At 40.9% G+C, this 111010-nt stretch overlaps 4 protein-coding genes and 1 non-coding gene across 8 annotated transcripts; 1 reads left to right on the plus strand and 4 right to left on the minus strand.

Annotated features, from left to right (window-relative positions):
- Nucleotides 1-1529: 1529 nt before the first annotated feature.
- CNOT11 (CCR4-NOT transcription complex subunit 11) lies at nucleotides 1530-13094 on the plus strand. The gene is made up of 7 exons (XM_063392598.1): nucleotides 1530-2004; nucleotides 3209-3373; nucleotides 7132-7284; nucleotides 7860-8062; nucleotides 8802-9004; nucleotides 10189-10285; nucleotides 12741-13094. Exons 1-7 carry the CDS (start codon nucleotides 1599-1601, stop codon nucleotides 12936-12938), a joined length of 1425 nt encoding a protein of 474 aa, XP_063248668.1. The 5' UTR covers nucleotides 1530-1598; the 3' UTR covers nucleotides 12939-13094.
- Nucleotides 13095-17496: 4402 nt separating this feature from the next.
- Nucleotides 17497-17612, minus strand: LOC134549241 (small nucleolar RNA SNORD89). The gene has a single exon (XR_010080045.1). It is a non-coding gene; the product is annotated as a small nucleolar RNA SNORD89 (small nucleolar RNA).
- A 1863-nt stretch (nucleotides 17613-19475) lies between these two features.
- Nucleotides 19476-37721, minus strand: RNF149 (ring finger protein 149). 2 transcript variants are annotated; one of them, XM_063392600.1, is made up of 8 exons: nucleotides 37086-37721; nucleotides 29590-29840; nucleotides 26665-26733; nucleotides 23745-23827; nucleotides 23189-23285; nucleotides 22647-22676; nucleotides 20310-20505; nucleotides 19476-19953 (listed from the first exon to the last, which is right to left on the minus strand). In XM_063392600.1, the coding sequence occupies exons 1-8, from the start codon at nucleotides 37549-37551 to the stop codon at nucleotides 19895-19897; spliced, it is 1251 nt and encodes a 416-aa protein (XP_063248670.1). In that variant the 5' UTR covers nucleotides 37552-37721; the 3' UTR covers nucleotides 19476-19894. The 2 variants fall into 2 exon arrangements, with proteins under 2 accessions (XP_063248670.1, XP_063248671.1); XM_063392601.1 differs by lacking the exon at nucleotides 22647-22676.
- A 3141-nt stretch (nucleotides 37722-40862) lies between these two features.
- CREG2 (cellular repressor of E1A stimulated genes 2) lies at nucleotides 40863-60753 on the minus strand. The gene is made up of 4 exons (XM_063392602.1): nucleotides 60284-60753; nucleotides 57987-58156; nucleotides 46232-46345; nucleotides 40863-44469 (listed from the first exon to the last, which is right to left on the minus strand). Exons 1-4 carry the CDS (start codon nucleotides 60680-60682, stop codon nucleotides 44322-44324), a joined length of 831 nt encoding a protein of 276 aa, XP_063248672.1. The 5' UTR covers nucleotides 60683-60753; the 3' UTR covers nucleotides 40863-44321.
- Nucleotides 60754-62504: 1751 nt separating this feature from the next.
- On the minus strand, nucleotides 62505-110441 carry RFX8 (regulatory factor X8). 3 transcript variants are annotated; one of them, XM_063392605.1, is made up of 18 exons: nucleotides 110337-110441; nucleotides 106619-106749; nucleotides 96385-96527; nucleotides 91477-91600; nucleotides 88695-88756; nucleotides 87144-87230; nucleotides 82788-82838; nucleotides 81289-81349; nucleotides 80183-80317; nucleotides 80026-80103; nucleotides 79387-79500; nucleotides 78581-78731; nucleotides 77091-77149; nucleotides 73638-73794; nucleotides 71991-72085; nucleotides 70743-70857; nucleotides 66801-67088; nucleotides 62505-62991 (listed from the first exon to the last, which is right to left on the minus strand). In XM_063392605.1, exons 3-18 carry the CDS (start codon nucleotides 96453-96455, stop codon nucleotides 62945-62947), a joined length of 1695 nt encoding a protein of 564 aa, XP_063248675.1. In that variant the 5' UTR covers nucleotides 96456-96527; nucleotides 106619-106749; nucleotides 110337-110441; the 3' UTR covers nucleotides 62505-62944. The 3 variants fall into 3 exon arrangements, with proteins under 3 accessions (XP_063248675.1, XP_063248673.1, XP_063248674.1); XM_063392604.1 differs by lacking the exon at nucleotides 106619-106749 and having other exon boundaries at nucleotides 62506-62991; nucleotides 110337-110429; XM_063392603.1 differs by lacking the exons at nucleotides 96385-96527; nucleotides 106619-106749; nucleotides 110337-110441 and adding an exon at nucleotides 94926-95097.
- Between the last annotated feature and the right edge of the window lie 569 nt (nucleotides 110442-111010).

Genomic DNA, 111010 nt, shown 5'->3' on the forward strand with positions numbered 1-111010 from the left:
CTGCCTAAACTTCCAAATAATGCTTTGTTTCCTTGAATACACTGGCTGTGTCAGGGAGCTCACCGGCATCCTCTTCCATCTGCTTTACTCTTCTAGCAGTGTATGTTGCAAGCAGACTCCTCACTGTGATCAAGTCAGGTAACTGATCTATCAACAAGGCTTTCAGATCTTGCCTCGCCTAGATGTAGACCTTGTTTTCCTCACAGACCCATCTTTTTTTAACAGCTCTATATGTACGTGAATCCTTTATGCCTCTGGGATCTGGGTTTCTTTCCCATCAGAAATGTGAAACAGGGAACACCTCCATTACTTGTTCTATATACAGAACACAAGCCTTCAATTTTTATTACTTTAGAAACAGAATCCCATCTCTTACACTAGTATGGCTATCTGGAAAGCCAAGCTCTTTAGGGCTGGGTGACTGGGGAGGAGTACTACTACTAGAAGAATCAGTGCTTGCTCTCAGGACTCCCGAAGCTCTCAGCACATCCCACAGAAAGACCTTCCTCCAAGCCAGGATGTCAGCACTTCTTCAGGTTAAGCCAGTGACTTGTTGTCCCACGAGATGTACTTCCGCAGGTTAAGCCGATGAAATAGATCATCACACTTAAAGGGATGTGCTCCAATCCCTGGTTCCCAGATACATGTTACTGCTCCTCACCACCCTCCATCTCTGCTGAGAGCCCCACCAGCAAAGTGGGTATTCTCAACTGCACTGGACCATGGAAGATATGGATGAACATCCGCCCTTCAGAATCACAGGATCAATTGGATTGGAACAGATTTCTGAGATCATCGAGTCCAACCTGTAACTGCACACCACCTTGTCAACTACGCCAGGGCACCAAGGGCCATATCCAGACTCTCCTTAAAGACCTCCAGGGATGGTGACTCTGACACTTCCCTGGGCAGCCCATTCCAATGTCTAACCACCCTTTTTGTGAAGAAATCCCTAATGTCCAACCTAAACCTCCCCTGGTGCATCCTGAGGCTGTGTCCTCTTGTCCAGTCGCTGGTTACATGGGAGAAGAGCCTGACCCCCACCCGGCTACAATCTCCTTTCAGGTGGTTGTAGAGAGCGTTAAGATCCCCGCTGAGCTTCCTTTTCTCCGGTTTCAAAAACTCCAACACCCTCAGCTGCTCCTCATAGGACTTGCACTCCAGACCCTTCAGTGGACCCAATCCAGGGTGTAACTGCTCCGCCGTTAAACGGCACGGCCACGAGGTGTTCCTCGGCCAGGAGCAAGCGCCCGGCGGCGCAGCCGTGCAGGGAGCGGGCGGTGGCGCTGGGCCCGGGCCGGGCGGAGCTGGCTGTGGGCGCGGCCCCGCCGCCATCGCGCGGCCCCGGGCTCGGGGACAGCGCAGCCGGCGCCGCGCGCTGCCGGGCGCCCCCTGCCGGCCCCCGCGGGAGCGCGCGCGGCCGGGCCCGGACCAATGGCCCGCCCCCACCGGGCGGCGCGGACCAATCCCGGCCCACCCGGCCTCGCGCGCACCGCCCCGCAGCCCGGGCCGGAACGCCCCCGGCGCCTTTCGCGGCAGCGCCGTAAAGCGCGGCCGGCAGGGAGCGCCGGGCCCGGAGCGGCGGCGGTCGCGGTCGGATGCCCGGGGGCGGGGGCAGCCCGGCGCCCGGCACGCAGGGGGCAGCGGAGGCGGGCGAGGCGGCGGCGGGCGGCAGGATGAGCCTGTCGCCGAAGGAGCTGTCGAGCCTGCTGAGCATCGTGTCGGAGGAGGCGGGCGGCAGCACCTTCGAGGGGCTCTCCAGCGCCTTCCACCACTACTTCGGGAAGGCCGAGCACTTCCGGCTGGGCTCCGTGCTCGTCCTGCTGCTGCAGCAGCCCGACCTGCTGCCCAGCCCCGCGCAGCGCCTCACCGCGCTCTACCTCCTCTGGGAGATGTACCGCACCGAGCCCCTCGCCGCCAACCCCTTCGCCGCCGTCTTCGCCCACCTCCTCAACCCCGCGCCCGAGCGCGGCGGCGACGAGGCGGAGCGCACCCCGCTCTCAGGTGTGTCCCGGCGCGGCGGGGAGCGGGGCGAGCGCGGCGCACAGGAGCGCTCCTGGACAAAGCGGTGGGAGTCCTGCACCTGCGCCTAAAGTCCAGCGTCTCTGGCCTTGGACTTTATAGCCGCTCGGACCTTAGAGCTCTCTACAACTGCCTGAGGGCGCTGGGGCTCTTTAGCCTGCAGAAGAGGAGGCTCGGGGGGATCTTTTCGCTCTCTGCCTGAGAGGAGGCTGTAGCCAGGTGGGGGTCGGCCTCGTCTCCCAAGCAACTAGCGACAGGGCAAGAGAACATAGTGTAAAGCTGAGCCACGGGAGATTTAGGTTGGATTAGGGATTTCTTCACAAAAAGGATGATTAGACATTGGAATGGGCTGTCCAGGGAGGTGGTGCAGTCGCCTGGAGGCCTTTCCTAAGGAAAGACTGGACGTAGCATTCACTGCCCTGGGGTAGTTGACATGGTGGTGTTCAGTCATAGGTCAGACTCGATGATCTCACAGGTCTTTTCCAACCTAATTGATTCTGTGGTAACGTGGAATTTTTTGGAAGAAAGCCGTCACAAAAAGCTGGAGGTGATAGGAGGCTTCTGACAGCCTTAAAGCTGTGAAACAAAACTGTTAGAGAGAAATACATGAGAGCGAAACACTTTTGCCTCTTCAGTAAATATGACACTACCCGTGTTGAGTAAATCAGTTTCTAAAATAAATAGCCTGTTGGAGAGACTATAGAAAGGGCCACCAAGTTGGTTAGAGGGCTGGAGCATTGGAACAGGCTACCCAGAGAAGCGGTGGATGCCCCATCACTGCAAGTGTGCAAGGCCAGGCTGGATGGAGCTCGGAGCAACTTGGTCCAGGGACAGGTGTCCCTGCCCATGGCAGGGGGTGGGAACTGATGGTCTTTAAGGTCCTTTCCAACCCAGGCCATTCTTTGATTCTGTGAATTGCAATGCTAGGTCATAATAAGTAGCTCACTCTTTGGATTGGAAGTTGTGTGAATGAACTGCCATGAATGACTTAGCGTCAGCTGTCACATGTGATGATGTGTGTCACTGATCACACAGTGCTGTATTTTGCATTAACAGTCCATGTGTGTCACATAGACTCTGCAGCTGCACCTACCTTGCCGTAAATGACAGATCAGTTTGTCTTAGTTTTTCTTGTTATGTACGAAGAGCATGGAACCATGGATTGTTTTTCATTGTATGTCCACAGGCTTCCTACCTCCCATAACTCCTCCAGAAAAATTCTTTCTCTCACAACTGATGTTAGCCCCTCCTAGAGAGCTGTTCAAGAAGACTCCTCGGCAGATTGCTGCAATGGATGTGGGGAACATGGCCCAGTCAGTGGACATCAGTGGGCTGCAGCTGGCATTAGCAGGTAAGGAAGGTTTGTGGCTGTGGTGCTCTTAGGAATGGAAGTTCTCACTCTTTAAGGTCTTCAAGCACTTACAGAAACTTCAGGCAGAGAGTACAACCTAACTCTTTAATCCTCCTTAACAAGTAGGTTTTTTAGCATATATGTAATTGCCTTAAATACAAGAATATTTTGCAAGTATAGGAAGATTTTAATCTAAAGCTGTTGAGTTTTTTAGGGATTTTTTTGGGGGAGGGATGTTTTTGGTGGGTTACTATTACATACCAGTACTTCAGCTGTACCTGGAAACTTGATTATTACAATTATATCTTCAGTTTATTGCAAAGTTAGACCTTGCAGTGTTAGCTCAAGAGTTGGAAAGTGATCCAGTTTTACTAGACTGAAAAGAAAAGCAATGTGATGCTTATCCTTTGACAGGAGAACAGGAGGAGGAACATGATTGTTCATGTCGCATCTGGAGCTAATATGAAATATTATATATTGTTGGGAACAAGGAACCAGTTTAAATACAAAAAAAACCCACTCCTTTTTCCCTAGGTATGTGCCTGTAGACTTGCTTGTGTGCAAACTGACCACCCCAGTTCTATGTCTGTACAATGTAATTTATTGTTCTGAGGTCAGGCACCATTTAGACTTTCTGTGTCCTGCAGCCGTATCTTGGTATTGTCATTTTTTTTTCTGTGGACTCTGACATTGGCTGGTAAAGCTGTGGTATACTGTCCCTTGTTCATAGCCTACAAATGTCTTGTGAGGTCCTCCTTAGCTGTTTCCACACTGGGATTGTTTGAAAATGCAAATTGAACACTCTAACATGCCAGTGTGAGTGAGACAAATTTTTCTGGTCCTTCTTGTGTTCATCCTGTCTGTATTTTGTAGAATACCTTAGTGAATTCAAATTTTGTGAAGCCTCAGCTAACTTGTTGTTTTTAGTGCAAGGCATATGCCATGTCTTAAGAAGCCTCAAGCTTTTTTTATTTGTTTATTTGTTTTCCCCTTGCTACTGTGTTTGCCTTCTGAATAGTTTGTTCTCATAAAAAATGGAATAATTGAATCACAGAATGGTTTGGGTTGGAAAAGACCATAAAAATAATCTACTTCCACTTTCACCCACTGTGGGCATGAACACTTTCCAATAGACCAGGTCGCTCGAATCCCCATCCAGCCCGGACTTGGACATTTCCAGGAGTGGGGATCTGCAGCTTCTCTGGGCAACCTCAAATCTGTGGTTGGGTGAATGTGTGCTCTAGGCCACATACTTTATTTTAAAATAGAAGATAATGATGGCTGAAAGTAGAATACAAAGTCATTAATGGTGCTTGTATAAGATTTGTATCATTGTTTACATAATCCAGTAAAAGTGCACAATTGCTTACAAGCAATTGTAGAAGTTATGTAACAAAACCAGCTGCATGTGAAAAAGCTCTGTGCTTTCTCAGACTCCTTGCTGTAGGTCCCCAGAATAACTGTCTGCTTTCTAATCACTTTCTTAGAAGATAAGTCTTTTACTTGTTTTAAAATAATCATGCTTCTTCTGTTTGTTGTGTTTTGGAAAGTATGATTTTTTCACTAGTCTTCAGTATATTGATTTTCTATTTTTGATTTTCTGCATTGTGGGCATGAGTATTAACACTTCTTCTCTCCTCCCTTTGGTCTGCAGAGAGCTAACTCAAACGTTGGTACTGCCCTACAATATGTTTTTGTTCATCTGGTGTGCTACCCTATCAAGAAAAGTAATTTTCTCCTAGTTGCAGGAATGAGTCTCCTGGCAAAGTGTTCCTCAGTGTTTGTCTGCTAACCCTTATTTGATGGGGAAGTAATTGACCTGTATGAAAGTAAAGCTTTTAATGCATTGTAGAGCTTTCTTTAAGAGTCAAAGAAAGTTCCTTTTTACCTGTAAAAATAAAATAATAGGCTTCATAGAGAAACCTAAGGATTTGTTTTCAGTTGAGTTTTGCAAAATTTCAATGTCTTAGTTGAAGATTCTATATTAGTTTCTGGTTTACCTGAAGCTGTTGATTCAGCCCTTATTCTTGAAGCAGTAATGTTGAATTTCTGAGCTTCAATGTAACTGAGGGCTCAGGCAGGCTTCTCAAATCAGTGAAATGAAATATCAGTAATCATCTTACCTAACATCACTAGTAATTTCAGATTATGAGGTTACAAACAAATCTGTGATTTACTGACTGATGGATTTACATCCTAGACTATAAATGAAAAGAGAAAAAGGACAACCAGTTCCTCTCCCCTACTCCTGTACTTCATTTGTTAAATCAACAAATCATTCAGCCTTCTGGCTGAATGAAAGTACTCATGAGATGAAGTTTGAAACAGTTGCTTAAGTAGAAGATAAATTTTATAAACCAAATTTGGACTTTGCCTTTAAAATGTCTTTTTTCGAGTAACTGAAAAGTATGGTAGTTGTTGCCTTTAATAGAAAAATATACTCTGCTGTGCTGCTTCAGTGAGCATATATGCAAATGTTTGCATTATTTGAAATAGTTGGATAAAGTAGGACAGAATGCCAAAAAAATGAACAACTTTGTTCTCATGATTGCTCTTGTCACTCACAGTTTTGTGGGAGATCTGCAGTCTCTTGTAGATTTGTTTGGAGTCACAAGAAGTGACAAGTTTGTGTGTGTGGGCAGCTGGGAATGGTCAACAGGATTGCACAAAAAGGAGCAAGCACACTTTGCTTAGAAGTGGTAGGGTACACAAAATATGACAGCACTCACTCAATTAGCCAGGAAATGGAGTGGTGTTTGGTTTCATTTGGAACTTTTTCAAGGGATTTCTCGTGTAGTACCAGCAATTTTGGACTTTGGATTGCTTAAGGCGTAATCTGCTGCTTAGTGCTCTCTGGTAACAGGGTGGGGAGAGGAATGTTAAGTGGTATTCTGTAGTGGGGATTTTTCTGCTGTTTGTTCTTTGGAGTCTTCTTTGCCAAAGCAGTGGAAAACAGGATCTCTCAAAATAGTAAAGAGAACATAGAAGATCAGCCATTAAGTCTCCAGATACAGAAGAGCAATAGATTATTGACAGAAGGGCACATAAAATCTGATAATGCAAGCAGTGAGGCCCATATTTTCCTTTTCGGCCAATTTCTTCAAGTCTTCAGCTGTATATGCACTAACTGTAATGTTATTTTTCTGTGACTTGTTTATGTTTGTAATTTGGCCTCTAAAGGGATGATTTTAGCTCCTTTCAGGTTTGCTTTAATGATGAGGTCTGTAGAATCATGTAGCCATTAAAACTCCATTGTTTTCCACTAAAGCACTGATTATGGCTTGACAGGGTTACAAGGAGCCACAGAAATGTGTTGGGTAAATTTGAATAGCTGACTTCAGGTCTAGTATATGACCATTATCGTCTGTAAATGGATCAGTGTGGATCTTTCACTTTCCTTCTCTGAGAAGTGATTACAAAACTAGATACAGCAGGTGAACTCTTTGAGGTGTAGCATGGGAACCTACTAATGTGCTGCTTGTAGATGTAGATTACATCGGTTAAGTGCCTTTTCTAAGGCCAAGACTACGTTTCAGATTAACATCTGTTTCTTCTTTATCCTCACTACAAACCCTCTGTCCCTTGCCTGTCAGCTGGCACTCAGACTGCTGACTGCCCGACTGTACTAAATTTCATGTTGATGTTATCTGTTGGGGTTTTTTTAAAGCCAGTTCTTTTCTACAGCTGCTTGTTTCTCACCACTTTTAGTATTCCAGGCATCTCTGTTCCAATTTTATGGTTTAATATTCTTCTTTCAGAACGTCAGTCTGAGTTGCCAACACAGAGCAAGGCCAGCTTCCCCAGCATTCTCAGCGATCCTGACCCAGATTCCTCCAACTCTGGTTTTGACAGCTCTGTTGCTTCCCAGATCACAGAAGCATTAGTGAGTGGTCCAAAGCCTCCTATAGAAAGTATGTGCATTTTCACATCTTTGTTTCTGTAACTCACAACATGCTGTGTTATTGTGCTTCAGATAAAATGTAATGGAATTCAGAAGTATTTGCAAGGCATGGAATGGAAATTAGGGTGAATGAAAGAGGGAAACTGCAGCAGGGCGTCTCTAGATCAAATTCTGGTGTTCATATTTACAGACTTCTAGAAGTCTGGAGGCTGTCTCCAAGCCCTTCCCCATGTCATCTGTTGAACAACAGATACTAGTTAGTCCCTGCACAGAGGTCTGCATTGGGTGGTAACACCTCCCAGGGAAGCAGTTACTGTGAAAGGGAAAAAAAAACACAGGATCAGTAACACAGTGATCTAAATCAAGAGGAGAAACAGGTGGCTGTAACAGTATCACTAAAAATCAGAAATAAATGGTTTTTTGGGAGGCAAATAGGATTGTGATGCTGTTCTCAGTGTTATAATATATATATATATATAGAATAGCTTAAAGAAATAAGGGCTTTTGAGGCATCTTCTGTTCTTTACTGATACAGAACTGAATACCCAGAGCTTAAGAAAACATTTCACATTGTTGCCATTTTAGGTCACTTTCGACCAGAGTTTATTCGACCACCACCTCCACTCCATATATGTGAGGATGAATTGGCATGGCTAAATCCAATCGAACCAGATCACACAATTCAGTGGGATAAGTCAATGTGTGTTAAGAACAGCACTGGAGTTGAGATAAAAAGAATCATGGCAAAAGCTTTTAAAAGTCCTTTGACTTCCCCACAGCAAACACAGGTAAGGATGATGCACGTTCCAGATTAAAATTATTCTCTAAGAAGCTATTGACTCATGTGTTTTAGAAAACTTTGAGCACTTTAATTAATCTGTTTAGATTCAGGAAACTTTTAAATCGTAAAAAAACAAGATTTTTGACTTGGGTTTGCCTGAATAAGGAAGATAATGCTCATACCATTGGCTGGATGTAATTACAGTTGATCACAAGTGGCACCGACATTTTTCTGCATGGAAAAATCTTTGTATAACTAAGTTGCTCATGGTTCTGTGAAAGTTTTTGATAAATAAGTACTTCAGAAATACCAACAACCATTTTTCTTCCCTCAATTTGATAGTATTAACCCTGATTTCAGTGGGCTTTTTTTCATAATCATTATGCTGGCACTATGAAATAAGCTTTATTTGCATTACTCTTTCTGCCAAGTGAACTTGAAATTGATATTTCCTCCTATTGGACAGGAAACTAAAGGAGGCTGAAACTTTAAATGTGAGTTTTTTTAGCTCCCTTCTTTGCCACTCACTGATGAAAAACTCCTAAATGCATTAGTAAGGATTTTATGGACACAGTTGCCTGTATATAAAAATTTTAAAGTAGCCCTCCAGTGCTTTTCAATAGAGAAGGCTAAATCTAAAGGGCTATCGTTCTCCTGGATCTTAGATGTATTATAGCAATTTTTTCAAGCAATAGCATGAATAGTTGAGGAAAAAAACTACTGAGGATTTTTTTTCTTCTTCACAGCTTCTTGGAGAACTGGAAAAGGACCCCAAGCTTGTTTACCATATCGGTCTCACTCCTGCCAAATTGCCAGACCTGGTTGAAAACAATCCTTTAGTAGCTATAGAAATGTTGTTGAAACTAATGCAGTCTAGTCAAATAACAGAGTATTTTTCTGTCTTGGTCAACATGGACATGTCCTTACATTCAATGGAAGTTGTAAATCGGTGAGTATGATCTCAAACCTCATAAGGTTTCATGGAGTATGTAAAATGAGCAGTTCTGTTTCATCAGGATATCTGGAAATGTTCATTTTGATCCTTCTCAAGGCATGTCTGTGTGGGAGATAGAAGACTACAGTAGGACAAAGGGCAGTTATTGTGAGAATCCTCCACAAACAGTTAACACCACGTGGCAAATCCGCTTAATTGCAACTTGTGTTCTCCATGCAGCTTAAGTGAACAAAAGGTGCTGTTGTTAAACAGCTGCCCTGCTGTACATTCATGTCCTGTTTTCACTGAGAATAATTTCTGCAGAGAGGTACAACCCATTTTCTTAACAGAATGCTAGCCCCATAAATGGGAAAACTTTTCAGACAGCTAATTCCCACAAATTTACAGAAATATATCTCTCCAATGTACTTTTCTCCATTTCTTGGCAATTACTGAATGTGAACTACCAAATAAGCCTCAATCAGCAGTCCCTTTGAAGCAGAGTTGAATTGCACCTTAAATATTTTCTGAAACCAATGCCTCTGTACTGGTGCACAGCAGTTACTGCCCTGAAGTGAGGCTAATGATTGCAACATGGAGCAAGAGTGGGAAGAGAGGAGCTTTTCCCTGTGTCCAGGAGAGCTACACCACCAGTCAGGCATGCTGGTTCTCCCACAGCATAGCTAGCACAGGAACAACTTCCATCAAACTGAAAAGCGACTGTGAGTGCAAACAGGTAGACACTGGTTGTTCAGGGAAATAAAACAAAATTGAAACTGCACTTGAAACTAAAACCTTCACCTTTTCCCCTATAGTCTGCCTTTCACTACTTGAGATAGGATTGGTTTGAATTACTTTGGTCAGGTTCTGTTGTAACCTTGTGGCAGTTCTCCATTTATTCCTTGTTGTTATCTTAAGAGAGCTGTATTGCTCTTTTGGTTGAAGAAGCAGTGGCAACTCAAATGTCAGATGTGGAAACCAATCTAACTTAGCTTCTGTACTGTCAGATTTTTAAAAGTCTTGATTCTTCTTAATTAAGAAATTTAAATTACTAGAAATATGTCTGGAAGCTGTCAAAAATCAGTTCTGTATGACAGGACTGGTAATAAACTCATAGGTCTAACTGATATGATTTGTTTTGCTACTGAAACACTAGATTTATGGCTTCATAAACCACTGAATGTATTTTATTTGAACAGGCTTACTACTGCAGTTGATCTCCCACCTGAATTTATTCATCTTTATATCTCCAATTGTATCTCCACCTGTGAACAGATTAAAGACAAATATATGCAGGTGAGTGCTTCAATAAATTGGTTAGGAAAAAGTATCCCATATGCTGATCTGTGAAATATGTGCTATGATTTTAATAAGGCTGATAGCTTTAAGTTATTTTGTTTTACTGCTTTTTTATTTCAAAGGCACTTTTTTTCCCCTAACACACTATGCAGTTCTTTCTAGAGTTTAATAGACAGTTCTTCACTTTTTTAATAAGACTTCACAGGTAATCACTGTTCCCTGTTTTTCTGTAGACATCATAAACTTCTTCCTGGCAAAACTGCGATTTTATGTGACTGGAGTTCTTAACATTCAAAAGATTTATCTGTCACCCTGTGAGCCTTTTCTTCACCCCCAGAATTAGTTTGCATTCTGCTTAATGTAAAGCTTCAAGTTTCTCTTCTGTACAAGTGTGCCAGCCACTGAGGAAGTTGTAGCCACTCCCAGGGATCCCTGACTGGGGAGGGTTGGGGAAACAGGTTTCCCTGAGGAGGTTTGCACACTTCTGGCATTCAGGGTTGTCGACATGCTATGTAAGGTATTTCCTTCTCTCCTAAACTGATCTATTGGTTTCACCAGGTGCCCAGTAGAACTTTTCTTGGGTACGTCGTTGGTGAAAAATAGTTCTGCATTCAGTTTCTCCAAGGATTTTGAATCCCAAGTCCTGCCTTAGCTTTTTGCTCTTGATACTGAAGGACTAAAATGTCTGTAGTCTCTTCCAGCAAGACAACTGTTGTTCCTTTCCCTTTAAGCTTTTTTGGTGTCTAGTGCCTTCTCCAACTCTATTGTATCCTTAAGCTACAGGAAGGAAAGTTGTGTGCAGGGCACAGGATAGGGTTGCAGTGTAGATAGCAGCAATCTCCCCAGCTTGTTCTCAGTCCCTTTCAGATGATGACCCTGTATTATCTTTTGGTGGCTGCTGATGCTTCTCTGCTTTATGGTTCTGCCAGACACATGTGGGTGACTGGTCTGTGACCTGCTGAGTAGCTCTGCCTGTTGTATTTGGTAGTGGAGTAGGAAAATAGCAGCAGACCCGGGCTGCAACTGAGAATATGCCCAGAGTGGGACACTGTGCTGAGAGGCTGCTGAGAGCACAGAGCAGCTGTGCTTCAGGCACACAGGGGACAAAAAAGAGCTCTGATGGTCAAGGAACATATACTGATCACTAAGCAGCATACAGAGCTTGTGATCTAACATTTTTTAATGTGTATGGGGCCTCACAGCAGCTGAGACACAAGATGTTTTGTTAGAAAAGCATGGTAGAAAATTACTATTGGAAATGATCCTCAGAGACTGGGAGTCAGCCAGTAATCTTGCATTTGTTCTTTTGCCGAGTTTCATGTTCCTGGATTATTAAAATTACTCGTGTAACTAAGTTGTGTTGCAGAGAAAGCATGTGATGCCTTTTGATCACAGTGAAGGAAACAAGTTGTTCAGTCTCTGAATTCTCCCATTAAAAGCAGCAAATTTTACAGTAGTAAGCTCAGTTCCTGAAAAAATAGCTGGTATCTTATTTTCAGCATCAAATAATCTGAAATGCTTTGGAGACTTAATTTGTCACATCCCTTAATTCTGTCTAATAAACATCATTCGCATACATAATTGGCTTTAGAGAAAAAGTTGAACTCAACCTTTCTCACAATGTGAAGTATGTGAGCAATTTAATGATAAAGACATAGTTTTGTCCTTGGGGAAGAATGTGCCATGTGTTAAACAGATGGCTGGTGACTGGATCCATGTATGACAAATTGTAAGTGCCAGTTCCCAAGCTTTCACTTCCAATTCCCATCATGTTCTTCAAGGTGTTGCCTAAGTAGCTCTTAAGAAAGAGGAACACTTTTAAGATCCTGTCTTTTCACTGGATCAGACAGGAAATGAGCTAGGAGTTCTTGGATTAGGTGTCCCTGGAATTGTTTTTCCTTCTAATACAGAGCAAAAGGGGTTTCTGCTGATTCAGCAACAGAGCACATTCCAAGAAGGAAGTTTGGAATCAGTTTGTTTGAATCACTTCCTATCTGGAGTTCCTTGATGATGTGGTGATAAGAAATTTTGAGATGTGAAACTTGTTCAATTTTCTTTATTGTGTTATTGTAGAAAATAAGACTAAGCAAGACTCAAATGTTGACATAATCTTCAGCTATTATCTCTTCTCTCTCTTTATTCAGAGATTACATAATAAATTAAGTACAGTGGAGAGGTAGATCTGGTGCTTCATTTGTGCATGGGATTAATCCTCAGAAGGCTCCTGCATCCAGAAGTACAAGAACTATGAAGGAGTCATTTTTTAAATATAGTAGTAGTGTGGGAAATGAAAGGGAAGGGACAGCATGTACAAAGCTTGGGAACACAATAACTGCTAAAGCTAAACTGCTCTTGAAACACCTCACTTGTACTGCTGAGTGCCAACAGTCCTTTAACTGACTTGGTCACAAACATTTATTTGGATTATTAAACCATCTTTCTTATGTTTCAGAACCGCCTGGTCCGTCTTGTTTGTGTCTTTCTTCAGTCCTTAATCAGAAACAAAATTATTAATGTACAGGACTTGTTTATAGAAGTGCAGGCATTCTGCATCGAGTTCAGTCGGATACGAGAAGCAGCTGGCCTTTTCAGATTGCTGAAGACACTGGACACTGGGGAAAACCCATCAGAAACAAAAACATCAAAATAAAGTGACTGTCAGTGGCAAAAAACCCCTCTTGCTAGTGTTCTATACCAATTAATTGTACATTTTAAATTTAAATCCCTGGATTAATTATGTATTATGTTAATTACATTATAAATAGCATTTTGTGCATTTGAACAATAAATAAGGCTTTTTCTGATACACACTTGAGTTTGTGAAATATATTAGGCCTCACACTATGGTTAAAATTTCTGTGTCGTATGCATATCCTGAAATTCACGCTCTAGTTCCAGAGAGAATATAAATGATACTTAGCCTTCATAGCAAATGTAAGTATTAATCAGGCACTTGCTGTCTTTGGGTCCACAATTGTTTGTATATAACTAAAGTCAACTTACATCAAGTTTTACCTTTTGTTCGCTGTGTAAGACCTTCTAGGAGCTGGATAGAACTAACAATGTTTTCTGGTTTTGGTAAAGAAGTCTATCTCTGTGTCTAGAAACAGCTAAAGGCTTATCTTTGTTAGGCAGAAATGAAGCTGGGTGCTGTAGGCTCACAGCAATATTCTCTCCTATCAAGACCACTGAGTATTTTCAGAATCATGCCAGTGGCAGTTGAAATACCACACCTCACATGCTTGTAAAAATGTTTCACTGAGGAAAGAGGGCCACATTTCTTCCATAAAAATTAAAAAAATTCCAATCCCTTCTCACTTCCAAATTTGAATGGGCAGTTGCTATGTATCTTCCAACATTAAATAGCCTCTTCCTTCTAGAGCACAGAGACATAGTAGCTTTCATGTTAGATGCCAAGTATTGGGGAAACTGGGGATGGAGTCTGGTAACTATAAATTTAAGCTGATTAAATAGAGTAGCTGCTGTATTACCTGAGAGTGAAAAGGGAAAGTAACTTGGAAAATTAACAAGTTATAATTTAATGTTGCTTGCTAAATCAAAGCTGTTTTAAATCTGAATTTGCTTGTCAGATTTATAGGAAATAGAAGATCAGTAATGCAAAGTAAAGACTGTCTTTTGGCTTTGTCTTTTGAAGCAATTTAAGATGTGAAAGTGCGTGAATGAAAACCACATCAATCTCTTGTCTCATGTATAATCTTTCAGTAAAAAGTCCTGCGAGAAATATTCTGTAGTCATTAGGGGTGTGGCTTGTGCAACCTTCCAGTTAAAATGTATCAGGTACACTAAAGTAACACTTACTTAAGGTCTGTTCCAATTCTAGACATTGCTTCCAAACCCAATACATTTGCTGTCAGGCATTTTTAGTGGCAACACTTGGAGCACAAGCTGGTTTAAAATCATACCTTGATGTTTTTTATCTACTAAAGCTGAAGCCAAATTTGACTATATTCTGTATAGTAGTACCCCTCTTTAAAAACATATATTTTAGACTAGTGTTTGGAAAGTAAGTTGCAGTACTATGATGAAGGCTCCAATATAAAAATGATTACCACTGGTTAAAGATGTTGCTATCTACTTTGTCATTAAGCCTCCCCCTCAAAGGTTGCTACTATGATACTACAGCCAAAGACTAGCAGCTCTGCATCTTCACTGTATTTGCTTGAGTTGTACTGATATACATAATTTTTATAGTTCTCTGACAAATCCAAGGATTAGGGATTTATCCAGAAATTTTATGATTTTATCATAGGTGTGTCTGAGACATTAATTTCAGAGCCCTGTGGTACTGGGGAAGTGCAGGGTGGCCTTTGTGAGAAGAGGCCAAGGCTGCCCTGTTCCAGACCCAGCTAGACAAGCTGGCACGGCAGAACCCCTCAGGCAGGCTGGTGGCAGCTCAGTGATAACCCTGGCGTGGTCTGTACCTGATGGAGAGGATCCACACTGAAGCACTTCATAAAGAACTGCAGCTCTTCGGCAGGACAGGGCAGAAGGGTGAGGAGGGAACAGCAGAGAGCACCTTTACAGGCTCACCCCTGCCCCCCTTCCCTATCCTGCCACCACGGAAGGGAGAAGTGTCAGCTTGCAGAAGGGCAGCTTTAGTCCTCTACTAGCCTAAAACTAATTGATTGCCATTTCAAAGTAATCGTCACAAAGCCACATCTCTTGTGCCTGTGATGGTAATTGGTAACTGTTTCTTATCTTCACCCACAAGTTCTTCTATGATTTTCCCCCTCCTCACTAAGCAGCCATCCAAGGTTACCCCAGCCCCTCCAGGCTACCCCGCATGAAGTTAAGCTTGTTTTGTGCTGTGTTAGTGCTGAGTGCCTCAGATCCACTTTAAGTTTACCAAAGAAAAACCCTCCAGCTTCTCAGACATTGCTTTTTAAAAGGTCTGTATAATTTATTATGGAATTTGGCTTTTAGCCTTTAAGTTACAACAACAATGCATAACTTGACATTCTTACAACTGTACATACACAATGGAAAAGACACAGGTGCTTAATCCAAACAATGCAACCAAATTAGTTCAAGGTTACAATAAAAGACGGTTGGTTGTGAATAGTTTTTGACAGACTAGCAAATTCTGCAGGTATATGTTTATAGTAGAAGTAAGTGGCTTCAAAGTTTTGGACTTAAGCTTCAGACTAACAAAATGATGGAAACTTTGCTCTTCTGAATGAAGGATATGCTCATTTAAAAATGCAGTAACATTATCATTTTTCAGATGGTGAAAAGGAGCTTCAGGTCCAATGGAAGTATAATGGACAGTCCCAGGCAATGCACTCTTCACACAAATACATGCAATTATAAAGGCATTCTATTTTAAAAACTTTCTAAAATCAAGTTTTGCAATACAGCAGGATATCTGAGGAGAGATCAGGACCCATACTGAACAAAACTAAAAGCCTTCAGCTTGATTTGTGCATGTTTAATCAACTTCAATTCTCAAATCTTCATGTATCACCTGTGAGAGAAAAAAACACATCCAGTAAAGACCAGTCTCAAAAATGTTAGGATTTTTTACAGGCATTGCAGTTTAAAAAAAATTATGCTGACATATTCCATTTCAGGAACTAGTAGTTCATTATGAGCCTATTATAAAATTGCATCTCTAACTTCAGCCAAGGGGACAGTCTTGCTGGACTCTGCCCAACTACAACTGGCTGATTGTAGAGGAACCTTGCAGGATGGGCAGAAAACCTGAATGACCATTCCCAAATCAATAGGTAATTAAAAAACAGCTTTGCACTCTTGACAAAGGTGTTGCAATGGTGTTTCTCTGTGCCAGGTACAATCTGAACAGGACCAGAATTCCCAACAGGCCAGCTTTGGCAGGAATACACTGGTATGCACTAAATTAATTCAGCATGGATTAAAGGCATTTCCACTGTAGGTAAATTATCCTACAACTTCTCCAGTAGACCTCCAAAATCTAGCCCTAATTACTGGCAACAGTTACTAGACTGTGTTCATATGTGATGTGGGGGGGTAAGGGGTAGTCACTGCTATATTGTCAAACTTCTCTAGTACCTGCCAAGAACCTTCTCCAAGCATTGCTTTGAGCCAAAGAAGAATCTAGTCTAGCAGTCATTAGAAAAGAAAATCCAGAAAATCCAGACTTTCCAGTTAAATTGGTACTGCAAGTAATTAAACTATTAACATGCTTTCAGATCTGAAATGTCTGTAGTTCATTTTTGCTTGCTATAAAGTCTGAAAGACAGTTTAGAAAATTATTTACTACCAAGTTTTTTCCAGTTTGTCCAGTTTTCCAGTTTGTAGACTATTATTAATAAACTAAAATTTCTGAACAAAGAGGGGCCTCCAGGTTTTCCTTTAAGACAGCAGTTCATTTTGACATGTTCATAGCTCCTTAAAAAATAAAACTAAAAATCACTTAACTTCACAAAATTTCTCCCTACCAGAAACAGCAGCAGTAGCAAAGCCATACCAATTCACACAACACTAATAAAACTCATTCCACAAAAACCAGTATCCCCTGGTAGGGATTTTTGCCAAGAGATTTATTTGGCACCACCTTTCAGGGGCTTTAGGCTTCACATGGGCTCTGCAATTTAGCTTTTTCTATAATGATACCCCAGGAAAGCCTCCAATAAGAAGCAGTCTGCTTGATTGCAGTAAAATATAATACAGGGACAGAGGTGTCCAAGACAAGTTCCTGCAAGTTTTACAAAAATAGTGCAGCCAGGAAGAGAAAAGCTATGAGGGCAGTGGGAGGCAGCAGGAATCCCTACAGCACACACAGCTGCAGCTCCCACACTAGGCAGGACATGGGTGAAGCAGCAGAGGCAGATTACAGCTTCCCCAAATGGAAGGGAATGAAGTCAGGAGGCACCCACCCTACAACAAGGATTCGTGGAGGGGGTGAAAAAAAATCACTCATTAGTTCTGACCTTCATACAAGCTTTTGGTGGGTAAAGTGTTAGAAACTAGCAATACCAGTTTGATCCAACTTCATGGGGATCCAGATCTGCAAAGTCTGTGCACATGTATTTACCTACAGCAGCCTACACCCATTTATGCAACAGTGACAGACAAGCTGGAACAGCAGGTCCTGTGCTTCTTGCTTTTAAGCTTCTCTTGCTAATGTTTTAAGCTCCCTAGATTGTCTTTTTCCTGCCCTGTATTTTCACCCTACCTCTCTTTTACTAATGCATGTCAGCTTTTTGACTGAGGTCAGACTAGTGATTCGCTTCAGGTGATTTTTGTCATTGTGCTTCCAAGGAGAGCAAACTGCTTGCTGGAGGCACTGCAATTCGGCCTTTTATTGTCATCACTCCTCAGCAGCACAGCTGGCCTTACAAGACCTAACTATATCAAAGATCAAGTATGTGCAAACCTATTTGATTGAAACACTGTCACTATTTTTGAGAATGACTGAAATGAAACAGGTGCAGTGCCAGAAACAGACCTTAGGAGTCTTCATACTCGGATATTTTTTTAAGTCAGCACACACCAGATTTTATAAGCACTTTTCAGTTTGCAGCTTCCTTAGCTTTTCTTCCAGCTTTCTGCCAGATTTCAGATTTAATTCTTAAGAAAAGCTTTTGGTTTTACAGGTATTACATAAAAGCTCAAGTACTTACCACAATTCTCCTCTCCAGAATGAATACTGTGCTGTAGTTATCAGCAAGACACAATCCACAGACTGACAACACTTCTCTTGGTAACTTCTCTTTTGGTTCCTCCTTGAGCTAGTTTAAACCCTCTCAACATTTACTACATCAATGTTCAGTTTTGTGTTAGAGGGAGAAGACTTAGTTTTTAATATTGAAGAGATAGTTAAAAAGGCAGTTCTGGAAATGTTGATAAGCTTCTTTTGGAGACGTAAGTGTCCCTACACATTGTCTGGTTTAGTTGTGGGTTATTTATTTGTTCAGTTTTGGAGATGGTTGGTCAGTCATATTCCATTCTCATGTGCTTCTTGTAAGACAAAGGCATCACAAAAACTTGCACCTGCTGGTGACATCAGAACTACAACCTGACAGTTTTCCAATAAAACTAAAAGTTATACTCCTACAGGGAAGAGGCAGAGGTTTTTTTAAGTAGACATTAACAGGATTTTTTTTTTGAAGGAAATTTAGGGTGAAACATCTGCTCTGCAACGTAGAAGTTCAGATTATATTTCCTCCTCTGTCATTTCTGGAACATTCATTTTAAAATTAAAAAAAGTTATTGCTTCTACTGAAGCTCAATATAAGTTAGAAAAAGAATTGCATATTTTCTTAAAAACATTCCAAATATACATTTTAAAAACAAAATGCACTCTAAAACAAATGTCTAGTGAAAGACACTGTTTTAAGCAATCTGTAGCAACAGCTTTACAAAAGAAAATTGAGGAATGTAGCATATTATTTATAACATGACAATGCTAAAATCCTAAGCAATTCACTTAACACTCTTAAGTAGTGTTTTAAATATACATATTTCTTTACAAAACAGTTTAGCAATTCCTTATACCACTTAGAGTATATAAATATTTGAATAAGAGGTCATAATGGGAGATGCCAGGGTATGTATTTACTCTCAGATGCTTCAGATTTCTTAAGTGTTTTACTATAAGGCACAATACTGCTAATCTAAAAGAAAGGAATAAAAACTAATGGCAAACCAAATCAAAACTCCTACTGTGGAATATCCAAGAGAACTCCAGCATCTCTATGCAAAGGAAAAGAAAAAGCAAAACAAACTCAAACTTTGTGTTTCTGAAGAAACGGTTTCAATTTGTACATAAAGTGGGTCAGGATGGAAACAGGAGCAAGAAGAAATTACGTAAATTCTTATAAATAGACTAATAAATACATTTTAGCCATAATTAGCCCTTTACCTCTGTTCTACTGAGCTTAAGATTTAAAGAGGTAATCAGTGTGCATATACTAAATGTCTACATGCTCAGCACGTGAAGAACACCTAGCACAACCTATTACTGCCAGATTCAGTATAAAAAGCTAGAAAGATGGAGAAGGTTTCCTTTTCTCAGCATCCACTCTGAGTAGAACACATTACAAGATAGAATAAGTATTTGTTACATGTCAGAACAAGCAATTTTTTCATCACAAGAAAAGGATACACAACATATCTATCAAGTTATTTGATTCCTTCAAGGTTATTGTCTTTTCTATGAATATTCATCTCCAATTACAACAGATCAGAACTTTCAGAACATTTTAATAGTTGCAGCTTGTAAGTGTTCTCCATGTGTACATACTGAATGTAAATAGTGCATCCAAAATATTTAACCGTTACACATTCTACCTTATTTTCACTGCCTAGTCTTCATCTTTGTTACAGCCCTCTGGAACACAATGACATTGCAACAATGCTTACAGGAAAAGGGTTATTGCATTTTTTTTTTTTAGGATGAGACATCCAGAGGAGATTTTATAAAATCCTCCTGTGTACAAAATTCTTAGTTATTAGCCCTTTTGGAACACCAGCTAGAAAAGTTTGAAAGGTAAAATAATTTACATTGTTATTTTTTCTGTTCACTAGACAAAAGTCCATACTAATTAAATAAAAAATAATAGTTCTTCAACAGTCTATTCAAGATATCTTCCATGAAGCAGTTCAGTGGGAATTTCCATTAGATAGATGTTCTCCATGCCGGTTATTACTGGCATCCACATCTAGAAATCAGGAATTAAAAGAAAAATTGTTTGCTGTTTTACCATTTTAATATACTTTATCTGTTCCATTAATCCAGACTCTGGCAACAAAGTTCATACTCATATATCCTACAGTTCTCGAGATTCTCTGGGTAATCCTCTTAAGACTCTGTTCACACCTTCCTTTCCCCCAAATCCAGTTATTTCCAGCTCCAGAACAGAGTTCTTTGAAAATCTGCTTGTATTTTTTGAAGACCAGTAGTAAGTGACAGCATTCAGTCCGCTCTGGGCTGCAGCACTAACTGCTCGCACCAGCTAGAGAAGGGTTCTAGTGCCATGTCTAGTGCAAAGGTCTGTCCAGCCCATAGATTACTTACCGAGCAATGCTGTGGTTTCCCCTGCGTCCTCTTTCAAGCTGGTGCACTGCAACACAGATTCATTAGTGGAGGAAGCTGACAATTCGCTTACTTCGTTTCTGTCATCGTCTTGCAAAGCAATGCTCAGACTTCCGACTGAAACGCTGCCACTTATGGATTCGGGTATTGGAATTTCAAGTACATCTTCAGGGTCCCCCTTCAAAATTAAGCAGATTTAACTGTCACTTCTGTCTACCATCAGACATCAACATTCCTCCATGTCACCTTTTGCACCCTCACCTTATTGGAAAAAAGACCATTTTTTTAGCTATTATATGTGCATTCCTGGGAATAGTGTTGATATTGTCCACATTCAAGGTTATTGTCTGACTGCAAAGAAAGAAAGCCACCCAAAAGAAAAGCCGTTTTCCCAAAGCCACCACAAAGCCAAGAGCAGCAACAGGAAAAGTCTACCCAGTCAGCCTTTTGGATGGTTTATTTCAACACTGTAGCTATAGTATTGCTGAAGATTAGGAGCAGGCTCAGCACATACAAAGTCCCCACTGAGGAAACTTATTGATCCTTTGAGTTTGCAGAAGTCTCCAAGTCCTGGTTTTTCATTATAGTAGTTGGCAAAGGCTTTTTTTTTTACTAAGGTGAACAAACATTTACATCAGAACCAAATCCTCTCCTCCTCTGCTCCAGCCTAATTTTAAGTCTGTTCTGAAAACACAAACATGCTGGCTTGTCACTTTGCAGGAACACATCATCTGCATCACAGACAAAGGGATCTATTTCACCTATTGTATAGCATGAGCTATACGACTCTGAACTAGTTTTCAGAATGGATCAAAGTCCTATGCCTACAGTTCTGTTTTGAAAATTAAACAAACTACCTTCATTGCCATAGGTATCCTGATGTTATTTATATATAAGCAAATATATTGCAGTTTAAGTAGCTATTCTTTTTGCTTACTAGCAAATATTTTCCCCTTCCCTGAACAACTAGCAAAGGCCCCTTTTAAAATTTAAGAAATTCTAGGCTGATTCTTCTTGAGCATCAAGCCAGCATAATTTAAAACATACCGAATTTTAATGAGCCATAGACATGCTACAGTTGAACACAAGACACATGTGATACTTATCTTTGTCTTTGCAGATGGGAGGGGGCATTAATGATTTTGGTTTCCAAAACTTAAAACAGTTAAATAAGCACTGAAACTACAAAATTCAGTAACGTTTTACAAAATCAGTGAGACATGCGGAACCACAGTTCTTTGTCTCATAAAAAAATAGCATAATGAAGCCAGACCAGACCACTAAAGTCTGCTCTTTACAGCCACATCCTAGGACATAGTACCTTTTTTCTACTTCAAGCCTTTAAGAATATAAAAGCATCTGAAGTATTTGTTGTCTGTAACTGAAGTGAGCCTTTAGCCTCTCTGCAGAAGGTTTAGTATCTTTCTATAATAAGGCTGCACATTCTTTTCTGCAGGTTCAGAGTGCAGTGCTGAGAGATGATGCCTTACTCTTTGCATTTCTTTTCTTCACATCAGTAAAAAACTCAGGCAATCACTCTACAAATTAGATTGGGCAACCTGAATCAAACTGAAAACTAAGCTAGAAAAAAATTCCTGAATGGTTTCCCACATTATTAGCTTCAGTGAGACTTGAACGACTGATGCATACACAGGGGCCCATTTGCCTCATTTCATCAGAAAAATGAACTAGGTTTCTCTATTTAATATAATCCCACTCAATCTGCTTTCCAAAAGTCATTTTAGCCAACAAGCAGGGGAGTTATTACTCCTCCTGGTTGGGCTTAGTACCATATCATCTGCAACAGCACAAATTCAGGGAATATAATTATTCTGAAGGTTCCACTATTCCAGTTTCCAGCCTGTTTTAAAAAAGATAAGTCCTTCTGCATATAACACAAGATACATCAACCCCAAAAATTGAATGTAAGCAGAAACCAAGCTGCTAATATAACAATATTACAGTAGCAATAGCTATTTCACATGACAAGATTGCAACTTGTGGGTAAAGTTTGATGTAATACACAGAAGCACCAAAATCTGGTATATACATATTACATAGCAAGAGTATTGTCCCCTTTGACAAAACAAAACAGTAATTCATAAGAGTCTTCCACAGATCTGGTAAGCCTCTGCAATGAAGTAAGAGAAAAGGTAGCCAAAACACAGACCTAGTCTATGAAAGGAAAGTCCCTGAAACCAGAAAACCACCCCTATTTTCTAGAGATCTCTGTAGATCAGTAGGAGATAAGAGAGACACATTCTTGCCTATAGCATTTTAGTGGAACTCAAGACTATCAACAGTGACTGAGTAACCTACCGCATGTGTCTTCATCTCTCTTTTCTGGTGCTGTCAGAAAGAAATGAGAGCACATCATTTTCTCTACTTAACCAATTTCTGGTGAATGTCTTTAGGAAGGTTTTAAGTACCAGCTCATTTACAGGGATAAATCTCGGAGTATATGTGGAAGTACACAAACATTCCATGTAGAATAATGATAATTTCTTCCTCTGAATCACAGTTCTCAACAACATCAAATGTATGTTCTAGATTTATTTAATGCAGTTATATTTTTGCAGCCTGAACAAACAGTCTCACCTCTGGTTCAAATTCCTTAATATCATTAGCTGGAGGTAGAAAAAATTGGTTATCAAAGGAGATTCATAAGCTGTTTGATATATTTAAGTTCTTACCCATAAAATTCCCTTATTTTTCTGGTTCTCATTCAATTACTCTTTGCATCTTTGCCCACCTTCTCGAGTCTTGTCAAGTAACAGCTGCTCTCATTCTGAACAGTTACATGAAGTCTTGCCTCCTAGACTGTACTTCTACTTTGAAGATTAAAGTAGTGTGCAACATACCCAGTATCCCAGAGCTTTGATAACATCTAGTTTACACATTGGACAAGTTCGGTGGTCCAAAAGCCAAGGATCAATGCATGTTCTATGGAAGATGTGCCTAAAGAAAATAAATGCTCTTTAGAACTTATCATGAAAGCCACACACCCCTCCTTCAAACAGTGTGCAAGCTAACACATTAAAAATAAAACTTCCTTTATAATCCTGGTGATTAGCTGCTGCTCAATTTACTAGGACACACATGGTTCTGGAAACCTTTTGGCTCATGCCAGCTTTCTGAAGGGGAGATGCTAATAACCACAAAGACACCACACAGTTACCAGTTCAGCGGTGCACACTTCTAATTCAAGCAAGCTCTACTTCACCCCTCCTGTTCTCCCAATTGCTCCCACATACATGTGAAGTGCTACGTGGTCTCACAGTGCCCTTCAACATTTAACAGGCCGTACAAATGGCAGCTTCAGCTCTGCCACCACAGGTTCAGAAGGATTTATTGGAAATTCATCCCATTTCTTCAGAAAAACATGCTAAAGAGTAAAGAAGTTCTATGACAACTTACTTGCATGGCAGAATTCGGACAGTGTCCTTCAGTTTGTAGTTCTCAATGCACACAGCACAGTTTTCCACATCAACATCTAAACCCTAAATATGACAACACATTTGAGTGTAATACAGTCATACTTCATTACAGAACAAGCTTTGTGTAATAGTTAGCTTCAAAGAATGTAAAATATATTAAGTAGTATAGCAAATAAAAAAATCTACCTTGTTTAATTCGAGATTCTCCCAAGAGGTGATTTGATCAGGTTATCAAATACTAAAAGCGGTCAAACTCAGATTTTCTAATTTAAATAGCTATACATGGCATTTTGAGTAATTCATTAAGTCTCACACATTGTCTTTGTTCATGGGAACACAGGAATGTTGAGGTTGAAAGTAGCTACAAGATGAAAACCTTTTAAAGAGGACAGCACAAATCAAAGTGCACAATCTAATTCTGAATGAATGTTCCCAAAGATTTCCAAGAGCAGGAAGAGAGTTTTGGGGTTGAGAAACCTCTTCTTCACCTTTTTTTCTACCACATCCTAGCACATAATCCCTCATAGCCAGAAGAGAACACAAGTACGCAATTTGGGTTTACAACTTTTCTCCAAGCTCACATTAGATAGAACATAATTTCCCCACTTCTATATTTTTCTAAGGGTTAAATATCTTTTCTAACAGGTCTTACTGTCTTCTTGAAGCCATGCTAAGAATTGTAGTGCAAATATGATGGATAGCTCCAAACACAAGAAAAATAATCCAACATTAATTGGGCTGTATAAAACCTAAGTATTAGAAGAGCAGGGAGTGGGGAAACTCCTCTGCTTTCATCCCTCCTAAAAAAATATTTTTGATTTACAACTTACTGAAGTACTTTAGTTTCAATACAAACATTCAAATTAATTAGTTCAGCAAGGGAACTTTCAAGTTCAAGGCCAGTATTTCCCTCCTTTGCATGCTATCAATTTTCATAATTAATGCCTTAAATTCCCAAGTAAATCACCTTAAGACTGTTATTTTACATAAGCAAAATTAGGACAAGTAGTTATTTTACAATAAGTTATTTTTTATTCTGTATAAGAGGCAAAATCCAAGCACACCATATGTAGCATATACTCAAATGAGTGTCCATTTTACAATAATCCCATAAGCTTCTCAGGAAAAATCTACATGATAGCAAATACACTTTTAATAATGACCTATTTTTAGTTAAATATCTCCACCTCAAATGGAGATAATGAAAGACTGTACTGCATCATAAAAGAGACACTTTTTAAATGGCTGAAATATTTAAAGAAAAAAATGTACATTTACAGAGTAGACAGGACAAATGTCCAGACAAATTTCTATGAGTTCATGAAAATACCTCTGCATCAGTAAGTAACATAAATTTGCTGATAGCAGGTTGATTCAAATCACATTAATAAGATGAGATTTACCACACAGAAAAGCTCTATTTTAACAGAGAGATTCTAACCTTATCTCATTCTATTCTTCTTAATGAACATGGCACTCATAGGAACAACCAGCATACTGTACAACAACAAATTTTCCCATTTTATTTACTTTGGTCAAGGTCTATTTATTGGAACGAACTCACTGTATCCTGCAAGAATCACGAAATACAAATCCTATTTGGAGGATTTTACTGAACATCAAATTTAAAAGCTGTTAACATCTTCTGTGTGGTTTTTAACACAGGTTTCATTGTGACCCTTCTACATCCTTTTCTTCCTATGCTGACATTATGCTCTGATAGCTTTACACAAGTTCTAGTTCAATTCCATCTTTCTTGATCTCTGATGTCACCATTGTATGAATTGAAGTATGAATATCCCTCTGTTCACAGCTTGAAATATATGCTAAACTCCATCAAAAAGTAATCTAATTAAAAGTAAGAAATGCTTGTAATATACTATTTAGGCATGTTGAAAGCATAGAAGGAAGAGGCAAGTAAGTTCAAAGACACTTCTGGGATTTTTTAAGTTTCAAAACTGATTTACTAAATGAAGGACATATTCTGTGTAGCACATGACTGAGCAGAGCAGTTTCTGCTGGACCACAGCTTTCAAAGTTTTTACATATCAATGTCCTTTCTCACTTTAATTTTATTCACAGACTTAAAAATAGCCTAATCCTTGTTTTTCATCTCCAAGTAAATCAGTCCTTAAATAAAAACTCATCAAGTAAGACAAGAGTTGGAGGAAAAAAACTGCCTATGTAGTAGCAGAAATCTAGTCAGAAGCTAATTTTGCATCTAGGTTCAGCACTCCTGAAATGCCAACTAGAATATTTTCTTTCAAAATGTTGGCTTTTTCTACTTCACTTATTCTAATACAGCTGAGTTTAGGCCGTATGCTGTCAAAGCTGACTTCCTGAAAGCTGCTTTAATTTTTAGATTAGCTTTACTTCATAACATAGAAATGTACTTAAAAAATTTATGCTTCAGGTTAAGCTTACACAGCTCCTCCAGGTATTATATGACAAAAGATGAAAAGTGTTTTATTTTTCAAAGCTTTTTTATATTTTTAAGGCTCTCTGATCAATAAGAAGATGAATGTTCTTAAGAATGATGAATGTTTTTAAGAAAACAGAACATTACATCAGATGTACGAACTGTGCGGAAGTATTTTGCAATCCACTTGTTGATGTTTTCAAGTGCTGAAAAGATAACAATGTTTCCTCATCTTTACCTTACCAGCCCCCTATACATTCTGTATAACCAGATATTATCTGCAACAAAATAGCCTTAATTTCATAAGTAGTTCAAATATGACTCTTTAATTTTGAATTCTGCCTTTTAAACAAAGGCCCTAACATAAGCCTGAACTTGTTTGTCACACTGCAATTATGTTATGGTAATTTCAGTTTAAATTCTTTGAAGACTTTATAGCCATTTTTTAAACTTACAGCAATAACCAGAGACAATGAATTACCTTTTCTCCACGTTTCACTGTATGCAGCTGAAGCTGGCTGATGGCTCTTTTGGTTTCTTTCCTATGTCCCTTGAAATAAGATTATAAGTGTTAATATAGACAGTAGTTTCAGGAATTAAATTTCAAAGCTTTTAAATACTTTCTATGTGAACTACTGAGTCTTCTGAATGCATCTAAAAAAAATTGAATTGATCTCTGGGCAATGAGTTAGTGTATAAAACCTTTCCAGCCAGCAGCTGTTCAGTAGCTGTGCGCCCCTGAGGCTCTGTAAGCGCCCTGCTGGCACGGGCAGCCCCCGCCGCGCAGGGCGAGCCGCACCGGCGGCCGCGGCCCCGCTCCTGACTGCCGGCACTAAGGCCCTTCCCACGCAGGAAAGCCGAAACCCGTGCAGGCTTCAGAGGCAAGCAGGGCTGTACACCAGCCATACAACCAGCCCTTCCAGCCAGGCAAGCCCACAGCAGGCACACCGTACGTTTTGCACCAGCCTGGGAGGAGGTGGAATCCTGCCAGGCAGCCTACAGCTGGCCACCAGGTCAAAAGGCTGCTTGTAGCTATTAATACCTCCCTCAGTTAAACGCTGTCTGCTGCATTGGACAAAGCTTTGCACTGAAAGGACACATTATGCAAAGGAGATGACAAGAAAGGCTTTACAGACGTGATGCACCATACTGGACTTCTATGCAGTATAATTATGCTTAGAGGGGAAGCAAGAAAAGAAAGCAGTACTGTAGTCAAGACAAAGTGCTACTGCAAGAAACTGAGAAACTAAACACGCCCAGTTGACAGATGCTGACCTGTCTAGCAGCAACCCTCAGTAAGGAAATAACAAAGGAATAAAAAAACCCAAACCCATAATGGCAACTTTTCTTTGTAATAATTATGATGACACATATAATTTTACAAATGTATAGTACTGAAAATGATAATTTTTTAATTTTTATGGTGTTAAAGATAAGTAGTCTGCAAGGTCTCCCAGAAATTAATAAAACCAGCAGCAGAGGCCTATTCCACCTTCTCAGGGTTTTCTGCACAGTCCTGTTTTCATCTTCAGTAGCAAAAAAATCTTCTATAATTTTACTGCTAAACTGATACTAGAATAAATCTTAAGATACCCATCTTCATCTTCATTTAGCAGTTACACTGCAGCTTGCTTTAAAGCATAACATTTAACTCACAGGTTTTAATTTTAATTATGTCTGTAAGCCAAACAAAACAAGGTTTTGGCTAGAAAGTGGCTTTTTGTTTCAAAAATTACTTTAAGACTCTTAATAATGCATCTTGACTAATATTGTCAAAACATTTTCTAACTTTGTATAATTTTTATTTTCAATGGCCATTTTAGAAGAGAAAGAAAGGAGAAAATGGCATAACCTTCTAATGCTAGAGGGTTTCTTTTATTTAAGAAGCATTTGGATGACAAGCACTGGAAAAATCTACTGGTATTTGAATAACAATAGGAAAATCCTGTTAAGAGTCTGTGGCACATGTTTCTAAGGAACATCATATTCACATCCTTAAAACTGAAGTACATAATATGATATGATGCTTCATAAAGCATGTGAACTTTCCTTTGTGTGAACTATCTAAAAGGCAACAGGAAGAAGCAACTTTCTTCTCCAAACAACTATTTAAACACAGAAACACATCCCTTTTCCTATGACACTTATCAAAAGTTTTGTTTTCCCAAAAGTATTCTCAGAAAGTAAATGCTAAGATTTAAAGCTTAGTAAAAAAGACTAGGAAACCAACACTTCAGGAAGACCACAAGTTTAACCAATACAGAAGCCCTGTGTTTCATAATAAATGTTATCCTCATTTATTGAAAAGAGAAATTAAGTATTTTCCTAGAAGAGTCCTCTGAGTCCTAAACAGAGCTCAGATTTCTGAAAGCAAACAAAAATTCCTTCCATCCTCTCCCAAAGCTAGAATCTACATCGCCAAGGAAAAGGCAGGAAAAGTCCAAATGCTAAGCACTAAGTGAGACAATTATTTTTTTCTAAACTGAGGAAAAGGAGAAAAGAACATGCAAATGGTAGAGCTGATGATGATCATGGAAGAACCTTAACCTATTTGCAGTAGCTGAAAAACAGAGGTAAGTGCCATTCTAAGGTATTTTCAAAACTCAGATGGATTTACATCCTTAACAACTCCATGTAAATTGCTCTCTTGATTGCAGGAGTCCAGAGGTCCCTTCCAGCCTAAACTGCTCTATGAAGTACTTTCCTCAGAGGAAAAAAAGCTGGCTTTTTTTTTTCCCTGTAAGTACAGAAATGTGAAAAGGGCAAGTAAGTAGCAAAATTATTCCTTCCAAATCTCCTCAGTACTCTCATTGTTCTCAGTACCTTGAGTAGGCCAAGAGAGCGGATTCTCACCGCACATGCATCTTCTAGTCTGCTGTAATTCAATAACTCTGCAGTGGAGTTGTAGAATTACAAGTAGCAAAAGTAGTTTTCATAAAGCTTTAGAACTAAAAATTCTAACCTGAAGAATGTGTGTATTTTATAAGAAAATAAAATAAATAAACTTACCATGGTTTCTTCTTATTAAAAAAGTCTGGTTAGTGAAGTTAATACTTTCAAAATGAAAATTACTGAAGAATGAAAATAACTTTTCATGTCAAAAGGAAGGAAGTTCAGTTAGGTGACAGATCACATAAGAAGCTGCCCTTACTTTGTTGTTGACAAGTGGCTAAATGTATTTCTCATTACTTCATATGAGCATCTAATAATTATGACAAGTCAAACCTGCGATGCCAATTAGCACAGTGCTTATTAGCCTCACTGACTGTTGCTGAGCAGCATTCACAGTTAGCAAAATAGGAAGAAGGCACAGATCCTCAAGAATGCTTCAATAAGCAATCAGTTAGGCAACTGATTTGACATGAGGAGGAGGTAAACACTCTTAAGTGCCATTAGCTCCATGTACCTGGTTTCCAAACTGTGATCCCGTATACAGGAAGCGCTGTATGTAGTAAAATATGAGCCAGGCAAGGGATATAATCATCATGGTGATGAAGGCGATGGCTACAAACACGACTGATTGACCACTGATGTATTCTTGCACATGTCGTGTGCCAACAACAATGCTCATTGTTACTGGAATCCCTCTTCGTACTGGCTCCAATATCTCTATTCCTTTGGGATAGCCAACCATTATCACCACTGTATTTCCTGTTCCTGTTGGAGGGAAAAAAAAGAAAAAAGTCAGTAGTCACAGCAAACATAGGCATTCTTGCTTGAGGGTAATTTGGCCTCTTCAGTTAAGATCAGCAAGCAAAATTATAGGAAAGCCTCCAGTGCTTTTTTTCAGGCATAGCAGAATTGATAGAAAGTTCACTGGTAAAGAATCCTTTATTTACTTTCAAAAACTCTCAGACATGAGATGAAGTTCAACAGATGCATCTTTACTGTTCAAGGCCTATAGTCATCATTCCACAGTGAGGTAAGATGTGGATCCATGCAAAAAAGCCAGACAAGCCATACACAACTCAGCTCGAAGCAGTTTAAGTTCCAGCTTGCAGCTCAGTAACAGCTTGTCTTTATTTGTCAGTGTGGGAATTTTAGTTGTAGATTGAAACAGTATGTGAACATCAAAGAGAGCCACTTCAATTTAGTTTGAATCTGAATCTATAGCCCAATTATGCTGGATATATAAACAAAAGAGAAAAAAGATTCAGATATTTAATAATAAATTATTTTGAATGTTGAAATACTTACAGATTCTTTAATACTAAATATTCAAAATGAGACTGATAATGTAATAAAGTAATGACACTTCATGACAAGGACTTGTCAAGAATACTTGGTGACTCTTTTGGGAGCAGTGAACCAAAGGATTTCTATTAGTCTAGAGCTCTCAATCCATATAAAAGAAACCTAACTTCAAAAAAACCCCAAAACCTTTAGGAAACATACTACCACTAAAACCATCAAGACCAACTAGCAAAATCCAAAGACCTCTGAGACTAGTGTTTTACTCCATTTTTTTCTGGAAGAATATCCAGTATTCTCAGAAATATCTAACCCAAGTACTACAAAACAAATTACAAACAAATGTACCTATTAAAAATGTCACATTTTCACTGTTCTATGCTATTTCTATTTGAACAGTTCTTTCTTTGTGTGTACCAACACTGCTGCCACCTTGGTAAGTCACAGCTTCGTAGTTTGCTCTCCTACCTCTGAGAAAGTGAAACTAGTCTTGATTCAGAGAGAAAGGAAGAAAAAGAGAGGTGTTTTCCTAGTTGAAAGTCTAAAGCTGTAATGTTTTCAGATTTACAAAAGACTATCTACCTGCAACAAGACTTCCCCCTGAAGGTTTAAAGCCTTTTTCCCTTCTGGTGGTGTTAGATTCCTTACAGAGAAGTTATATCAGAAGAAATGGCTTCCTTATTTACACCATCCCATCAAATGGGGATTTTCAAAATTCAAAGCTGCATTCTGGCCTCAGCCACCTCTGCCTACTAAGACAAAGAGTTATTTGCCTGAGCTATTTAAACCAAATTCTTTAGTTGAGACAATTCTGGCTGTGAAAGCTTTTCAATCTGGCCACTCTGTTACCAAGCCAAGGGGTATTTGCAGAAGTTTCCCTTGTGTACGTAGAACTCCTCCCTCCATAAGGCATAAATAGTTTGCTCTGGATGAAAACTAAAGGTTCCAGGCATTAGCTGAATAAGCTTCCCTTCTCAACTTCACCTTATCACAACCATCCCACCTCTGGTGACCTACTGTAAGAACCATTACTCCTGTGTCTGCCAGATCCAGACCTAGCAAAAAAGCAGCTTTCCCTAACAGGGTCACACCAACTTGTGCCTCCCCTCAGGCACCCCACTCTGCTCAGCAGCAACACCCACTGCAGCTATGCTGCCTTGCTTGGTGGGTGTGTTTGGACACGCAAAGCAGTGAAGCTGAAAACAGACAACAGGCTCCACTAATCAGCTCTGCTCACCAACGATGTGTTGGTCCACATGATACCCCAAGTCCAAGCATACGACAAATTGGTTAATTTATATTGTTCTTCTCGCTGAAACAGCACAAAAGCACTATCAGAGAGCCTCATGAAACTCAGAGAAAAGAGTGAAACACTCTCTGCTCTCTGACCCTGCACAACTCCACAGGGAGTTAGCAAGAAAAAAATATATGAAAGTAGGAATTTATCTTACATTTCTAAGAACTGTAATCCCCATACCAAAATGGGAAAATTAGGTCCTGTGTCCTTAATCAACTGTAAGAGTTACAAATAACAGGAGGGGTGCCTAAGGATGGCCAGGGAATGGTACAAATGTGTTGAAAAGATTTATGTGGTTTCATCCTAACTTGAAGAAAAAAAAGAAGTTTCAAGATTAGAGGTAGTCTGGATTTTTCAATCAGTAAATTTCCACCTCGGTCCCGAAATCTTAAGTCAGTTTAATCTTGCTATCTGATTCTCTGCACTATTTCTAATGATGAGGTATTTTAAACCCCTCACAACAATAAATATTGTCCTTCTCTGCTTTGTCACCAGAATGCCCAACTATCAGACAGTTATTTCCTTGAAATGAAAGTCAGGCTACTTTTGCACAATGGCTGCTAGACAGTGTGACACTTTCCACTTTTAGAATTAACATAAGCATATTATACATTTTTAAAAGCATTTTAACAGTTTTAAAGATTTGGTGATGAACCTGCCATAAAAAATACATGCAAGTAAACACAGTGGCCTTGAAGGTCATGAGACAGAAGAGGGAGAAGAGGAGAATAATTGCAATCCATGATTACAAAAGGAACAAGAGCAGTCTCAGAGAAGCAGTTGCCCTGAGCAGCCTGTAACACTAAGGGTTTTAACTCATTCCTTGCTAATTTTAGCCTGCTGTTCTGAAACTCATTATTCCAAGACTGAAATGATGGTGAGTCATTCCATCAGCTTCTTCAACTGCCACATAACTCAGACACCTCAAATCACATTTATAAAGAAAACTCCGAGTGTCACATGTATGCGTCTACTGAAAGCATGTTCTATTGGCTTTGCCTTTCTATAACCTTCTTGTTTTACAAGAAATAATCACATTTTTACTCTGCTAGAGTAAACTTAATTTTTGTCTAGGTTTGATTGAGGCTTCAGTGAAATTGGGTCCACTTAAAATTTGGTCTGTGTTTTTTAACATTATCAGGGCTGGCAGATCCTTAGGATACTTGCAACAAAGGGGAAATTTGGAACTCAGAAGATGAAGGTAAGTTTCCTGCCAGTGCAGATAGTTTTACTGTTACCACTCCTAGTATTTTCTTGCAAAAGGAAACCAGCATTCTACTGATGAGGAAAAAGTAGGACAGGTACAGATCTTGATTCCAGGCACACCAAGCTACAACATTTATTCCCACTCATGCTTAGAGATGAAGAAGATATTTTTCTGTCATCCGGAAACTGATCACAGACACAGTCTGGTGTTTGTCCTCCTGAGAAATGTCAGAAAGCTCCCAGAGTTCAACCATCTTAGTAAAAATGTTTAAGGTCAGTAGTCCATTGGTTTATTTAAAAATAGGCACCCTACTAATATTGCAACAACTAATGCCAAATATTCTTTTTAGCTCCTGTTCCAAACAAATTTTAACAGTCCACTAACAATGTCATAACAAGCTTTATCTTAACCATCTACCCCAGCCTCATCTCACCTGCATGTTGTATTTTCACCTGTCTCAGGTTGGATATACAACCACTGGTACACATAACTCTTTCCACCTGAGTTCCAATACATATGCACATTTATCTATAAGACATACAAGCAGTTACTCTTGCTTCTTCAGAACAGCATTACCAGCTCAACATCATACAATCATGTCTTACTTAAGCAAGCCACTGTCCTTCCAGCAGTTACAGTACCAGAAACTTTTGGTAGAAAACAGCAGTAATACAGAAATTATGCCCCATTTGAGAATCCTGAGTAGTGATGCAAGCAATGTAGCAAAGAGTTGAACTACATGCCAAAATAACTCTGCTGCATTGGAGATAGCAAGAACTTACAGAATCATGAGCACAAAGTAATTTGCATCTGTTTTGCTCAATACATGTGCATTAAAAAAATATGGCAATGGAGGAAAGAATTTGTATGTTGGCAAATCAAAGACCATTTTCATTATGTAGCCAAAGTCATACACTCAAATTAAGTCCCAAGCTTCCCTTAAATCCACAAACCATGAATTAAAGCCCTAATCCAGACCTAGCTCAAATGATTACAGCCAGTGCCTCCCATCCCTGTGTGTCAAGCACAACCACATTTCATTCCATAGTCTATGATAAGGTAACTTATGTTCTGATCAGGGTCACCAGTTCCTAGCTTGAGAGGGGGGATACAGAGATGGTTGGGTGCCCTGCATGGAGTATAACAGGAAAACTACAGAACCAGATGACCCTGTTTTCTTTCCATTGCAATATACCTCTGCCTCCCTCAACTTCAGAACCAGAACTGAGCCTCTGACTCTCCTTAGTCTGGTCTCCACAACACTCCACACTTTGCCTCTCTAGATTCCTCTCCAACTCATTCCCAGCTAATATTTACGTGCAATATTTACTTTGGTTTTGGAATGCAATTTGAAGCTTCTGTATTGCATTAATTTCATTAAGTTCACCATCATGACCAAAAATGGACAGAGTAAGGACTGCCTGCTAAGTCCATAAAACTCAAGTCTGAATTTATGTCATTCAGATTCAGTAAACGAAGTACAACTCCCCAAGTCATTTGGGTAAAATGAGAGTTTTCAAATGGAAAAATCTTCCCAGCCACACATGAAATTGTGTCACTATTACTTTCCCTGAAAAGTCATCCAGCATTTTGAACAATGTAATTTGAACAGAGAGCAAAGGATTGAAATGAGACATATCAGTAGAGTCACATTTGTAGAACCTCCTTTTGGAAGAAGGGACAGGATTTCAGGGCTATACATTGAAATTCTTGACTCTCTTGTTCCAAAGCTTTAGTTAAAATCCCTACTCACTGCACTCATGAAGCTTACAAGGTGAAAAACACAGATTATTTGGAACATTCATCCTTTTTTAAACACTTTGACAGCAGCTATAACAAATCATTTCTTCACCTAATCAAGAACATCTCTTTTAACTCAGGCTGAAACATGCTTGAAAACACCAAAAGACCACCAACAAAAATAGCACACATTTATCACATACCTCCCAGAAAATTCAAAGGCTAGGTTTTCCAGGAGGAGAATGAAAAGATGGCACTGAGATCACAAAAGCTATCACCTTCACATAATTTGGGCTGCATCTCTACCAGCCGTAACCACTGTTCCATCTCACATCATTTGCAGTGCCACTAATTGCAAACGCATTAAGCGGATTTTACTTATGCATATAATTCCACTCCTTAGTTACTGCACTGCAGATTTCCCAGAGTATTTATCCTCAGCACTCCTCCCAGAAGGAAAGCTTGCTTCCTTATGTGCCAGTGCACAAATACCTTCACAGAAATGAAAATGTACATCCTGTAATCTACAGCTTTACCTTCCACATTCTTCCTTGCCAGTCTTCCACAGACCTACTATCTCCCTTCAAAAAGGCTAAGAGTTAAAATACTAACAGTACCTCTTCCCTTTATTTTCAAAGTGCACTGAAAGTGTTTGAACATCTACGTCTGAAAGTGTCAACCATGAAACAAACATTTATGACTACATCAAAGCTCATAATTATACTGTGATATATTATTGAACCTGCAATTAATAAGTCAGTATAAATAAAAATGTATTATTGTATATATGCACTATACTAAATCATACTCTCTACCTAGGTGGAACTTTCATCAGCAACATTCTGCCAGTTCAAGGGAAAAAAAAAAATCAATGAGCAGTCAGAGAGCACTTCTCTTTATGCCACTGGCAGATCTAACTATACTAATGAAGTCCAAAACTGAGTATTAAGCCCAAGAAGGGCTTCTGTAGCACAAAGATGGCATCAGAAAAGAGAGAATTAAAAATAAATTTTAAAAAAAGCAAGATGAGAGAAGGAGAAAAAAATTCAACGAAAGAGCAAATAATACTTATGAGAGGTTACAATAGGGAATGGAGAAGAATGCAGGAAATTAAAAAAAATGGTACTGATTGGCCAATACCGGGTGAAAGCAACAAAAAGAAACTGTTTCAGATGAAAGCAGTATTACACAACAAAGTATCTTAATCACCACCTAGGATCAAACCCAAAAGTTAATTTTATCTAGCACCTCACCTCCACTTTCACACTGAACTAAGAATACAACATGGGCCAGGCTGATCTCAAACAAGCAGGCTAAGAACAATAATCATGATTCCAATTCCCCACTGGTGCCACTGGGTATTCCAAGAGGAGAGGCGTGTTTACCAATAGATAAATCACATGTGCAATAGAGCAACAGCTCCCTAGCTGAGATTTCCAGCTCACTACACTAAGAAAATAAGTTTGTTTCCTTTAGAAATACATTATGGTTTTACTTCATCCTAGTGCCTGATGCTTCTCTTCCTCACAACCAGGAATGAGAGCCCAGGCACCAATAAACTCATTGTAGCAAAACTATGTGAAGCCCACATCTACAGAATTTTGTACTTAGTTTGCCTTAGTTTACACCCTTCTCTGAAAACCTTCCACTTTCTCAAAAATCTTCAAAAGCAATCAGATTTTGCTGCCAAATTTTGAGGCTTTTTTCACCTCTTCGATTTAAGCATTTAATATTGTCATAACCATAAAAATTGAGCAAGTCTTTTGTGTTATAGCCCAAACGGGGACTGTGGTGACAGAACATTTGGATTCCTATTTCGGCAAAAATCACAGAACCCTTCTGCAGGCTACACAGCAGCAGGAGCACGCTGAGACAAGCCAACATCCTTCTCCAGGATTCAGTTTTCCTACTGCATTTGCGAGCCTTTAAGGATTACCTGACGCTTACACCTCTTTCTCACTCTCAATAGACCTGCGCAGGAGAGGACGATGAAGCTATTACAACAAAGCCTGTACCAAAAGCTATCTTCAAATAGCTGCAGCTGTACCTTCAAAAGCACCTGAAGGCATCTTCGGGGTAGCTGGTGCGTTTCCACACGGCCTACAGACAGCGGCCTACCTGTGACCGCTGTAGCCCTTCTGCCGGAGGGTACCAGGCAAAAGGCAAATTCCCTGAAGGAAATCCAAGCCTCCCACCCCAGTCTGCCACACGGCTGCCGGTCCCGATGGCTGTGCCGCATTTCCTCCCTGACGCCCGGCCCGTAACTTGGGAGACAGAAGACGGTCCCGGCTTTTTCCCTAGCGTGGCTTGAAGGAAGAGAAAACAAAACCCCGTTTTTTTGTACCATTTCTTACAGGAATTTCTGCCTCCCCCCATCCCCGCCGCATCACCGATGCGGGCCGGCGTTAGACAAAGCGATGCCTCCGACAGCATCCCCCCGATCCCTCGGCGAGCGCGGGGACCTCACCCAGGTGGGACATGGAGACGGTGCTGTTGCCGAAGCGGGCCTCGTTGTAGATGACCACGGCGGCCGCCCGCTTCCGCGCCGCGTTAGTGACCTTGTCCTTGAAGGTGCAGCCGCCGCGGGCCACCAGGGCGATCCAGGTCGGTGGGTCGCCCTCGCGGGCCCCGCGGCCACCGGGAGGCAGCGGCACGTCGTAGTCGGTGTCGGCGGCGCAGCCCTCCATGTGGCGGGGCGAGGCGCCGCGGGGAATGCCCACATGGCCCTTAGCGCTCTCCTTGGGCGAGCTGTCGCCGTAGCGGCCGCTCTCCGTGTGGCCGCTCACCGTGCGGTTGCTAAGCGGCTCCACGTAGGACGTGCTCACCCACGCCGTGTACCACTCCAGCGCCCGGGCGCCCGCGCACGGCGGCGGCGGCGCCCCCAGCGCCACCAGCGCCGCCGCCACCAGCGCCAGCCGGGCGCGACGCACCATGGCCCGGCCGCTCCCGCCGCGGACAGGAGAAGCGTACGCAGGTCTCTCCGCCGCCACCGCTGCCGCCGGCGCGCTCTACCCCGCGGCCGCCCCGCGCCGCGCAGGTACCCGCGGTGCCGCCCGGGGCGGAGCCCGCCCGCCGCGGCTGAGGGCGAGCAGGGGGCCGGGCCAGGCCGCCCCGCCCCGCGGCATGCCGGGAGAGGGGGGGCGGCACGCAAGGTAGGGGGCGGGGCAAATGGCGGCGCGGGGCTTGAGGCCGCCCCGGCGCCTGTGCGGGGTGGCAGCTACAGGGTCTCAAAATCGGGTTGGAAAAGACCTCTGAGATCATCGAATGTAACCTGTGATTGAACACCGCCATGTCAGCTAGACCACGCCACTCAGTCCCACGTCTAGTCTTTCCTAAACACTCCTAGACTCGGTGACTCCACCGCCTCCCTGAGCAGCTCACTTCAATGTCTTACACCGTTTCTGTGAAGAAATTCCTCCTAGTATCTAACCCAGACCCACCCTGGCGCAGCTTGAGGCTGTCTTCCTCTACTGTCGCTGGTTGCCTGGGAGAAGAGGCCGACCCCCACCTGGCCGCAACCTCCTTTCATGTGGTTGTAGAGCGGCAAAGTCTCCCCCGAGCCTCCTTTTCTCCAGGCTGAACACCCCCAGCTCCCTCAGCCGCATCTCACAGGACGTGTGCTCCAGTCCCTTCCCCAGCTCCATTGCCCTTCTCTGGACCGATTCCAGCACCTCCATACCCTTGAATGGAGGGGCCCGGAACTGGACACAGCTCTCGAGGTGCTGAGGACGAGAAGTATTTCCCTAGCGCTGCTGGCCACTCTGTTTCTAATACAGGCCAGGCTGCCATTGCCCCCGCTCTGCCGGGGATTGTTTAAGGAGCACAGCTCAGCCCCGGCCCCCTGCACACAACTGGCGGCCACAGGGGTCACACTGGAGCGCCTCCTGCACGGAGTGGCCGCGGCCCCTGCCTGGCAGCCGCCTTCCCCTGCCGGCGAGCCCTCGGGGGCCGCTCGGCCTTGCGCCCTGCCGTGGGGGCGGCCCCGAATTCTGCACGGCAGCGCCGGCAGTGCCACACGCGTCAAGGTGAGTGAGTCACCACCGCACCCTCCGGGCCACACCTCGCCCTCATTCGAGGGTGCTGCATGGCTTGCTGAGGGGTGGAGGGAGGCTGGAGCACCAGAAGCAAGGACTCAAGGGAAGAAGACGTGGCCAGGAGCCAGCAGAGAACAGAACTGTGCACGGATATGCAGGGGAAAGGCAGCGGAGCTACGCGCGGTCAGATACCCACGGTGTCTGTGCTGTTGTGCTGAGGGGAGCTCATTCCAGAAGAATGACAAATGATGACATTTTTCATCTGTACCGTATCTGGAGGAAAAAGTAGATAAGTACAAGACTAAGATACTGAATAGACGTGATCATTCTACAGACTTGTTTTCCATTAAGTAGAAATATTTGACATACACCTCTTCTTGAATAAACAGAGTCTTCCCTATTTTTTTCATGGAACACATCTGTACCTTTTCCCAGCTTTTAAAATGAATTGCTTGTTTTCACCACGCACCAGCCTTTTTTGAACAGTTGCTTTCCTTCAGAAGACAACAGTTGTGTGTTCCTGCACTGTTACCTATGTTGTCAAACAACATTGTCAAACTTTGTTGATGTCCTTCCTAATTGTGATTATATGTTTTGGGTGCTGACACAGGCAGGGCCTAATAGAGCCTGGAACAATATGTGCAGAAGATATCACTGGAAAAAGCCATGAGCTCAATGAACTGCCCTATTCTGTGTCAGCATCAAGGCCAATATGTTCCCATTTCTGTTCCAGAGGCAATGTTTCAACAAACAAACAAACAAACAAACACCTTCAAACCCAAAGTATTCCTTAAAGCAATTCTCCAGCATTCTCCCAAAATAAGACTTGGCAGTGTTAGGACTCTCTCCAAAGGCATTGAACGTAGTGACAAGATTAAAGTGGCAAAATCAAGAAGACAGGACTGAGCAGACAAAGTAATGTGGAAGGGGCTGTGGAGAACTTGGAAGTTGAGGGAAGAACATAGAAAATTTAGAGTTAATAAAAAAATAGGGAAAAGAGGATAGGAAACAGGAGCATCTAGCAAAATTTTAGACAGGAGAGGGCACGTGGAGGTGGTGGCAGAGAAAAAAGCAGGTAGAAAGTGAGCTTTATTGAAGGATGACAAGCAACACAATTTGGAAGAAGCACAAATTCAGTAGTTAGCAAAAAGCAGATTGAGAAATGAAAGGACTTAAGTGATTCCAAAAATGTTCAGATTAGGGTTTGGTGGGTTTTTTTGTGTTTTCTTTTCTCTTGTTGTTTTTTGTTTTGTTTTTGTAAATAAATAAAAGACCCTTGGTGTAATCAGAATACACATCATTCCAGAAAAGGGATGAAAGTAAAAACTGTAAGTAAAAAAAAAAACCAACAAAAAAACAGCTGCAGGAAATGTTCTTTTAAAAATACAGATTACTGGAAATAAGAAGCTTGTGTTGACTGAGATTTGTACAGGTTAGGGAACTGTTGACACAGTTCTTACAGTAAATGCAGTCCAACCAGTGGCAAGAGAAAGATTTGACGTGTAAATAGGAAACACAGGCTGTTATTTGATCCTAACATAGGCTGTTATTCTATTCTATTCTATTCTATTCTATTCTATTCTATTCTATTCTATTCTATTCTATTCTATTCTATTCTATTCTATTCTATTCTATTCTATTCTATTCTATTCTTTATTGGATATGAAGTGGGGATTTTAGTATGAGAGCTTGAATTTTGTTGAAAAGAGGTGATGTGGGAAAACAAGATGAAAAGGTAAATTGTCAGACTTGGCTTAAGAAAACGCATCAGAGGAGAGTGGAGAGAAGAGAACAAGCTGTAACAAGAACTTGTAAGAGAAAGGCTGGCAATGGAAGACACAGCACTGAGGAAACTTCCAAAACACTATTAATGCACACCCAGGAGGTGAGTGCTCAGTTCCTACCTGCAGAAAAAAAGAGCGAACTTTAAGAGTGACATTTAACAGCCACGGTGAAAGCAAAGAACACAATAATGAGAAGATGAAGGAATGATAAAAGGTGCTTGGCTGGACTTTTCTCCCCAAAGAAAAGGCAGATCGGAGTCGCAATTCCCACAAATATTTTGAGAGAAATTAACTTGGTCCAGGAAAACTCAGGGAGGAAAAAACTAAACAAATGTTCAGATCAGACAGAAATTGTAGTGGTTGCTAGCACAATGTGGGTTACTCTGGCAAATTATGTACTGAAGAATATCCTTATACAGTTTCTGCTTTGAAATTTGTTTTATTTGCATTTCTTCTTCATGGCCACTTTGTTAACAATTTTCAGTATTTCTAGAAATCAAAATACATTGCAAATTGCAATACACATCCAGAAATGGGACAGGTTGCATTTCAACCACTGAAGTGATGAAAATTTCATCAGAAACAGAGCATTCTTTGGTTAAATAAGAACAGCAGTTCAAAATAGCTGTGCCTAAATCCTGTACATGCATTTCTTTTGCCCTAATTAGCAAGAAGTGAGAACCCAACTTTTCAACTTCATTTTTCTTTTTTCAGCAAATATACACAAATGACTAATACATCTTTTAAATATTGCAATACCACAGTTAAAATTTTAAACATGTTGCACAACAAACTTTTTTTGGAAGCTACAGAAATAACAAAAATACAGAACACATGGAAATTACACACTGACTAGTTGAAATGCTTAATAAATACATACATAAGAGTTTATCAAGACTTATGAAAATGCTTGTTTGATCCAATAATTAAAGCTCAACAAATAAATGGGTTTTTTGCTATTGACTTCAATTGAAGCAAGATGAGACTTTACAATCTTCAGGTTATGTTTTTATTGTGATATTTCAGATAAAACTCTGGGTTAAAACCTTCGATAAACATCACTTACCATGTGATGACCAATATTACTTGAGACATTTGTCTGTTTAAAGAAAAATTAGAGCTAGCCTATGTAAATAATAATATAAAACCCAAACAAGAAAACTACTACCACCTCCCTTTTTGTTTTTTGTCTGGAAAATTCCATTAAAAATCTGAGGTTGTATTTTTGATGAATTTCTACAGACTTTCGAGGACTCTCATAGTTATTCGTTGGGTGAAGGAAGCATGAAATGAGAACAGGTGATAAAAGACAGCATTTCTTCATGAGGCCCCTTTTGTCACTTTACATGTCAGCAGCATTTCATGTTTTGAGGTTCAGTCAAGAGCCTCATGGCAGGTCCATACAGAAAAGCTTCTTGATGAATGTGTCATTTTACAATACAGAAGCTACTCCAGTTAATCTGTGTGTGCAGGGAGGCAGCCTATAACGAGTAGGGTGTTGTAAATTCAAAATCTTTCTTAGTACACGCTGACTTCTTAAATGACTAAAGCTCTTCTGAACCTTCTTGACACAGTCCCTTACTACTTCAAGGCTAGTTAATAAGGTAATGGAAAGGACATAGGACCATGTCACTGTTGCCAGGGCATGTGAATGAAATTGAGAGTATAGTAACAGTAGCACTTCTAAAATTCTTCCTCTCTTCTTCAGTTTGTTTAAACATTAAGATTATACTCTGGATTTGCCTAATCTGTGTTTATTTAGGAGTGGGGGACAGAATGAGGGTTTCAAGTTTCTCTGGGAATAGTAGTGAATTGGGATAAGGAAATATGTAATCATACTTTCACGTAAATGTTACATCTGTGAAATTATCTTACAAGGACTAGTATTCTTCCTGGTGAATTCGGGTTTGAAAGTCTTATTAATTCTAATGGACAAAGTCATCAAATCCATAGTGGACAAAGATTATAGGAAATCAAGGAGCATTTCACTTGATGGTATTCTATAAAGCTGTACAGAACAGGCCATCTTGCTTCAGTATTACATAATGCAAGATTCAGGGGCAAACTCAAATGTGAAAATGCAGCTCATCTGCCAAGAACAAAAAAAAGAAGGAAATAAATTCAGGCAGGACACTTCCTTCTTTTGTGTAATTACCTCTGCAAAAGATCTGGACAGCTAACAAAGTCTCTGGCAATGAGACAAGAATAAAAAAAGCTTAGTGAGTGTCTAAACAAAGTTTTCCCCCTCATTTGCCTCGGCTTCTTACGGAATATCAGGAATAGTAGTGATGCCTGAGGCCTGGGACTCACCCTAGGGCTAAGTTGGGCACCCTGGAGCCCCTTGTAGTTAAACCAGCATGGTGCCCAGCTGTTCTGGGAATGACTCCCTCTCTCCTGAGCCAAAATAAGCTCAGCTACATTTAATTGGCTTCCAGCTGATCATAGCTCATGCAGCTGTCTCTGAGCTCTGCCCAGGGATTAACCTGTACAAGCTCAGGGCACTCGCCCAGGCACCCAGGCTCCTCCCCAGCCCAGACGTGGTGCAGGCTGATGTCCAGGGCTCAACTGCACTCCCAGGGATGCTGGAAGACCTTCCTCACAGGCACATAAACCCCATCTCCATGTGTCTCCTTCTTAATGTAACAGCAGCCATATAATTTTCAAGCTGTGGTGACTTGGCTGGTTAGCCATGGGAATTTTCTTTCTGTGATACCCTTAAGAACTGCAGAATAAGTTTACCAGGAGAGCATCTAGAGAAAGAGCTGACAGCAATTAAAATACCTTTGAATTCTTCTGGTATTACCACATGAGAAGCCTATACATAATGTTTTTGCAACAAAGTTTGCACTTTCCACACTGGGAAAAGCAGTTTTTCATGCCTTGAAATATCTACCACCTTTAGGCTTCTTTAAAAAATAAATGCGTGAACAAGCCCTTTGAATCTTGGGGAGGAATCAGAGTTGAGGGACAGGCTCCACCCCTCAGTGAGTTAGTGAGGGCTTACAAAAAATCAGTTGCACAAGCCAGTTAAAAATAAAGCAGTGGCTGGAGCAGGGAGGCAGAAAAAAAAATGGGACTACAGGCCATTAAAAATACTTTTCCTGTCTTGACAGGAACAGGCTAGCTGAGAACATGTACTTAAATTCTTCTTATGAGAATGTTTATACTTGTATTGAGCTAATCCTTGTGGGGCTGATTTGATTTTGGCCTTTACTGTATTTAACCAGCTTTGTGTCAGAGACAAGTTATATTGGAGCTGTGTTGTTTGAAGTGATTGCATTTTTTCTGCTAAAGAGAGAAGTTTTACTCAATTTCCAAGTGAAATATCAAATTATCAAATTAGGGAAACGCACACATAGAAAACAGAAGTTTGCAAATGAGGACAGTTTTAGCAAATAATTTGTTTTAAAACTTAAATACCTAAATTTGCAGCTAATTAGTTGCTCTTAAAGTACTTACAAATCAAGGCAGACCAAGCAGTAGTAATGCCTCCACAATGCATAGAGGGTTCTGAGTAGGCAATTTGCATTTTCTGCAAATCAGAACATTATATTTAGCACATAGTGTAGTTTCCCTGTGGGTGCACAGCAATAGAAGTCAAAACAAACAGATACAAAGCATTTTAAAAACAGCATTTCAGATGACGCATTGCCTGCTTGAAATGACAAGTCTGTACATTGCAGGGTAGGGCTAATATCCACCTCTCCTTTATGATTTGGAAGTCTGTGTTGACTTATTTTCACTCTGCTCCATGTGGGACAGGGCTATTTTGAAGCCTTTTGGGAGAAGAAGAAAAATATCACTGTAAAGAAACCACCTACTATGAAATTTTAAAAGTGTCTGGAAAGGGAACTCAGGAGATTTCTATCTCAAAAGCCCATTCAATCATCCTTTACTTGGAACTGCTTTCAAATACTCTTCTACTGCAATGGGAGAAACTTCTCCATACCAGCTTTGAAGCCAGATGTGTTCAATGTTCATTTTCATGAAGAACCACTCATAGCTACGAGGCCACTTCCTTACCACTGGGTGCCTGGAAGGATAAAGAAAAACAAAACAAATATTAAAAGATGTGCCAAAGCTTATGCATAGTCTGCTTCTTTTCTTCAGCCTAGTGTGCTCAGCCAGAGTGAAACCTGAGATATGAGAACATCACCATTCATCTTTTTGGCCCTTCCTTGCTGTAAGGTTTATGATCTTCCACAGCCCAGTCTGGAGACAACTGCAGCACAGGCAGCCAGCAATCACCACCTTCCCCCACTGCAGAAGCCTGTCTGTAAAGGTAGATGTTGTTTGGTCTCTGAGTAAGTGAAAAATAGTTAGAGAAGACTCTTTGAATGTGTGTCAGAGTTGTGCTTGTATCTGTTTAACAGAAAGAGTGTCCTGAAAATACTACATCTTTGGTCGCAATTGTGCTACAGAGGGAGGGCTAATAAAACTGGATAGCAGGTAGAGCAAAGCCTCTGCAAGCTGTCACCTCTGACAGCCTTCTCATCCTGTATTTATCATTCCTCTGGTCTCCCTTACTGCTAGGTCAGACAGATTCTCCCTGACTGGGTGCAGATGCCTGGTCCCCAGGCCCCAGCAAGTGTAGCTGTGGGAAGCCCAGCAGCAAGGCACAGAGTGGATGCCACAGTTCAAGACACAGTGTTCACAAGAACATGGGCGGGAAGTGGTGCAAGTCTGGGCAGGGTTGGCTCAGTGCCCCTCTGCTCCCGCAGAGGACCCTGCTGCAGAGGTGCTTGGTTTGGCAACCTCTTGGTTTCCCTCTCATCAGGAAAATGGTGTTTCCTACCATTTTCTGAGTTGTCCCTTTGAGCACCTATGACTCTGGGGTTAGTAAATGGCGTCAGGAGCTGCTGGCACTGGATGTGCCCCAGCAGCCCTCACTTTACCATTCGGCTCTTGTATCCTGACAGCAGAGCATCCTCTGCTGAGGTGCTGGTGGACTCTGGATCACATGGAAATCTAATTTCTGTGAAGTTTGTAGAGAAGGCTTGTGTGTCATGGCACCATCTGTTCATGGTCCCACTTTTGCTATTGATGGCACACACTGACAGTATCCCACCCTGACCCCATCCTGTAGGTCAAAAAGAAGATCATCTCAGAGCTGTTTTGGATCCAAGCTCATCCCAGTTTCCCAGCAGTTTTGATTGACCAGGCAGGGTGCACCTGGAGGACAATCCCTGGCAGCCCGTGTAGGAGTTGTGTGCCCCAGCTAAGGTTCAGGCTTTTCACATCTGTAATTCTGCCCCACTGAAGGGCATGGGGACACACCCTGTGTGTGTGCTGCACATCTAGGTTGTGCTTGCAGCTGTTCAAAGGGGACTGTTCAGTAAGTACTATGGCTTTGAAGCAGTTGGGATATTAGGAGATGTAATTAAACTTGTAAACTGCACTCTGGAAATGTTTGTAAGCCCAAAGGCAGCAGACCTCTGCTCTGTCTCTGAGTCCACTACCTGTAGTAAGGTGGGATGGAATCATTAAAGATAACAAATACACCATGGAATTATGGAATCTCTCCTTGGAACCAGGTGGTGTATCTTCATAATCCCCAAATTATAAACCACGTGCCTTACCAGAGTCCAACAGTAACTAACTGCATTTCCATATTTCATTTCCTCAAGAGTTAAAAGGTCTGTCACTGCAAGCCACACAGAAGCCAACATGCTTCATGGCCCCAAAGTAAAGGTCAGGCTTGTTATTTCTCAGATTTTCTGTACCAAATGGCCACACTTGTGTATTTGTCTCAAACCCGTGGGTTGCACTCTTCTATGTGCCTGTTAGATACAGACCTGGAAAACATTGCTTGCTTGGCAAATTCTATTTCCTCCGGAGGCACCGTGACCATCTGTCCCATGAGAGTCAGCCTGGCACACCTTGGATCCTCTGGATCAATTAGGTTTTTTCTGTGCATAGAGAGAAATGCTCATGAGTAATAGCTTGCTTGCTTTCTTAAGGGTTTTTGGAGAAATGTGGACTCCTACTCACATATAAAAAGCTTTGCCAAGCCTTGGGGGTCTTCTCTACTCCCAGCTATATGTCTGGAATGAACACTCAACTGGCACATAGCTCACATAGCTCTGCTGTAGATAGTTGCTTAATCTTAATTTATGCTCACAAAAATTAGATTAGTATATATTAGATTGTAAAAAAATGTGAAAATGGCAGTATTCCCAGACAGATGTACAGACCTGTATTGAGGATTCTGAGAAGAAGTAGTGAGATGGCTAGGCTGTGCCTATGCCTACAGAAAAGAGTATGAATATGTGTATCTGTATGTAAAACATAAGGTCTTTTCATTGTGCTTACCTTAGAAAATTAATCCTTGCTCATTTTTTACCCATTTTTCAACTGCTTTAGACCAAATAGAAAAGTTCTCCAATTGCCTTCAGACCAAGACAGAAAAGGTACTTGTTACTTTTTGACTCTTTGTATACAGTAATAATAAATAACTCCCATTAGTAGCTGCAGGGCAATTGCTAAGTCTGACATATACAATACAAGGATATAAATCATAAGTAAATCTATCAACTGAAAAAAAAAAAGCCTATTAAATGACTGCATGACTGCAAAGGCTTGATCCTGGCAAATACTGAGCAGCCCAAAGTCCTGTTGCCAGCAGTTTGAGACTGCTTAGTGTCTCAGGGAACCATGGTTCCCATATCAGCCCAAGAAACTACATTAGGAAATGAAAGCTGCATTTCTTCTTTACTGTGTTTTAATCACAGTAAATTACATCTCATCTGTGTACAATTTTACTTAAAGATCTTGGCTTGAGCCCTTTAGCCTTAACTGTGTGCAATATGCAATGGCTTCATTTTTGGTTACATTTCTCAATGTGTGTCTAGTGTACGCAGGAAACATATGGGCATCCTCCCACAGCTAATTTAACACCTGCAGATTCTCCACAGATGGTTATGAGAGACTGTAGCTCACCACATAAAATATCTGCTTTTCTAAAGAGGGTCATGAATAGAGATACGTAAGGAAGTACAGGAGGCTGATTGATACTTGACTATGTCTGGTAAGCACCTGCCACTGACTGCAGCCTGATCTCCTGCAGTCACATCATCTCAGGGATACTTTTTCAGTGTCCTGTTCAGTTTGGAGCAGTAGTTGTCCGAAGACGATGTTCAGTTTAACAATTTTTGGACAAATTCCACTTGTATTTGTTTTCCTCTCCCATGCTTACTGATGGGAGGAAGGGTCAAGACCAAAGATCATGCTCAAACTTTCTGTCCACATCAACTTATAATGGTCTAATTTTCTCTAGTACAATTTTTAAAGTTATAAAAGTGGTGTTCTGGGTTACCGAAAATCTGCATTCCCTGCCCAGACACTGGGTTTATTTCTATCAGTGTGTATGCAGAGTACAAACTTCCCTACATGATCACCTTGGTACACCACAGATCCTCAGCACTGACTCCTAGTGCCTGCTGATGTTGTCACTTCATGTCCGGGTTCCAGTGACCTGAAAACACTCTGTCCCTAAGGAACAGGCTCCGTGCCCCAGGGACTCCCAGAACTCCTGGCATTTCCTTTGCATAGGCTTTGGGTGTTGTGTGGCTGCCCAACATCCATGGCCCAGTGAGATGCTCACCCACCAAAACACAAATAAATAAAGGCAAATGCAGTGAATACAGCTGAAGAGAAAGGAACCAATCCCACATGCAGAGGGTGTCAGCTGAGGGTCTGCGTGTTCAGCAGCCACGGCAGTGCACATGCATACTCTTGCAACTGTTGGCCTTGGATGGTGAAGTGTTAAACTCCATTTGAAGCAATCTCCTGACCTGTTATCTTTTATGCTTAATCTTAATACTGTACCCAAAGCCCTCTGCATATGTTTATATATTCAGTATATATTTAACATTTATATTGATGAAGGAAAGGGACTTCTTGCAGGTACAAATTCAGTTCAGAAAATTGCTTTAAAACAACTGTGCATCTGCATATACGATACAATTTCCTCCACAGCCAAACAGTATCATAAAACTATTGAAGAGCCAGGAAAAGTAGGAATATTTGCAAGTCTCTTTCTTGCACACAGCTCCTAGGTACTATGTGGTTAATTACTCTAAGACAGGATTTTGAAAAGGATTGTTATTAAAAGATGTATGCGTTTCACAGAGCGGATCAAGGTGATAGATTTTGGATGTGATCAGGAGTAGTGAGAAGTTTTGGTCTGACATTCTCAGATTACAGTTATTTGATGTTTTTGTGCAAGTCTATGTTTATTCTGAAAGCACAGTATTTGATTTTGAGTAGGCAATACAGCTGAGGTAGCTATGGTTAAGCAGTGAACCCTGCCTGCCTTTGCTGAGAAAGTTTTGCCTAACAGGACTAGTGTCTGATGTGACTCTTCCCCAGTTGACATGAAAAGCTGCTCTCAACATATTTGGCTGACAACAAAGCCCACACACTGTGCATCCATAGCTTGAATAGGCTTTTTTATGTTTTGGTGGGGTTTTTTTCCCTGGCTTCTTCTGTTTACAGTTTTCTGTAAATTCTTGTGAGCCAGAGTGCTACTGATTGACACATGTAATTCTATCTTCCCAGTAAAACTTATTCAAATGGAATTTTGCATATTGGAATAATATTCTAGAGGGTCAGTTTGTTTTTCTGGGAAATGAATCAAATAAATTATTTGTTGAGGTTGTGTTAGGTGAGGTTTTGGAAGAGCTGAACAGGACAGTGATAAATTTGAGTTCAGCACACTGTTATTAGTTTGTTGGTTTTGCTTTCAGAATTGCCTCTTATAAGTTTTTTGTTTCAGATTAGGACCCTTGTATTCTAATCTGACATTAGCATTAGTATTTTCTTTTTCAAAGGAACCCTTCATATTTTGAAGTGAATCTGTTTCTGCATTTCTTTTTTTTTTGGCATGGTATTTCCCTAATGATGCTAGATTACATTTATACCAATTAAACCCACTAAACTTACAGCTACCATTTCTAAATGTTGTGAATGGGTCTTGAGTTTTCAGTTTTGTTGCCAGTGCAACTAGTACAAGTGCAGGATTTGCTTCCTTGGAGCAAAGTGATATAGTCATGAATTTAAGTCATATTTTTATTAAAGACAATAAAGGGATATTTACTGAAACCTTCCTCACTTGCATCTGTAGAGGTCTAGTCATACATTCACTAGACATTTCTTGCCTCTGTATCAATACATATTCAGCTCTCAATCGCTGAGTTCCTTTCATCTTTGCTGGCACAAGAACACGTAGATACAGAGGAGCTTTATGTAACATTTGTGTGCTGCTGACTGGGTCTGAGGGGGAGGCAGGGTCGGGGTAGAGATGGTGACACTGTTGCTCTGTTGAGGAAACCCAAGGTGGTTTCTCAGGTGGTTGTTCTTAACCAGAATCAAGCCTTCTGTCTACATGGACAGGACTTCATGAATGCTATGGTAAAATATGACCTGAGGGGAAGAGGGAGCAGGTAACCGTGGAAGAAGACTGAGCAATAGGGAACACAATTTTTTTCATGCTTCTTTCAAATACATATACTTTGTCGCAGAAATTAGCAAGGCCAGATTAAAATGGAAGAAGATTCCATTTATGCGGTTTATAAGAAAACATTAAGAGAGATCATCTTAATTATTCGTCTGATCTGTGAAGAGAGAAGAATTGATTGTTCCTGTTCCCCTGCTTACAGTGAGCAAAGTAGATATGCAGAGTTTGACCCACTCCAGGCAGTTTTCTTCCAAGTGTGTGAGATGACATCACCTACAAAGGCTTCACTGAGCTTAAGGAGAGGCCTGCATCCAAGTGAGAAGTATTTCCCAAGAGAAATGCAATGCTGCAAAGCACACTGCTAATGAACATGTCCCACTTACTTTACTGTGTAACACTTCCTCAGTTTCTGGGTCGTGGTTCAAGAGTGGTTCAGAGTAAAGACTGCCACCTACTCATTAAATTGTTTACTACACTAGAGATCTCTTGGAGTTTAATTAGAAGGTTCTTATACAGCAACTATCCAAGTGCAGGTGTTATGAACCTATACTTCAGGTTGCTGTGGTTCTATTGGCACATAAGATGATGATGTTGGTACTTGGTTAGGATTCCCTTTCACAGCTGAGATCTCTGCTTTGACTGATGGTGCTCTGTCCCCTGGTTTCTGACCTAAGTATCCCTGAGTATTATCTTCATTCTCAGCCTCTGCAATCCATTAGTGAGGTGACACTGATCTGCCACAGATCAACAGGAAAACCAAATTAAGGGTTTGGAAGGCACTTGGGAAAGAAAGCTAGGTACTCCCAAGAAGGAACTGGTAGGAGAAAGGCAGGAGGGTTCAGTACTGTTCCAGTCTGGGTGTAGAAGCAGGAGTCTATGTAGAGGCTTCCCTCTCTTTTTCTTCTTCCCCAGCCTCCTTTTCCCACAAAGGTGCTGACATCCTTCTCCTCCACCCTCTGAGGAAACAAGACCTTTCATCCTTCCTGGGAGGATACACAAATATCCCCTGAACACATTTCTCACTACCGTGTGAGAAAGCACTGCTCTTATCCCTCTACTTCTTCAGAGTTGAAGAGAAAAGAAGTTGGGAAAGAGCTTTCTCCTATTGCAGAAAAGAAGAGACAGCCAAGAAGAAAGCCCCAGAGAACAGTTTCCCTACACTTTTTTTCTGCTTTAAAGCACACAGCTCATGAGTGGCATAAGGGCTTCCACACATTCTAAGCTCTCCTGTAGTGGTAGCAGTGGTGAAAACCCATGCAATTAGCAGGTGGGGATTGGCTGCTGACACAGCTTATCCCTGCCACCCTCCATGGATGCAAGGTGGGTGACTCTGTCACACCCTGCACAGGGTTCCTCTTCACATAGCCCCAAACCGGGCACAAGGTGAAAAGGCAGAGTTATTTTCTACTATGTAAAATGCATCATAGAGTTTTTCTCCCCTAAAATCTACAAAAAGGAAGGGAGGGAATGCTCTATCCTTAGAGAATTACTGTAAAGTGTATATGATTTTGATTCATAAATGTGATTAATTTTGAAAAGTTACTCTCCTCATTCATTTCATTTGTTCACCACTAACTACCAGAGTCTCTGAAGCAGAAAGAATGTATTGGTGCTGCTAATCTGCATGGCATGAACGTCAAACAAAATCTCCACTGAAAGCATTTTCATAATCTGAAAAGCTGTTGCTGGCCTTCAACCGGATATGGCTAGGCAGTTCTGCCCTGCTCTGATTTTGACAAGAATTTCTCTATCAGTCATGTTTGGGAGCCAGCAAAGTTAGTTGGAACATCTTTGCTTTTGGAAAGTGTCTTCTGTTCTGAATCTGAAGACAAGTCAGGGAGCTAAAGTGTATTGGTGCAGTGGCTATTCTATTCATCTAGGTGAGCCTGTGCTCCTAGTATATGTGTTTTAATGTTTAAAATAATTTCATTCTTTCTAGAAGATAATCCTTCCTAAAATGTTTTAATTACAATGTATTACATGAAGCCAGTCTCTTTGCCTCTCTCCATTGACAATAACAATGCATTTCTTCAGCTGAACTCTGTTTCAGACAGGAAGCTTTTATATTGTTTAACCACAGACAATTCATGGAGAAAAAAAGGAATCACAGCATCAACTATTTCTGTAAAGAGAGTTGGAGAAAAACTATTTCACTAGAAAAGGGTTTAGGAAGTTGGTTATTTAAGAATACAGGAAAAATAGTAATTTAGAACTGTAATGTGTGTATTGGGTCATGATGATAGTAGGTTTCATGTTTGACTTTCTAATTTGGTACCTTAATTTTTAGGGTTTTTTTAAATACAGATTTTTTTTAAAATACAGATTTTTCAGGAACAGCTACTGACATAATTATTTGCACATGACTAAAAAGGGGCAATATAAATACCAGAACTAGAAATGTATCTGTGCCACAGAATCAGGAGGCATATCTCAGAAAGTGATTCAGCCTTTGTCTTCTGCATGTGTAATTTCTCTTTGTGTGAAGGTACAGTGCCAGATTTCTTTGTTATATTTAATCCTCGTATTAACAACAGTGACTCTACAAACCCAGCAGTAGCTATATGTTGAGCAGCCATGTGGTATCTCAAAGGTTGTGCCTTTCACCCATGGCAGGCTTATTGTCCCTCAGGATTGCCCAGGGAATGAAGTTGGCTATGCATGCTGCTGATCCACCACACAGCAGGAACCCAGACCCCCAAAACTCCTCTTCCCATGGCTTGGTGGCTCAGCACTCCCTGTCAACATTTTCCATGCAGCACTTAGGAAACCTACAGATTCAGCTTATGCCCACTGAAACCATCTGCCTGATCATGCCAATCTGCTACCTCAAGCACCAGATGAGCATGGTGGGTAAAATGGCTCTGATGGAGTCACCTTTGATGGAGATCATAAATTAGAAGGAGAATCTGAATTCATGAAAATCACTCATGGTCTGCAGTGTGGATTTGAAACACCATCCTCAACTAATAGCAGGAAAAAACCAAAGGCAGACTGACCCCAAAGCTCACTGCTTTTCCCTTGTATGAAAACCCTTTCATGGCAGCCATGTAACTGCTCCTTCTCTAAGAAAGCTGCAGTGTGTCCCTGTGAATGTGTTGAACCTGATGTCAAGGAGTTGACACATGTTTAAAATTAATTGCCTGTTTTCCAAGCTGCAGCTGTAATGAGGCAGACTCAGGAGCTTACTTGGAAAGAGGAATCCTCTGAGCAGCCTGTGTGTTGTGAAATATGTTTAGAACAATAACTGCTCTATTCTTTAATGTAGGGCTTGGTTTTGTTCCCTCTGAAAACTGCAAGAATGGAACTCAATCTTTTCAACTTGTCAGTGGCATAGACATACCAGCTTAGTCTATTTATAGTCCTGAACCATTTAATTTTTCTTGCCTCTATTATCCATTTATCAGCCTTCAGATAAAATGCTGTGTAGTTGCTAACAAATGCTGTCTCTATCCTGGCCATCAGAGCCTTCTCAGAGAGGGGCAGCCTGTCTCCCTCTGGGAAATGGCAATCTCCAAGTCAGAGATCAGGAATCCAAACTGCAGCTGCAATAAAATGTCTTGAAACTGGTGCCTATTGAGATGCATTTCAGCTTTCTTTCTTTCAATATTAAATGTTATTTTTCTTATTAGTTTAGGGTTTTCAAATTTTCTCTTCAGCTGATTAAATATTGAGGCTGGAACACCATAAAGGCCAGTCTGTATTCCTCACATCCTTGAAAGGGAAAATATTTATTGTCAAGGTTTGGAACTTGAGTCTGTCCTGAAACAAAACAAATGAAATTTGCTACTAAATAAATTTAATATCAAATTGGTGTACACAAGTCACTTGAAACTCATTAGGTACATGAAGACATTGAAATGTCAGCTATGCTTTCTTTCTAAAGGCCAGAGATTTCTTTTGCATGCAATAGGTCAGAGGCATTTTTCAGGAGAGTGCCAAATACTCCCAGGAGCATCAGCTACAGGCACCGATCAGCTTTCACATTTATTTTGATTCTTGCAACTCAGAGTAGATTAATAATGGGATTCTAATAAAGTTCCACATGAAAACAAGTTGCATTGCCGGCACGGACATGAACTTTCTCACGTAGAGTATTATTCATTTAGCTATATTACATAATTATTTTGAAACCAAAACAATTAATGATGCACTTGAAAAGAATGTCTGACAAGAATGACACGTTTCTTTGCAAAGAAAACCTCACAGGTACTATTTTAATACTAGCGGGACCCGAGGTCTCACAGAGTGAAAGGTCTTGCCTCTCATATAGTGCTAGTAAAGAAGACTTTTGCTATACCAAACCTGAGCCTAAAGCTCTGCACTGAGGATGCTGTGTGCTGCTTGCACGGCACAGCCTGTCCATCTCAGCAGGTCAAGGGCACCCTGAAGCTGGGGACAGGCCACCCCAAGCACTGGCAGCAGGGCCTGGACACCTGGTTGTTTTCTTCAGTGTCACACTGCCTGCAGAGGCCCCTTCTGTGGGGCAACAGTGGGGTGGTGTGCTGGGCTGCAATTTTAGATGTTGCTGCTTTTAAATGTAAAAATCGCTCATGGATTCCTAGTTTAAAACAAACATTAATTTATGACCCTGATTATAGGGGAAGGGAAGAGAAGAAAGTTGAAGTCCAGTGCCCATACCCTTCTTTGCTGAGAGACAGCCTCAAAGCTTGCTCACATTTCCATATCATCAAAAACAAAAATTGTGGCTCAAGTAAAGACCCAGATTTCATTGTCCATATTGCTTCTCCTCTACACTAAAGCCAGCCAATATCTGTTCCAGATGAGAACTTCAGAGATAATGAAAAAGAAACTGAAGGTAAAAAACAAAATAAATAATGCATGGAGCATTATTATACAAAATAATAATGCATGCATGCACCGATCAAACTCTGAACCTGTGTATTCAATTCAGTAATAAACTCAATATTTGGAGTATGGTTGCATGCTAAAATGAGAATCTTCTATTTTCCACTACCTTCTCTTTCCCTTTCCCCTCTCCTTTGCCCTTCTCTGGCTCTTGAGGAGCTGATTCAAGTTACTAAGCCAGTACAATCTCATCCAGGAAAAAAAAAAAAAACAAACCCAAAAGGTTTCTGCTGGGTTACTGAGCTAATATAGGCCCACCATATGGTCAGCTGGAGGGAGGGGGTGGGACTGCATGGCCAGGAGCAGTACTGGCCACAGGATGAAAAGAAGAAGGATCGTCAGAAAAACTTATTCTTGCTGTCAGGGTAATTTTCTTCACATTTATGTTTGAGCTCAGCCTGAGACAAAGCCCAGAACTGATGGGGGGCAGGGTAGCACATGACTGGTGGTAGGGAGGGAGAGTAGGGATGTGGCAAATGGTAATTAGTTTGGACTAAGCTGTTTTGGAAATCCAGGTTTAGCTTCTTGGCGGTGCCCAGAGAGCTCTTTTCACCAGAGAGCACAGTCTCAGGCTGCAGAGGGGACTGTAGAGTCTGGTGACAGAGTCCAGGTTGCCCTGGCTGCAAAACAAGCAGGAGAAAATATCTGGCATACTGATCAAAAGGATTTGAAAATTAATAGTGATGTAATAAAAAGACATGGAGTAAATATCCACAAAGGTTTGTGGTGTATATGGATTTCATATTTCTATAAATCACGCAGCATTTGTCTTTTGTTGGTGAATTGACACTTCCCAAACAGGTAAATCGGGCAGTGATGTTGCCAAGTCATAAGAGGCAAAGACTTTCAAGAGTGGCTGTTTAAAGTCAGGGATCAAAGGCCACACTTAAGTGCCTAAGTGGGTATGTGGTTTTCAGAAGTTCTCAACACTACCACTTATCATCAGTGGAAGCTGCTCTGAGTCTTGGGCCTCTGAAAACAGGGCATTGAGTAGTAGGACATAGGACTTAAAATGCATTTTTAAGCACTTGGTCTGGATAGTAGGTTCACCATTAGACTGAATGGAAAAGCTCAGAAAGCAGGAATAAATGCCATTAAGCCTGCAATGAAAGAACGGGTATGTTTATTTTCAAATTACTAATCCAAAATATTTAATGAAAATATTTAAGCAATAAGCAGAACCATTCCAGTATTAACCTTACTACTTCACTGCCCTCCTTAAGCATTCAAGACTGAATCACCAACAAATGTTGGTGGTAGAGTTTTCCTATTAAGTGTTTGACATTGTAAGAGGAAGCCATGATTTCCATTCCTTGGGAATAAGATGTCAGCCTGAAATTACTTGTCCTGCTTCAGACTAAGAAACATTTCATTTTTCCACCATATAACTCTCTAGAAAACAATCTATTTTGAAGACAAATACAGAGAAGTGTAGTTTTATAAGTGTTTTATAAAACAAGTAATGTTTTATATTTGTCATTCCCTGCTTTCCCCAGGGCTCTTCTCAGCTATTAGGCTTGAGAGCTGAGGAAATCTGAAGATGAAACCAGTCCTTCCCCAAAGAGGACCTTAAGTTGGACTAAAAACTGTTAATGCCATTTCTTTCTGAAGGAGTCTGTTCTTACCAGTTCTCTCTCTCTCTCCTTGCAACGTCAGCTAAGACCTGTTTTGGTAACAGAGTCCCGTCTGACACAATTTCGGTGTCATGTACCTTGTCACGTAAAGAGGCCCTTGTAAATAACACTTCACACGAGGCTGACCCAGCTAAGTTTGCCACATGATTGACTGTAAACAAACATATGGTAGAGATGTGTCTTCTTCAAGGAGACAAGAATGGAGGGGAAAATTGAATAATCTTTGAGGTTGCATACGCACATTTTAGACGCATAAAGCTTTGGGGATCTGAAGTTATTCATTACATGCAAAGAACTAAATGGACCTGTTGGAGCGAGTCCAGAGGAGGTCATGAAGATGATCATAGGGTTGGAGCACCTCTCCTACAAAGACAGGCTGAGCAGTTGGGGTTGTTCAGCCTGGAGAAGGCTCCAGGGAGACCTTATCAGCAGACTTCCAGTACCTAAAGGGAGCCTGCAAGGGAGCTGGGGAGGGACTTCTCGCAAGGGTATGTAGTGACATGACAATGGGATAATGGATATGAACTAAAAGAGAGTAGGCTTTGATTAGATGTTAGGAAGAAATTCTTTGTTGTGAGGGTGGTGAGACCCTGGAACAGGTTGTCCAGAGAAGCTGTGGATGCTCCATCCTGGGAAAGTATTCAAGGCCAGGCTGGATGCAGCTTTGACAACCTGGTCTAGTGAAAGATGTCCCTGTCTGTGGCAGGGAGTTGGACTTAGATGTCCCTTAAAGTTTCTTCCAACACAAACCATTCTGTGATTCTAAGATTCTACAACATGTTTACGATGAAGTCAACTCTCTGCTGTCTCTGGAGAGAAGAACTGGGGACTGGATTTAGATTGGTAAACCGCAGACCTGGATTTCTTTATTTCGGGGGGTCATTTATTGACTGTGATATACAGGGTGTAAAAAAATTGCAAAGATATCATATTCAATCATACTCTCTGAAGAGGTGGAAATCAGATGGAGTGTCAGAGTCTGAACATATAACCTGTGAACCAAGAGCCTGAGATCCTCTTACAGAACCCAGAAACCTGGAGCCCTGTCAAGGCATTCAGCAGGGCCTCCAAAGCTTTCAGCACAGCAAAGATGCCTGCTTTACTGTGACTTGGATAGCCTCTGAAACGCTAGGGATTTTATTGGCTAGATCACTATAGACTATTATAGGATCTTGAAGACCTAGATTTCAGGTAGGCACCTCCAAGAAGAGATTAAAATTTAGGTATGTTAATGTTCAAGCTGAAAGCCACGCCAGCTGTTAATGCAACAATATATTTCAGTGACACCTCTGCTTTCCTCTACTGTGCTTTACCAGGGGAATTTACTGAAAACAAAAACCCAAAAAACAACAACCAAAAAAACCCAACACAAACAAAAAAACCCAAAAAACCAACAACAAACCAAAACTAAAACCAACCAAAAAAAACAAAACAAAACAAACCCCACACAAACCAAAAAACCATGTAGGAAGGAGCATGTAGCTGTTTGTGAGAGTCAAAAATAACTGCAGGACATTGAAGGTGGGGACCCAGCATTCTGTTCTGAGGTCTCTGTTGTCACTGAAGGTGGCAGGAGGCAGATAAAACTGTTACCTGCAGAAATTTCCATCTGTTTCTGGGAGGGTCAGAGAAGCCATGGGATTCTTGAGAAGATCTGTCACAGTGTTATCCTTTGGTGTCACGTAAAAGAAAGGGATTCCAGTGCTGTTATTGACGGGACCATCGCTGAGAAGTAAACAGTTCCCGTAGGGCATACCTTGGATCTGTAAATCCAAATAAGCAACTGGTTACATCTTTGCACATAGACAGTTTTCAATGTGGGGGATTCCCTCAAGGGCTCTAGCAGAGAGAACAGCCCCATTGCTCCCACTTTCTGTCGTCATCACAAGACAGCATTTCTTCTAAATTAATCTATCTCCTCTAAATTAGATCTATCATGCTTCTATGAAACCAGATCTCTCCTCTATTTCTTCTTTCCAGTCCTGTCCATGATACAATAGAGAACATTTTCTCTTCCACTAAGCTTAAAGGAACCACCAAATTCAAAATGTTTAAGTGCATGAATATCTTTCTTTTTCCTGCCATTGATAGCAGAAAATGTTTACTCTAAACCACTGCTGGTACCTTTCCTCAGACCCAAAAGGATATAGAGCCTAAATTAGCCTTGTTCAGCCTGCTTTTTACTCTAATACTGCCTCCTCTTTTGGTTTTAACTTGCAATGTGATTGCATTGGTTTGCAAAAACAAGAAAGCATTTGAGCTAGAATTGTGTTTGAAGTCAAACTGGACATCAGCTCAGCTTCCTGGGCAGGAACATCATATTCCTGATGGGAGGGTGTCTCAACTACCAAGCCAGCCAAAGTAAAACCTCCTCCCATGGCAGAGCAGGCACACGAAGGAGCCAAATTTTCAAAAAGGTTCTCTCACATACAGTGACCCATGACTAACACACAGTGGTTATAATGCATGCAAAAATGTCCTTGCCCAGTAGTGACATTCATTAATATGCTTCAGAATAACGTATACTCCTACTATGCTTTTCATCCTATTATAAATAGCAATGACAGATATTCAGTTAATTACTCCTTTTTTTATGTCTTCAGATATTTTTTCCTCATGGTCTATTAACTATTAATCAGTAAAATTATCTGTCAATACATTAAATCTTTTACAGTAAAATCAAATTAAATATGAATAGTTAATTAAAAAAACCCAGATGTTGTTGTTATCTAGGTAACATGTTTTCTGATTTTTAATGTTTATATGCCTTTACAATTTAAATGCTTATACTGCTTGTAAATGGTCTTTGTTGGCTTTCCTTAGAAGTAATGCTTTAATGATATTAGATAACTTAGAAAATAAAAATACTTGTTTATTATTAAGAGTTACAATTAAAAAAAAAAAACACCTCTCAGTACTATTGCAGGACATGTTCCCATTGCTTAAAATAGTCTGTCATGCAAGGTTAATATTACTCTGGATTCTTAAAAATAATTGTGATCACAGATAGCATAATTCAGCATTCAAAGCAGCAAACATCACCCCTTGAATTTCAGATTTTATTATGAACCAGATTTTTCTGTATTACTTCTGTGCTCTGTCTTCTGGAGGCAGATAACTGCAGACTATATTATGGCTGTAATTCCACTGAGTGTTTCTGCTGAGAGCATAAAACAAAAGAGTTATGATCATATGGTTTAATAGGATTTTCAAAAGCTGATGTAGAATTACAAGCCTCATCTCGCTGTTTAGAAATTAATTTAATGGTATCTTTTTTCAATCTGTTACTTTGTATTTCACAATAACATTAACCGACACTGTCAGCCAAGCTTTCTGAAGACTTATGTGTTTCTAAATTTAATTTAAAGTTGTAAACTAATTAATCTGAGAATACTTTCAACAGAAAGTTAAGAAAAGTTTTTATTATTATTTATTTCTCTTTTTATTTTTCCTTTTGTCTGAGTGGTACTGGATGCTGTGTCTCATCCCAACGTTTCACTTTAGAAAAGGAAATATTTTAAAGCTGGAAAAAATAATGACCAAATTCTCTGGTACAGCCCAACTATTTTGTTTGATGTTCTTGACAGAGAAATCGTCCTTTAAGCTGGTATAGCTGGACGGACGGGCAGATTTTGCGGTAGCCCAGCAGGCTCTCCTCCTCCTCTTCCTCATCCTCCTGAAACAGCCCCTCTCCAAACCCTGCGATGCAGCTCTGCCTTCCGGCCTAGAGATGTGGCTTTTCTTGGCGTGTCTCTGTGCGGTTTTTAGCGAGCATCCTCCCTCCCCGCGCTCCGAGCACCGTTTCTCCTCCGGAGCTGGCGCTGCTCGCTGCGCGGCGCGGGCGCTCGTCCGGCGGCTAACGCGCGGCGTGGGCGCCGCGGGCACCGTACCTTTCCTCGGGCGGCCCGCGTCGCCAGGAAGCCCCAGGTGTTGTGCTGGGCGAGGAAGCGGGCGGTCCCGGCGCGTCCCGGCGCCCCGCCGCCCTCCCGCCGGTAGGAGAACATCCTGGAGGGGGCGGCCCCCTGCCCCGGCCGCCGCGCCGCCGGCCCGGAGCCCAGCGCCGCATCCTCGCGGTACGCCGAGGCCGGGTAGCTCTGCTTCCAGAGGCCGCCCGCCTCCTCCAGCAGCGCGGGCAGCGCCTCCTCGGTGGAGGAGCTGTGCAGCTCGTCCGCCGCCGCCCCCGCCTCGGGCAGCGGCCACGACACGGAGCTGACCACCACGTAGCCGCCCGCGGCGCCGCACAGCAGCGCCGGCAGCAGCCACCACGGCCACGGCCGCCCCGCCGACATCTTCTGCGGCAGCGCCCGCGCCGCGCCCGCCGCGCCCTCCCGCGGCCGCCGCCCGCCCCGCACCGCCCCTCCCCGCGCCGTGCCCGCCGCAGCCCCGCATCGCCCGAGCCCGGCACGCCTCAGTGTCCTGGCCCGGCGCCGTGCGGGGCCGCTCGCCCCAGCCTCCTGCAGGGACGCCTCTGGCGCGGCCTCCCGCGGCGGCGGCTCCCGGGGCGCGGCTCTGGGCCCCGCACTGGGGGTAACCCGGCCTGTGCCTGTCGCCTGCGGGGACCTGGGACACCGCCGGAGCCGCGGGCCGGCAGGTATCTCACGGCTTAAGTGCTCTACACCCACCACAAAAACAAAGAGCTGGAGCTGTCCGGGCGGAGGCTGTGTCACTCCCCGTTTATTAAAAAAAAGAGACAATCCACGAGGGAAAGTGTCCACGTGAACACTCATTGCAGGGAAAGCTTCGTTTGGGCACTGGGCTCAAGTCACAGCAAGAGCCCAACTCTGAGGTGGCAGGCAGCATTAGTTTGGTGTTTGCAAGGATGAGTTTTTGATATGCAAATACATGGAGCTGCTATTAAACGTTTTCCAGGCGAGGTTTTAATTAGGCAAAGATTTGCATGTATATGAGTTTATATCAATAGCCCAATTTAATAAATGCACATATGCATCCAGTTCCTTTCTTGGCAGTAGACCTCTTCAATATGGCAATGCAAATCTGTAATGCTTTAAAACGTATGCTTCTAAACTTCCATTGCATTAATGCAAATTATTCAGGGAACACAGGTTCAATAGGAGACAGGGAAGAAGCCTTTGCCTGACAGAAGGTTCTCAGGTACATTTAAAAGATGTTCTCAGGTACACCTTACTTTGTCATATCTGTGAAGAACAGACTCCAAGATCAGTCTACTGATACAACTTCTGCTTAATTGTGCCATGAGAACAGGTATATGTAATCTAGAATTTAAACTCGTATAAATAAAAGTGGACTTGAGAACACCGAGTATTTTTAGCTTATATTTTTTTCCTAAAATCCCTGTTCCATTTTTTTTCTTCACCATAAAAGCATGAGGAAGAGTGGAAATGGGTATAATGGGCCTTAAGACCCTAATCATTTTTTCTGATTGTGAAGATACTCCCCAAGAAAATGTAATTTTGGCACCAAACTCTGAATCTTATCAGCAGAATTGAATACACAACTGCCTCTTCCTTTAGCACATGGTCCTGTCTACATCTGCTGCAATACCACACTTTTGAAAATTGATTCCCACTTCAGTGCTTGAGCTGAGACAGAAGAATGGAGATGCAAGCGGAAAATCAATGTAGATTTCCAAACCCAAAATGAGTGAAAACTTCCCAAGCTCCTGACAAGTGTTTTTCTCTGATTCAGGATATGTCCCTTCCTAAAATACCGAAGCAGTTGTCCCTTCTTGAAATAGCAACCAGGCACAGAGAACTCACTGCAGGCACGCTCTTCAAAAATAGTTAAACCTCCCATTTCCTTGGTGTTTCAGGGAATTTCCTCACACAATCTGATGCATGCAAGATACAAATCTCATAGTTTGTATTTACTATTTTCTATGAATTTATGCCAGGGTTTCTCTTTATAAACACCTTTGCTTGTACTTTACTTACAGAACAAGCCCAAACAACCTAGTTTTGAAAATAATAAAATAATAACATTATATACAGTCTATTTTATTTCAGTTAATGGAATTATATGTGAGATACTGACTCTGATATCCTGCAGAAATGGGAAACAAAGGAGGAATGTCTTAAAACAGGAATTAGTGCTATCTTTTATATTCAACAAATATAATTTTTAAATTAAACATCGTAGACACAAGCAGCATTAACACAGAGTCGTTCATTTATGTTGTAGCTTCCAGATAAATTTACCATTATTACCTCAGGTAGATTTTCAGCTTTACTGACAACAGAAAAATACAAGAAATACTTAAAACAAAGCCAAAAATAGTTCACTTTTATCTTCTGAAGGTTTATTCAAATAATCTAAATCAAATCACATGACAACTACAAATAACTGCATTGCTAGCCCAGTTTTGCATTTAGTATTTTTTATTTTAATATCTGAAGTTTAAGAGAATGAAAACAATATTTCTTAAAGGTCTATCAAAAAGTAAGAATGGCATAGCATATAGAATGCTATAGTCAGGATGCTTTTCTCTGAAGATCTGCTGTTCATTGGAGGCAAAAAATGTCAGTTCATCTTTTTGACAAAGAAATGTTTCCTTTCCAACTTGAAGATCCAACTTAGTACATTATATAATAATTTTCTCTTCCTAAATTATCTGGATGTGCTGAAAATTAGAAAAGAAACATGGAAATGTTTTGACTGTAGGAATTGTAAATAATTTGTTTCTCCTTTCATTGAACAAATATATTCTCTATTCTTAATTGCTGAACCTGAGGTATTTTATAGAGACTCAGACTTATCTTATGTCAAATAAACCCAACAAGAGGAAGTTCATCATAGGGTGGCAAAGGTCTGACAGAAGGGCATATCCACTTTGAATATGTCATTCACACTTCTCACACTTTGTGTGTCAGCTGTAAGCCCTTCTACTCATTTTCAAAACAAATAGTCTCAGCCTTTCTCTCTCCTGATGGGGGCTGCTTTTTCATGCTGAAATTCTGGCTTTCTTAAAATCAGCAGAAGTTTTGACATTGAATTCAATCAGGGTCATGATTTTGCCCTCATTTTTTGATCATTTTAGGTAATGATTTCACTTGATCTCTGTATCCTAGTTTATACAGATCACTCAGATGAACACTTACTGTTCCTATAAGTCAAGTAGTTAACTATGTCCTAATTTTTTTTCTCCCTTTTTAACAAATCAAAGTGTTTGATTTGCTCTCTGCCAACAGAGCTAGGAATAGCTCACCCTCAGTCTCTTTGTGCCCTGATTTGCAGTATATTGTGTGTTACGAAGGTGTGGAATTGGATTAAAAGCTACAGCACAGTGCTCTGCAGATAAACCCACTGCAGGTGTGCAGTTTAATAGGATTTTAATTTGGTAACAAGTGAACAAAAAGCAGAAGCCTCGAATGGGATTTTCTAGATGAAAAAATGCTATTCATGCTGAGAGAAAGCAACTGCAAGCTCCATGATAAGGAATAAAGATCTGGCCAATGCTCTCTGAGCTGCACATTTATAGATTACGGCTTGTTCTGAGCATCTCTGTTCCTGCCACTGGTTTCATAAATTCTGAGTTCATATTATGTTTGTTTGGCTCTGTAGCATTTCATCTGCCACACTTCCCTGCTAAGCCAGTGTGTGCAAATCTTCTACTGTCTTGCTCCCTGCCCTCTACATTTGTTCATGTAAAACCAATGTTTTCCTTGGGAGATGCCACCAGCTTGGAATATATTCTGTCTTCAGGAGTATTAACTCTATTTATTAACTATGTATTAATTATTTAAACTATATTGAAAGGTAAGATTCATAAATTTACTGTGCTGTTCAAAATAAATGGGAAAAAAATGGTCTCTCTGCTGAGGAGTCTAATTTATATTCATCATCAGCTAGGAATGGAAGACTAGAAACAGATGGAGAAGGAAGAGGAAGAATGAAGGTGACAACTAAAAGATCATGAAGGGATCTGCTAAGTCACACATATTGGTGCTGCTGCTATCAGGGTAAGGTTGGGAGATTCTTTTCTGATTTCTGTTACCAGTCCTCCCTCATATTTTTCCAGGGTTTTGTAGCAAGACCAAGTGGTTAGCACTAATTTCAATGAGCTGATTGTGGAGGTGCGATGAACAGATTTTTTTTTCCACAGTATAACAGGCTGTAGAGAAGGCATAGAAATGCGTTGTGGAACAAGATTAAAAACTACGGAGGTTGGGTGATGCTGGCAATGGATGGAGTGGAGGATGGGAACTGATCAAAAGCTCTGGGTTGCAGAAAGCTGCCAAGCCTGCCTAAGGTGAAGGAATTAAAAGCAAAAATTATGAAATAAACCTGAGCAATATGTCAGGCAGCAGAAATGTGGTCCAGGAAACAGCAGTGTGGCGGGTGGATGCTGCTATGGCTGCTGAGGATTTAGATACCCAACAGAATGGGCTGTGGCCAAAAGGGGATTAGTCAAGAGCAGGGACAGATGGTTTCTTGGAAGCGTGATGACAATTTTTGGTGGTCAAAAAACACAGAACAAAAATCCTCAAAAATCTTGTCAGAGGATCTACAGAGATGACCCTACAAAACAGTGGGTGATAGAGATGCTTTTGGCAACTGTTTTTCAGCAACCCGTGGCATCAATATTGATATACAAAAGAATGAATCTTCAATGGTCAGGGTGGGAGCTACCACCCATCTGAAGAATGTGAGTGGGTAGAACTCACTCCTCTCTCACAGGTCCTGAAGCCCTTTTGAGCTGCAGGTTCAAGTTTTTCCACTCCATCACAAACTGTAAGCACGTGGACCACAACATAACAGTGCTTACTAGAATCTCTTTTTCATCCCAGTTGTTAACATCTTGCCCATGGACTGGTAGAATCCATCATCTGTTGGGTTCTTTGATTTCTAAACTTCTGCACTTTCTCAGTCGTTCACTGTGTCCTTCCCTCATCCACACCTTTTCCCATGTCCTCCTACTCCTCATTTCACATTTTACACCCTTTCCCTCTGATTCTGAAAGGGATAATTCCTCATCCTTCACTCTAATCAGCCTTGCTCTGTTCTTGTAATCAGATACAAAAAATTCAAAACTGGTATATAATTATAAGCACATCACTTTACACAGACCAAACCTGGGCCAAACCCTTGTCTGATGACCCCTGCACAAAGCACTGCAATGGGCATAGCACATACAAAAGGCAGCACAGTGAAGAGCACAGGGAATGGACAGACAGTGAATAAAATTTCTAGTGGTTCATTTCCTCATTTCTGACCATCAGTGATTTAGAGCTCTCTTGCAAATTGTCAGCACCCAGCACAGTTTACGTTTTGACATAAAGGTGATATGGCAGGATGGGTCATTACTTTACATTTGAAAAATAACAAAAGCTGTCAAACATGCCCATCACATGTGTAAATTGTTCTTGGTTTGTCCTCTGTGCCTGCTTTCTCCTTTTCAATGTTCTTTGCTGAACTAGTCTTAGCATACCTTATATTTACAAAAATTAGGGTCCCCTAAAGGTCTTTATAATTAACAAAGACGCTTTTAAAACAATCGATTTCCAGTCCTGTGCTAGTGGATGGAAACTGAATACCTCTTGGGAATAAAATACTACGTAGTAGTGTCACCCCAAAAATGCAATTTTCTCTGTGGTTCTTGGTGCCATTAACATTTGTCTCACAGTTTTCTGGAAAACACAATGTTCTCTAAGACATACGACAAATGCTCTTACTGCATGGAAGAGAAATATGAAAACAGCTGAATGTCTAATTCATTACTTGCATTAACCACAGAGGCTTGATCCATATTCCCTTACGTCCTTGTGTTTTAGCCTTGTATCCTAGAAGACTTAGAGCCTACCTTGTTTTCTACCTGTATGTAGAAACCTTATTACCTTATGCTAGTAAGTTTGGAGCAATGGACTGACTGCAAGAAAATCTGGCTGAGCAGAAGAGTCTCAAGGATTTCATATTTCTGAAGGTATTTCACAACTTTTGATAAAAATAACAGATAAGGGGAGGGAAGAGAGCCTCTCAGTGCTTCCAAAAATGAGGAAAGACCACACTGTGCCCTCTCTTTTTTGATCAATAAATACATGCAGTCTGTTTGTCAGCTAGCCCATGGCCCGCTCTCAGCCCACCAGAACAGCACTGCCCTTCCTTTGACAACACTTGGGGAATCAGAAGGAGCTCCAGAGGTCTGCTGGAAACCTAAGGAAAGAATCAGGAACCTGTGGTGCTGGGGACGTGGGTGATGTTGAGATTATAATCCCTTGGTATCATCTTGGGGTGGGGGCAGGATGTGGAGGATGCTTCGTGAGTTGAGGTTTCAGCGACATTGAACACAGCTCCATGCAAACCTAGATTTCTTTGGTTCTAATTTACATGCATCAAAAACCCCAATCAGCCACACACCTCCCAATCTGTCTTAATTTGCCCAAATTATAACTTTTTTCCCATAATTTTCTTTTAAATTAATGCTAATTTCACCTTGCTCATAGTGGCTGTGTTCACCAAACAACTCAGAACTCTGGAAAGCATTGCTAAATCCAAAGTTATTCTGGTTCTGCATCACAAGAGCTGTCTGTGGAGCATTGGCTTGAGGTTCTTCCTCAGGAAAACAGGCCGAGAGATGGCTGGGCTCGTAGACACACAAAACCGGGACCTCATTTTGCTTTGCAGCCAAGGCATTTCCTTCTTCCTTCTCCTCTTCTATATAGGACTGGAAAATGTGAGCCGCAAAATCAACAAGTAGCATATTCAACAAAAGCCAGGATCCTAGGTTTAAAGAAAGACAAAGATAATTATGACAACCTCTTCATTTGCTTATCTTTATGATGTGTTCTTTTTTGAAGAGCTTCTTTATTGTAATAGGCTAGACAAAGTAATGGACCAGCACTCATCAAGCAGTACTTATGAGATTATGTACATCCAGATATCCCAGAAAAATAGGCACCAGTGCAAATTTTAAATATAAGCAACTTTGTTCCCTTATTTAACTAGAGAGGAGAGTTGTGTCCATTCACTTTCCTCTCCAAGTTCCTCCTCCACACTCACTTCTACTACAAGGCTTATCAATAACCACATATTATCCCCATTCTCTCCTCAGACAGATAAATCATTCCACCTCTTCCCAAGCAAAACCTCCTACAGGCACCTGTGTGTGTTCTATCTATGACATTAAATGGCCTACCTTGCAGCTTGGACCATAAGTGATAAAAGCCAAGGAAGACTAACTGAGGCCATTGACTTTTTTGAATCATACTTTGGTTGAAAGCCCTTGCAGTAAAAAGTAGATCTTCTTCTATGCCATAATCTGCATAGGAATTCATCAAGCAATTTATAACCTCTGCATCCCACAAACTAGTTTATATGGACATCAACAAGGAGACATCACAATTTATATTAATGACCACAATTTACAGTGCTTTAAAAATAAAAATACTCTGTTTTGATGTAATATGTGTCTGAGAAGCTGTTGCTTCTGCTGTTCATCCTTTTGAGCATCTTTAAACTATAGGAAAGTAGGAGGAAGCAATTGTTTACCTATGGAACAAGGAAAGGGATTTCTATAGTTGGAGTTGAAACGATATAGATTGGTTACTAGTAGTCCAAGAATGTTTTTAACAGCCTTACAGTTATTTTCAATATATTCTCTAAGAGTAAGTACAAAACCAAAGCTTCCACTCCAGTTCTCTTTTGGATTAACACAGAGGAATACAGTCCTCAAGAGGAACAAGGTTGAAGCAACTTGCTTGCAAGAGGAATGCACAGCTTACTACTCAGTCCCCATGGCTTGGCAGAGCATCCTTGAATGCCTTGGAAGGCAACGGAGGTGTGTGAGCTGACATGAAGCTCCATGAGGGAGGTGTGTAGAGGCACATTTTCTGGAAAGGAGACAGAACTGAAGGAGCTGTAGAGGTCCATTAGCCCTGAATGCTCTAGCACACTTGTTCCCTGCTGCCTTACAGCAGAGGTAACTGTAGGGCTTGGGCATCACCCAAGTTTTCCACCCATCGCTGGGCTGGAAAAGGGTGAAAGTCAATCATAAATTGAGAGGTGTGAGTATGTCAGTGCATTGTGTCTGCTGGATGTGGCAAACTAGAAGGCAAGAGATCAAGGCAGAATTAAGACTAGTTTTGGTTACTGGATTAACATGACACACATTTCCCCAAGTAATTTTGTTTCCTCAGTGTGGATGCTACATAGTTCATATTTTGAAGAAATGCTGAGATTTAAGACATTTCTGGAAAGCAATGATCCCAAGTACAGAACTTTTACACCAGATGGCTTGTTAACAGAACTGCTTCAGCCTGTCTGCTGAAACTCAGTATCCTAAAGGAATAAAAACATGAAAAAAACAAAGGGGGGGGACATTGATAGATCAAATACAGAATCTTAAAGAGTAAAGAAAGAAGATAATAATGATGACACTGTTGAAGCATCATAGCAAAATATTAAAAACATTTTAACTCTCATATTTGAAATGAATTCAGTGTTAGTGAATTCAGTTAGGAAAACAGTCATAAAATGGGTGAAAATGTAATTTGTAATTAGTATAACGATGTCTCAGCAGACCAAGAGATGTGCTCCATCCATTGTATCCCATCCATCAACACAACTGCTGAACAGGAAGGCAATTCATTAAACTCTTCTTGTGATGGAAAAAGGGAAAAGGATTTCATCATCATGGGGGATTTCAATAAACATTATGCTTCAAATGTAGTTCTTAGAATGCATTCTCAATTTATTCATTGCCAAAAATATTGCATGTAACATTGGAGAGTTTTGTGCAGAACTCCTCTGGAGAGAGAGAAAGGACTGATTATTTTACTGTTACTGTAATGCAGCAGCTGATGGATGAGGAACCCTACAGTGTTATGTTCCCTGCAGACACAGAACAACACTCTGATCCTGCTCCAGCCAGTTTATAAGTAAACAGAAGGCAAAAGGTAGCAGCGTGATGCAGAAGAAGAGTGTGTTCATACATACACAAGCACAGACATTAATGGGGTAAGAATACTGAAGAACACAAAAGGCAGCAACCTTGACATACCCCTTTGTTATGTATTTATGGCAAACACATGAAAGTATGATTTTGAAGGGACGTTTCAAAGAAAATAATGAAGTTTTCTTTGGCTATTTGTATGAAGTTGCATCCAACAGAAGAGTTAAAAATATTAAGGTGCTCCTTGGAAAATCAAAAAGGCATTTCATACAGTTTGGGATTAGATGCAACTCACAGGAGACAGTACATTTCTGCAGAAGTAGCACCTCTGCAAGGCCTTACAAGTGAAGAGAAAGGCAGTTGGGATAGAGATTGGACTGATTTAAGACAAGTTTGTATCACTTCAAGCCTCTTTGAGTGAACACAACTGCACAGTTCCTTCCCTTCTGCCACCCTGCACTGCTGTGTGATGGATTTGATATTTGACAGCTCAGAGCCCTAAGATGGAAAGAAAAATAACCCAGCTAAAGAAATGACTAATTTTCAGTCAGTTTAATAGCTTCAAGAGGTGTGCTGCTGGCTAGGCAAGCATTTAGATCAGTGTAAGACATAAGTAAGAGGAGCATGTATCTGATGTCAGAGGAACTAACTGCCTTTTTGGCAACTAGTTATTGCAGTGGCTCTGCTCTGGCTGTCTTCTACAGAAAGAACCTGGGGGACTCAGAACTATCACTTGAGGTGTTTGGAATGCTTACAGTTTGGAATATTAGTGGCCCTAGATCTCCAACAAGCCATTTGCTGTGGGGTGCAGCTCTTGTATGGAGGGAAAGCAGAGGCTCTCACCTCAGGCTGCTGTTCCCTGTTTCCCCACAAACTGCAACTTCTGCCAAAAGAGGGAGTCCTGGCTTTCCTGCCATCTACAGCTGCATGCTCCTACTCTCCTCTCTGCTCATCCTAGAGTTTTGCTCAGGGAACTGGTTTGGTCAAAAACTAATCATTTCATTTCCCTGACCTGTCTAGCCACATCACCAGGAGAATGGTAGAAAGGAGTAGGGGGGAGAGATGCCTCTATTAAATGTTGCATGAATTTATGTCGGGTAAAATCACAGAATCACAGAAACACAGAAACACAGAGTGGTTTGGATTGGATGGGACCTTAAAGACCACCTGGTGCCAACTCCCTGCCATGCAATTTGTAGAGGTTGCTCAAAGCCCCATCCAGCCTGGCCTTGAACACTTCCAGCGATGAGGCATCCACAGCTCCTCTGGGCAACCTGTTCAATGCCTCACCACCCTCACAGTAAAGAATTTCTTCCTAATATCCAGTCTATACCTGCTCTCTTTCAGTTTAAAGCCATTCCCCATTTTCCTACCATTACATTGCCAGCTCTTGTTGGCCCCTTTAGGTACTTTTGGATCTGTTGCCTCTGCCATCTCAGGTCAAAATGGGCATATCAAATCAGAGTCACAAAGATCCTATTTACCAAAACTGTCTGTCTTGTTGATGGTCAGAATCTTGCCTACATTGCTCAGTAGGAGGTTCCATTTCAACATGAAATCTGATGCCTGCTCTTTAAATGCCTCTTTACTTTTGCTTGGCTGCAGATAAAGAAAAAAATTGGAAAGTTGGTTAGAAGAATTCCTTATTGTGTGGCAGACTATTTCCCTGTACAAACTGCATACAAAGGTGAGAAAAGCAACAAGCTTTTTTTTATTAGAATCCCTAAATATATTAGGCTGAAAGAGATCTTTGGATATTACCTATTCTGATCTCTTGTCCAAAGCATGGCCAGCTTAGTTCAGACCTTGTCCAGCCAAGTTCTGAATATCTCCTGGGTAAAGATTCTACAGCCTTTCCAGGTAACCTCTTTCTATGCTTAATTATTCTAATGGTAGGGTTTTTTTCTTTGTTGTACATTTCTGGAAATTGTCTGTGTTGCAACTTGTGTTTATTGCTTTATGGCGTATAACTGTGAACCCCCAGGAAGTCTCATTCTACCTTCTCTATACCATCCCATGAGGTAGCTGAGAGTTATGTGAGATGGAGGCACCACAGAATTGCAAAGTACTATTCTTCATTTTAAAAGAAAAAGAAAATAAATAATTATGCCAAGTAAACACAGTTTACTCTGCATCTTCAGAGAGGAGAAAAAAACTCCAAACTCTAAGTACCACCCAAACCCAAGTTAATTGTTATGGTAACCAACCAAATGCAGCAGTACCAACACAGTGACACAAATTGTGAGTCAGTGAAGGTAGAGGAGTGGTAGAGTTGGTAATCTACTGAAAAGTGCTTATGTGAGGATGATCACACTAGAATCTTTCACAAGGGCTAGAGACTTTCTACTAGAAGTTCTTACTACTTGCTATAAGTCAACAGTTTGGTAAATCAAGGATGTAAAGAACCATGAAGTGTTCTCTTCATTTATACCAACATATTACTTCTGAATTTTGGTTTATTAGGGGTTATGATAATATTTGTCTATGAAATGACAGCAGATACTGAAACCACTAGAGTGGATATATGCACAGAAATATGCTTGTAGTTGTCTGCACAGATGGAATTTTTGTATGCCAATTAATTCTCCCTTTTTCCACAGCATTGTAAAATTGTGTTTATGCAAATCTGCAGTCTGGTCAGGTTGCTAGTGTGCAACATAGCTCCTGCAGACTAGTGACAGATGATAAATGATGTGATCACTCCTTCTATTCTGAAATTATTCATTTGATACCTTAATAACGAAAGTCTGGAGATCTGAAGACAAACAGCTCAGGAGATCCCGAATATTTGTGGAAGATGTCAGTGAAGAAATGAAGTTTTTCAAACCTATGAAATACAGAAGGAAGACCATTACTCGAAATGATTGGCTTGCCTTTTGGTTTGTTTTTGCTGTTTTAAGCTTTTTTTTTCTTTTATACAAACCTTAAAATAGATTAAGACACCTGTTTTTAGCATTTTGATTAATACATCATTTTGTTAGTGAGGAATAGTACCCTACTTTGAAATCAGTCAGAATTCATGTTTATGTCCATTTCCAGCATAACTGCACTGACCAAGTCATCATGGCAAAGGCGGCAAGAAAAAGCAGTTCCAATGAGAAAGCTGGAATTTGGTTAGAGGCAATGCTAACTAACTTATCTGATATTTTATATGGTTGAGAGAAAAGAAATAATCTTGGTCTGGCTGTTGAAGGGAGAAAAAAAAATCTAAAACAATAACAGAAAATGCAGAATATTCTGTAGACCAACAGAAATATGGATAATGTTGCCACATATGAGAGCAATTGTTCCCCCAAAAGTTTGGTATCTACTACACAATGCCAAAAGGTAAATTGCACCTCCCTGAGTTTATACTCTTCTAACTGAGACCTCTTCCTTCAAGCAAGCATATGGATAACTTCAGTGAAACCTTGCTTACTATAAATGATATTATAAATGACAGTTTGGAAAAGCAACAAAAACAGAGAATGCAATAAAACCAACTTGGGAAGATTAAGAACATTGAGAATATAATGGAAAAATGTAATAAGTGTTCTGTGCAGTGGTTTTGGGTTTAGTATGTATATGTATATTATTGAAATGGTTCTTCTGATGGTTCTGTGAAGCAGGCAAGTTATTATTCCTACTGAAAGCAGTCACAGACAGTCTGTGACAAATCCCTTGTCAGTGCATGAGCCGGTGATGGAGCAGGAACAAAGAGCTGAGGCTCCCCTGGTTAGTTCTGTGCACAGCCTTGTCCAGCTTGCCTATCTCTTCCTAATATTTTAAATGGCAGACCATTAATCTAAAAATTAAGTTGCCATTCTACTCCTTTTCATTAAGCTGTCAAATCATATGTCACGGCTGCACACAAACTGTGTATTTTAGTGTTCACAACACAACACTGATCCCACAGGCTGCAACAGAGCAAAAGGACACAAAAGCTAAAAGGCCTTGTCCAGTTCAGCATACAGTATTTTAAAATCTGGCCACAAGAAATCATTTTGTGTGCTTCAAGTAATAACAGAGGAAAATGCAATGATTAAAAACATCTTTCCTGTCAAAAGAAACCATGAAAAAATATCCCTGCTTGTCAGGGATAATTAACCTTCTTCTAGGAGATATATAATTCAGTAACACAAACCCCACTCCTGCTGTCACAAAAAGCTTTAAGAGAGTCAGAACCAAAAGCCTTTAATTCTTAATCTTTAAAGTTAGGAAGATACTATCTCATGCTCCATTCTCAATTTCATTGGCTCTTGTCCAGCCCTTTAGGTTACAGGGAGACTGTAATTCCCAGTAAGGCAGATGTCATGAATAAACAAGAGGAAATGCTGCACCTTTAACAATGACAAGCTAGTGCTTAAGAGGAAAGACAATAAATAGCAAAAAATAATTACATTTTAATTGTATGTTTTTCTGCCTCTTCTTTGGATTCCTAAACTTCTCTTGAAAGAGGCCTTTAGTCACATCCAGAGATTTCTCATTGAAGATGGCATGCAAGCCTGATCGCAGAACAGTGACTGTGCTGTTGTTGTTCAAGAGTGTTCTTACTGTCTGTAGAGAACAAAAAAACAGTAAATGCCTTTCATTTTCTCAAGCCCTTAACTCAGCCAAACAAGGAATTGAAAAAGAAAAGCTTCCCTTTTTCAATACCAGACTGCATATGACCAGTCTCCAAACTGGGGGGGGCGGTGGCTGAGGGATCAAAGGAGGTAAATCTGAAGTTGTCTTCAAGAGAGTTTTGTTCTGGAAGATGTTCTTTTCAATGATGCTCTGTGTTGTCTGTGATGGAGCAGACAAGGCTAACATACTTGAATTATCTGGGCAATTGCCTGGGCAATTGGCTTTGCCTAGGGTTATTATAATTACACTAAATAATGGTATTTTGTCTAAAGCATGGAATGATGTATCAGGGATGACTTCCCTTCAGTGTTATCTGTCCTTAATTCATGTTACAATTTAATTCAAAGGCAAGTTTTATCAAGTTGCTCAAGCCTTTCAGAGAGTAAAAACAACATTAGAAATATGGTATTAGTTAAAACAATATTAGTTGGTATTTTATCCCATTTATCTACTTATGAGTCATTTGTGAATGAATCTGTCTTCATGTTTGTCCCAAAATAGATATTGCCAACATAGATAGATATTAGATAACTCACAGATAGATATAGATAACTCATAGGTGGATATAGATAGCTCACGTAGATATTGCCAACAATTTTCAGACTAATATTTATCATCTCTTCACTGTTTTTAAATTAGTTGCTACTATCACACAATATTCCTTAAGATTCTTGATGAAATGATGAAAACAGTCAAGAAAAATAAATCTGAATCCATTAAATTTTGTTAACAAAATCTAAGTTTTAAATTTAATTAAGTTTAAAATTTAGTTTCTCACTTCCATACTGAAATCAGTAAAATCCTAAAGCCTTTTTTACACTTCAGGCTTTTCTGTGAATAACCCTTGTCCAGCTGGGCTTTTCAGAGGAAAAATATGGTTTGTAAAATTCCAGAAAACTTCAGGATTCATACATGTTTTAACAAATCCCATTCACCAGGTGCTTAACGTCACCCCACAAGCAGCAACAAATGCAGCTGACCATTTCTTTGCAAAAATTACCAATGCAGCTATTTTTCATAACTCTGCTAACTTTTTTGAAATACCAAACCGAATCTGATTCTCACTCAGCAATCTCCTTTATATAACTTAAAGACAAAAGTATTCTTCTTATTTCACTTGGAGTTTCCAGTGACAGAAAAAGAGTCTGCTGAAAGAATACATGAACACAAAAGCTGGGAACTACTGGGGCAGCATCTTCAGTAGGCTGCCAATATTTGACTCCATGCCCCAACACTTTAGATTGTTCCCTTTAGCCATTGGATTTCACTACACTAAACATGATTCTCTAAAATTTCTGAGAGCCAGCCCTCTCAACACTCAAATACAACTTACCAGAGGCAGGAATCAGCCCCCAAAAAATGGCAAGCATCATATTCACATTCTTTTCTCACAGGGAATTTGCACCTTTTTATGCTCTAATTATTTCTACATGTTCAGGTAGTAGCAGCTGTCAGCCTGCTTTATCTACACATGGTGGGAAAGTTATCTTTTTTCTTTTGAATGCTGACCCTGCCAAAATTGTTCCTACTTTCTCATCAGATGGCTGAATTATTGTGAAGTACTCTACAAGGGATGATGGTGTGGTTACAGTGTTCAGAGGTTGCAGCTGCACACTGCCTCTGTGGCACTTCTCATCAGGAGCACTCTTGCCTGCTCTGACCATCAGTCTTTAGTTGAAATTCCAGATGCATTTTAGACAACAAACTGAGAAGGTTGATTAGAAATATCAAATGACTCCTGTGTGAGAAGATGAGATAAACGTCACCTTCAGAGAGAAATAACTGAGGAAGGATGTGATGGAGGTTTGCAGGAAGAATTGCTTGAAGAAGGGTAGAAATTTTAAAATAATGAAAGTATTTTTTCATACAACAAATAATTAAACCTTGGAACTCACTACCCCAAAATGTCAAGTACAGTAAAACTCTTTTATTTTTCCCTTGTGTTTTGAAGAGGCTCTAGAGAAGGTACAAACAACATTTACTTGTGAGAGCTGTAAGTATAAATTCAACCCTCAGGTCTGCTGTGTTCAATTTGCAGGGGTTAAACAGTGTGAAAGGGATGTAGAGCACCCAGAGGCTTCTTCTAGAGAATTTCCCCCAATTGCTGCAATTCTCTTGCCCCAAATCTTGAGGGTGAAAATCCAGTTTTGACTCTGCAGCTTTTCCACACTTTAAGAATAGGGAAGGATTACTGAAAGAGCTACAACCAGCCCTTTGACATCATGGCTTGAACACAACAAGGATGATTTGAGGTCTGAGTATGCAAATCAAATGCAAATGTTTGGAAATAGGTGACACTGATGATTCTTGCTGGATCATGCTCTTCACTGCATAAGAAGACCTGTTTAGAAGTACATAAAGCTGAAATTTTTAGGTATGAGTGTCTCCAAGGGCTGCTGTAGTAAATGGAAACTGTGAGTGCTCTGTCTTTTTGCCTGGGTAGGCACCCCTATGCATGCACCCTTTTTTTTGTTTGTTTGGGGTTTTTGGTTTTGTTTTTTACTTTTTATAGTAAGAGGAAAGTGTGTTTTGTATGCTGTTGGTGATGAAGTTTTCCCATAAAGAAAAGCTACATTTAGTGCTCCAAGAAGCTGCAGTGCCTCCTGTCCCCCCTTCCTCCCTCCCTTGTTTTCTCCCTGCTTCTCTTCTTCCATCTGCGTAACAATTCAAATCATATGGCATGTTGGGACAATCTTGTATATGTTTGAAGGAGAGAACATACCACCTGTTTTCCTTTGCTTTCTTCCCTATTTGTGACCTTCTATTTTATGCTATAGCCCAGACCACCTCAAACCCCAAGGATTTGGAAGCATCCATGGACACCAGTGGAAGGAATGCTCCAGCACGTGCTCTTGCCTGACTTTGGCATGGATGGGCAAAGATACTGGAAGCTGTCATCTGACCCTTCCAACTACTGTGTTCTCCTCTCCCTGGGGTACCACCAACTACATCTCAGAGGCTTTCAGAAGAATCCAGAGGGAGGAAAATATCCCCTCAGCATGCTTAACAGTGTGGGAAGAGATGGTAGGAGTGTGAGCATGGCATGGTCAGTGTACAGTTAAGAGCACCATTTTGCTACACTTGTTCTATAATGAAGCATTTCAAAAATAGTGCAAACTGCTGCAGCTTTTTTTTTTTTTTTTTTTTTTCTTTTTTTTTTTTTTCTTTTTTCTTTTTTCTTTTTTCTTTTTTCTTTTTTTTTTTTCCCCATGAATTCTGGAACTTACCTTGACCATGTTGCAAAGGTCTGTCTGCCTCCTGAGTCTTTTTACAAACTCTTTAGCTTCTGTTAAAGAAGAAGAGGCAAATGTTTCACATCATTAATATTTTACAGTTGAAAATACATTAATGAAGACATCTTTTAAGTCAGAAAGTAGTTCCCTAGGGGAGATTTGGAGGGTAATGGAAGGCACAGTAAGGGCACTGAGCCAGCATTATGGGATGGGCTGGGGACCCTTGCAGTCAAAGCTTGCAAGGAGAAGCTGCCCAGCTCACCACCCTTCCTTCAAAGTGAATCTATTAATCCATTAGGTACAGGAAAAAGTTTTTCATTATTTTCTTACATTTAAAACTTCCTAATTAGGACTTATGCTTTTTTACTTGTATGGTTTCAGGTGACTGAAGGCTATGTTAAATCTAAACCTGCTGTATTTTGTTTAGATAATTTACATTTCAACCTTTATGCATCTATAATTCTGCAGCACTGTTGATAGGAGTTGGTTTATTTTGTTCTACTTTTATCCTGTTTATAATGTGTTATATGTAATTATAAAAAGCATGGTCTGAGAAGATCCTTTCTCAGAGAAAAAAATATAACTGTTGCTCAGTTGCAGGAAAATAAAGTATAAAGCAACTTCTGTAGACAGACAATGATTTTCAAATAATTTGTGTTGAAATTTTGTGTTTCTGTGATATTTGTACAAACCAGAAAGACCAGGATGTATTTACAAAAGGTCACAGCTGATTAATTACATACACTTCTATACACACAGAGGTTAAAAACACATTACTGTATTTGGTCTATCAAGCACTCAAATGTAAGAAGTGCCAAAATTAAGCCTGTCTGCAATATTGAGCATATGAATCCTAACACAAACTTTTGCCTACACAGGAGCCCTGCTTTAACACTGTGAAGCTGGTCTTCAGTCAATGAGCAAGTGAACAACATGATGTTTTAGTCAGAATCTTCAGCTTAACAGGTATATATGTGTGTGTGTGCATATTTACAAACACACACATACACCACAGCTTTGTAGAAAACAGATTTTTTCTAATTGTCTTCTGATATCAGTCATATTTTCCCTATGGGACTATGGCTTTTTTCCTTTTATATTGGACTGCTACAGCCAATAACTAATTTATCAGCATAAAGCCACTTGTAAGAGGAAGAGACACAATAATATCTGAGTTTCAGATGCATGTTGCATATTATTGGTCATCTACACGGCCACAGCAATCATGGCAAGAGACGGATCTGTAAAAAGCATTAAGTACATTTTAGTTTACCAGAAATGGGAAATACTTTTGGCTTAAGTTTGTTCTCACATATTATGCAAGACTATTTATTTTTAACTGTATCCCAAATAACTCTAGTTGTTGCTGCTATCACTGTTACATTAACTATTTTTTTTTTATAATTTAAGAGTTTTCTAATACAATCTTCTCTGCAGTTTAACCAAAGATTATTTTTGAAAGTATTTCTCTTACTCAAACCTACCATTAGACTTGGACGTTTGGAGCAGTAATGGAAAACCTCCCAAAGGATTAAGCATCCAACATTTAACATTTTCACTGAATGATCTGATTAAGTCTATGTGTTGAGCAGGCACCTCCTCCAGGAAATCAGGAAGTAGAATGTTCTCCAGTTCCTAAAATACAAATTCATGCTGCTGCACTTGACTGGTGTACCAGAGATATTTACAGCAGCATGAAATAAAATTATATTGATAATTTAAATATAAGTGAAAAGAAACACTTTTTTTTTCTTCCAATTAAGCAAGAGCTAAGCTACCTTTTTTAGCAGAAGGACAAAGATCCTAAGAGTAAATGTTGCTTCCTGAATTAATTTCTAGACAATACTTAGTGATCTCTGGAAATGAGAAGCAAATTATTTTTATTAGAAAACTGCATATTTCTATGTGGAAGGTCACTGAGAAATGCAGTAGTGTTCTCAAAGGAAAAGTAACTCTTATAACCTGGAAAACCATCATTAGTTGAAATTTCAGCCACATAACCTCATGCCAGAACCAAAGACCACATTTGTAACAGCACACTCCATTGATATTAGGAACTTTCAAATTAATATATAGGAGCAAAATGGAAGCTATCTCAATTCCACTGGCTCCTTTCAAAACCAAAACCCATACTAGGCTGTCTCAGAAGGAGCCAAAAGATAGAGATGAGGAATAAACAAAAATTCCATTGTACAGCACAAAAGACAGAGAGGGCCCTTCTCCTTAGAACTGCCAAAAAGACACAAACACGTAATAGCATCATTACTACAAGCAAATATGTGTGCAGTACCTTGAATAGATACCTATCATAGCTTTTCAACAGCTGGCACACATCTGGCAGGCACATCAGTTCTATTCTTTCAGGCTGCAGAGAAGTCCAGAACGACATGATACAATCTTCCACCTGTCACACAAAGTTCTTTATGAATTTTTACTGATTTTACACTTGTGGAATGTCAAGTATAATTCAGCAAGACAATGCACAAGCACAGAAACAAAGGAATGACCGTGGAGATGGGCTCGTTGCTTGGCCCACCCTGGCAGGGCTCCCGTGTAAGTGGAAGCATGCTGGGGATGCTGCAACAAGCTGAACCTCACCAGGCAGTGTACAAAAAAAGGAAAGAAACAAAGAACTGTGCCATGGATAGGAGGATGTAATTAAAGATGTGTATCCATGGCTATGTGTTATATGCTCAGCTCAGACTTATTGATGTGCCAGGAGGGCTCAGGATATATGTACAAACTCAGATTCTTGAAGCATGTTGTGCTAATTCAGAATTTTAAAATAACTTGACCGAATGCCCCTTTTGTCCATAAATCATCATCTACCTTAGCTCAAACCATCAAATAAATAAGCTACACAGACACAATTTTGCCCTTACAGTTTTTTGCTGTTGTCAGAGTAAATGTTATGAAAGAAAAGGCATACCTTGTCAAGCTTGGTCTCTCTCACCATTTGTAAAATAACTTGACAATAGTTGTAGTAGTCATTGGCAAGCAGTGCAATCTGTTACCAAAAAGAGGGTACAAAATGATCTCACAGGAAAAAAGCTAACTTGTTTTATGGCTACGTACTTTGAACGTACCAGTTCATAGGGGTATGTTTCACTTTGTGCTTGCTCTCCAAAGAAGAACTGGTTGAAATCAGGAGAAAGGTAATGAAATGTCTCCTGTTCAGTCTTCAGATAAATGACAGATGGATAATACTGCAAATCCTTACTCTTGATGGATCAGAATTTATTTTGGACAGAAAAAAAAAATTGCAATTATTTTGTCAGTTTGGTTAAAGGTATTAAGTATTTTCTTATGTGATTTTATAATAAGATGTATTTTTTTAGAGAAATGTTTGTCCTTTTTTAGAAAATTGGGGTGGGTGAAAGGAATAAGAAGGACTGTCTAAATATTTAAGTCCTAAACTGTACATGAATTTCTTTTCAAAACCAGTAAATATTTAATGCTATACACATCTTCCGTATATATTTCCTATGGCGCTCATATCACACGTGTAACCCACTGGGTAAGTGGCTGTCCTGTGGAGATGACAGGACATCTCCCACTGTCTGTCACTGTCACCGCACTCATTCCTCCACCCCAGCACTCAGTAGAAGTAAGACAGACATCCAACCTCTCATTTTCTCCTCACTTTGGTCCACATAAGTCTGTGGCTCATGCTCTGCTGGCTGATATCCAGCAAGCCTGGTGTCAGGCCATCCTGTGACACCTTGCTGAGGGGAGAACTGCCACAGGTTAGTTTTGCATCAGCCCTTTTCAGTGGGCAGGGATTGTGCTCTTTTTTCTTAATCATTTCCTAGTATTTAAGTACTTCTTATGACAATAACCTCTGAGCATGTTGAAAAGACATTGTCTCAAGGGCTGTTAACATGGGCAAGGAAGGTTGTTCCCCTCTAACTCCCCTAATATTCAAAACCTGAACTGTCAGCCAACTGTCAACAATTTCCGCTCTCAGTACAGACAAAATTATTTGAGCTAACGTTAAGACAACAAAAATATTTAGCTAATGGGTGAAATAGGAGCTGGAAAAGTAAGCATGTAGTGAGATTACACAGGCCAAGATTATTTTGAGGAAGGTGGGCTAGCTGTATTTCATCAGAACATATTAGATAGCATATTAGATAGCAGTTATAATTAAACACACAGAAATTTTGTTATGTCTAATGTATCTGAAACTCACTGGTCCTTTTTTTTGTCTAGTCTTCTTGTAATCAGCTGCATTTTCAGAACTCCAGGAACTTCTACTGTGATAAAATATATAACAGAATAAAAGCCAAACAAGCATTCAAAAGCTCACTGATTTGTTCTGTATTTAGTAAGAAAATTACCTCAAACTGGATAGACTACACTAGGTTGGAGAATTGTATTTGGGAAACAAACCCTGTTCCCTTTCCGGCCATTTGGTAATCCCATGATTTTCTAACCAATCTGGGACCAATTTCTGAAATTTAAGATGAAACTGAAACATTCATTTTAATAACAATTAACCATTTAACAGTGCAACGTCTTTGAACTTCTTGCACCAGAACCGTGGGTTTGTATTTATAGTTGCAGTTTGTTTGGAATGGTAGTAACTATTACAAATATGAAAATAACAAAAGCATTACAATCCTTTTGCTTAGATTTCCCAGTTATTACATTTTCTGCATCATACATAAGTTTAGATGACATTTGGTTTCTGACTGTTTCCCATTTACTTTGCAAGTTTGCCATGGTGTTCCACACAGTCAGAATTTACCTGGGCCTGCAAAGGCTGGACCACTGGCCTGTTGCTGAAAGCAGGCACAACAGGCTGCTTTCTTGCTGTACTTGCTCCTATCCCTCTCCCTGCCTGTTTTGCTGAGCCTAATGGCAGCAGAGGGAGTAAAAGGGACATGCTGCAAAAATTTGATGTCTTCAGTCAAGCCTGCATCTGCTGCTAACACCTGCTCACTGTCTGTGGATGCATTTCAAACTCAAGGGCGCTGTTGGACTTGGCTGTTTGGAAGGGTGGAAGGTGATCTAGTCAGATCCTGGCTACTGCTGGGATGCATTACAAACCAGGGCACCACCATACGGCCTGAAGGGACAGAGGACAAAATGTAACAATTTATCTGCTGTAAACTCCAGCCACTGAAAATGCTTCCTCTGCACTCTGCCATCCACAGGACTGCCCTTGCCACCTTTCCCTGCTCTGTGCCATGAAGGCTGTGCTCCAGCAAAACAACCAATTTGGCTGCCCAGGACAGCACACAACATTCATGCTGAGTATGTCTGGCAATGCTGGTGACTCCTTCTCCTGAACATTTTAGAAGTGGTGACTGGACAAAGCAAACATATGCAAGTAGAGATGTTTCATAACACTTCTTTCAAATAGGTCCTTCCTGCAGATTTCTAAAGCCTGTGAAATCAACTTAATTAATACTTTCCAGCTCCTGCTCTCCCTGAGAAGGCGGCCAGCTGTATCTTCTGCCTCTGCTACTATGGCAACACGGATCAGCACAGCCCGCCTCCGGTGCGCTGCCTCCCTCGGCAGCCTGGCCCCCACTCCCCTGGCACAGGGACGTCGAGGAGGGACAAGGAGTCCTCTGTGCCCCGCAGCCAGCCAGGAGCTCAGTGCTGGTTAAGTGCAAACACCTAGAGAACACTAACAAACAGTTCTGTGTGCTCCCGCTGTTAGCAGAGGGGGCTGGGGCTCACCTGGTGCTTGGCTGCACTTCAGAGATGCTCACTTCCTCCGGAGAGCAGTGCCTGGGTAAAGACAGAACACACAAAAGAGGAGGTGGGTGGGAGAAGGGGAAAATGGGTGGCAAAATTCGCGAGTTTCACCATCTTTCTTGCGGAGTTTGGGTAATGCTATAGGGTGGGAACTAAAGCTAAAATGGGAAATACAACAATGGGGATGAAATAAAGAATAACAGACTCTCAAATGGGAATGACAAAAGAAAATGAAAGGGGGGAAGGTGGTGAATGTGCATGCAGTTGACTGTCAGATTACACAGAGATCAGAAAAGTTAATTTGCTAAAAGAAAAATCAATTTTTTTAATGAAAAAATAATAGGTTTGCTTCACTAGCCAATCAGGAGCCTAAACCTTGCCTATTACTAGAATCAAAAAAAAAACAACTCTTACAGAACCAAAATTCAATGGCAGTTTTTGCACACTGCTGTATTCTGAGCCAGATCAGGTACCATTTTAAGGAGAGCTTGTCCTCAAAGCTCTCATTCTGAATGGGAACACACTCTATTGTAATACAAATCAGTAAATACCATATTCCCTCATGTCAGTAATACATTTGGAGACCTCATTGACTACAGTTTCATATATTTACACTAATTTCATAGCACCACCAGAGCTGTGGCACCCATATCTTCAAAGAAGTGAAGATTTCTAAATGAACCAATTCACAGGTGCTGTATAAGACCATCCTCATCATTCCTTGTGTGAATATGTTCCCAAACACAGGGTCCCAGGGTCCAGGACCACAAACTATCAAAATGCAAACACTTTCTTTGTATTTAAAGACAAACCATTATAATCTTACTGCCATTTCTGAGACACCAGCAAGCATAGCTCCCAAGCTGCCAGATCCTTCAGAAGCCTAGTTCCTCACTACCAGCACCATGTCAGTTGCTATTATGGTCAAGAAATATCCTTTTCAGTAATTAGAAAGAGTGGTTCATTGTTTTGAAACCATTTTTTCTTTGCCAACCCACAGGCTGGATGGATGCTGTGATCTCAGCCAGGTTCAGAGATCTACTTTCCTCTCTGGTAGGTGTGACAGAAAAAGCATCTGCATGTTGGATTTCATTCAGGCATGGGAGGGCGCAGTAGTTATTTAGGACACCTTCATTACTGAAACAGATATCCCCAGCCTCTGCCTGAGGGAAATGGCAACAAGCCAGAGAAGTTATCCCATTAGAGGGGTCTGGACAACAGACTGGCACTGGACTGCACTGAAATGGTACATTAAAAATCTTCTTCACTCTGATTTGGAAATTTCCACACAAATACACTCTCAAAAATGGAGATTATAGGTCAAATACCCTGCTGTGTTTATACATATGATTACTTATATGAGAACACAATTTCTTATTGCAGGTAAAAAAGTGTTCAAGTTTTAATTACTTTTTCAAATTTTCAATTTTTTATGTAAAAAAAAAAATCTAGACTTTTCCATTGCTGGTTTTATCAGTTTTATTGGATCATGAAAAATTAACTGAAATCCTACTGATAGCACAGTAAAGATGAGTTATTTCTTTCATGACTTAATTGCAAAAAATTTACAAAACTCCACACAAATGACAACTAACTCACTTATTTGGTTAAAGCAGATGCTTTTTTAGTATGTGACCTAATTATTTCTTTCAGAGTTGTGCTACTCATCCTCCTCTGGCTGTGTTTTGTGCTTTTCCACTGCTTTCTCTCTGTTTTCTCCTGCTGTGCTATATGAGATACTAAGAAGTAATTGTGACACCCATCTGCCCAGGTGTTGTAGGCTGAATGTTGGCTTGGGACAGGGACATGTAGCTGCATTTAGAGTGGAAGCTGTTCTAATTTCAGCTGTCTGGCTTCACTCAACATCTTCGTGTCTTCTTGAAATTGTCTTCAATGAAAGAAGTATCAGACAAGACAATTTTGTAGGACTTTTCTACTGCAGCTAGAAAGATGATCTTTGTCTGAATAAGATCTTTCTTTAGATTTTGACTTTTTTCTAATCTGAAAAGTTAAAGAATCACAGAATCATAGAATAGTTTGGTTTGTAAGGGATGGTCAAGGCTTATCCAGTCCAACTTCACTGCCATGGACAGTGACACCTTCTACTAGAGCAGGGTGCTCAGGGCTCCATCCAACCTGGCCTTGAACACTTCCAAGGATGGGGATCCACAGCTTCTCAGGGCAACCTGTTCCAGTGCCTCACCACCCTCACTGTAAAGAATTTCTTGCTAATATCCAATCAAAGCCTGCCTTCTTTCAGTACAAAGTCTTTCCCCAGCTCTCCTGTTGGTTCCCTTTAGGTACTGGAAGGTGCTTATAAGGTCTCCCTGGAGCCTTCTCTTTTCCAGGCTGAAGAACACCAATTCTCTCATCATTTCTCAGTAGGACAGGTGTTTATCTTAAGAACCAATATCAAGATCAGTAGGTGGCTAGTTGATGTCAGTCCTTTCCCTGGAATGCACATCCAACTCCTTGGCTTGACCAAATTAAATACAGCTTTTCAGGAGTAGGTGTCTGGGCAGGCACCTCTGCAGCTGGTGGAGGAGCAGGAGGCCTGCAGCAGCCAGAGCAGCAGCTCCCCTATGGTTGAGCATGACCTACAGGGTGTTCCCCAGCCCATAGAGGAGATGGCTCACTTCCATGAGGAGGGTCAAAGAAAGAAGCTATGCTGGCATATGTGGTGTGTCTGTCTCCCAGCAGTGGCTAAAGTCCCTCTTTCTGCACCTGTCCCAAACTTCTTTGGTTTCTCCTACTTTACATTTTTTTCCTCATGTTTCTACACTGGGAGGAAAAAAGAGCAACAATTCAAATCATTCTGTTTTCTCTCAGCTCTCATATGAACAGAACCATCAGCTTTCCTTTTATGCCCGTCAAGATTGCTGTTTTTAAGTGATGCTGCAGGGAAACATCTTTCTTTCCCTGAAGAGGAAAGACCAGCAGAGACTTAGCCAGAGACCTGCAATATCCCTTAAGACCTTTTCTCATTGTGGTTGTCAAGCCTTAGGCCTGTTCTGGGTAGACTGGGTACAGAGGAAGTGAAGGATATCACTTCAGTAAGCGTGACATGGAAAACCAGCCTCAGATTTCCTATTAATAATTTGTTTAGTCTCACAACAACAGACTGCCAGTCGATCATCTATAGAACCTGATCCTCTGTCCTGTCTCAACATTTACCCTTGTCCCTCTATGGATTTCTGCTACATTACCTGCCATAAAACCTGTGAAGAAAGGCAATAAACCTATGGGTGTAATTTTTCTATATTCTTCCAAAGAGTGGACTCAGTTAAGTAAATATTATATAAAATGTCACAGAAACAGTTTCAGCATCACCAGATATCTGGGTCTCTATAGGCTGACTTGTATGCCCCTAGCATTCATGCCATAGAATAATGCTGTATCTCCATATTAAAGAACAGAAACCTAATTAGAGAATTCACCAATATACACACTGAAGTAATGGACAAGACTGGAAGAGAATGAGAATGAGAATACAAGCCTGGTCGTCAAAGTCCAAGGCATATTCTGCACCTAATTTTTTTCTTCAGTGTAAAGGAGTGCAAAACTGTTGCAGAATGGCAGCATTATCATTCCCTTCCCTTCTTTATTTTTTTTCCCCTGGGAAGCAATTCAAGCCTGTGGTTTGTTTATCTGAACCATGAGCTCAACCATGAGAATTCTTCCTCTCCTGCTCACAACATGCTCCTGTCTATCCTTTAACCTACCGTAGTATCTTACATTCACTTTAGGCTTTTAGGCTTTTAAGTTTTGCAATCCATTTTTACTTGTTTTACACATTTTCTTATTGATGTTCTCTTACAAGAGGTGATTTTAAAAATCTGATGTTATAAAATCAGGTGAATGATGTATTTTTGAAGTACTGCTTCAAGTATTAAAAATGCCAGATAACATGATTGTGTGTAGGACTCTTCAAAACAGCACAGTCATTTATACTTTAATACACTTCTTCAGCCTACTGTTTAATGAGAAAGGTGACAGAATGTCAAGAAGCTATTTCAATATGTTTTTTTTGAGCTCCCATTTAGAGTCTCAATACATTAAGCTCTTCTTTTAGGTTCAGCATGAGTTCCTGCTCTTAAGATCTACGTGGCTAAAATGTCCACTTTTAGGCAGTCTAATTAGGCAATGTCTGTTTCCAAATGCAGCTTTTCTATTAGGGCACAGCACTTAATGGCACAGCACTTTCACAGAGTTTATAGTGAGAAGAAAAATACAATGCTACTGTCAGTGTTCAACAGATGATTTACAGATTTTCATGGACAGAAAACATATAGACTGTCACGTGGTATGTTTTGATTAAAACATTGTAAAAAAACAAACCTGAGATAATTTTGTTCATACAGAAGACAGCAAAAACGCGCATAAAAGGAAGACTCCTTCTTGATAGCTACTCCATCATAATGATATCTAGAAATAAAAAAATATGAACTGTATGATTTTCAACATCAGCAAATAAATAATAATCCTCTTTTGAAAGCAGATGATCATTCTATTTAACCAAGAAAAGATCAAGTAGAAAAAGATGTTTTTTTAAATTCTGTTGAATGCTTATTTTACCAAACAGAAAATAATTACACAAACTTTTTACAAACTCCTTTTAACAGTTTTTGTCCTGAAATGATACCCTCTTCTAAATGAAATAAAACTTAAGCCAGTGAATGGAGTGCCTCAGATTTGTACAGGACAGTTAGTGAAGTCAGAACCAGGCTCTTAGCAGACAGAAGTCCCCACATCCCCACAAATGCGAAGGATTTAATGCAGCTGTTCCTCATTTACAGTAGCTCAGTGACTGGATGGCCCATCTGTGTCATGGCAAGCTAAAACTCAAGAAAACTGCCAGACTTCCTCTAAGATTTATCTGAGCTCAGTGAGCAACAGAGCTGCCACCTCTGCTACCAAGGTGCCACCAGCTGGCTCCTCCAGGCTGGGCCACCAGGAGCCAGGGGAGCAGTGCCGTGGTTTGGGGCCACCTGCAGCCAGGAGCAGGTAACCTTCTGCTGAAGGGAAGAGAGAGCACTGAGGCTGCCAAACACCATCCCAAATCCTGTCTGTTGTGAGGAGAAGCCTAGGAGTGTGTGAAGTGAGCTACTCCCAAGGATCTCCTGGCTCAAGCTGATAGCAAGTCCAGACTACTGGAGACAAGTCACAGATCAAGTAAGGGCATGTTGTTCTCAAAGCCCATACTTGACAGCTACACAAAATGCTTGTAAAATTATTCATTAAAACATCCCTTTTCCTACCCTGGATGTTCAGCATGCAAGTATAACTTTGGATATGAAAAAGCATCAAACTCTCTGCACTCTAGAAGAGAGGGAAGGGAAAAGAAGGGACCTTTAAGAGGAGGACCTGGAGTTGTCTGATTTCTATGGTTTGAGACTGTACAGCATTTCCACTGACCATCAGTATATGCTGGGTCACTCCATGGATGTGTGCAAGGACAAAAAGCACAATACAGACATTATTCACGGCTGCCACCCCTGTGCATCCCAGAGCAACCTTTCCTGGCCTAGAGGTGCAGTGTCTGAAGAGCTCTCAGTGAGGCTGTGATGTCTGGCAGACGCTTCATGCAAACCCTGCTGTTAATAGCCAAGACAAATTGGAGCACTAAGGTCCAAAAAAAAAAAAATCAGTCCAATCTGGAATTCATGCCTTACCAAAGCATATCTGATGTGATGGTTTTCATGGAATTAACTCTATTTTAATATCCTTGGTTACACCATTAATTACTCTGGATCTTGTGTTGTGTTATAGATTTGCAATAAACAATTCAGCTGCCATATCACAGTGCTGGGGCTGAAGAGTCAGCCACTTTAAAATTTTATTAGGATAGTTATAAATAACATTTTCAAAGAAAGGACACAAACCCTATACCTGATACTCCCTGCTGTGGTCCGTTTTCTTGTCACCAGGCCTGGGAACACTAACTGAATAAGCTGTATAAACAAACAGAAAATTAGAGATACTTGGCAAATTCATTCTAAGATTCAAAAATTTATCTGGCACACTTTTTTGTCTTTAATCACTTTGTTTGCTTTTCATCATTTCCAAGCTAATACCTGTTCTTACATACCTCTCAAATGGTAACTGTTGAACTAAACTCAATCAGGCATTTGTGGATCCAAGGCTAAGTAATTTAAGGGATTATCTCTCTCAGGTAGGAATTTTTTTATAGTTTGTACTAGAAAACAGTGCTCACACCAAGAGGCTCCCTGCAGCCAGGGCAGGATCAATCAGCTGGGGGAACGTAAAGGTGCCCTGATGGTCCCATACTCTACCCTTCAAGCCTTATTCATTTAAGAAGGACTTACACAAGGAGTTCCATTTACCCACTGGTTCTTGAAAGGTGTACTGACACAACAGGGACAGACTTATCTGTCTTACAAGGACCTGAACCATCAAGCTGCAAAGCAACCTTTTGACCACTGTGGTGGTGTGAACTGAGGTCATGCAGCATCTGTCAAGGCTGGGCTCTACAGAGTAATTAGACACTGGCAGGGTAATAATCCACTTCACTAAGATTATTCTGCATGAGCTGTCCTGTGAAGACAGAGACTAACTCAGGACACCTGGGTCCAGGACTAACCCAGGACACTCTAATATTCCCAATATAGCAGGAACAGAGGATTTACTCCCTTTAGCGAGGACAGTCTCCACTCAGCAGGACAAAGCTTGGACTCTGCACAGTGTGGTGTTGGTCCAAAGACCTGATAAAGGACTCATCAACATGCACCTCTGGTTTTTATGATGGACCTGTTCATTGCATGTTTCTGCATGCACCCACCCCAGCTGCTCCCTTTCTCAAACTGATAGTTTAGCATAATCCCATTTTTCTAAAAGGACAGCCTATGAAACTGGGGCTGTTGTGGCACAAGACATCCTTCCCCTGCTGCCATTTCTTACAGAGACAGCGATGTATTTGGGCAGAGGGATAGGGCAGATGAGAGCAGTAGTGTCCTCAGTCACCACAGTTTGATCCACATGGGGCTGGGCTGCAAAAGCCCTTGCCGTCCATACACATGGAGCACAGTCAGGTTACTACAGCTTGGTAAATTATTAATAGCTCAGCCCACTGTAGGCTGTGGTAACCTGATGCACTCAGGTTAAACCAGGACTGCAGTAGTTCCTCCTCTCCTCAGCTTCTTGCTACAAGGTCCAGTCTCTTGCTGCAGAAGGACAGACCATTTCAAGGCACTGGGGAGCTGCACCCCAGCTCGCTGCTTTGGGATGTGTTAATTTGCACTGCAAAGCACTGGGTTGGTTGAGGCTGTGAGCAAATAGTTGCAAGCACCAGCCCATGGCAGCTTTGGCTCTTCAGCTCTTCCATGTGACCAGACTCACACTTCATCTGTGCCTGTCACAGCTTAAAAGTAAAACACATTAAGGTAAACCACACAAAGGCTTAGCTTAGAGGTGGCAACTCAGCTGTGCTGGAGGACTGGAAGGGTACAGGCAGGATAGGACTAATCTCATCTACATGGCTACAAGGCAGAGAAGTCTAAGATAGTCACTGCAGACTATGTAGTCAGTGGGAAAAAACAAATGGCAGTTCTGAGGCCCCTTTCATCAGAGCTGTCTGAGGTGACTCATTTAGCATGAACAAACATGTGTAACTACTTATGTCTCTCCACTGGCCACCTAGAGATTTTTAAGGTGACAAGCTTCATGGCCAATGTCTGTGTCAGCATAGGCAAACTCAACCCATGGCCTTCGCTGATGGGTGATGATCCATTAAGCTGTGGCAATAAATCACACTGGATCACTCACTCAAATATTAATTTCCAGCAGACGTGATTTAACTTATCCAGTAAAAAAAAATAGATTCAACTGAATTGAGATAAATGATTCCTAGAATGGGGTTAGCCACACGAATGAAATTGACTTCAGGTACAACTTGTACTTAAATTATTTTGGGCTTGTGTTAAAACAATGCTTAGTAGCTCTTACTACAGGAATTAATAGAAAGTTAGCTACAAAAAATAGGAAGTTCTGAAGTCTGAATAAGAAGTCTTGAACAAGAAATAATCACAATGCTTTCTGTCTTACTTAATTTGTTTAAAAAGTTGAATAGCTATGGGTGTTGATTGCAACTGGGATTTCTAAGTGTTAATTGTTCCATGGGTTGTATCAACCTCTATGTAACAGAAAAGTAGAACTGATAGAAGGAGATTCAGTTCTATATCTGCATTTGTTTTTCTTGGATGACTCTGTAACAACTTTTTAGGGTATGTTTGGAGCAAAATCTCCTCAAGTATACTGAAAAGAGAAAGTATAAAATTTTGTAACAACCAAAGATATATTTTAAGGACAGAAGAATCATCTCCTTGGAATGACTTGTGTAACTTTCTGCTGCTAAAAAAAGAAAACTGTAAAACCTTCAAAAATATATTGGCAAAAGAAATCTTTGCTAGTGAATCATACACCAGTTCTCTGAAGAAAATAAACTCCATCACAAACAATAGTCTTCCCTCTGGTACAAGTGCATCTACATGAAGGCTTAGCAGAAATACATTAGAAAATGCACAAGCATAATTCATTACATATTCATTCTCCTCTGTTATTTAATGTCTTTAATATGTAGTATGTACAGCTGATGATCAGGCTTTCTCTTTAGGCATCCCTAGTTCTTATCTTGTATATCCTATCTACTCTGTACCTTTCCAAAGGTGGATGGATGTACTTGAATCTTGAAATCTGGATTGCAGGTTTCAATATACAGCTCATATAGTAGTCGACAGGGTACAGTGCATCCTCCACACAAATAGAAATTATCAGCTAGCCTTTAAAACAAAAATCATCAATTGGTTTATGTCAGAGTGAGAAGAAAGAATTCTTAGATTTTTATAGTTCATCAGATTTACAGTGAACTCTGTAATAGTCACTTCGATTTTATAGAAGCATAGAATCAAAAAGAGCTACTTCCTTTGTGCCAATCTGTATCCTGGGAAACAACATACTTTTTCATATAAATATATATATATGTATACTCTGCTTATATTTAAATTTTAAACCCCCATTTTCCTTGTTTTCAACATGTATGAGAGGTCATGTGAGATACTGCTAAGAAATTAACTAATTCTCATAATTTTTTTTTAATTAAAACAATACAACTCAGTAATACCATTATCACATTAACACCAACACAGACAGTATTAGAATTTCTCATAGGCAAAATGTTGTTATATTACAGGATCTAACTTTGGTCTTCTAAATAGAAAGGTATCTACTATACCAAAAATAATAATATAAGCATTTTTCCACCTAAAATGTGCAATATGGTGCTTTGGGACAGAGTGCACAAACTAAAAAGGACCACATTCTGTCTTCATATAAACTCACTGATATTTGGACAAGTTTAATAGAAGAACAGAATTTTAATTTACTGTTACTATATAACAGAACTACCAGGACTGAAACAGGCTTAGGTGTTTATACATCCATCCTTTTGCCAAATCCCTGATTCATTCTGCTAATCAGAATGGTCATAGTCAAGTAAATGCAATTATTTATGTGAGTAAGGTGAGGAAAATGTATACTTGGTTACTTATTAGCCTAAGATATTACCTTCACCAGGAAAAAAAATTATCTTTAATTATAAAATAATGCCAATGGTTTTGATGTCAGAAGATGATAGGTTACAGTACAAATACAGGAGCAAATCTGAAGCAAAGGAGCAGAGAGATTAATTTTCAAAGAATGACACACTGCTCGTATCATGGCGGTTCCTTGCTCTGACTCTGTTTCCATTCTACCAAATTATTTATGCATATTTAATTAATTAATCAGCTGAAAGCTAGTGCAGCACAGTGCCAGTTACTCACTGTGTCTTTACTGATAATCGGGTTGGTTGGGAAGGCAGACTTCTCTTATATACTGGGTGTGATAAGTCAGCTGGATTTTAAATCAGCATCCTCTGGTTTAGTACCCTGATTTCAGGCAACCCAGTTGTTTATCTTAGTTGCTTTAGCAGTAGACAGTGGACAAGGTCTACAGCAAATTGGCCTGCTAGAACTGACTGAGCAAGAATATGGTCTCTGTGCAGCTTGATGATGTTTGCCTCACCTGTTATTTGTGCCTCCTCCCCTTTTTCCATCAAAGAATGCTATCTGCCCCCCCCCCCCCCCCCCCCCCAGCTTTCCTTCTCCATAGCAAAAGACCCCAAATGCCTCACTTATACCTCTTGGAAGACCCTTTCCTCACCCAACAACCCAAGAGACTGTGCTGGGCTCCCTGCCAGCTCTCCACCCCCTCCAGCCCCACCATCCAAAGCAAAGGCCTCTTGGCTAGACCTGAGCATGAACCTGCACCCGAAGATAGGGGATCTGCTGCTCTAATGGGGTATTTCCCATCATCAGGCTAAAAGGTAAATGAAATTTATTCTATGTAAGAGTCCTGATGAGCTCTGCCTCCCAGCAGGAAGAAATGCTTTTTCTTCTAGAGCATCTCAAAACCCTTCACAATTGAGCAGTCTCAGAGGAGATTAATCTTAGGTTCAAATCCATCCTTAATATAACACAAGAGTCACTGGAAGTGCATCAGAAATTAATTCATGCTCCAGTAGCTGGTTTCTGCCAATTTCTGCTTTTTCCTCAGCATTTAACTACTTAGTGACAAAGTACTTGGGAATTCCATTTTGTGACTTTTTTGTCTATTAAGCTGCCAGTCTTTTTCAAATAGTAAGTCAAACACCTTCTTAGTGCTGACACATAATACAAAAATATTTCTATCGGGAAAACAATCCACATAGAAAAGAGCACAACACTCATCTTCTTGCTTATTAGCCCCAAGGTTTTCAAAACCTGAGTTTTTATGGCATGTATCAAAATAGAACTGTGAATAAAGACAAAAATTAAAAAAAAGGAAAGCATGGTAAGGGAGAAAGGTAGAAGTTGAAGAAAGAGCATGGGGGAAAGACCTCCTCCATTTATCTACTGTGTATCCACTCACTGTATAGGGTTTTTTATCTGATTGATTTTAGAACCTCACATAGACTCCAAGTGTTTAGGGTTTGCCACCTATTCTGTGTGAACCCTCAGCAGCAAGGCCATTGTACAGGTTGGCAGGTCTGCTGTTAAAGCATTTCTGGACCAGAATCTGCTTTGCTATTGGAAATGCACCAACAAGTGAAGCTGAACATTTAAATTTTTTCAAAACGTGAAAAGAAGGTTGTAATGATGAAAAAAATTCATTACTTCATCCTTTCAAGGATCACTTATGATTCAGTTTTATGCTGTGTCTCAGACTTGTTGGATGAATGACCTTGTAGGAATCTCTTCCTTCAGTCCTATTGAAATGGAGCAGTGAAAACGGTGAAAAAACAGACTAATTCCTACTGATAAAGTATGACTGACAGGGGCAGTAAAATTATTTAGGATTACTTGATGAAGAGTTAAAAGTTTGTATGTGTTGTTACTTTTTCACAAAAGCTTCAACATTATTTACTAGCAGGACTCATCTGTGCGTGGGGAGAGAAGTAAAGTAACCCCGGTTTTTCTTTGGCTGTCACATGGCAGGTGATGCTCTTCTCAAAGCCCAAGAAAACAATGGTGACAACCTTCCTCCACTACACAAAGTGTCTCATTAAGGAGCTCGACAAGAAAAAATAACCTTGGAGGATGTCAGACGCCCAGCACCACCCCGAGTGCCAGGGTGCAGCCTGCTCGCAGCCACCTGCGTGCTGTAAGAGCCCACCAGGCACGAGTGGCCGAGCCTGGGAGCGCCTCGGCAGCTGCCCTGCAGCATCGCACCGAGTGCGTGGCTGCCAGGGGCCAGATCCCGGCCAGTGGGCAGGCGGAGACAAAGTTCCGTCTCCCCCATGTCGAACCACCTCCATATCACCAAGGCTTGTGGCAGGAGATGGTCTTTAAGGATAATTTCTCTGCTTTCTTGGGACCGTTCATGCATCACCATGATGATGGGGCCTTTGCAGCAAACCACACTCTTGCCCTTCGAAACCGCGGGAAGAGTTACAAGCAAGGCTCCTACACTCCCCGTGGCAAGGCAGATCCTGCGAGTCCCCGGCAAAGGAGAGACGGCCGCGCCACCTCCCCGCTCCATCCTCAGCCACGGCCCGTCCCCGGCAGCGGGCGAGGGGACAACACCCACCATTGCAGGACAGGGAGGTACGCGAGGGAGGTGGGGCCGAAATAAGCCATCTCGGCCGGCTCCGAGACCTCCTGCTGTTCCGCGTCCTCCATGGGGACCGCCACGGTGGGGCCGGGGCCGGTGGGGGCCGGGGCCGGCGGGTAACGGACGGCGGGTAACGCCCGCCCCGCGCCGCCCCGCGCCTTCCCCGCGCCTTCCCCGCGCCTTCCCCGCGCCCGCCCCGCGCATCCCCGCGCCCTCCCCGCGCCCGCCCCGCGCCCGCCCCGCGACTTCCCCGCGCCTTCCCCGCGCATCCCCGCGCCCGCCCCGCGCATCCCCGCGCCCGCCCCGCGCCCGCCCCGCGCCCTCCCCGCGCCCGCCCCGCGCATCCCCGCGCCTTCCCCCCGCCTTCCCCGGGCGACCCCGCGGGGCTCGGGCGCTCCTCGGCGCTTCCCGCAGTGGTTTCTGCTGCGCCCTGCGGAGAGCTCGGGGGAGCGCGGCCCCGGTGTAGGCGAGAAGTGGCATTCCCGGCACTCACTGCTCTGCCAGATGGGATATATATATATATATATATATATATATATATATATATTTTTTTTTTTTTTTTTTTTTTTTTTTTTTAATAGGAACTGCAGGCGAGAAGAGAAATTCAGTCCAAATCAGAAAGCGGTGTAAATGGCCGATCGTGCGGCGGTACTTCCTGAGTATCACACAGTGGCAGGAGAAGAGGGAATAGCTTCAAAGTAAGCGTAGGTTTCGATTATGTGTTAGGAAAGAATTCTTTACTGTGAGGGTGGTGAGGCACTGGTCCAGGTTGCCCAAGGAAGCTGTGGATTGTCCATTCCTAGAAGTATTCAAGGCCAGGTTAGATGGGACTTTGAGCAGCCTGGTCTGGTGGAAGGTGTCACTGCCCTTGGCAGGGGAGGTTGGAACTTGGTGATCTTTATGGTCCCTTCCAACCAGGCCATTCTATGATTCCATGACTCTGGGATCACGTGTGCCATCTTAGAAGGTTTTGCACATCTTTAAAGCCTTACTTTGAGAGTTTTCAACAGGAATGCTGCAAACTCCCATAATTGTTTAATTTCCCTTTGATACACATAGATGAAAGGTCTGTCTGCTCTGCTGAAACCCTGTAAGCACTTTTCCATCACAAGTATCCATTATGCAAAATGAGCTTTGCTGCCATGTGACTGACAAACATAAATTATGTATGGCTGCAGCATCTAAAAGCTTACTACTTCATGGCTTTGGTTTACATCAGAGCTCAGCTTCTCAGAAACTCCCACAGCTCCCTCCTGTTAATTAGCTTCCTGAAATCTCCATGTATGACACAGGCTGGCTTGCTTCCTTCGTTATGACAATATGACCAAAGCTAACACGTTGGTAGACAGCAGTATTAAGGTGGGGGTAGGGAGCATTACACCAGGAAAGGGAATGCAAGGTGGCAGGTTACAGGTTTTCTGGTCCCTTGATGTACCTTGTTTCTGAGGAGCAGCGCACACAGATGTCACGTATGGTACAGGTTGCTTTGAATCTGTGAAGCCTCATGCTGTGTTGAGAAGCCCATGGGAAGATGATGTTCACTCAAGGGCCCCTGAACCAAAGCCTTGAAAACGCTGTCTGCCAAAAACACGGGTTAGTGTTAGTACATGCATTGTAACCAGTACAGTCTGCCATCAATAACTGTACTTAATGCCTGACTGGGAAGCTTCCCTCAGTAGCTGCAGCTTTTGGTCTTGATTTTGTATGTCTGCAGTCTACTGACCTCCTCTGTGGGACATTCAATTTAGACAGCAAATACTCCTGCAAACACTGTAAAGAGAAAGCTTTCTCGGATTGAAGTAGCTGTTGTAAGAGCTAACAACAGTGACATTGCAGCAGCTGTAAGGCTTGTGTGGTGAGGCCATCTCAGTACTCCCGGAGCTTCTGTGGCAGGTCTGGCAGTGGATGCTGCCTGGGACACTCACTGGCAGTTCAGGTGTGCCTGTCCATTCTGCACTCAGAGCAGTGCTCTCCACTCCATGCACCTAAGGAAGGGGAAACCTCATCTCCAGTTTCCAACAACAGGCTTTCTTATGTGTTTGCATGTGCTTCTGAGTCTTGGTCATAGTTCTCAACATTCATGACCAACAACTGACTTTTTGGGACTATCTGAAGTTCTACACAGTGAAGTTCCCCAGGCCCAAAGACAACTTCGCAGGAAAGATTGCAAAAAAACATTTACAACTTAGCTAAAACTGAAGAATGGTAAATAGAATATTACTGTGGTAGCAGACTGAAGTAAGGGAAATGACACAGATCAGAAAGTTCCTGTACAACACCTGATACTCAGAAAGGTTTTGATGAAAAGAAGCAAATGCTGCACAAAAACCCGTCCAGTTACTGCCCATGGCTTGAGGGATACAAATTATATCGCAGCATTTTTCCTGCCCAGCTTGCAGATAATGAGATAGATCCGTGTGCTTTTCAGGTCTTGACATATTTTTTTGATTAAGGCTTTCCCATTTTTTTCCAAAAATGACTCTTTACCTTTCAGATAATTTTAACACTTGCTCTTTTTTTTTTTTTTTTTTTTTTTTCTGGCATGGTGGGGGGGGGAGCTGGGGGAAGTGGGTGGGAGAGAAGGGATTCTAACTTTAAATGCCAGGCTGTTAGTAGAATTTGGTTGGAATCCTGAAATCAGTTTCTTCACTTTAAACCAATCCGATAGGACTGGTGGATATGGGATAGGTCAAGATGTAGTAAGTCTTTATTCTTGCATAAGCTGAAAGCTGCAAAGCTCTTTATTGCTGTCATGGACATACTCCTTGCATAAAATTACAGAGTATATAATGAACATGCACTTTGACTGAAAAAAGATTTGGTATAAAATTAGGAGTATGGTTAAACAGATTAAAAGGTGTATGAAAAAAGCTTCCTTCCTCTGACTTTCATCCGTAACTAGGACAAATTTAAACCAAACTTTGAGGTAATAGACATCTCCACAATGTTGTAAGGAATGTCTTTAGCACAAAATTGCCCATTCAGATTACTGTCTGCCCTCAGCCCCCTCATCTGATACTCAAGAGAAGATTTGGATACCTTGGGAGATTTGGATGCCTTGTAAGGTAAACAGATTTTGTAAGAGCTCTTGCTGGTGACAGCTGTCTTGTAAAAGCAAGTGCTAACATCTCTCAGATACTTAGAGTTTTAAAAATAAGTGCTTGATAAGATCTTTTAATACCTAAGCAAAAGTATGTATGAAACGATCACTAAAGCAAGTGAATCTACTACAGCTTCCACCACGACCAGCAGCAATGAACACATGTGACTACAGTAAATTGTATGTTTCTCTTAAGAGTTTCAAAGGCCTGAAGGGTATTTATTGCATTCATTCTCATGTAGGAAGGATGGTAAAAGAGCTTGAAAAGGAAAATCAAAAATACAAATCCTTCCCTCACACCCACCAAACCAAAGTCCTGGAGCAATGTATCATTAACTTTTCCACATGAAAAGTTAAAAGAATTGGGTCACTGTCAGTGTAAGAGTCCTGTTGGACAAAGGCAAGTCTCCCAATTTGAGAAATGTGTCGGTACATTTTATTGGTTTGACATTTGTTTGTTTGTATTCTTGTGTGTTTTTTATCTCTACTAGTTGGCCTATCAAGGACAAAATTACATCTGTGCAAAGGTTTACTCTTTTTCCCTTCCTCTGAGATCTGAATAATGCCAATGCATCAGGCATTACCTAAATCTGATCAGTTTACTGTGAGCAGAGATCTTCAGTCATAGTTATCTTTCAAACTTTAGTTTGAAATAGTTCACTTGAAAGAATCAAACAAATACAAAATTTGTTCCTGGTAGTGTCATGAGATTTGAAGCAGCAGCAAAAACAAAACAGGATTGCAACAACCTTCTCCTTAAGTATAATGCTTAACATGCTATGTCCTTCACAAGCCATGCACTTGGACATGAATGCAGATGAGGAAGAGGAAGACTCATCTCCCAAGTGCCTATGGCATGTGAACTCTTTCGTGCATGAAAATCCAATTCAGCAAAGCATGTCAGCATGTTTGTAAGACTGCTTCATTTCAGCAAAGCGTTTAAGAATGTGCTTAAATTTAAATATGTACTTAGCTGAATCGTTCTGCTGAGTGGGGATTGATGGCTGAATTGAGGCATTAAACATTAATGAGGGAGCTGGGAACACAAAATAATATGTAAATTGGGATGTGTCCTGTCATGACTAGAATAAACTGATTCAAACAATGCAATCATTTCATGACTAAGAGCTCTTGAAAGATGCAAAGCCATTGGAAAGTCTTAAGACCTGGTGACTTGAGATGGGACACAATCACTGACAATCATTCATTCTTTCACTTATCTCAAATCACCTGGTTTTGGAGTGTCTGGTGGAGAAGCTGGGTGAAGATCTCTTCCACACAGTAACTGAAGCACTTAACTGTTTGTTGGCACATCCTTAATTCCAGATGCTGCCCAGGGCAGTGTCACCTACTGATCTTCTTTTAACTAGGGTGAAGGATGAATTAATTTTCTGCTTTTGGTCCAGCCACAGCTGGTAGCAGGGTCTGTCTGAGCAGCTCTGTCCCTCTCGTCTGGAGAGACTCTGGTGTGAAACTTCCCACGGGGCCCTGCTGGTCACCCTTCATGCTTCTGTATAGGGCAGGGCCTCTAGGAAGCTGAGGAGCTGAGGACTGTGGTTTCCACCGTGTGCTGACACCTGCTCTTTGTATTTCTTGCTCTTTAGACCAGCTTATGGCAGCCAAACAGTTTATACAGTGACTCATGAAGATGGAGGAATGGATAAAAGCCTATCTGTCCAGAAGAGGCTGAGGTAATGCTTGCAGAAGAAAGCAACTGCTTCATTTCTGCTTGGCAGAAAATGTTGTGCTTGCTCCTCCAAGTAGAAATAGCACTTTATGATACTTCCCTATACATTCTTTTTGTGGTTTTGTTTTGTTTTCTGCATTTTGGATACATACTGGAGTTAACTTTCTGTTTAATAAGACAATCTATTATTAACAGCTGTGCTATAAACTCTGAAATATTGATGCTAGGTTTGCATGTTAGAGTAATTTGAACACAAAAAAAAATCTGTGCAATAAAAGCAGTGTTAGTCATGCAGAAAAGCTCCATCTATCTCAGAGGCTAGAAACAGCAGCTCTTACATTAGCTCCTGTGCCTGGCTTGCAGACAACATGCAAAAGACCCTTGATTGCATTTGTGTGTCAGGAACGTTTACACAGTGAATCAATTAGTTCTGAGGTAAGGAATGGCATTAAGGGCAGCTTTCAAATGTAGGCATGGTAAAGTCCAACTACAAAAGTTTTGGAAAGAGATAAACATCACCCTCCTCCACAAAAATAAATACAGACTTTATTGTGAAAAGAGGCGCTTTCTTTTTCTTAATTAAAACAAAAGGTGAAAATGTTTCACTTAAATAGCTACATTAACCAATGATTTTCTTGAAAGTACTTGTTGAAAGATTCAGCATAGTGTCTGACATAATTAAATGACAATGCAGTTAACAGTTAGCTCCTCTGAAACTGAATTTTATTGTAAAAAATACAGATCCTGCCTCAGTAATTTTTGAGGGTGAAGCATAGGTTACATTAATGATATCACTTCATGTTTTATCTTCTCCCCTTCTGAATATGTTAGGCCAAATGGTACGTCAGAGAAACATTATATGCATGTAGTGTCATGGGTGGTATGATTAAAAATGCATACAGTTCTGTATTCCTATTATTCTTTTACAAATCTTGTTCTACCCTTCAGACTAGAAAAAAATAGTAGGAGATAGCATGATTTATGCCTTGCTTATACTTACATAACTGACATTTTCATATAATATTTTATCTCAGATTACCAATAAATATGAGAGAGAGAAAAAACACCCTAACAGACATAATAAGCCCAACCACTGTAGGAACAATGAAACCCGAAGTACCATGACCCATCTAAACTGTTCAGATCCACCAGCACCCCTCTTTGATTAGGGAGGTGAATTAGAAAACCTCCAGACATCCCTGATCACCTAATTTATTCCATGACTGCAGCATGGTCTCTTTCTTAATTGCATCTGAAGCATTTGTGACTTGTCTATGCTTGGCTTTTGTTCAAATAAGTAGAACATTCATTTATGATGCTGGCAGTAGTGTTGCTCTAGCTGCAGCAGTGTACAGATACAGCCAAGGCAAACTTTATCAAGAGAAATCTTTTACTTGGGCCAGTTCATACAGCTAGACTAGATACAGATACTGTATGCCCACACAGATTGTGTTGGAACTGAAGCTAGCAGCAAACACATGGCTGATAAAGGTTGGGAACAATTGCTCTGGTAGAATGAGTGCTTCTTTTTCCCAATTTAGTGAATTAGATTAGACTGATATGGTTTAGGACGACAAGATGTCTGCTGTACCAATTGATATTCTCTGTTTTCATTGGAATAAATTACAAAATCAACCTTTGTGAAAAATTGGATTTGAAATTCCCCTTTGAGTAGCTTGTGTGTTTATACTCTGGCCCCATAGCTTTGCACTGACATGAAGGAGCTCTGGGGTGGTTGGATTGTGACCAGCCATGGAGGGACTCTGGACTGATCAACATCCTTCATTTATGGTCCTGATTTGTGATCCTGATCTTGAACTACACTCCATCATTTCTGACCCTTACAAATACTATCCTTACTGCTAAGTGCTCCTCAGATGGCTTACATAAAATATTTCCACCTCTGCAAACTTCTTATTTTGACCGTGTGCTATTTGCAATGTGGGACTGGCCCTCTGGTTGGTACTGTTGGAGTTTTGCATGAGCAGGGACAAGAGCTGAGTGAATACATACCCTAAGTATTCATTTGCATTCAAAAGGGAACTTCCATTTAACTGTGGTTGTAATCCTTTCATATTTGTTTTCTATGAATATGCGATCATGTGAGCTTTACTAGCAGAATACTTCTCTGTGAAAATGCCCATGTGACTTACTCATGGGAGGCAAACATTTAATTCAAATGTTGCATTTCCAAAAGGAGGTTCAGAATTTTCTATTGACTTTGTTTTGATTACTTATTCTATCTAAATGTTATGCTCCTTGAGGATAAAGCAAAGCAAACCTAGGCAGTATTATAGTCAGTGGGACAAAAAGCATTCACACTCAACTTGTTATTTTTAAAAATGGTATCAATATAGGCCAAAAGATACATGGGGCTTAAATTCACTTTTCTTGATTTATTGTAGAAGATACATTCCCAACTGAAAATTTCGATGTGGATTACTGTATTCATAAATGGGATGATCTGCAGCCCTACAATTATTCACTGAAGTATTATATTCACGATTTTATAACAAGCACATTTCAGACTTGAGCTGCAGACCTACAATTGATTCAATGTAAACTTTGCCAAAGCAAATCCTCTGGTAATATCAAAATATGTGAGTTAGAGATGCAGGATATGGTTGCTTAGTTACTAAGCAGGAGTCTACCTGAAAGGCACAGAGAGTATGGGGGGCACTTCAGAGTATGGAGAAGGGTTTTGCCCTTTACTTTTGACTGACATTTCTGCTGAATGTTAAAATCTTAAATGTGGAACCAATTTTAATAAAGGGTGACTCCAGTCTGGCAACCTCATTGCTACTGCAGCCAGTGGTAGTGCAACCATCAGGGAAGACACAATCACTAGGGAAAATTTAGACAAAAATTTGGGCAAAATTTAGATAAAATCTAGTTTTAAGAGGCATTTTAGAGAATGTACCTTGCATATTTGGATATTTTTCTCTCATATGCCATCCTAGTTGCCCTCAGATAAACAAAGCACAGAGATTTCTTATCTGCTTAAATATTTTCAATATATCCTGGGATTATTTTTAATAGATTTTTTATAACTGTTTAAAATTTTAAAAACCTAAAAGATTGTTAACCTATAGTATTTAAAATTAGTCTTCCCTTGAATCTGACTTTTGACAGAAACAGTACTTAACAAGATTTTGTGATGTTTCTGCAATTTGCCAAGATGTTTTCAAATATTTGTAATGTATTTCCACCACTGTCCTGAAAATAATCAAGAAGACAATGGATTATTCTCCTTTTGACTGTGCAACAATAATGTAGAATCAGAGATGTTTTCTATAATTTGAAGCCTTAATGGCCACAGGGAAAAATATTTTTAATTCAAATCTTTAATGGTTTTCATAATTGAGATAAATCCTAACATATTGTTAGGAATGCACAAAGCTTTTGTTTAGAGGATATACAATTTTGCCTATGAGAGAATCTTGGAAAACAGCATGATTTAATTTGCCATCACAGTCAAGTGATCTATATGAATGATAGCAGACAATCTTATGACATACTTTTTCATGCTTCTGCAGCTGTCATCTTGTCTTTTTCCAATTTTCTTAGCTACAAAACAGATGTCAAACATTTTGTTTGTAGAAGTTACCCTGGAATTATTTTATCACTCACACCATTTATGGGCATTAGTGTACCTAAGGGTGCAATTAGTTAAGAAATCTCTGCATAAATTGCAGTTAATATTTTATTAAGCTACGCACAGTCACTTCTTTACAAATTCTAGATAGTACAGAACATTTTTCTAGAGCTTGCATCTTAATTGCAGGTTACAGTCACAGCTATGGCTACAGTCTGTGTAGAAATGTAGCATGACCAAGAAAATATACATAATTAAAATGCAAAGGCTACCTTTCTGTGGCCTATGCAATACCCATTTTTCATACCCTAAACTCAAATGCTGTTTTCCATACAGCTACTCTTTACCCATGTGGAAATGCATGTGAAGAAGCCCAGCCATGACCTGGCTCTCTGCTGGCATGAGAGCTGGGGGGGTGCACCTGCTTCTCTTGTTTTCCTCCTCACTGTGTGGGGAGGCACAGAGGCCAGGAGCCAGAGTGTGGCACTCCAGCAGCTGAACCACTAAGGACCACAAAGTACCTTGCAGGTGAGCCTCTGCTTCTCCAGTAAAGTGAATATTCACAAGTCTTTCTTCTCTGCTCTGGCTCACTCTCATGGGTTCTTTCATTTCAATTTTAATTGGAGGCCTCGGTAAAGGGGCATATTCACCCCACTTTGTCGGAAGGAATCTTCCATCTCTGAAACCCTCAACCACACCTTGCCATCCAAATTACTTTTTCCCCCACTCTCTCCTATTTCATCTTGTGGCTTCCTTCAGCTGCCCCTCCTTCATTAACAGTTCCTGGCACACAAGCAGATTAACACATGAAAATCATATCAAGATGAAACCTCCTTTCATGCAGGCTGCTGAAGCCTGGCTGGGAATTAACAAGAACCTCCAGTAAGGGTTCTCCTGAGCAAATCCTATTAACAGCAGGCTACCATGGTCAGTCAGAACACTGAAACATTGCATTTAAACACATCAGAAGCCATAGGCAAAGTTTTATGGTGTTATTCCTTGTACATCATCTCATTAGGTGGGTTAAGAGAGTACGAGTGATGGTCGGAGCAACGTTGTATTTTAACAGACAAAACACAAAGCAGCATCTACAGTTCTTACTTCAGGTGAGCAATTTAGCATAGTTTTAGAACTATATAAACTATATATATATATAAAACTATATAAAAACTATCTTTCTATATAGAACTCTATATTAAAAAAAAGTTTCTTTTAAATGCGGTGATTAATTATTATTGAAATGCTTGCTAACTTCCTTTGGGCCAAATTCTACTTCAAAAATGAGATTTAATCAAGAGTTACAGTGCCTTATGTTATTCTGTGCAGGTTCAACTTTCTTCTTGCTCCTGCAAAAATGGATGCAATAAGACATGACTCTTAAATTAAAGAGTGGATTATCACCTTCAGGGAGGAGTCAAAGGATTTAGGAGAACCTCAAATAAGGGATGGATGAACATATTAATGACAAAGGAGTTAGCATTCACTGTGTGCTAGGTTGAAATAAATTAAGATAATTTGAGCATGTGTATGACAAGGCTTTTTCAGTTTCCTGAAACCAAATTTGTTAACTATTAACACATGGTAAAAACTCTTAACCCTGTGATAAACGGTTGGGAAGAAAGATGTGCATGTTAAACCTAAAGTAATTTTTCATTATTAGTAATATTATTAAATGTGGCATTTTGTTCTGTTTGTTTTTGTTGGGTAGTTGCTCATGTTCTGCCAGTTAATCCTGTTCTTTCACCTGTTTTAATTATAAAGAACCTAATAACGTAGTGACTGCTTCTAATAAATTTAAAAATACCTGAATAAATAGAGAGGTGGTGTTGTCTGTTAGGCACAATATCCAGGTTTGGTTTTAACCAGGAAAGTGTGCTTGAGCTCTTAAAGTAGCTTCTGCAGCTTGACACAGATATAGAAGGCTTGCTCTCAGCTCTAGCAGAAATGCCTGAAGCATAAGGACCTGGGAACTTCTGTTCAGGGACAGAAATAATCAGCACACACAATATCAGATTTTTTCTGTTCAGCCCTCATAAATATTGTTGCTAATTCTACCTGTGACAGTGAAAAGCATTTTGCAGCCTTGTCAGGCTTTTACATTTTCAGCTGAGTGTGGTTTAACCACAAGCTGTGTAGCTTGGAGATGAACAACCTACTTGTGCATTTCTCCAAAAGCAATGGTTCTTAAGGCTCTGGAACAGAGAGGATGAAATGCCCAGGCTGTGGCCAGTTTCAGTGTTTGCCACATCAGTGGTGCTGCCAGTCACCCTGCAAAGCCAGTGCAATGTAGCTTTTAGTCACAGTGCTTACAGTAACTTGTAATATTCTGAAACAACTGGGACTTGCCATGGGCTTCTAACTCAGGCCCTTATAGTTCTCCTTTTCTCAGTATACAGCAACTCTTAGAGGCTGGGTTTAGCCAGTGTTTATTTCATGTATGAGCCCATGTAGAAACGGAGTTCTTTGAAAATTGTCATCATTATCTAAGTGCAATTTTATCATTCTACAGCAGTAACCTTTCTGGGGACCTCACCATGGGTGAAAGCACTGAGCTGAGGAGAAAAAAGGGATCAGGAGAAAATGTACTGCAGTAACCCCTTATTAGTGAATGAATGCACACTCATGCATACTTCAGCTATCTGCTTTGATATCCAAACACAATAGAGCTATAGACTAGGCCCAGAATTTGACCTTCAGTATCTTTCTGCCAGGGCATTTATTCCTCAACTGGTTTCTTTAGTCTTAGGCTGTTTCCGTGCTATGTAGTGAAGAAGTCTGGTAACCCCTGCTGTGCCAGAGGAGGTTGGCCCTGTACAGTGACCATGGTGTAAGAGTGGCAAACTGGAGCCTGACATGTAATGACATCTCCTGCCAATCCTTCTTCATCCACAGAATCCAAGCTTTAAGCTGCTTCTTGATGGCATAATGTTTACTTCCTTTTCAATGTAGGTATAGAAGGGATCTGAATAAAATTTATCCCCTCTTGGTCTCATGAAATAGATGTTGTGAAACACAAATTATACAGCTGAGAGCGTAACAATTTGAGGATAGAATACCTCTGGAAAAATAATTTCTGTTGCTCTGCACATTCCTATCTGCCTTTTATATCACTGTTTATTTTTGTTATTATGAAATACATCCTTCTGCATGGTGGTCATAGCTCAAAGATTATTTGAAGGGAATGTCTCTTGACTGTCATTTGACTTGCTCAAGCCTCTGGAGTTGTTGAAATGTAAAGATTTATGTGGTTTGTGTTTTTATTTTTTTTTGCTCTGCTTGTCCCTTACCTGTGTATATATAGATGTGTATCTCTATCTCAAACTGATTGATTAAAGTAACTAGTGCAGGGGAATCCCCATCCTAGGAACAGTATCTTCTGCTATATCTGTGACTTCAGTCAATGCTTGTCTTTTGAGACCTGGAGGAAAAATACACAATACAAACACAAAATCATGGAGCAGGAAGTATTTTCTTCTTTTTTAGCAAAAATTTTGCTGACTTATGTTCCTTTGCTACAACACTGAAAGCCCATCCACCTATAGAACATGATCCTACAGCTTTGAGTAAGGGAAATCAATTCAACAAACACAAAGCCCTGACGACTCTATGATCAATTATCAGAACTGCTCATTCCCCTTTAATAGTAGGGCTAATATGAGGATGTATTTGTGAGTCTCTGTAGGACTGGGCCAGATACCCTGAGTTTTTAAAAGAGAAAAGAACACTTCCCTCTTAGGTAACAACCTAAAACTGTTTTACATCCCTGAATGGTTTCTCCTTCCTGTGGTAATCAATGTTCAGAGTGTAAGCAGTTACCTTTTCTGGTGTCTTTTGGTAACAGCTGCATGGACACATGCAGGTGCACGTGTGAAAAAGGCTTTGTCACCACACCTTTGCATTACAGGCAGTGTGTTTTATTGAGAGCCATGGTAAAAACAGCAGAAAGAAGGGAGGTTTAAAGCAGAGGTCTTGCACTTGGCACAAAAGAAGCAGGCTTGTAATGTTTATAGTTTCTAGGGGAGCCCATTCCCCCTAAGATGGGATATGCCATTATGGGAAGTTCTCTGCCTAGTGAGGAACAAAGCTGGACATCATAGTCTTCACACAGGAACTTCAGATGAATTTGGGACCCAGACTACTGAGTGCTTTGGAGACAACAGACTTGGGCTGGAGTCAGCATTGTAGGAAAACACCAAGAGGGTACTAATCTGTGCGTGTGAGAAATATTGCAGCCTTCTGCACTTGCTGGAATTTCCTAAGAGCTCATGACTTCTCACTCATGTGTGTGACACTGCTTTGGTCTAGACAAGAGCTGACAAAAGCTTGTATAATGGGGAACAGGTCACCATCTGATGCTGACTCCCACGAGCATTAAATGACATTGTTTTTCCAGAGAGTTATCATAAATAGCATTTTCTGTTAAAACACATGACAAAAAGTCTATTACATTTTTTGCTCTGCTCTGAAAGAAATCCCCTTCTACAATTCATGGTCAAATCTGGCTAAAAGATTCTGAAATGGGACTTTTGTGATGAGGATTTCCTGCTGTGAATTGAAAAAGAAAGAAAAGTATCTTCTTTGTCAAGAGGGTTTAAAGTTGACACAATCCAAAGGAAAAACTTCCAGTCTAAAATGACCAAGAATATTTGTACAATGTAAAGTCTGTTGACAAAAAACCCTTCAGAAATGTCATATTACAAGACAACAGTAATTCAAAAGTGGCTACATAATATTTTTTCTTTTATTCTAGATGTCAGCATCTCTCATAAATAAACAAATATGTACCTTGTCAGATGTATGTTCCAAATCCTTCATGTTCTGAAAATAGGCAGTAACTCAATAAAGATTTTTTTTTTTAGAAAAGTACAATATTTGATTGACCTGGTGAAATTTACCCCTCTGCTTGAGCCCTCACCTGCACCATCACACTTCAGGTCACTGCCCTCTTGGGTGTGCTATCACATGTGCTTATTTTGACCGGTGCTGCTCAGTGAAATGATCTAATTTAGTCCTCAAATGGTGCAAGCAATTGAGCTGGTGCAGAGGAGAAGGCACTAACCTCTAAGGAAGGGATGAGTACAAGCCCTGTGCACTGTATAACATCCTAGCCCAGTGCACAATTGAGACTAGTATTTTGTGGAATCTCCCCTCCTGTGTTAATTAATTAGTGACAGGGACTCTCCCAGCTGCTCACCCCTGGTGATCAGCACCCCTCATTTGTGGAAAGGTGCTGGCCCGAGGGTTGGCCCATGGTGACTAATGCTATTCCAAGGCCCTCTTCCCAGTAGATACCGTCCTTAAGAAGTTAAGATGGTTGAATACAACAGGCGTGGGCTAAACCCCAGCTCCACTAGCCCTACAGACTGAGAATGGTCTTGGATGGTCTATGAGGATGTCTGCCTACATACTTATTCATCCACCTTGCTGATACCACATGATCTGTAAAGACAAAATTGTTACCCACTGTCCCTCTGCAAACTCTCATTGATCACTCTGAAGGGAACATGGTGGCCTTCAGGAGTACTAACAGAATTCTAGAATCACAGAATAGTTTAAGTAGGAAAAGATCTTTAAAGGTCTTCTAGTCTAGCCCCCTGCAATGAGATGGAACATCTTCAAATAGATTGGCCAAAAGCCCCATCCCAACTTGACCTTGACATTTCCAATGATAGGGCATCTGCTTCCTCTCTGAACAACCTGTTCCAATGTTTCAGTACCTTCATTGTAAAAATTTTCTTCCTTAAATCTAGTCTAAATATACCCTATTTTAGTTTAAGATCATGACCTCTTGTCCTATGCAACAAGCCTAAAATGTTTGTCCTCATCTTTCTTGTAGGCCCCTTTAAGTACTGAAAGGCTGTAATAAGGTCTCTCTGAAGCTTTCTCTTCTCCAGGCAGCACAACCCAAACTCTCTCATAATTTCTTCATAGGAGAGGTGCTCCAGCCCTGTGATCATCTTGGTGGCCCTCCTTTGGACCTGTTCCAACAGGTCCATGTCCTCCCTGTGCTGAGCACCCCAGGGTTCCAGGAGAGGCCTCACCAGGGTGGAGCAGAGGGGCAGAATCCCCTCTCTCACCCTGCTGCTTTGGATGCAGCCCAGGACACGTTTGTCTTTGTGGGCTGTGAGTGCACATTGCTGAGTCATGTCCAGCCTCTCATCCACCCACATGCACAGTCCTGCTCTGCAGGGTTGCTCTCAAGCCCTTCTCCCCCAGGCTGAATTGTTCCAGGGACTGCCATGACCCAGGGGTAGGACTGTCTCACAGCAACGGGCTGAGGGCCCCTGCTAGCCCTCCATCCCTCTAACCTTGGTGTGTCATCTCACAGCTTGTCACAGGCAAGCCTGGCACTATCCCCCTCCCCATTCAAGTCTAGTTCAAAGCTCTGTCGACAAACCCTGCTAACCTGTGAGTAAAGACCCCATTCTCCCTTAATTATGGGGGAAAAAATTTAAAGTTTAAATCTGGCCACTCTTCAACATCAGACTGAATTTGACCCACGACTACTGAATGCCATTGAAAGAAAAGCTGCAAAATAATCAGTTCTAGGGTTGGAAGAAAATTTCTGGGCAATGTTTCTGGATCTTTTTGCTGTGGTACTGTCATCTTTGTCAGTTAATACTTTTAGCAATGAAACCGCTTTGATTTGGGTAGAACTCAGAACTTCTCTGCTTTCTTAGAAAAACAAAATTATGCTGATTTGTATTTTTTTCCTTGTGCAGGCTGCATTTGTTTGCACACAAGATGTGAATAATGAAGGAGTCTACAAAATTCAGCTGGTGAAATTCTATCAGAGTTTGTAAGAAACAAAACAAGCACAAAAACAGCCCATCAAGTAAAAATGGCTGATTGATGCAAAAGACAACACAGATGGAGGTAATGGGGTTTCAAAAGAGGAATTAGAGAAGATCTGAATGGAAACTCGTAAATCTGCAGCAATTCAGCTTTGCCAAGAATTGCAGTGGGAAATCCTCATTATGGGAGATATTTCCATTCTGTACTCACCCATGAGAGCTTTGCTAGGGCAACCACAGGGAAAGCAGGAGACCCAGCCATCAGCATTCCTGAGCCCTGCCAGCCTGCAGTGCTGACTCACCAGGCAGCCTTGAGTGAGTCACTCATTGCCAGATGCTTCCACCTGACCTTGTCAAGGTGCTGCAAACAAGGAAGCAAAACACATTCACCTTTGGCAACTCTGGCAAACAAGTTTTATCACGTTCTATTCCAGCTTCCCCCACACCACCAGTACGCAGTGTGGCCAAGGAAGAAGCTTTAGGCCAGGCCAAGCCATTTTTGGGGCTGGGAGCCATTGCCCTGGCATGGCAGACATGTAAAGGAGTTGTTTGTTACAGAGGAGAACTTGACTGTTGCAAAGGAAACATGACAACTGGTAGAAAGTTCTTTCTACCAGAAAGTGGAGAACCTGGCTGGGGGAAAGCTCTTTGTACACAGGCAGCAGAGAAGCCATTGGCTCAGCAGATCCTTGGAAGAGATCAGTGAACAAGGAGGATGCAGAGTCCCAGGGAGGGAGCCACACAAACATATGAAATAGCCTCCTACCACGCAAGCTCAGCTGAAGGACTTAGATAGAGGCTTAAATTTTCCACCAAATGGGAAAAACATCACTGCTTCTAACAGTGGGCTAGTGAATCCAGGAGGGTTACAAAATCTGGGGTTTT

Source organism: Prinia subflava, chromosome 3 (assembly GCF_021018805.1).
Source record: "Prinia subflava isolate CZ2003 ecotype Zambia chromosome 3, Cam_Psub_1.2, whole genome shotgun sequence".
Lineage (NCBI taxonomy): Eukaryota > Metazoa > Chordata > Aves > Passeriformes > Cisticolidae > Prinia > Prinia subflava.

Coding starts and splice junctions, on each gene's coding strand:
- CNOT11 (XM_063392598.1), top strand. CDS start 1,599: ATGCCCGGGGGCGGGGGCAGCCCGGCGCCCGGCACGCAGGGGGCAGCG. Junction 3,374..7,131: donor GCTGCAGCTGGCATTAGCAG/GTAAGGAAGGTT, acceptor TTCTTCTTTCAG/AACGTCAGTCTGAGTTGCCA. Junction 9,005..10,188: donor TCAATGGAAGTTGTAAATCG/GTGAGTATGATC, acceptor TTATTTGAACAG/GCTTACTACTGCAGTTGATC.
- RNF149 (XM_063392600.1), bottom strand. CDS start 37,551: ATGGTGCGTCGCGCCCGGCTGGCGCTGGTGGCGGCGGCGCTGGTGGCG. Junction 29,841..37,085: donor CGTCTCCATGTCCCACCTGG/GTGAGGTCCCCG, acceptor TCCCTCCAACAG/GAACAGGAAATACAGTGGTG. Junction 20,506..22,646: donor GAGAGATGAAGACACATGCG/GTAGGTTACTCA, acceptor TTAATTTTGAAG/GGGGACCCTGAAGATGTACT.
- CREG2 (XM_063392602.1), bottom strand. CDS start 60,682: ATGTCGGCGGGGCGGCCGTGGCCGTGGTGGCTGCTGCCGGCGCTGCTG. Junction 58,157..60,283: donor CGCGGGCCGCCCGAGGAAAG/GTACGGTGCCCG, acceptor TTGGATTTACAG/ATCCAAGGTATGCCCTACGG. Junction 44,470..46,231: donor AAGCAAGCAATGTTTTCCAG/GTCTGTATCTAA, acceptor TTATCCTTCCAG/GCACCCAGTGGTAAGGAAGT.
- RFX8 (XM_063392603.1), bottom strand. CDS start 95,017: ATGGAGGACGCGGAACAGCAGGAGGTCTCGGAGCCGGCCGAGATGGCT. Junction 81,350..82,787: donor GAAGTGCAGCCAAGCACCAG/GTGAGCCCCAGC, acceptor TTATCACAGTAG/AAGTTCCTGGAGTTCTGAAA. Junction 78,732..79,386: donor ATGATAGGTATCTATTCAAG/GTACTGCACACA, acceptor TTTGTATTTTAG/GAACTGGAGAACATTCTACT.